This window comes from Phocoena sinus, chromosome 1 (genome assembly GCF_008692025.1).
Source record: "Phocoena sinus isolate mPhoSin1 chromosome 1, mPhoSin1.pri, whole genome shotgun sequence".
Taxonomy (NCBI): Eukaryota; Metazoa; Chordata; class Mammalia; order Artiodactyla; family Phocoenidae; genus Phocoena; species Phocoena sinus.
Window position 1 is genome coordinate 118,015,479 of NC_045763.1, and position 129,171 is coordinate 118,144,649.

Here is a 129,171-nt window from a genome sequence, read left to right on the forward strand (position 1 = left end):
GATTGTGTTGTTTGTTTTTTTGACATTGAGCTGCACGAGCTGCTTGTAAATTTTGGAGATTAATCCTTTGTCTGTTGCTTCATTTGCAAACATTTTCTCCCATTCTGAGGGTTGTCTTTTTGTCTTGTTTATGGTTTCCTTTGCCGTGCAAAAGCTTTTAAGTTTCATTAGGTCCCATTTGTTTATTTTTGTTTTTATTTCCATTTCTCTAGGAGGTGGGTCAAAAAGGATCTTGCTCAGCCATTATTTCTTTAAGTAAGCTTTCTGCTCCTTTTTCCTCCTCTTCTCCTTCTGGGTCTCCAAACATGTGTAGATTGTTTATTTTAATGTTAGCCCATAATTCATATAGGCTTTCTTTGCTCTTTTTCATTGTTTTTTCTTCTCTAAGAGAATGATTCAAAGGACCTGTCTTCTAGTTCACTAATTCTTCTGTTTGGTTGAGTCTATTTTTAAAGCTTTCTATGGACTCTTTCAGTTTAGTTACTGTATTCTGCAACATAGGATTTCTGTTCTGGGTTTTTCTGTGTTTTTTTTTTTAATGGTTTCTATTTCTTTTTTGAACTTTTCATTTTGTTCATGCCCTGCTTTCCTAATTTTATTTAGTTGTCTCTCTATGTTTTCTTAGAGTTCACTGAATTTAAGAAGATTATTCTGAATTCTTTGTCAAACACTTTGTAAATCTCCATTTCTTTAGCATCAGCCTTTGGAGCTTTATTAGTTTCCTTTGATGGTGTCACATTTCCTTGATTATTCATGATCCTTGTGGCCTTGAATTGGTGTCTGCACATTTGAGGAAGTAGGCACCTCTTCCAGTCTTTAAAGACTAGCTTCAGCAGGCAAAGCCCTTTACCAGTCAGCCCATCAGAGATCCAGAGATCCTGAGTGGGCTTACTTCTTGAGTCCTTGTACTGGCAAGTATGGTGCCTGGGTCAGCAGACTGGCAGGCCTGGTGCTTGGGTTCATTTGTGCCTGGGTCCATGGGTTGGGCCCAGGGCCTGTGTTCACTTGGGTGGGTCTGATGCATAAGTCTGTGGTGGGGAGCCTGGGATCTGTGTCCAAATGGGAAGACCTGTCTTCTAGGACCACAGGGGTCAACCAAGGCTACCAAGGCTACTCAACCAAGGCTGGTCTCATAATTTGCCTGCAGATTCCTTTGGATTTTCTACATCAGCAGTAATGTGATCTAAACCAAGGCTACCAAGGTACCAGTGAGATGAACCTGACATCTAGGTCTAAAGGGACCAGTCAGGTGCTGGAATGGGCCAGGAACCTGGTTTTGTGGGAGCCAGCCTGGAGGCTGTGGACATGGGGATTGGCCTGGACCTAGGGTGATCCTGGAGCCTGAGGCCACAGCTGCTGGTCTGAAGGTTGGGTCTGAGGGAAGTCATCTGGCACTACTAGTAGGGCAGACTAGGAGCCTGGGTCTGTAAGAGATTATTTAAAATCTAGGTCTGCAGGGGCCAGCCTGACACTGGGGCAGGCTGGCAGCTTGGGGTGTGGTAGCATGGGCCCAGCTGGAGTCTGGGTTCATAGAAGCGTAGATTCATGGGAGCTGGTTGGGAGCTGGGGACACAATAGTCATGATCTAAGGGAGCTGGCTTGCTCTGGGGTGGTCCAGGAGGCTTGGTTCACTGGAGTCCACCAGGAGCCTATTGTCACAGAAGCTGCCTGGAGCCACTAGAGTTGTTCAAATTGATGTTTCTAAGAGGGGACAGGCACTAAAAAATCCTACACCACCATCTTGCTCATTTTACTCCTGTCTCTTCTAAGACTGAATTTTTTTACACACTTGCTAATCACAATATCTGTGTGTTCTTTCTGTGAGTTTTTACTAACTGTAACTGCATTCATTTGCCCAATTTAGCTGTGGAGTCAATACTGACTACTTACATGAGATCAGAGCTGGCCACAGCTTGTCAGGGGCACATGGTAGCAAGTTCTTCCAGTGTGCTTTCTAGTCTTAGTATCAATTTGATGTGATTTTCATCTTAATGTGCTAACACAGTCTACCTTCTTTACATCAAAATATAGTATTTTATATAAAAATCACCCTTAATTTCCACAAAATGGCTCCCAGAGTGATTTTTAAATCTGTTTATACTAATTTGCACAGCTGCTAAGTAACTGAAATATGTTGAGATTCTGCCAATTCCCCCCCCCTTCTTTTTTTGAAAAATATTTACATTACAGTCAGCCTTCCATATCCATGTTTCTAGAACCCACAGATACAGAGGGTGATTGTAAAGGACTTGAGCATCCAGGGTATCTTGGTGTGGAGTGAGCAGTCCTAGACTCAATCTCCCATGGATACCAAGGGACTACTGTATATGATTATAATGTCAGGACTTACAATTGGTGTCATGAGCTCTGTGAAAACAGAGACTAGGTGTAACAGACATCTCCATGTTTGTCAACTTACACACACCCTCCATCTCCCACCTACCTCCCCCATCCCTCTTACCTAAGCCTGGCACATGGCACACATATCTGTGCCAGCAGATAACAGCAAAGAGTCAGGGAATCAGAGATGAGGTATCAGTTAGGAGTGCTGTAACCTACCTGAATGAGTCAGGTGGCTTTTCTGCAGTGGGGAGGGAGCTGGAACATCAACGCAGAGGACAGAGGGCAAGTGCAGATGCACAGCAGGCATATGGCTCACCAGCATTCCTCACATAAAAACTGGGACTAGGGGACTTGCCTGATGGTCCAGCAGTTAAGACTTTGCCTTCCAATGCAGGGGGTGCAGGTTTGATCCCTGGTCAGGGAGCTAAGATTCCATATGCCTCCCGGCCAAAAAACAGAAGCAATATTGTAACAAATTCAATAAAGACTTTAAAAAAAAAGACTGGGACTTCATCTGTTTATGCGTACAGCCCAAGGTCTGGCTCTTTATAACTGATTAGAAGCTATTTTAAATGAATTATAATTAAAGTAATAGCTAATATTTACTGAGGACTTACTAGGAGGTAATCTTGAACTATGTCAAGATTAGTAAACAAGTGTTAACCTGTGAACCAAGTTAGAAAAATATCTTGTATACAATATGGTTGTTTGCTGGTGTCCTGTTCACTCCTTTATTAGCTCTCATAATTTGCCTCCAGATTCCTTTGGATATTCTACATCAGCAGTAATGTGATCTAAAAATATGATAATTTGTGTCTCCTTTTCTAATCCACATACATTTTTATTTTTCTTGTCTCATTGCTTTGGCCAAGACACCAGTTAATTAATAGATAGTAACAGTAACTGGAGAAATTCTTACCTTATTTCTGACTTTGATAGTATTGCTTCTAAAGTCTCACTACCTAAATATGATGTTTGCTGTAGTTTTCTACAAATTTTTGCAATTATGAGTGAGTACTGAATTTTACCAGGTTTTTATTAAATCTTCTGAGATTTTACCAATTAACAAGAAGTCATTTTTAAAGATTCCACCATTATTTCCATGAGAGAAAGATAGATAGATAGATTAGAAAGGCTATAAAAACACATGATCAGACTACTCATTCCAGAGAAGATGAAGTGGGCACATTTTTCTCTACTTTTCCAAGAATCCTGGACATTATATATAAAACACAAACACAAGAAGATTCTAAAAGGTGGAGAGAAGAAGTACTGGATAGGGACCTCAAGATCCAAGGAATGACATAGTGGTTAGTTCCCTGGGTTTCCTTTTTGTCGTGTATATACCTTGGGCTGTGTGTTAAACAAGTCTGTAACCCAGAAATGCCAATCCCAAGAGAACTCTTCTCTCTCTTGGCAAAGGATGAGAAAAGAGATGGCCTAGCAAGATAGAAGCCTTTAGGCAATAATCACCTTATTCTGGCCAAATGCCATTGGAAAAATGTGGGACCCCACACCATCAGCAAAGCCAAGAGGAAGGCCTAGACCTCCATCTCTCTTGGCAGTAAGGAGGAATCCCTCCTCTTCCCAACTGAGGTGACATCAGAAGAGGCTGAGTGGGAAGACTGAACTTCCACTCCCACCCTGAAGTAATGAGGCACTACTTCCCTCTCTTGCTTGGGGTGTTATTGAGCAAGGACAAGGGAAAATTTGGATTTTCACAACCACCCAGTGGTAATAACATCACCTACCCCACCACCACAGTGTCAAAAATCACTCATCATAACAAAAACCAGGAAAATATCAACTTGAATGAAGAAAAGGCAATCAATAGGCACCAAAACCAAGATGACAGATGTTGGAATTATCTGACAAGGATTTTAAAGCAGCCATCATAAAAATGCTTCAACAAGTAACTATAAAACCCTGGAAATGAAAAAAAAGACAAAACCACTAGAAAGTCTCAGCAAAAGAACAGAATATATGAAGAAGAAACAAAGGGAAGTTTTAGAAGTGAATAATGCAGTAAATGAAATTTAAAGGTCACTGATGGGCTTAATAGCAAAACGGAGATTATAAAGGAAAGAATCAGTGTACTTGAAGATAGAAAATGCCCAACCTGAACAACAGAAAGAAAATAGACTGAAAAAAATTAACAGAGACTCAGAGCTCTATGGGGGCAATAATAGAAGATCTAACATTCTTGTTATCAAAGTCTGAGAATGAGAGGAGAAAAAATAAGAATGCTGGGCTAAAAAAAGAAAAAGTATTCAAAAAGTATTGAAATTTCTCCAAACTTGGCAAAAAGCACAAATCTACAGATTCAAGAAACTGAATGAACCCCAAAGAAACTCAAAGAAATACATACCAAGACACATAGTCAACCAGCTGAAAACTAACAAAAAAGAAAAAAAAATCTTCATAACAGAGAGAAACAACACATTAACTACAGGGGAAAACAATTTAAATGACTGCTGATTTCTCATCAGAAACCAATGCGGGCAAGAAGAGTAGCATAACATTTTTCAAGTGCTGAAAGAGAAGAACTGTCAATCTAGAATTCTATACCCAGAGTCGGCAAGATCAAGTGCCTTACAAAAGGTGGTAAAAAGGGAGCCAAGAAGAAAGTGGTTGACCCATTTTCTAAGAAAGATTGGTATGATGTGAAAGCACCAGCTATGTTCAATGTAAGAAATATTGGGAAAACACTAGTCACGAGAACTCAAGGAACCAAAATCTCATCTGATGGCCTCAAGGGTCATATTTTTGAAGTGAGCCTTGCTGATCTGCAGAATGGTGAATTTGCATTTAGAAAATACATGTTAATTACTGAGGATGTTCAGGGCAAAAACTGCCTGACTAATTTCCATGGCATGGATCTTACCCATGATAAAATGTGCTCCATGGTCAAAAAATGTCAGACTATGATTGAAGCTCACACTGATGTCAAGACTACCTATGGTTATCTGCTTTGTGTATTCTGTACGGGTTTTACTAAAAAACGCAACAATCAGATTCGGAAGACCTCTTATGCCCGACACCAGCAGGTCCTCCAGATCCGCAAGAAGATGATGAAAATCATGACCCAAGAGGTGTAGACAAATGACTTGAAACAGGGTAAATAAATTCATTCCAGGCAGCATTGGGAAAGACAGAAAAGGTCTTCCAATCTATTTATCCACTCCATGATGCCTTTGTTAGAAAAGTAAAAATGCTGAAGAAGCCCAAGTTTGAATTGGGAAAACTCATGGAGCTACATAGTGAAGGTAGTAGTTCTGGAAAAGCTACTGGGGATGCAGCAGGTGCTAAAGTTGAATGAACTGATGGATATGAGCCACCAGTCCAATCTGTTTAAAAATCAGACTTCTAATGGTGACAGATAAAAGATCTTATTTGTGAAAAAAATAGAATTCTATGCCCAGGAAATGAAGGTGAAATCAAGACATCCTCACTGTGAAGGAAAACTAAAAGTATTTGTCAGCATCAGACCTACCCTAAACGAATGGCTAAAAGAATATCTTGAAACAGAAAGAAAAAAGAAGGAAACTTGGAACATCAGGAATAAAGAAAGAGCAATGGAAAGAGTAAAAATATGGGTTAAATATCATGGACTATCCTTCTCCTCATTTCTTTCTTTTTATTGGCTGCACCAGGTGGCTTGCAGGATTTTAGTTCCCCCACCAGGGATTTAACCCAGGCCCTGGAAGTGAAAGTACTGAGTCCTAATCACTGGACTGCCAGGGAATTCCCTATCTTTCTCCTCTTGAGTTTTCTAAATTATATTTGACAATTGAAGCAAAAATTATAACATTACCTGATATGGTTCTCAATATGTGGAGAAGATATAGTTAAGATAAGTTATTAAGGAGCGATGGTAAAGGAATCTTGTAAGGGTAATGTTTCTACATGCTAGTTGAACTGGTAAAAAGCCAACATCAGTAAACCATAAGTTACGTATGTTTAATGTAATGCCTTGAGCAGCCATTTAAAAATCTATTCAGGGCTTCCCTGGTGGCGCAGTGGTTGAGGGTCTGCCTGCCGATGCAGGGGACGCGGGTTCGTGCCCCGGTCCGGGGGGATCCCGCATGCCGCGGAGCGGCTGGGCCCGTGAGCCATGGCCGCTGAGCCTGCGCGTCTGGAGCCTGTGCTCCGCGGCGGGAGAGGCCACGGCAGTGAGAGGCCCGCGTACTGCAAAAAAAAAAAAAAAAAAAAAAAAAAAAATCTATTCAAAGAGATATACTCAAGATATACTATAGTAAATCAAAATGGAATTATTAAAAAAATATTCAAATAACCTACAGAATGGCCAGGAAAGTAAAACAGAGAATAAAAAACAGAAGAAACAAGAAGAAAATAAACAATAAAATGGCAGACTTAAGTCATAATATATCAATAATTACATTATATAAATCAATGGAACAGAATAGGTAGCCCAGAATATACCCACACAAGTATAATCAACTGCTTTTTTTTTTTTTTTTTTTTTTTTTTTTGGCAGTGTTGGGTCATCGTTTCTGTGCGAGGGCTTTCTCTAGTTGCGGCGAGCGGGGTCCACTCTTCATCGCAGTGCGCGGTGCGCGGGCCTTTCACTGTCTCGGCCTCTCTTGTTGCGGAGCGCAGGCTCAGTAGTTGTGGCTCACGGGCCCAGTTGCTCCGCGGCATGTGGGATCTTCCCAGACCAGGGCTCGAACCCGTGTTCCCTGCATTGGCGGGCAGGTTCTCAACCACGAGCGCCACCAGGGAAGCCCTAATCAACTGCTTTTTGACAGAGGTATAAAAGCAATTCAAAATAGACAACTAGTGAAAACATACTGTATAGCACAGGGAATTTTACTTAATGTACTGTGGTAACCTAAATGGGAAGGAAATCCAAAAAAGAGGGAATATATGTATATGTATAGCTAATTCATTTTGCTGTACAGTAGGAACTAACACAACATTGTAAAGCAACTATACTCCAATAAAAATTAATTTTAAAATAAAAAACAATTCAATATAGAAAGGACAGTCTTTTCAACAAACGGTGCTGGAACAATTGGACAACCATATATTATGGATATAAGCCTCTTGTGGAATAAATGTATTACAAATATGTTCTCCCACTACGTGGCTTGCCTTTTTACTATTATAATGGTTACTTTTGATTAAAAGAACTTCTTAATTTTGCTGTACTATACTCTAAGCCTTCATTTTCTCATCTGTAAACTAGGCATTATGGTAGTATTTCACTCACAGGGTTGTTATGAGGAATAAATAAAAGAATGCAGGTACTCCTGGTACTTAGCAAAGCTCAAAAGATATTATTATTATCCCCAGTGCCACCCTTTTTTCTCTGTATAACCTTTTATTTCCTTCCAGGTTCTCTATTATGAATCTCTGAAAGGTAACATGTGTAACAGAAAATGCTGGCCATATGGAGAAAATTGAGATGACTCATTCTCAATCTCATGACCCCACCTACTTAAAATCCCAGCAGGGGAAAAGATATAAGAGGGTGACTACAAAAGGGAAGTGGGTTCATTTTAGTGACTGACATCCAAAGAGCAATATGCTTTCTTCCACGGCATGCTTCACCTTCATCTTTCTCCTCTGCCAGCTCACAGGTGAGTCCAGCAAGATCTTCCTGTTTTCTGGACTGCCTACCCCATCCTGCTTGTAGCTCCAGGCTTCTGGCTCCACTCTGGGCCTCTGGCTCAACTTAGGAGGCTCTGCTCCCTCATCTAATATTGCTTTTTAAAAAAAAAAAAAAAATCTTTATTCGAGTATAATTGCTTTACAATGGTATGTTAGTTTCTACTTTATTAACAAAGTGAATCAGTTATACATATACATATGTTCCCATATCTCTTCCCTCTTGCGTCTCCCTCCCTCCCACCCTCCATATCCCACCCCTCTAGGTTGTCACAAAGCACTGAGATGATCTCCCTGTGCTATGCGGCTGCTTCCCTCTAGCTATCTATTTTACGTTTGGTAGTGTATATATGTCCATGCCACTCTCTCACTTTGTCACAGCTTACCCTTCCCCCTCCCCATATCCTCAAGTCCATTCTCTAGTAGGTCTGTGTCTTTATTCCCATCTTACCTATAGGTTCTTCATGACCTTTTTTTTCCTTCTTAGATTCCATATATATGTGTTAGCATATGGTATTTGTTTCTCTCTTTCTGACTTACTTCACTCTGTATGACAGACTCTAGGTCCATCCACCTCACTACAAATAACTATTTTGTTTCTTTTTATGGCTGAGTAATATTCCATTGTATATATGTACCACATCTTCTTTATCCAGTCATCTGATGATGGACACTTAGGTTGCTTCCATCTCCTGGCTATTGTAAATAGAGCTGCAATGAACATTTTGGTACATGACTCTTTTTTTTTTTTTTTTTTTTTTGCGGTACGCGGGCCTCTCACTGCCGTGGCCTCTCCCGCCGCGGAGCACAGGCTCCAGACGCGCAGGCTCAGCGGCCATGGCTCACGGGCCCAGCCGCTCCGCGGCATGCGGGATCCCCCCGGACCGGGGCACGAACCCGCGTCCCCTGCATCGGCAGGCAGACCCTCAACCACTGCGCCACCAGGGAAGCCCTGAATAGATTTTTAAATGGCTGCTCAAGGCATTACATTAAACATACGTAACTTATGGTTTTTTTTTTTTTTTTGCGGTACGCGGGCCTCTCACTGCCGTGGCCTCTCCCGCTTGCGGAGCACAGGCTCCGGACGCGCAGGCTCAGCGGCCATGGCTCACGGGCCCAGCCGCTCCGCGGCACGTGGGATCCTCCCAGACCGGGGCACAAACCCGAGTCCCCTGCATCGGCAGGCGGACTCTCAACCACTGCGCCACCAGGGAAGCCTGACTCTTTTTGAATTATGGTTTTCTCAGGGTATATGCCCAGTAGTGGGATTGCTGGGTCATATGGTAGTTCTATTTGTAGCTTTTTAAGGAACCTCCATACTGTTCTCCATAGTGGCTGTACCAATTCACATTCCCACCAGCAGTGCAAGAGTGTTCCCTTTTCTCCACACCCTCTCCAGCATTTATTGTTTCTAGAGTTTTTGATGATGGCCATTCTGACTGGTGTGAGATGATATCTCATAGTAGTTTTGATTTGCATTTCTCTAATGATTAATGATGTTGAGGATTCTTTCATGTGTTTGTTGGCAATCTGTATATCTGCTTTGGAGAAATATCTATTTAGGTCTTCTGCCCATTTTTGGATTGAGTTGTTTGTTTTTTTGTTATTGAGCTGCATGAACTGCTTGTAAATTTTGGAGATTAATCCTTTGTCAGTTGCTTCATTTGCAAATATTTTCTCCCATTCTGAGGGTTGTATTTTGATCTTGTTTATGGTTTCCTTTGCTGTGCAAAAGCTTTTTTTTTTTTTTTTTTTTTTTTTTTTTTGCGGTACGCGGGCCTCTCACTGTTGTGGCCTCTCCCGTTGCGGAGAACAGGCCCCGGACGCCAGGCTCAGCGGCCATGGCTCACGGGCCCAGCCGCTTCGCAGCATGTGGGATCCCCCCGGACCGGGGCACGAACCCGTGTCCCCCGCATCGGCAGGCGGACCCTCAACCACTGCGCCACCAGGGAAGCCCTGTGCAAAAGCTTTTACATCCTGTGGTCTCTGACTCACAGAGGGTAGGAAGAGACTGGAGGGAGAGGAGAAGGAATGACTTTGGGCGTTGACTGCCCTTCTGACTGTCCCAGGGAACAAAGGGCTGAAAGAAGTGGTGTTGGGTATCAGAAAAACCTGTGTCCTTATCTGGATTCTGCCATGAAATAGATGAAGAATGTCATCTTCCTCGGACCTCAGCCTTCCTTCATTTTGAGGGTAATTTTAAGAACAAAATGAGATGGTACAGGTGTATATTTATTTACTTAGAAATATATATTTTAAATATTTTAATTCAAATATATTTATAACATTTATACATATACTTCTATGTTTTATATTTATGTAAATATAAATATGTATTATTTAGAAAAATATTTTAAATTATTATGCATTTAACAATCATACTGATGGCAGAGAACATTTGAATTTTCTCTCTTAACCCAAGTAACCCAATCAGTCTCTACTTAGAAAACCAACTCATAGGTAGGCATTTTATATTTAATGCCATGAAGGACTGAGGACTTTTCTATGCCTGTCACAGGTATTCTAGATTTTCAAGATGTTACTATCTTCAGGGCTCTCAGGAAGGACCAGGAACCCCATAAGTTAGGAATATCTCTCTGGTCATCAAACTCATGGAGAACCACCATGAGGTCTCCCTCTGAGGATTTAGTGTGGCTGGTTCATTTATGTGTGCCCCAGGCCTGCCAGAAGAGAACTGCCCAAGCCCATGTAGTAAGTCAGGCCTCACTATCCTCTCCTCCCCGCCACCTGGTGTCTTGAACTGTTCAGCATCAACAGACTCTCACCCTCTGTGAGTTCGTTAAAAGTTTGCATTTTTAGGAAGCACCTGGTCCTGGAACTGACCCTTACTTTAAAAATCACTCCTTGAACGGAAATGGTGATCAGAAGGGGAACTTGGGGATGGTGAAATGGGGGAGGACATGGCTGGACTTTTCAAAACCCAGGTGCCCACCTGAAACATGACCTGGGGCAGCAGGGTGCAAGTTGCAAGTGTGCGCCCTGCTCCAGGAGGCTGTGGCAGCCTGCGTGCTATACCTTCCGTGATTCAAAGAATAATCTGAGATTGTCATAGAGCCTCCAGTGGGCAGGACTGTGAAAGCAGTGCTGGCCCTGGAGAAGAACTCCTGGGCTTGACTTAGTAGCTATATTATTGTGGATAAGTTTCTTAGCCTCTGAACCTCGGTCTTTACAAGTATGTAAGAGAAAATGAAACTTAACTTGCAAATTATTGTCATGTTTTAAATAAGATATCAAATGCAAAACAATACAATAATAATCACCATTTATTAAGCTCCTATTACATCCAAGGCATTTTTCATACAATCTCCTCACAAATCTACAAGATAGATATTATTATCCCCAAAACTTAGGCTCTGAGAGGTCAAGTGTCTTAGGCAAGATTACACAGCTATTAGGAGGTAGAACAGAAACTGAGTTTCCAAACCTAGTGCTCATTTCATCACACCAAACTAATGGCCTAATATTGTACCCTCAGAAATAGTGCTCAATGAATGTGTATTTGAGATGAATCTGCCCCAGAGATTCCTTCCCTCTCCAGGTACATGAGGCCAAGGTAGGCAGTGGAAATGCCCAAGAAGAGTAGGGAACTCCATTTCCAGGATGTGAATGCACCAAACAAAAGTCACCCTGGCCAAATTCAGAGGGACCAAGGAACAACTCTTGCAGCCTCAGTATTCTCATCTGGAAAATGGGCACAATTTTATGATGATTATAGGATACAGTAGGGTTGAGGAGACAGTTTATAAAAGGAAATCAGAAAAAGTGGGTGAGGAGGTATTGGGGAGGTGTTGAAAAAGACCAGAAGAGACAAACAAGAGGAACGTTTCGGAGATGAGTGAGGGGCAGAACAGTAGGGAACTTGAATATGAATGTTGCAGGTTAGAACTGGAGTGTTGGCAAAGGTGGCTGGTGAATTGGGAGGCTTGTCAGCCTCTGTTCCATGTACATCTTACATGGTACTGATTGTAAATGCCCTTTCCAAGTACATTAATTAAGGGGAAGTTGGGTAAAGAACAGTAGTTTCCAAAGTCGTTTTTTTCTTTTTTAAGCAGTGGTTTCCTTTTATAAAAAGAAAACTTACACAGAAACTCTGATGCATAGAATTGAAGCCTCCCTGATGGCGGGGGGTAGTTCCATAGCCTCCACCCCATCCCCTACCCCCTTGACCTCCATCTAAGCTCCCAAGAAATACACTGAGGCACTGCCACAGACCTCAAAGGTAGCGGGGGCACAGCTTGGGAAACCCTGCCTTAGGAGTCCTTGTTACTAATCCTGGCCTTCCACTCACTTGGCACACATCACTATAACCTTCAGAGCACCAGACTCTTCATCTATAAAATGGGATTGGACTAAGTAGTCCCTAAAATTCCTCCTAGCTTTGAGATGCTTTGATCCTTGGTTTCCATGGTGAGGGTGGCATGACACGGTGGTGCATTCTGATAGAGGTACCCAGTACTGGAAGAGGTGCTCGGGGACCGGGCTGGCAAGCAGGAGGTGGGCTTTACACACTCCGCTATGCCGAGGTCTTCCTCCTAGGTCACCATTCCTTGATTCTGGCTGTACTGATGGTGCCCCTTCCTCCTAATTTGGCTCCTTCCCTCCACTCAACACATGAGCCTTGGGGGAACAGGTTAAGGGGAGGAGGTGACAGCCAAAAGGAAAGGCAGGTGGCAAAAGGGAGGAGCTGTTGTCCGTTCTTGTTATGAAAAGCATCTTAGGGCTGAATCTTCTGGTGCCAAAAATACCTGAGACTTGGCCAGGGCAGAAAGCAGAGGGTTTCCTGCCCCAGCTTCCTCAACCTCCAAAAGTAGGTTGGTGGGGATGCTTGCTGTAGGAATTATCTCCCTGCGTGGTGATTGGACTTACTCTTTTGCTGTGAATTAGCCAGTGACTGATGTATAGGCGTTAGTGTCCAGACCACCTTCTAAGAAGCTTACCTTACTGAGAAGCCATCCAAAGAAGTTTTGGGAAATCTCACTTTTAGCCTTTCTTGCAGAAATGAGACCAAAAAGTGGGAAGCTTTCTCAAAGCCTGTCCCATAACACTACTGCCTGTCGTTTCCTCTTGCCTCCCACCATGTCTCAGACTGCTCTGTACTTCTCAAAGTGTTTTCACATCTGTATTCACCCTTCATCCTTCCCTAAATCTTGGTGAATAAAGATTATTCTTTTCCTCCTATGAGAGATAAGAACACTGAAATTCAAATTTACGTTTAGGATGTAAACTGGGGATAAGCTGAAATTCAAAGTGGTAGTGGGAGGTAGCAGTGGAAAGAATGCAGGCCTCTAGAGGAGATGGGGAAACGAACTAGCTTCTCATGTCACTTCTGCCACTTTCCAGTTTGGGGCCTTGGGAAAGTCACTCAGCATCTTGGACCCCCAATGTCTTCATCTATAAAGTGCAGCTTAACCTTTATCACGTAGAGTTGACTTGAGGATCAAGAACGGGAATACCCATTAAACCAAGTATTCATTGCTGGAGTTATTATTACGGTGGAACCAGAATGGAACCCAGGTCTCCTGACCCCCATTTAGGCCAGACCTCTAACTTTTTTACACTGCTGCATGTTGCCTGTGAGAAGAGACCATCTCCACATGTCCCTGGATGAGACTCCAGACCCCATCACCAGGTGATCTGGAACCTAATGCCTGTAGATCAGTGATCCGCTAACTCACAGCAAAATGGTATGTCCAGCCACCACCCATGGGAATAGCTCCTCATGGGGAATTTCAAGTAGAAAATGAAGTGACATTCATGGTGGAATTTCAGGGGGTAGGTGTGAGAAAGTGTTGAAGACTTCCTCAGGGAAGGGCTTTGAACTAGGATTTACGGGTCTTAAATAAGACTTAGATGGACAGAGAAAAGGATAAAGCACCAATAAAAGCGTGAGTTAGGACGTAAACTGGGGATAAGCTGAGGAAGGAGCCCTGGCTGCTTGTCTGGTGGTAGTAAGTGGGTGGCAGTCCAAGGCTTCATATCTTCCCACAGCATCAACTATTGCTGGCCTAGGAACAAAAGCCCTGTTACAATCTCAGATTGTATCTCAGATACAATCAGATACAATCAACCTGGGACATGTGATACCCCTGAACTAATTACTATGCAGAGGAAGGCTACCACTTGAGTTGAGTTACCCAAACCATATGGCTGCTACAAAATGAGGAAGGACTGAAATGAATGCAGAGGAGGCAAGTTACAACATTCACCACGTTGATCCAGGTGGGAGGGTAGATGAGTCTCATGGGGCCCAATCCTCCCTGGCATTGTAGATAGGTGTTAGTAGCTACTCATTCTCTAGGGCCTTCTGATCACACAGGTCATGTTACATCCCCCACCCCCATCGTGTGTTCCCTAAGTACTGTCATTTCCCCTTTCACAGCACATGTTGTTACTCATTTAATGACTCTCTCCCAATTCCATGAGTGCAAGGATCATGACTATCTTGCTCCCCAGTTATACCCTCAGCTCCTAAACAGTGCCAACAAATTTTAGTTAAAGGAAGGAATGACTGAATGAGCAGAGCATGACTTACCTAGACATGGTAAAACCCTATAGGGTCACACATCACAGGTGGAGAAGCCATCAGAGAAAGGGGAGCTTCAGTTCAGTCTTAGAAGCTGAGAAGAGAAGTGTCTTGTTTCTGGACCCCCTTTCACAGTCAACTGGGAAGAGGAAACAAAACTGGTTAGGACTTAACCAACCCAGGCCCCTAACGTCTGAGCTCACATTTAGGGAAAGGCATGGAACTACTTTCTTCTTTTACGACTCTTCTCCTCACCCTGAAGATACAATAAAGATAGACCAATATCTTCCACCTAGGTTCATGTTGGCAATTTGCACTGTATTGTCCTCCAATTTCATTCTAACAAGGAACAATGAATTTGGAGATATTTTCTTATATCTCCACACAATTAACATTTCTTAAAATGTACCCTAGGAAGATAGCACCATGTATATAAAGATGTAAAAAGAACAATTAATTATTCATGGCTTAAGTGCATGCACACATGCTAAAACACTAAAACCACATCCTTTCAATTTTGTCACCTCCTTGACATATACATGTCCCCCAAACCTCACATGAAAATTAAAATACTCAAAGGTGCCCTCATCCAAGAATTGAACCTACTTGGGTGCAAGTGATATCCAATCTTTATTTGACTGCAAAATATTCACCCCTTACATCTCATGGTTGAAGTAAGAGAATGAATACATTAATTGATAAATCAAAATTTCAAATAAAACTGATTTTGTCTATAACATTTACTGGAAATATTTTGACACCCCATGAGATGATCAAAGAGAGAGTAATGAAAAACCATCCTCCCTTAGTATTAGAGTAGCAGGGAGGGTAGTTTTTTGGAAAATCAGCTTACTTAACAGGATGATTTGATAAAGGCTTGAGTGATCCAAAGTATATATGCATATATATAAATTATAGGGGAAAACTGTTTGAAAACAGGAATCAGCTCCTAAAAGACATTTACTCAGGAAGAGAAACAAGTACTTGTAGAGATAAATTTAGCAAAAAATTTGGTCAAGGTCCAAGACCTGTTATCAAGGGGCTAGGTCAACATTTGGTAGCACCAGATTCCCTTACTCTGGGGGCACTGGTAGAGCAGCTTGTACTTGAAGGAAGGTCACCAAAGGACTTGAATGGTAAATCGGGCTTCCATGAGACCCCAGGGCTTCAGAGTTGACACCTGAGTCCTTGAGGGAACTGAAGAAGGGGACTAATGGAAAGGGCTGGAGCTGGTACAAATGCCAAGGGATCTTCAAACTGAGCCATAGTGGAAAGAGTCCAGACTCCAGGGCTGGAGTGACATTGGGTTAAATCCTCAAATTATCACCTGCTAGCTTTGTGCCCTTGGAAAAGTTACTTACTTTTTTTGAATCTCAGGTTTGTTTTTGTTTTTTTAATCAAATTCAGTTAACAAACTTTTGCTGTAAAGGGCCAAATAGTAAAATTTTAAGCTTTGCAGACAGTATGATCTCTGTCACAACTATCCAACTCAGGCTTTGTAGTGGAAAAGCAACCATAGACAATGTGCAAAGGAAAGAACATGGCTGTGTTCCAATAAAACTTTATTTTCAAAAACAGGGGGCAGGCCAGGTTTGGCCCATGGGCTATTTATTAGGTTGCTGCTCAGCTGACCACTTCTGGAAGCTTTTTCAGCAGCCATTCTTAACTGTTTTTCACCTGGAGCCACAAAATCAGTGATGGTTGTTTGCAAGTCATACTTTCTGAGGTGAATTAAGATTGCACTGAAACAGAAATTTGGGAGGCAGGGAGCAGTAAATCCCTACTACAATTCCTGATAGTTCAGGTTAAACATCACAAGGTAGCCTGGGCATATTCCAGAGCTCCCAGTCACTCACCCTTTTCCTTTCCACTCAAGGAAGGATATTGGAATTCAAGTGGATGAGAACCTCATTTGGGGATGAGCTTGAATTCACTCCCATCCACCATAAAATAGAAAGATAAATCATCCTCAAACTTCTAAGCTATCACTATCTTTAAAGACTTACAGCTTGCCTCCCAGTGCCCTGGTTTGTGCTTAAGAACCTCTGTCCCAGGTCAGATAGACTGTTACCTTCCTCATCTGCAACAAAATCAGCTCTCCCAGGAGCAATCTGGGAGTCCTAAATGGAGCTTGGACAGTAACCTCCCCACTTATCACCCCACAGGAACTTGTCAAGGATGCAGCCGACCTCATGGTCTACCTCAGAGCTTGGTCTTTTCAGCCAGAGATCTCTGGGAATGGGGTGGGTTTGCCTGTAGTCACCCCTTTCAGGCAGAGAGTTCTGGCCTCAGTGCCTTTGTGTGATTGAGGTTCCAAAGGGTTTACCAGGACTGGTTGGGTTAGACTGAGAGGGTTTCTTGGGACCTTTCCAGGACCCAAAGGGAGTGAGTAATTGGTGGCAAGGTCAGGAACTCAGGTTTATTTTATGGTTCTCTGTTTCTGCAGGGCCAGCAGCCTCTGCAGTACTGAAGAAGCTAGTTGGTGCCCTTGGTGGGTCTGTGAATTTCCCACTGAATCTCTCAGTAGATCCAATTGACAGCATTATCTGGGTCTTCAACACAACCACTCTCGTCACCATACAGCCAAAGTTGGCAGACAAAAAAGCCCTTATCATAGTGACCCGACATCGTAACAAGGAAAGGGTGAATTTCCCACATGAAGGCTACTCCCTGAAGCTCAGCAAACTGAAGAAGAATGACTCAGGTGTCTACCGTGTGGAGATACACAGCTCAAGCCTCCAGGATCCCCTAACCCAGGAGTATGAGCTGCGTGTCTATGGTGAGCAGAACCAGTTCCAAAGGTGGATGACTGCCTTCTTAAAATGGTGAACTCCCTGATATTGGAGCTGTTCAGACAACGACTGGATAAACCCTTGGCAGTAAAGTGGAAGAGGGAACTCATGCATGGATGAAGTAGATATAGCCAACCCTTGAAGTCCCCTCTTAGATATTCAGTAAGAAAGATTGTGGCGCAGCAGATAGGCTTTATGAGAAGTGATAATCACGCAGGTCAAACGTTGGCTTCTCTACTTACTAGTTACATGGCCTTAGACAAGTTACTTGATCTCTTTGAAACTTAGTTTCCATATCTGTAATGGGGAGTAAAGTGCTACCTATCTTAGAAAGATTATCAGGTATAACTATCGTCACACCTCTTCCCGTGAAGATTCTAACCAAATGAGAAATAGACACAAGAATCAGAAAGGAAGATAAAAATATCAGCTGTATTTTTTCTGGTAAAGCTGGATAATAAAAATACTTTCCCCCAAGTCTAGACTTTGGTGCCTATTCAGGGAAAATGAACTTATGAAACAATTACTCAACCAGCTAAAAGAATAGCTGCCTTTCTCACTGAGCTGCAATATCAGGGACACCAGGAGATGGGCCTGCAGGTTTGCATGTAGGAGGTAGACCATGCACCTTGATCCAGGTGTGTCCTCCATATAGATATAGTTGAAAAGAATGGAAGACATGCATTCTGCAGGCAAACTAGCAGGGGTGGGGGGAGGCGGGAGGGCAAACCACATTTAAACAGCAATCATAACAGCCCAAACATGTAAATAGAGAAATGTAGATGAGGGATGTCAGACTCACCATCTCAGCAACGAAACAATTGCTCATCCTCTGAAAGAGTGAGCACAAGGTAGAGAGGGGAACCAGAAGTGTTGCTCCAATACCTTTGTTCTCTCCTAGAGAGTAAAGTGAGTCTCTTCAAGGAAGCCTGAGGACAGGGGAATAGGGAGCCTCCAAAAAAGATAAAACTAATGAACATCTAAAATGCTTTGAACGCAGTGCCTACCATATGCTTACCATAGTGCTTACCACAATGCTTACCATAAATGGCAGCTCATTCTTGTTGCATTGTAATTATTTCTATTACTACTGTTGTTGTTTTATGGCTGTGGGCAATCTGACCTAGATAGTTCTCTTCCCCAGATAAGAATGAGAATTCTGCTCTGAATTGCTACTTCCTCTCCACTCTGTAGCACACCAGGGAGATTCAGGTCCAAGGTTTACAAGAATAATGCAGAAAAAATGAGGGCTATGGGCATAGTTTCCACACTTGGTTGTCTATTTCTCTTTTACAGAGCACCTGTCAAAGCCCAAAGTCATCATAGGTCTGCAGAACAATAAGAATGGCACATGTGTAACCAATCTGACATGTTCCATGGAACAGGGAGGAGAGGATGTAACTTACAGCTGGAAGTCCCTGGGACAGGCAACCAATGAGTCCCATAGTGGCTCCACCCTCCCCATATCCTGGAGGCAGGAGAAAAGGGATATGACCTTCATTTGCATGGCCAGAAACCCCATCAGCAGCAACTCCTCAAACCCCATCTTTGCCTGGAAGCTCTGTGAAGGTGACTGTCTCTCCTCTTTCTCTAGGAGCCCCTGGTCTTAGGACCTATATCTTCTTCAGCTCCTGGTCCCCCATGGGAACAAGCCCTTTGTGAAAACTGGAAGCCCTGGGGAAGTCATCAGACTGGGAGGAAGGTTGCAATTGCTCCAAAAGTTGGGTCATTTTCCCTAGCTGACTCTTCTCCCTGCCCTGTGCCTCCACCCATTCTCTCTTTAAAGGTGCTGCTGGTGGCCTGGCTACCACTGTGATCCTCAAACTCCTGTTGTCACTCACCCTGCTCTGTTTCATTGCACTGGTGCTAATTATTTTGATCATACGAAGAGAAAGAAGAAAAGGTAGAGCATGAACTATTTTTGTCTTCACCCTCAATCATGCATTTTCTCCTTCACTCATTCAACAGTATGTTGGACTGTGTGCCAAGCTTGGTGTTAGGCACTAAGGATGCAGAAATGAAGAAGCCATCATCTCTGTCCTAAAGGACAGCACCAGCCATCTGTACTCCTTAATTCTGGAGTGGAGAGAATACCTGAGCCCTTAACTTCTCTCCTAAGACAAAGGTTCTCCTAGTTCCTTCTCCAGTGCCTGCCCTTCTCCTTCCCCTCAGAGGGACTTACTAGTGTATCCCTCCTGCTGACACAGGTCACACACTGTTGACTCTGCTCCCCTGACTGGGAGGCCATGGCCTTCAACTCTGAGGTCCACAAACCAGCACCGTCCGTTCAGCCCATCCCTGTCAGAGCCCCCAATCCATCCCAGTTCTCTCCATTGGATCAACTCCAGAGACTTCTCTCTACTCCCCACCTCAGTCTAGATACATTACTCCTGGAGAAGCCTTTCTCTGTCTTTCTCCAGGCTGTACCCCATGCTCTGTGTCCCTAAACCCTGCTGATTTGTCTTCTCGGGTTCCCACTGATACTGTCCACTCAGGGTATTGGGGAGGGACCTAAGCATTGGTTGGGTATGAACTGCAAACTTTGAGATATTCTCTCCCTCCTGTAAACACTGTAAAAGCATTTCTGATCTCCTCTGCTTCCTCTTTTGGCTGGCTTTGTCCAGAAATTGGGAAGTGAAGTGACGAGGGTGACCAGTTCATCTTGGGGTTCCTGGGTTTAGCACTGAAAGTCTCATGTCCTGGAAAACCCTTCAGTTACAGGGAAATCAGGATGGTTGGTCACCCTAAGTGGGTCATCCAGATGGTGGGCCAATGGGGGTGGCCAGGGGAAGGAGGAGCCAGCTCTGATTCTCTCCCAACTTGGTTTCAGAGTCCATTGAAGAGAAGAAGGGACTGAACCTTCATCCAGAAACTCTTAACTACTCCCCCACTTTTGGAGAGACCTCGGAGTATGACACAATCTCTTACTTAAATGTGAGTTCTTTCCCGTCTTTCCTGGGGCCTGATTCTCCTCTCTGAGGCCCTCCTTGTTTTACTTGAGATTTTTCCATGGATTTGGGCAACATGGGAAATGAAAATGTATAACCCTTTAAACCCAATGTACCTGTGTCTCCCCCAAGTCTTCATGGATTCTCTCTTGTGCAGGAACTGGTGGCCCCTGGGGCATCTGGCTCTGACCTAGCCAGTAACGCTCACACTGTGATCTACGGAATCACTCCTTCCCCTCCACTGTTCAAAATGGCCACTCAACAGACCCAATTCCTTTTGCATAGGATGGCGGGTACAGAAATGTGACTTTGATATGATGTTTGAGTTATGGTATCAGAAAACTGGCTTTAGAGATGCCATTTCCTCTGAGGCAACTCAAGGAAGCATCAGGAGGGGGCTCAGAGGGTCCATGGTGGCTCTGGGCCCTCACTCAAGGCTTCCCAAGTGCAGGTCGCCAAGCTGCAGTGAACAAACACAAGGTTAATTCAAAGAAAACTCTTTGAAAAGAAAATCCCAAGACTGAGGTTTAAAGAAATGCAAATAACAAGAGACAATTTGTAGACAAGAACTAGGTAGACAGCTTCAAAAGGTCCACTGGCAAAAATCATTGCAGCCGAGGCTAGGCTTGCTCCTTAGGGTTCATAGTGCCCTTTCCACATTGGCCCACTTAATGAAGAAATAAAAGCACTTTGGAGCTTCAAAAATCTTAGTTTTACTCCAGCCTTCAGTGTCTCCTGATCAGGATGCATCTTCTTACACTTATCCACAACTTTTCCAAGAGGAGATATTATGTTTCCTCTTCGAAGTTGTTGGTGTCCTGAGAGCTCCTTCCTTCCTCACAGGGGTGACCTCTTTGTGCTTCACTCAGCCCGGCTTCTGTCAAACTCGATCACTTTGTCACCATCCTCCCTCTTCCCCTGCTCAAGACACATTCCCTGGAGACCACAAGACTGTCCTAGATGTTCAGGAATAAACTTCACTGACCCAGGATATTTTTCTCCAGCCTGGAAGGAGCTTTTGTTATTGCTGTCATTGTTTTGTTTTGTTTTGTCCCTTTAGTCATCGTTTCTGATTTGCCCCATAAGCTCTTTTGACTGATGGAAAAGTTTATTTCCAACATTGACAATATGATTTCAAATTATCCTTTAATCACCTTAGGAGGCTCATAGCTCATGGGACTTATATATCTTATATATTTATTAAGTAATTTTTTATTAAGTAATTTAAACGAGATACAGTTTAAACAAGATACAGTTTTAAAATAATGCAATTTCTTCTTTTTTTAATTTTATTTATTTTTGGCTGCATTGGGTCCTTGTTGCTGTGCACGAGCTTTCTCTAGTTGTGGTGAGCAGGGGCTACTCTTCGTTGCGGTTCACAGTCTTCTCGTTGCAGTGGCGTCACTTGTTGTGGAGCACGGGTTCTAGGCACATGGGCTTCAGTAGTTGCAGCTTGCGGGATCCAGAGCACAGGCTCAGTAGTTGTGGTGCATGGGCTTAGTTGCTCCGTGGCATGTGGGATCTTCCCAGACCAGGGCTCGAACCCACGTCCCCTGCATTGGCAGATAGATTCTTAACCACTGTGCTACAAGGGAAGCCTGCAATTGCTTCTTGAAAAAAGTCATTAATAATTACAATAGCAGTCACTGACAAGAGCACTTCCCACTCCCCCATTCAGGCTCTAGAACCCTCTCTTCTCTCTCACCATCTCCTCCCACCTCTGTTTTCCCTTCTCTGGATTCTGGATGTCTCTTTGGCCTTGTCTATGTGACCCAGGGGGTTGGCGATGATTTCTTTTGTTTGTTTTTTGTTTTTTAACAGAGCACTGTACCAGAGGAAAATGCAGTGAATACACTTTATTCCACTGTGCAAATACCCCCAAAGGTAAGAAGCTTTAGAGCTGAGTTTTATCTTAGCTGTCCCATCCTTCTTCCTGTTTCAAGTTTAGCTAGAATTTCTTGGGCCCCAGAGATCTCATTTTCCCTGGTACTAAAAGGTGCACCAGGATACACATTCCCTTTGCTTAAGGTTACACAAGTATGTGGGGAATAGAAGAGAATTGTGTTTTAGGAGTGAAAATGGGGGTAATGTGGAACAAATAGAGTAGGAGAGAGGTTCCAGGCGGGATCAATAGGGAAAATCAGCAGGATCCTGACTGAGCGCCTGGGAAAAGTTCCATGGCTTAGGCTGTGCCTGGGAGAAAGGGATGGCTGGGGAGACAACTTCGGCCTGTTTCTGAGCCACTAGTAAACTGGAGGCAGGAGAGTGTTCCTCTTCTTTTCCATGGTCTAGCTATGTTACATGTGATTTGCAACTTCTCCCCAGTCAAGCTACTAACGTAGTAAGCTTTTAAAGCTTATTCCTTCACAGATCACACTTGGCAGAAGCCAGGAATGCCTTCCTGTCTCCTCTCCCAACCACATCAGAAAAATGAAGATGGGTAATGCACTTTGCCTAGTAATAGGAAAGGTTGGTTTGGATAGATCATTAGAAGAAAAGTTGAGTTCATTAAGCATTCAACAAGATAAATGTGGGTTAGGCTTGAGGAGTAGTTTTTCTAAGGTCAAAATGATTAAACAGTGGGAGAAAGCATAACAAGAGGTTTAGGTTGGGTACCCTTGGCAATGAAGAGTGTCTGGGATGGTGGGGTCTCCTGGGGGGATCCATAGTTCTGCTCCTCTTCAGTGTTCTGCATCTTTATGTCTGCCCAGCAGGTAGAGAAATCCCACTCACTGTCCACGTTGCCAGACACACCAAGGAAATTTACCCATGAGAATGTCAACTAAGCAGCCATGTGCTCCAAAGAAAATGGTCAAAAGAATCCACTGACTTAATCAAAAACATCAAGGAAGAATGAAGGACACTGACTTCCTTCCAGAATAAAGTATCCCTTAGGTTCCTACAGACTTAAGAGTTCCTAATCTGGGAATTTCCTGGTGGTCCAGTGGTTAGGACTCTGTGCTTTCACTGCTGAGGTCCGGGGTTCAATCCCTGGTTGGGGAACTAAAATCCCACAAGCAGTGTGGTGAGGCCAAAAAAAAAAAAAAAGAGAGAGAGAGAGTTCTTAATCCTACCCACTGCTGAGAAATCTCTTCAAATCCAGAATCCCTCCTGGAAATGTGATTGTGAATTTATCAGCTGACTCAAAGCAAGGGCTTAGAAGCATCTCTGTTGAAATGTAAATGCGGTTTCACACATTTGAATGACAGCTCCCATTCCAGCGTTTGGAGATGAGGAATATACCAAGGGTTTGGTTGCCAAGAGGGCAAGAACTTCGGAGCAGCCAGCTGATGTTCCCCGCAGAAGCAGAAGACAGCAGTCAGAAATGGATTTATTTACTGACTCATCAACGACGTGCCTGGCACTGTGCTTACTGTGATTTTCGTCAGATGTGCTCTCTGTTCTCCTGAAACTGACCCTTCATGAATTATTTCCGTGGGCAGTGACATCAGGCCTGACCACTGATTCCCAACACCCAGGGGGTCAGGTGTGGATTCACAGGACTTGGGAGTCAAAGAACACAAGGACAGAGAAGCCAGGTAGAAGACTCAGTTTGGCTGAGTGAAAACTCAGAAGTGTGATTGACCACTGCCCCAGCTTCATTTACACTTTTGTGCTGCAAGGGAGAAACCCAGGCCTTAGGCCTATGCAGGAGCCCATCTCAGTGGTGAGCTAGGGAAAGCTGAGTTAGAGGATTGTGATTAGTGGATGTTAGGTTCCTGGACAGGTGTTTCCCATAAGTGCAGGCTGACTTAGGCTTAGATTCGTGATGTGGGCTGGACCACTGGGGCAGCTACCATTTTGTGGGTCCAAATATATGAATTATTAGAAATGAAGTGAAGAAATGTGTGTTAAAGTTTGTGAAAGGAGAAAATATCTGCTCTGTGCGGAAAGGCCCACATGGGAGAAGAGCAAGTCCACTGGCTGACAGCCAAGCTGAGCTTCCAGCCGACAGCCTGCACCAGCTGCCAGCCACGAGAGTGAAGCCATTCTGGATATTCCATCATTCTTGACACCTCAGCCAATACCACGTGAAGCAGAAGAACCAGCTAGGCAATCCAGAGAATAGTAAGAAATTTAAAAATTGTTGTTTTAAACCATGAGAGAGAGAAAGAGAGAGGAAATATCTAGAAAAAAAAAACTTCCGATAGGGCTTCCCTGGTGGCGCAGTGGTAGAGAGTCCGCCTGCCGATGCAGGGGACGGGGGTTCGTGCCCCGGTCCGGGAAGATCCCACATGCCGCGGAGCGGCTGGGCCCGTGAGCCATGGCCCCTGAGCCTGCGCGTCCGGAGCCTGTGCTCCGCAACGGGAGAGGCCACAACAGTGAGAGGCCCGCGTACCGCAAAAAAAACAAAAAAAGACTTTCAGATATAAAATGGCCAATGTAAGAGCTAATAAGCTGTCAAGAAAAAAACTAAAAGGGAGGGGACCAACAGAACAGTCTGAGGCTGATTTGAGGCGAAACAAAGGTTGTGAGTAGGAGGCAGTCCCCCAGCTGGAAGAACCTGGAGGAGGGCCCAGCTGGCCTCCACGTGGAGCCGTGCAGATGTAGATGAGAAAAAATAATTTTCCTCTGCCCTTCTGGGTTCTTGGCTGGGACCCCACAATAAAAAGATTAACAGAAGAAAAACAAACACGTTTAATAACAAGTATTCCTCCTATATACATGTGAGATACCCAGGAAAACTGAATAAACCTCCCTGAAATGGCCTCTTCCATCACCATCTCCAGACAAAAGAAGACGGAGGTGGGGGCAGTTATGGGAGGTTATCAGGCAAAGCACAGTACCACGTGATTGTTATGCAGTTTTAAATCACTGCCCTCTCCGTTGATGAGTTTTTAGAGATTTAGTCACCCCCCACCTCCTGGTACAGAGGAGACACCCTTGCAAATGGAGATTTCTCTTGTAAACGTAAATGTCTCTTACAAAAGGGTAACTTCTACTCATTTTCAGAGCTCTTCCTATGTCTGTTGTTTCTTAAAAGTAATCAGCATAAAATAATCCTTATGCCAAAGAGACATATTTTTGAGGTGACAAATTCTGCTCCCCTTCACAGATGTGTCCTTTCTGAGACACCACATCAAATAGAGTGTGATTCACATATAAATATTGTAAATGTCTGTATTTATTACTACAATTACCTTTTTAATAAAATAAACATGTCTTGAGGAAGATTTTTTTTTTCTAATTCTCACAAAGATTGGTGTGGGGTGGAATGGGGTGGAGTGTAGCTATAGCAGCACTTGGAGGGGAGGGTGATCTACATTGGAGCCAGAAGGGGAAGCTACCAACTGAGTATATGTGTGACCGGCACTGATGCCACCTCAGCTGTGACACTGTACCACATCTTCATGGCCTAGGGTGAAGCCAGTGTGGCATTCATCATGACACAAAATTTAAGGGAGCACCAAAACACTCAGCCATCAAGGTAAATAATATTTCTGTGCAATATTTAGAAAAATCAAAATTAATGCGAAAAATCCATTACAGGTGAAGGAGTGTTTCCCTTCTTTCCCCTCTTAGTTCTTTTGGCTAGCAATTAAAATGACATAAGGCAGATTAACAGGAGAAAATCAAATTTATTACCTGCACGGTAGGAATCCATATAAGTATGAAGAATTTCAAAGACAGCAAGACAAGGTGCGATGTGTATGTATTCTGGGCTAAGGAGAAGGAGGTAGGAGTCTGAAGTTTCAATGGGAAGTAAGGTAACTCACAGGAAGATAAAAAGAGTTAATGTTTGGTAAACAAATGTTTACTGGGCCATCAAAAGATCATGGGACACAGGACTTTGACCAAACGGGCTTTGCTAGGTTCTACCACTGTCTGCCACTCCTAATACTTTATATAGTTTTCTATGGTGAGAGCATCTTCCTGGACAGGCCTCCCATCTTAAAGTCTTTTAGTCAGTAAGGGGTAAGTTCAAGGTTCTTCCTGAGACACCAAGCTCTGCAGCAGAGAAAAGATTTATTCTTGAGGCAGCCAAGTGGAGAGACAGGAGAACAAATCTCAAATCCACCTCCTCAAAGGTGAGGAGCTCAGGTTATTTATGGGGTAAGAAAGCAGGGTGGTCTGAAGCATGGGGAATGTGGGAAAAGGTGAATGGAAATAAGAAAAAAAAGGTGAGATAATCATCATTCTGCACACTGCAACTAAACTACAGGCTTCTTCGTAGGATGCATATTCAGAAAACGGCTGCATGCATGTCCCCAGGGTGGAGTTTTAGACCCTCTGATGTTAAAAGGTCACCGAAAGGATACTCATGCATGCCCAGTTGGAGGGCCAGAGGTCTTAACTGGCTCAAGCTCCAACTGAACATAGCTAACTCCAAATTCCTGAAAAACAGTTAAGGCAAACATCTTATCATTTAGGCTACATGACTCTTGGAGAACATGAAAGTTTTTGTAAAAACTACTAAAGCAAGCTTGATCAGTGAAGGCAGGTTACAAGTTTAATGGATCTAAGTGATGACTAACCTTGGTAATTTTCAACTCAAAATAATCTGCATGCCAGAGTGGCACAGCTTGGGGTGGTCTGCTCTCTGCCCCATCACTGTGATGGACAAAATATCAAAATTTTAAATAAAGAAGTGCCATGCCAAGTCAGTTGGAGACTGAAGGAAAAGGAAAAATTAGTAATACTGATTCTGTCTTTAGTCAAAATTTTGATACTTTGTTCTCTGAGCTGCGTTGTTCTCTCTCCTTCAGCCCAAAGCCAGGTGGGTCTTTAGGCAAGAGTGTGAGTCCCCCATTATTCTAAGTGGAAAAAAATACTAATTTACAGTATTCCCTAAACTGAGATGACAACATCTCTGGGTGTTTGCCTGACTCCACTGGAGAAAATGTGTCATTGAGATTCCACTAGCATTTTGCACCCGCCTAAACCTCCCAACAACAAGTGAGTCTTCTAAGACTCCCCTCTCTCCCCACACATCCCCAGCCTACAATCCCTTGCTAGGGACCAGTTACTTTTGTGTAAATTTTATCCCATGGGTCCTCATATGACTCCTGTGGGACCAGCTTGTCTGGGGTATGTATGTCCAGTTTACAGATGTTGAAACTGAAACCAAGACAAACTAGGAAACTTGCCTGAAGTTTCACACTTCAGTATACAACCAAAGCTAGAACAAAAGCAGTGTCCTCTCCACCAGCCATTGTCTACTGCAGAGGAAGATGGGGCTCAAAGCTTGAGAGGGGTGGTCCCCCCCTTCCCAACTGTAGGTGGAGGAAAAGACATAGCTTTTGAGACCGTCAGGACTGGGGTTGAGAGCCCTTACTAGCAGAGTAACCCTCACCAAAACTTGGGTTTCATGAGCTTCTAGTTTCTTATCTCTAAAACCCTTATAAGGCTTGCAATGTGAGGGTATGAAACAAGTGCTTGGCCTGTAGTTGGAGATTCACATATGGTACATGATGCTTAGGGAAGAAGACAGTACATAAAAAATGGTTAACTTCCCAAAAGTCAACTCAGAATAAGGTAACAGAAGCATTAAAGTGGAGACTCAGCCCTTAAAAGAGAAGTATCTATTGTAGGGGAGAAAAAATTTCCCTTTTTTACCATCTAGGTTCGTTGGCTGGTATAATAATTAGATTGATGGAAGACAGAGTAACAGGAGAAAAACAAATTCAATTTTATACGTACAAGGCACCCATAAGAATATGAGACTCAAAGGCAGTCAGACAACTGAAACCTATATACCATCCTGAGCTAATGAAAGAAATGGGGGTCTGGGACTTCAGAGGGGTAGAAGACAACTCACAGGAAGATGAGCAGAGCAAATGTTTGGTTAACAGATGTTTGCCCTGCCATGCAGATAAGTGACTCATGAAAAAGTTGTCTTTGGTAGTAGCTCTCTTTCTGGCACAGACCCCATTTCTAAATTCTTTTAGTCAGTTTAAGGGATGGTAAAAAGCTTTTTCTGAGTTGGTTCCGTCTTGATTGCCTTCAGCTCAAAATAATCCACCTGCCAAAGTGGCACATTTTGGGGTGGAATATTCTCTTGTTAATCTTTGATTAAGGAGAAGGTCTCAGTCATAGAACCTAGAAAGGTAGAGGGCGGAAGATTGTTTTTCCTCCCCTACAACATCACAAGTGAAAAAAGTAGAATGTAAATTTTAATATGCTGTATAATTAAAACTGCTTTTTAAAAACGCCTATGCAAAAAATTGTCGTGAAAAAATTAATCAATAGTTGATCTAAGGAAGAAATGGAAAATTTTCTCTGAGCCAACCTGAGGATTATTACCTGGGAGACAGTCTTTCAGAAAGTTCTGAGGACTGTTCAGCCCCTTAGAGGCCAAAGCACAGTTATATATGGTTTTCAGACAAACGGGCTATAGTCAAATGATGGATTATTGACAGTTTACACAATCCAGCTCTATGCGTACAAAGCAAGTAGTGAGTCATGGGTCACGACCCCTTACAAGATTAAGAAGGAAGGTTATCTCCTAAGGAGTTATGACCCTTTATGAGATTAAAAAGGAATGTTACCTCCTAAGGAGGTCTGGTTATTGTAGATGCACAGTACACAGTAACGGGGAGGAAGGAGGCCAAAATGGCAAAGAAAAATTTTATGTTTAAATTTTTCTTCTGTCTTGCCATAAAATATGAATTTATTTCATCAGAAGAGAAAAACATCAAAGTATTAACACTGGTTTTTTGGGGGGTGGGTGATAGGTGGCATGGTTTTCTTCTACTTGTCTTCATTTGTCAAATGTTCTTTAATGAGAAAGCACATATTACATAATGGAGTGGAAGAATTTTGTTTCATTTATTTATTTTTGGCCGTGTTGGGTCTTTGTTGCTGCACAAGGGTTTTCTCTAGTTGCGGCGAGCCGGTGCTACTCGTCATTGCGGTGTGCGGGCTTCTCTTTGCGGGGGCTTCTCTTGTTGCGGAGCACAGGCTCTAGGGTGTACGGGCTTCAGTAGTTGTGGCACACGGGCTCAGTAGTTGTGACTCGCGGGCTCTAGAGAGCAGGCTCAATAGTTGTGGCGCACAGGCTCAGTTGTTCCACGGCTTGTGGAATCTTCCAGGACCAGGGCTCGGACCTGTGTCCCCTGCATTGGCAGGCAGATTCTTAACAACTGCACCACCAGGAAAGCCCAAGAGTGGAAGAAATTTTTTAAAACATTCCATGAAGAAAGACAAAGGTGTTGCCCACTATGAGGGGCAAGGGAAAGTCTGAGACCCACATGCTGGGGGTGAGGTGGAGGACGATGGAAAGTGCCTCCTCTGACTGAGGATGGGTGGGGAGAGGTGCGGAAGCCCCTCCACGATGATCAGAGGAAAATGTTACAGAGAGGCCGGCTTGAGGTTGGAGGAGCTTCAAAAGGGGTGAAGATTAAGAGGGGGAGAATTGTAACTGCCAGCTTTCAAATGCATCCGTTCCCCCACCCCCTTTCTCCTCTGAGCCAGTTTAGATGGTAAAACAGTTAGAATTACTCTCCCCCTTCCTCTTTTTTTTTCCCACCAGTGATGAAGTTGGGCCCAGGGATACGAATAGATCTGGAGTCTGGACGCTCAAGATCTTTCCCAAGGCCAGATGCAGAAGGAGACCTCACCTCAGTAGCTCACCCAGCAGGCAAAGGAAACCACCAGCTGGTTAGGTGAGAAGTCACACTTCACGTCAAGGTCCAACACTTGCAGCCCCCAGTGCTGTGTGGTTTGGGGCCTGTGAGCTGTAAATACCGGGTTCTCAAATACAGAAATACAGAAAAGCAGTCTACCATTTTAGACAGGTATTCATTTGTTCATGCATGCCTTCATTATTTACTCATCCAGCAGGGCTTAATGAGCACCACTCAGTGCCAGGCACTGTGCTGAACACAGAATACAGCAGTGAGCCCAAAACAAAGTTCTCTGCCATCATGGTACTTAACATTCTAATGAAAGAGGCTGTGATATTGTGATATAATAAAAAATATATGTTGGTCTTATACTTTCTTTGCACACAGTGCCAAAAACCCTTGAAATCTTCAAAGCGAAGCGATTTTTTGTGTAATGAGATGACTGATGGCAAGAGGTTCCTGAATAGCCTCAGGCTGTTGGCTGGTTGCCAGGGAAACGAAGCATGTGATTAGAGGGTTGGAATTTCAGCCCCATCTTCCCCGGACTCCTCTACTCGCCCACCTCCAATCTCCAGGGATGGGAGAGGGGCTGGAGATAGAGTTCTGTCACCAGTGTTCAATGATTTAATCAATCATGCCTACATAATGAAGCCTCCAAAAAAAATCCCCAGCCAAGGGGATAGAGAGCTTCCAGGTTGATGAACACGTGGAGGTTCTGGGAGAGTGGTGAGCCTGGAAAGGACATGGAAGCTTCACACTCCTTCCCACATAACTTTGCTCTGTTCATCTCTTCAATTACTTTGTTCCCGAAATGTATCTTTTATAATAAACCAGTGATGAAATAAAAATTCACATTTTAAGGCAAGACAAGAAAAAATTAAACATGAAACTTTTTCTCTGCCCTTTGGCCTCCTCCCACCCCCACCCCTAGTGTGTATTGTGCAGCGGCATTATGTGTTATATGTTAACCGGACCTCACCAATGGCAGAAATATCTACTCAACCATAAATATCAATTTTTGTCCTTCTGGCACCAGCCATGTCACTCCTTAGAAGATAACATTATCTGGCCCCTACCCTAAAATACCTTCAGAGTCAACCATAATTTTCACCAGGCAACTTTTAAGAACCTTGTGGCTTTTTGTCTTTATAAGTCCCTGACTCTTTCTCTTCCCTGGAACACTCTTACACTCTCTTGGGGTTAACCAAATCTATGTCTCCTGAACAGCAATTCTTAAGACCCTAAATAAACTCTTTTTTTTTTTCTTTTCTTTTTTTGGCTGTGCTGCGTGACATGCCCCGCGGTGGAAATGTAGTCTTAACGACTGGACCACCAGGGAAGTCCCTTAAACTCTTTTCTTATTTGCAGGCTCCTGCATTATTTTTTGGTTGATACTAGGCAGAACAAAAACCAAGGGGTAAACTGGCTTAGAGCACCAGGGAACAAAAATAAAGGATTCTTAATTAAAAAATGAGAAAGGAAAGGAAAAGTCCATGTTCCCAAAGGTGGTTAATCACTAATCTGAATTACTTTTGCCACCCTGAAAACTGCGATGAGAGAAAGAGAGAGAGAGAACAGCTCTGAGTATTATATATCTCCTCTTGATCCTATAACCACGAGCAAGGAGCTTAGCTTCTCTGAATCTCAGTTTCCTTATCTAGAAAATATAGATAATAGTTTCTACCTCATAGGTGTGTAGTGAGATTAAAGGTTAAAGGTAATCATACATGAAAATGGTTTAGCAGAGCATTTATTACACAATAATCATTCAACAAAAGTTACCTAGTATTAAGTAGGTCACTGCCTGATCATGCACATTCCATTTGGAACTGAACCTCTACCTTTAAGTATAAAGAATAATTGAAGACCTGGGAATAGCTGTTAATCAAATAATTAAAATATTGAAGCATGTCATAAGAGGTGGCAGACCAGTGTTCACAGAACAAGTGATGTACCTAACACTCTCCAGCAAACCCCTTGCTGTTTTCTGCATTACTTGTTTTCTGGTCAAGTGCCTACTGGTCAAGCAGTGTTTTGAGGTCCTGTTCATCCCACACCCTCCATTCCTCACACCTTCCATATCACTGTGGCAGCCACAGGGCCCTGGAAGTCCCCACCAGAACCTCAGCTTCATAAGGGTGCGTTATTCTTGTCTGAAGACTTCTCTGTTCTGTCCCCAGAGCCTAGATCAAAGCCAAACTTCCTCTATTTAAACCTTACACACAGAATTATGGAGCTGAAAGAGACTCTAAGGATCACTCAGTGCAAACTCTTCATTTCACAGATGACAAACAAAAACAGAGAGAAAACGAGGAACCCTGGTCTGAAGTTCTGGGTGCAAGACCTCTGCATGCAGCACCCTCTGAGCACGTGAAACTAGACTAAGCACAAAGGAAAAGAAAAAAGCTGTTCTTCAAGTGACAATTCCACTTATCAAAGTAGAACTCAGTGTGGGTGAATCTAAATTTTTCACACATACAGCAATTGGTGAACCTGAGAGTACAGATTCGTATAATTCCTCAAGGAGAGAAGATAATTTCAACACAGACGGTAGTGGTGCAGAAGGAAGGTATTAGGTCATCATTAGCCATCTACATTGCAAATATAGAAGATGCACAGATATATCTTGTCGAGCAACAGATACCAAAGGACAGATACAGGAAGCTACTGTTGTTTTGGAAATTTACCAAAAACTCACTTTTAGAGAGGTGGTATGTCCTCAAAAGTTCAAACAGAAGAGAATGCCAAAGTGGTGTGCCAAGTTAGCAGTTCACATGCACCTGTTGTCAGCTGGTTGTATCATTACAAAGAAGTCACTGCTACTCCCAACATATCCCAGGATGAAATGATGTGAAACTGGAATTCCATCATGGTACTCTTTTCCTTGGTCCTGAAGCTTTGAACAACTTTTCTAACTGCTCTGTGCCTAATTCAGATTCTTCATCTGTAAACAATAAGTTACTATATGCATTAAAAAAAAAAAAGGACATTGGTTCAAGATGGCAGAGTAGAAGGACGTGCACTCACTTCCTCTTGTGAGAGCACTGTAATCACAACTAACTGCTGAACAATCATCAACAAGAAGACACTGGCACTCACCAAAAAAGATACCCCACATCCAAAGACAAATGAGAAACCACAGTGAGGTGGTAGGAGGGGCACAATCACAATAAAATCAAATCCCATAATGGCTGGGTGGGTGACTCACAAACCAGAGATCACTTATACCACAGAATTCCACCCACTGGAGTGAAGGTTCTGAGCCCCACATCAGGCTTCCCCTGGGGGTCTGGAAACGGGAGGAAGAATTCCTAGAGAATCAGACTTTAAAAGATAGCGGGACATGATTGCAGGACTTTGACAGGACAGGAGGAAACAGAGACTCCACTGTTGGAGGGCACACACAAAGTAGTGTCTGCATCGGGACTCAGGGAGAGGAGCAGTGACCCCATAGGAGACTGAACCAGACCTACCTGCTAGTGTTGGAGGGTGTCTTGCTGAGGTTGGGGGTGGCTGTGGCTCACCGTGGGGACAAGGACACTGGCCACAGAACTTCTGGGAAGTACTCCTTGGCATGAGACCTCCCAGAGTCCGCCATTAGCCCCACCAAAGAGCCAAGGTAGGCTCCATTGTTGGGTCACCTCAGGCCAAACAACCAACAGGGAGGTAACCTAGCCCCACCCATCAGCACAAAAGTGGATTAAAGTTTCACTGAGCTCTGCCCACCAGAGCAACAGCCAGCTCTACCCACCACCAGTCCCTCCCATCAGGAAGCTTTCTCAAACCTCTTAGATAGCCTCATTGACCAGAGGACAGACAGCAGAATCAAGAAGAACTACAATTCTGCAGCCTGTGGAAGGAAAACCACATTCACAGAAAGACAGACAAAATGAAAAGGCAGAGGACTTTGTACCAGATGAAGGAACAAGATAAAACCCCAGAAAAACAACTAAACGAAGTGGAGATAGGCAAACTTCCAGAAAAAGAATTCAGAATAATGATAGTGAAGATGATCCAGGACATTGGAAAAAGACTGGAGGCAAAGATCAAAAAGATGCAAGAAATGTTTAACAAACACCTAGAAGAATTAAAGAACAAACAGCTAGAAGAATTAAAGAACAAACAAATGGGGCTTCCCTGGTGGTGCAGTGGTTGAGAGTCTGCCTGCCAATGCAGGGGACAGAGGTTCGTGCCCCCATCCAGGAAGATCTCACATGCCACGGAGCAGCTGGGCCCATGAGCCATGGCCACTGAGCCTGCATGTCCGGAGCCTGTGCTCCGCAACAGGAGAGGCCACAGCAGTGAGAGGCCCATGTACCGCAAAAAAAAAAAGGAACAAACAAACAGAGATGAACAATACAATAACTGAAATGAAAAATACACTAGAAAGAATCAATAGCAAAATAACTGAGGCAGAAGAACAGATAAGTGACCTGGAAGACAGAAAGGTAGAATTCACTGCCATGGAAAAGAATAAAGAAAAAAGAGTGAAAAGAAATGAAGACAGCCTAAGAGACCTCTGGGACAACATTAAACACAAAAACATTCACATTATAGGGGTCCCAGAAGGAGAAGAGAGAGAGAAAGGACGCAAGAAAATATTTGAAGAGATTATAGTCGAAAACTTCCCTAACATGGGAAAGGAAATAGCCACCCAAGACCAGGAAGCACAGAGAGTCTCAGGCAGGAAAAACCCATGGAGAAACACCCCTAGACACATAGTAATCAAATTGACAAAAATTAAAGACAAAGAAAAATTATTGAAAGCAACAAGGGAAAAATGACAAATAACATACAAGGGAACTCCCATAAGGTTAACAGCTGATTTCTCAGCAGAAATTCTGCAAGCCAGAAGGGAGTGGCACAATATATTAAAAGTGATGAAAGGGAAGAACCTACAACCAAGATTACTCTACCCAGCAAGGATCTCATTCAGATTCAATGGAGAAATCAAAAGCTTTACAGACAAGCAACAGCTAAGAGAATTCAGCACCACCAAACCAGCTCTACAACAAATGCTAAAGGAACTTCTCTAAGTGGGAAACACAAGAGAAGAAAAGGACCTAAACAAGAAACCCATAACAATTAAGAAAATGGTAATACATACATATCGATAGTTACCTTAAACGTAAATGGATTAAATGCTCCAAACAAAAGATACAGGCTGGCTGAATGGATACAGAAACAAGACCCATATATACACTGTCTACAAGAGACCCAATTCAGACCTAGGGACACAAACAGACTGAAAGTGAGGGGATGGAAAAAGATATTCCATGAAAATGGATATCAAAAGAAAGCTGGAGTAGCAGTACTAATATCAGATAAAATAGACTTTAAAATAAAGAATGTTACAAGAGACAAGGAAGGACACTACATAATGATCAAGGGATCAATCCAAGAAGAAGCTATAACATTATAAATATATATGCACCCAACATAGGAGCACCTCAATACATAAGGCAACTGCTAACAGCTATAAAAAAGGAAATTGACAGTAACACAGTAATAGTGGTGGACTTCAACACCCCAATTACACCAATGGACAGATCATCCAGACAGAAAATTAATAAGGAAATACAAGCTTTAAATGACACAATAGACCAGATAGATTTAATTGATATTTATAGGACAGTCCATACAAAAGCATCAGATTACACTTTCTTCTCAAGTGCACACAGAACATTCTCCAGGATAGATCACATCTTGGGTCACAAATCAAGCCTCAGTACATTTAAGAAAATTGAAATTATGTCAAGCATCTTTTCTGACCACAAGGTTATGAGATTAGAAATCAATTACAGGGAAAAAACCTGTGAAAAACACAAAACACATGAAGGCTAAACAATGCATTACCAAATAACCAAGAGATTATTGAAGAAATCAAAGAGGAAATCAAAAAATACCTGGAGACAAATGACAATGAAAACAGGACAATCCAAAACCTATGGGATACAGCAAAAGCAGTTCTAAGAGGGAAGTTTATAGCAATATAAGCCTACCTCAAGAAACAAGAAAAATCTCAAATAAACAATCTAACTTTACACCTAAAGGAAGGAGAGAAAGAAGAACAAACAAAACACAAAGTTAGTAGAAGGAGAGAAATCATAAAGATCAAAACAGAAATAAATGAAATAGAAACAAAGAAAACAATAGCAAAGATTTGTAAAACTAAAAGATGGTTCTTTGAGAAGATAAAGAAAATTGATAAACCTTTAGTCATACTCATCAGAAAAAGAGGGAGAGGACTCAAATCAATAAATTTAGAAATGAAAAAGGAGAAGTTACAACGGACACCACAGAAATACAAAGCATCATAAGAGACTACTACAAGCAGCTCTATGCCAATAAAATGGAAACCTGGAAGAAATGGACAAATTCTTGGAAAGGTATAACCTCCCAAGACTGAACCAGGAAGAAATAGAAAATATGAACAGACCAATCATGAGTAATGAAATTGAAACTGTGACTAAAAACCTTCCAACAAATAAAAGTCCAGGACCAGAAGGCTTCACAGGTGAATTCTATCAAACATTTAGAGAAGAGCTAACACCCATCCTTCTCAAACTCTTACAAAAAAATGCAGAGGAAGGAACACTCCCAAACTCCTTCTATGAGGCCACCACCACCCTGATACCAAAACCAGACAAAGACTATAAAAAAAGAAAATTACAGACCATTATCACTGATGAATATAGACGCAAAAATCCTCAACAAAATACTAGCAAACAGAATCCAACAACACATTAAAAGGGTCATACACCATGATCAAGTGGGATTTATCCCAGAGATGCAAGGATGCTTCAATATATGCAAATCAATCAATGTGATACACCATATTAACAAACAAGAATGAAAACCATATGATCATCTCAATAGATGCAGAAAAACTTCTGACAAAATTCAACACCAATTTATGTTAAAAACTCTCCAGGGGCTTCCCAGGTGGCACAGTGGTTGAAAGTCCGCCTGCCGATGCAGGGGACCCGGGTTCATGCCCCGGTCCGGGAAGATCCCACATGCCATGGAGCGGCTGAGCCCGTGAGCCATGGCCGCTGAGCCTGTGCTTCCGGAGCCTGTGCTCTGCAATGGGAGAGGCCACAACAGTGAGAGGCCCGCGTACCGCAAAAAAAAAAAAAAAACTCTCCAGAAAGTGGGCATAGAGGGAACCTATCTCAACTTAATAAAGGCCATATATGACAAACTCACAGCAAACATCATTCTCAATGTGAAAAACTGAAAGTGTTTCATCTAAGATTAGGGACAAGACAAGGATGTCCACTCTCACTACTATTATTCAACATAGTTTTGGAAGTCCTAGCCATGGCAATGAGAGAAGAAAAAGAAATAAAAGGAATACAAATTGGAAAAGAAGAAGTAAAACTATCACTGTTTGCAGATGACATGATACTATACATAGAGAACCCTTAAGATGCCACCAGAAAATTACTAGAGATAATCAATGAATTTGGTAAAGTAGCAGGATACAAAACTAATGAACAGAAATCTCTTGCATTCCTATACACTAACAATGAAAGATCAGAAAGAGAAATTAAGGAAACAATCCCATTCACCGTTGCAACAAAAACAGTAAAATACCTAGGAATAAACCTACCTAAGGAGGTAAAAGACCTGTATTCAGAAAACTATAAGATACTGATGAAAGAAATCAGATGACACAAACAGATGCAGAGATATACTATGTTCTTGGATTGGAAGAATCAATATTGTGAAAATGACTATACTACCCAAAGCAATCTACAGATTCAATGCAATCCTTATCAAATTACCAATGGCATTTTTCACAGAATTAGAACAAAAAAATCTTTAAATTTTTATGGAAACACAAAAGAACCTGAATCGGCAAAACAATCTTGAGAAAGTAAAATGGAGCTGGAGGAATCAGGCTCCTTGACTTGAGACTGTACTACAAAGCTACAGTAATCAAGATAGTATGGTACTGGCACAAAAACAGAAATATAGATCAATGGAACAGGATAGAAATCCCAGAGATAAACGCATGTACCTATGGTCAACTAATCTATGACAAAGGATGCAAGGATATACAATGGAGAAAAGACAGTCTCTTCAATAAATGGTGCTGGGAAAACTGGACAGCTACATGTAAAAGAATGAAAGTAGAGCACTCCCAGACACCATAAACAAAAATGAACTCAATATGGATTAAAGACCTAAATGTAAGACTGGACACTCTAAAACTCTTAGAGGAAAACATAGGAAGAACTCTTTGACATAAATCACAGCAAGATCTTTTTTGATACACCTTCTAAAGTAATGGAAATAAAAACTAAAATAAACAAACGGGATCTAATGAAACAAGAGCTTTCGCAAAGCAAAGGAAACTACAAACAAGACGTAAAGGCAGCCCACAGAAGGGGAGAAAATATTTGCAAATGAATCAATGGACAAAGGATTAATCTCTAAAATATATAAACAGCTCATGCAGCTCAATATTAAAAAACCCAATCCAAAATTGGGCACAAGACCTAAATAGACATTTCTCCAAAGAAGATATACAGATGGCCAAGAAGCACATGAAAAGTTGCTCAACATCACTAATCATTAGAGAAATGCAAATCAAAACTACAATGAGGTATCACCTCACACCGGTTAGAATGGGTATCATTAGAAAATCTACAAACAATAAATCTACAAACAATAAATTCTTTGCCCAACACTCCTATAAAAACTCTCCGTTTTGTACAGCTCCTCAGAGCACCCTTCTATTTACTAGATGGTATGCCGATCTATTCATGAATCATTGAATAAAGACAATTAGATCTTCAAATTTACTCATTTGGATTTTGGTTTTTTTAACACAATTGAAAAACATATGTTCTTTAGCTCTAAAGGGAAAAAATTGTATTATTTCTTTCTTAAATTTCTTCTCTCTGTTTTCTTGACTCTCTCTTTCTGGAACTTGAATTATTCAGATGTTGCGGTTGCTGGGCTGATTCTTTAACTTATCTTTTCTTGTCTTATCTTTTCTCTTTTATTTTTATCTCTTTGCCTTTTGCTCTGCTTTCTGAGTTCCTCAACTTAATTTTCCAAAAATTCCATTTTTTTAATTTATTTCTGTTATCATATATTTTTTTTTTTGCTAGAGCGTTTCCTTATTTTCTGATTTTTTCAGTTTTTCTTATTTGGCATTCTATTCCTTTTTTTTTTTAGGTTTTATTTTATTTTTTTCTTCCAGTTTTGAGATACAATTGACATAAGCACTGTATAAGTTTAAGGTATACACCATAATGATTTGACTTACACACATCATGAGATGATTACCACAATAAGTTTAGGGAACATCCATCATCTCATATAGATATAAAATTCTATTTTATAGAATTTTGTTTTATAGAAAAATATAAAATTTTCTATTTCTAAAGAGCTAGAAAATTTTTTCTAATTTGTAAAGAATTAGAAAAAAACTTTTTTCCTAGGGATGAAAACTCTTAGGATTTACTGTCTTAACAACTTTTACATACAACATACAGCAGTGTTAATTATATTTATCATGCTATATATTACATCCCTAGTACTTATTTATCTTATAACAGGAAGTTTGTACTTTTTGACCACCAATTCATCCAATTCTCCCTCCCCCCACCTCACTGTCTCGGGTAACCACAAATCTGCTCTCTTTTTCTATAAGTTTGTTTGTTTGTTTTTGAGGTATAATTGACCTACAACACTATGTTAGTTCCTATTACACAGCATAGTGATTCGGTATTTCTTTACATTTCAAAATAATCACCAGGATAGGTCTAGTTACAATATGTCACCATTCAAAGATACATAGTTACTAACTATATTCTCCACACTGTACATAACTATTTATCTATCTGTGATTGTTTTAAGTTGTTGATCTCTTAAGTTCAAATACATTTTAACAACCCTGAATTTTTATCCCCTCCTCATGTTTACTGTTTTTGACATCATATTTTACATCTTTTTGTTTTGTGTATCCCTTAACTATTTATTGCAGATAGAGATGATTCTACTACTTTTGTCTTTTACCTTTCCTACTCACTTTATACATGGCTGATCTGCTACCTTTACTGTATATTTGCCTTTACCAATGAGATTTATCCTTTCATAAGTTTCATGTTTCTAGTTGTGGGCTTTCTTTTTCACTTAGTGAAGTCCCTTTAACATTTCTTATAAAGCTGGTGTGGTGTGAACTCTTTTAGCTTTTGCTTGTCTGTAACACTTTTGATTTCTCCATTAAAACTGATTGAAAGGGGCTTCCCCGGTGGCGCTGTGGTTGAGAGTCCGCCTGCCAATGCAGGGGACACGGGTTCGTGCCCCGGTCTGGGAGGATCCCACATGCCGCCGAGCGGCTGGGCCCGTGCGCCATGGCCGCTGGGCCTGTGCGTCCGGAGCCTGTGCTCCGCAGCGGGAGAGGCCACAATACTGAGAGGCCCATGTACGGCAAAAAAAACTGATTGAAAGCCTTGCTGGGTAGAGTATTCTTGGTTGTAGGTTTTTCCCTTTCATCACTTTAAATATATTGGGCCACTCCCTTTTGGCCTACAGTGTTTCTGTTGAAAAATCAGGTGATATATGGGAGTTTCCATGAATGTAATTGTTGCTTTTCCTTGCTGCTTTTTTTTTTTTTTACATCTTTATTGGCGTATAACTGCCCTACAATGGTGTGCTAGTTTCTGCTTTATAACAAAGTGAATCAGCTATACATATACATATGTTCCCATATCTCTTCCCTCTTGCATCTCCCTCCCTCCCACCCTCCCTATCCCACCTCTCCAGGTGGTCACAAAGCACCGAGCCCATCTCCCTGCACTATGCAGCGGCTTCCCACTAGCCACTCACTTCACATTTGGCAGTGTGTATATGTCCATGTCACTCTCTCGCTTTGTCACAGCTTACCCTTCCCCCTCCCCATATCCTCAAGTCTATTCTCTAGTAGGTCTCTGTCTTTATTCCTGTCTTACCCCTAGGTTCTTCATGACATTTTTTTCCCCTTAAATTCCATATATATGTGTTAGCATAGGGTATTTGTCTTTCTCTTTCTGACTTACTTCACTCTGTATGACAGACTCTAGGCCCATCCACCTCATTACAAATAGCTCAATTTCGGGGCTTCCCTGGTGGCGCAGTGGTTGAGAGTCCGCCTGCTGATGCAGGGGACGCGGGTTCGTGCCCTGGTCCGGGAGGATCCCACATGCCGCGGAGCAGCTGGGCCTGTGAGTCATGGCCGCTGAGCCTGCACATCCGGAGCCTGTGCTCCGCAACGGGAGGCCGCAACAGTGAGAGGCCCATGTACCGCAAAAAGACAAAAACAAACAAATAGCTCAATTTCCTTTCTTTTTATGGCTGAGTAATATTCCGTTGTATATATGTGCCACATCTTCTTTATCCATTCATCCGATGATGGGCGCTTAGGTTGTTTCCATCTCCGGGCTATTGTAAATAGAGCTGCAATGAACATTTTGGTACAAGACTCTTTTTGAATTATGGTTTTCTCAGGGTATATGTCCAGTAGTGGGATTGCTGGGTCATATGGTAGTTCTATTTTTAGTTTTTTAAGGAACCTCCATACTGTTCTCCATAGTGGCTGTACCAATTCACATTCCCACCAGCAGTGCAAGAGTGTTCCCTTTTCTCCACACCCTCTCCAGCATTTATTGTTTCTAGAGTTTTTGATGATGGCCATTCTGACTGGTGTGAGATGATATCTCATTGTAGTTTTGATTTGCATTTCTCTAATGATTAATGATGTTGAGCATTCTTTCATGTGTTTGTTGGCAGTCTGTATATCTTCTTTGGAGAAATGTCTATTTAGGTCTTCTGCCCATTTTTGGATTGCGTTGTTAGTTTTTTTGTTATTGAGCTGCATGTGCTGCTTGTAAATTTTGGAGATTAATCCTTTGTCAGTTGCTTAATTTGCAAATATTTTCTCCCATTCTGAGGGTTGTATTTTGGTCTTGTTTATGGTTTCCTTTGCTGTGCAAAAGATGCTACAAGTAGATGGAGTGATATACTATGTTCTCAGATTGGAAGAATCAACATTGTGAAAATGACTCTGCTACCGAAAGCAATCTACAGATTCAATACAATCCCTATCAAACTACCACATTTTTCACAGAACTAGAACAAAAAATTTCACAATTTATATGGAAACACAAAAGACCACGAATAGCAAAAGCAATCTTGAGAACAAAAAACAGAGCTGGAGGAATCAGGCTCCCTGACTTCAGACTATACTACAAAGCTACAGTAATCAAGACAGTATGGTACTGGCACAAAAACAGAAAGATAGATCAATGGAACAGGATAGAAAACCCAGAGATAAACCCACGCACATATGGTCACCTTATCTTTGATAATGGTGGCAGGAATGTACAGTGGAGAAAGGACAGCCTCTTCAATAAGTGGTGCTGGGAAAACTGGACAGGTACATGTAAAAGTATGAGATTGGATCACTCCCTAACACCATACACAAAAATAAGCTCAAAATGGATTAAAGACCTAAATGTAAGGCCAGAAACTATCAAACTCTTAGAGGAAAACGTAGGCAGAACACTCTATGACATAAATCACAGCAAGATCCTTTTTGACCCACCTCCCAGAGAAATGGAAATAAAAATAAACAAATGGGACCTTGCTGCTTTTAATATTCTCTCTTTATCTTTAATTTTTGACATTTTCATTACAGTGCATCTTGGTGTATTCCTCTTTGGGTTGATTCTGTTTGGGACTTCCTGGACCTGTGTGTCTGTTTCCTTTCTCATGTTAGGGAGGTTTTCAGCTATTATGACTTCAAAAATGTTCTCTGCCCCTTGCTTTCTCGCTTCTCCTTCTGAGACCCCTATAATGTGAATGTTAGTATGCTTGATATTGTCCCAGAGATCTCTTAAACTGCCCTCATTTCTTTTTATTCTTTATTCTTTTTTTTCTGTTCCTCTATACTGATTTCCCTTACTCTGTCTTCCAGATCTCTGATCTGTACCTCTGTATCATCTAACCTATTGTTGATTCCATCTAGTGTACTTTTCATTTCAGTTATTGTATTCTTCATCTCTGTTTGGTTCTTCTTCATATTTTCTAACTCTTTGTTAAAACTTCTAACTGCTCACTCTGTTTATCTATTCTTCTCCTGAGTTCTATGATGATATTTCTTTTTTTTTTTTTAATGTTTATTTGGCTGCATCGGGTCTTAGTTGTGGTACATGGGATCTTAGTTGTGGCACATGGGATCTTTCACTGTGGTGCATCAGCTCTCCATTGCAACATGGAGGCTCCTCTCTAGTTGCGGTGCACAGGCTCCAGAGCACACGAGCTCAGTAGTTGCAGTGTGTGGACCCTCTAGTTGTGGTGCGTGGGCTCCAGAGAGTGCAGACTCAGTAGTTGTGGTGCACAGGCTTAGTTGCCCTGTAGCCTGTGGGAACTTAGTTCCCCAACCAGGAATAGAACTCATGTCCCCTGCATTGGGAGGTGGATTCTTAACCACTGCACCACCAGGGAAGTCCCTATGATAATATTTCTGATCATTACCTTGAACTCTTTATTGGGTAGATTGCCTATCTCCACTTCACTTAGTTTTTCTGGGTTTTTATCTTGTTCCTTCATTTTGAACACATTTCTCTGTCCCCTCATTTTGCCTAATTTGTTGTTTTTATTTCTATGTATCCAATAGATTGGCTATATTTCTTGACCTTGGAGAATTGACCTTCTGTAGGAGACATCATATGTGTCCCAGCAATACACTCCCTTCTGATCACTGGAGCTATATTCTTTAGGGATGTTCCCTATCTGGGGTGTGTGGGTCCTTCTATTGCTGTGGGCTGACTACGGTGGACGATCTGGTAGGCGTGACTGGCCCCCAGTTGATTGCCAGGTCCTGTCTTATGCAGAGGCTGCCAGCCACTGGTGGGCAGGTTTTATCATGAGGCTGCTCACTGCAGGACCCCAGGAGGCCCAGGGGCTAGTCTTGGCCCACTTAGGTAGAACTGGGTTCTGGAGTGTGTAGTTACAGAACCAGGGGTCCAAGATCTGATGTTGGCCTGCTGGTGAGTGGAGCTGGATCCTGGGGCAGCTGGTTAAGTGGTCCAAGGTCTCTTGGAGCTGGTATCAGCCTACTGGTGGGTGAAACCCGGTCCTGGGCCTAGTGCAGGCTCACTGTGGGCAGAGCTGGGTCCCAGGTCTCTGCCAGCAGGGCCCTAGGGATTCCCAGAGTTGGTGTTTCAGGCCACTGGTGGGCAGGGCTGGGGTCCAAGGGGTCCTAGAGCTGATGCCTGCCCACTGGTGGGTGAGGCTGGTCCCAGGAAGAGTGCCAGCCCACTGGTGTGAGGGGCTGGCTGGGTCTTAGGCCCTCTGGTGGAAGTGGCTATGGGCTCAGGGGGTCTTTAGGACCAGGCCTGCTGGTAGGTGGGGCTGTGTCCCTGCCCAGCTAGCTTCTTGACCTGGGGCATCCCAGTACTGTTGCCAACAGGCTGGTGGGCTGGGCCAGGTCCCTGCACTAATAAGCTAGAGGGAGGATTCCAAAATGGCACTTGCCAGCACCAGTGCCCAGGTAGTAGAACAAGTTCCCCAAAATGGCTGCCACCTATGTCTATGTCCCCAGGGTGAGTTCCAGTGGCCTCCTGCTTCTCTGGAGGCTCTCCAAGGTCAGCAGGTAGGTCTGATCCACCCTGGGTCCCAGAGTATGTAAGATCCTGTGTGTCCACTTTAAGAGTGGAGTCTAAAAGGAACCCTCCTACACCATTGGTGGGAATGTAAATTGGTGCAGCCACTATGGAAAACAATATGGAAGTTCCTCAAAACACTAAAATTAGAGTTGCCATATGTTCCAGTAATCCCACTCCTGGGCATATATCCAGAAAAGATAAAATTCTAATTTGAAAAGATACATGCACCCCAATGTTCATAGCAGCACTATTTACAGTAGCCAAGACATGGAAACAACCTCATCAATAGTCTCTCTGTAAACAGTTATAATTTTGCTGTGCCTGTGGGAGGAGATGAGCTCAGGGTCTTCCTACTCCTCCATTTTCCATTCTATTCCTTTTATGTGTGGGGTGCTATAGTTGTTTTACAATGTTGTGTTAGTTTCTGCTGTACAGCAAGGTGAATCAGCTATATGTATACATATATCACCTTTTTTTGGATTTTCTTCCCATTTAGATCACCACAGAGCACTGAGTAGAGATCCCTGTGCCATACAGCAGGTTCTCATTAGTTATCTATTTTATACATAGTAGTGTAAATATGTCAGTCCCAATCTCCCAATTCATCCCAACCCCCTTTCCCCCCTTGGTGTCCATATGTTTGTTCTCAACATCTGTGTCTCTATTTCTGTCTTGCAAGCAAGTTCATCTGTATGATTTTTCTAGAATCCATATATATGCGTTAATATACGAAATTTGTTTTTCGCTTTCTGACTTATTTTGCTCTGTATGACAGTCTCTAGGTCCATCCACGTCCCTACAAATGACCCAGTTTTGTTCCTTTTTATGGCTGAGTAATATTCCATTGCATATATATACCATATCTTCTTTATCCATTAGTCAGTTGATGAGCATTTAGGTTGCTTCCATGACCTGGCTATTGTAAATAATGCTTCAGTGAACATTGGGGTTCATGTGTCTTTTTGAATTATGGTTTTCTCAGGATATATGCCCAGTACTGGGATTGCTGAGTCATATGGTAATTCTATTTTTAGTTTATTAAGGAACCTCCATACTGTTCTCCATAGTGGCTGTATGAATTTACATTCCTACCAACAGTGCAAGAGGGTACCCTTTTCTCCACACCCTCTCCAGCATTTGTTGTTTGTAGATTTTTTGATGATAGCCATTCTGACTGGTATGAGGTGATGATACCTCATTGTAGTTTTGATTTGCATTTCTCTAAAAATTAGTGATCTTTTCCAGTGCCTGTGGCCAACTGTATGTTTTCTTTGGAGAAATGTCCTTTTAGGTCTTCAGCCCATTTCTTGATTGGGTTGTTTGTTTTTTTTGGTATTGAGCTGTATGAGCTGTTTGTATAGTTTGGAGATTAATCCCTTGTCAGTTGATTTGTTTCCAGATATTTTCTCCCATTCTGAGGGTTGTCTTTTCTTCTTGTTTATAGTTTCCTTTGCTGTGCAAAAGCTTTTAAGTTTAATTAAGTTCCATTTATTTATTTTTGTTTTTATTCTCATTATTCTAGGAGGTGGGTCAAAAAAGGTCTTGCTGTGATTTATGTCAAAGTGTGTTCTGCCTATGTTTTCCTCCAAGAGTTTGATAGTGTCCAGTTTTACATTTAGGTATTTAATACATTTTGAGTTATTTTTGTGTATGGGTTTAGGGATTGTTCTAATTTCATTCTTTTACCTGTAGCTGTCCAGTTTTCCCAGCACCACTTATTGAAGAGACTGTCTTTTCTCCATTGTATGTTATTGCCTCCTTTGTCATAGATTAGTTGACCATAGGTGTGTGGGTTTACTTCTGGGCTTTCTATCCTGTTCCATTGATCTATATTTCTGTTTTTGTGCCAGTGCCATACTGTCTTGGTTACTGTAGCTTTGTAGTACAGTCTCAAGTCAAGGAGCCTGATTCCTCCAGCTCCATTTTTCTTTCTGAAGATTGTTTTTCCTATTCGGGTTCTTTTGTGTTTCCATAAAAAATTTAAGATTTTTTTGTTCTAGTTCTGTGAAAAATACCATTGGTAATTTGATAGGGATTGCATTGAATCTGTAGATTGCTTTGGGTAGTATAGTCATTTTCACAATATTGATTCTTCCAATCCAAGAACATGGTATATCTCTGCATCTGTTTGTGTCTTCTGATTTCTTTCATCAGTATCTTATAGTTTTCTGAGTACAGGTCTTTTACCTCCTTAGGTAAGTTTATTTCTAGGTATTTTGCTGTTTTTGTTGCAATGGTGAATGGGATTGTTTCCTTAATTTCTCTTTCTGATCTTTCATTGTTAGTGTATAGGAATGCAAGAGATTTCTGTTCATAAATTTTGTATCCTGCAACTTTATCAAATTCATTGATTAGTAATTTTCTGGTGGCGTCTTTAGGATATTCTATGTATAGTATCATGTCATCTGCAAAGTGTGACAGTTTTACTTCTTTTCCAATTTTGATTCATTTTCTGATTGCTGTGGCTAGGACTGCCAAAACTATGTTGAATACTAGTGGCCAGAGTGGACATCCTTGTCTTGTTCCTGATCTTAGAAGAAATGCTTTCAGTTTTTCACCATTGAGAATGATGTTTGCTGTGGGTTTGTCATATATGGCCTATATTATTATTTATTATGTTGAGATAGGTTCCCTCTATGCCCAGTTTCTGGAGGGGTTTTATCATAAATTGTTGCTGAATTTTGTCGAAAGGTTTTTCTGCATCTATTGAGATGGTCATATGGTTTTTATTGTTCAATTTGTTTTTTTTTTTTTTTTTTTTTGCGGTACACGGGCCTCTCACTGTTGTGGCCTCCCCCGTTGCGGAGCACCGGCTCCGGACGCGCAGGCTCAGCGGCCATGGCTCACGGGCCCAGCCGCTCCGCGGCATGTGGGATCCTCCCAGACCGGGGCACGAACCCGCGTCCCCCGCATCGGCAGGCGGACTCTCAACCACTGCGCCACCAGGGAAGCCCTGTTCAATTTGTTAATATGGTGTATCACATTGATTGATTTGCGTATACTGAAGAATCCTTGCACTCCTGGAATAAATCCCACTTGATGATTGTGTGTGATCCTTTTAATGTGTTGTTGGATTCAGAGGCTAGTATTTTGTTGAGGATATTTGCATCTATGTTCATCAGTGATATTGGCCTGTAATTTTCTTTTTTTGTGACACCTTTGTCTGGTTTTGGTATCAGGGTGATGATGGACTCGTAGAATGAGTTTGGGAGTGCTCCCCTCTCTGCAAATTTTTGGAAGAGTTTGAGAAGAAAGGGTGTTATCTCTTCTCTAAATGTTTGATAGAATTCACCTGTGAAGCCATCTTGTCCTGGACTTTTATTTGTTGGAAGATTTTTAATCACAGTTTCAGTTTCATTACTCATGATTGGTCTGTTCATATTTTCTATTTCCTCCTGGTTCAGTCTTGGAAGGTTGTACCTTTCTAAGAATTTGTCCATTTCTTCCAGGTTGTCCATTTTATTGACATATAACTATATGTAGTAGTCTCTTATGATTCTTTGTATTTCTGCACTGTCAGTGGTAACTTCTCCTTTTTCATTTCTAATTTTATTGATTTGAGTCCTCTCCCTTTTTTTCTTGATGAATCTGGCTAAAAGTTTATCAATTTTGTTTATCTTCTCAAAGAACCAGCTTTTAGTTTTACTATCTTTGCTAGCATTTCCTTCATTTCTTTTTCATTTATTTCTGCTCTGATCTTTATGATTTATTTCATTCTGCTAACTTTGGGGTTTGTTTGCTCTTCTTTCTCTAATTGCTTGAGGTGTAAGGTTAGGTTGTTTATTTGAGATTTTTCTTGTTTCTTGAGGTAGGATTGTATTGCTATAAACTTCCCTCTTAGAACTGATTTTGCTGCATCTCATACGTTTTGGGTCGTTGTGTTTTCATTGTCATTTGTTTCTAGGTATTTTTTGATTTCCTCTGATTTCTTCCATGATCTCTTGGTTATTTAGTAGCATATTGTTTAGCCTCCATGTGTTTGAATTTTTCACATTTTTTCCAGTAATTGATATCTAGTCTCACACTGTTTCAGTCAGAAAAGATACTTGATACAATTTCAATTTTCATAAATTAACCAAGGCTTGATTTATGACCCAAGATATGATCTATCCTGGAGAATGTTTCATGAGCACTTGAGAAGAAAATGTATTCTGTTGCTTTTGGATGGAATATCCTCTAAATATCAATTAAATCTATCTGGTCTATTGTGTCAATTAAAGTTTGTGTTTCCTTATTTATTTTCTGTCTGGATGATCTGTCCATTGGTGTAAGTGGGGGCATTAAAGTCCCCCACTATTATTGTGTTACTGTTGATTTCCCCTTTTATGGGTGTTAGCATTTGCCTTATGTTTTGAGGTGCTCCTATGTTGGGTGCATCTATATTTATAACTGTTTTATCTTCTTCTTGGATTGATCCCTTGATCATTATGTAGTGTCCTTCCTTGTCTCTTATAACAGTCTTTATTTTAAAGTCTATTTTGTCTGATATAAGTATTGCTTCTTCAGCTTTTTTTTTTTTTGCATGGAATATCATTTTCCATCCCCTCACAGTCAGTCTGTATGTGTCCCTAGGTCTGAAGTGGACCTCTTGTAGACAGCATATATATGGGTCTTGTTTTTTTGTCCATTCAGCCAGTCTGTGTCTTTTGGTTGGAGCATTTAATCCATTTATATTTAAGGTAATTATCAATATGTATGTTCCTATTACCATTTTCTAAATTGTTTTGGGTTTGTTTTTGTATGTCTTTTTCTTCTCTTTTGTTTCCAACTTAGGGAAGTTCCTTTAGCATTTGTTGTAGAGCTGGTTTTGTGGTGCTGAATTCTCTTAGTTTTTGCTTGTCTGTAAAGCTTTTGTTTTCTCTGTCAAATCTGAATGAGAGCCTTGCTGGGTAGAGTAATCTTGGTTGTAGGTTTTTCCCTTTCATCAATTTAAATATATCCTGCCACTCCCCGCTGGCCTGCAGAGTTTCTGCTGAAAAATCTGCTGATGACTTTATGGGGATTCCCTTGTATGTTATTTGTTGCTGTTTTAATATTTTTTCTTTTTATTTAATTTTTGTTAGTGTGATTAATATGTGTCTCAGCCTATTTCTCCTTGAGTTTATCCTGTATGTGACTCTCTGCGCTTCCTGGACTTGATTATTTCCTTTTCATGCTAGGAAAGTTTTCAACTATAATCTCCTCAAATATTTTCTCAGACCCTCTCTCTCTCTCTTCTTCTTCTGGGACCCCTATAATTCGAATATCGGTGCGTTTAATGCTGTCCCAGAGGTCTCTGAGACTGTCCCCAATTCTTTTCATTCTTTTATCTTTACTCTGCTCCATGGCAATTATTTCTACCATTCTATCTTCCAGCTCATTTATCCATTCTTCTGCCTCAGTTATTCTGCTATTGATTCCTTCTAGAGTATTTTTTTTCTAGAGTATTTTTAATTTCAGTTATTGTGTTGTTCATCACTGTTTGTTTGTTCTTTAGTTCTTCTAGGTCCTTGTTAAACATTTTTTGTATTTTCTCCATTCTATTTCCAATATTTTGGATCATCTTTACTACCATTACTCTGAATACTTTTTCAGGTAGATTATCTATTTGCTCTTCATTTATTTGATCTTGTGGGGTTTTACCATGTTCCTTTGTCTGCAACATATTTCTCTGTCTTCTCATTTTGTTTAACTTGTTGTGTTTTGGGTTTCCTTTCTGCAGGCTGCTGGGTCGTAGTTCCTCTTTCTTCTGGTGTCTGCCTCCAGTGGGTGAGGCTGGTCCGGTGGCTTGTGTAGGCTTCCTGGTGGGAGGACTGGTGTCTCTGTTCTGGTGGGTGGAACTGGATCTTGTCCCTCTGATGGACAGGGCCACATCAGGTTGTGTGTTTTGGGGTGTCTGTGAGCTTAGTATGGCTTTCGGCATCCTGACTTCTAATGGGTGGGATTGTGTTCCTGTCTTGCTAGTTGTTTGGTGTGGGGCATCCAGCACTGGAGCTTGCTGCCCCTTGGGTGGAGCCGGGTTTTAGTGTTGAGATGGAGACCTCTGGGAGAGCTCTCACTAATTAATATTCCCTGGGACCAGGGGTTCTCTAGTGGTCCAGCGTCCTGGACTTAGCTCTCCTACCTCAGAGGTTCAGGCTCAAAGCCAGGCCAGAGAACTAAGATCCCACAAGCCACGTGGCTTGGAAGGAAAAAAAGGAAGAAAGAAAGAAAACGAACAGACAAACAAAACCCCAAGTCAAATGGTAAAAACAAACAGACAAAAACACACAAAGAGACACACAGACACACAAAAACAGAAAATAAAGGGAAAGAGAGATAACTGAAAAGCAGAGAGCAACCAAACAGTAAATGAACCTGAAAACGAAAACAAACAATAAAAATGAAACTAACAAAGACAAAAAACAAATCAAAAGCAGAAAGTAAAGTAAAAAAAAGGCAAAAAAGCATAAAACAGACACACAAAATGATCAAAAAAATAAAAACAAAATAAAAGAAATAAGAAAATAAAAGGAAAAAACACAAAAGTAAAGTAAAAATAGAAAATATAGTTTAAAAAAGATAAAATCAAAGCCAAACAAAGAAAAAAACAAGGAAAAAACACAATATAACAAAAAAGTAAAGTAAAAATAGAAAAAAAAATAGAATATATTAAAAATAAAAGCATAAAAAATAAAAGAATAAGAAAAAGGACAATGACAGAAAAAACCCAACAACAACAACAAAAATAATTGTAAAAATGATAACATTTTCCTGAGGCTTCAGCTGTCAGTGTCCTTGCCCCCTCAGTGAGCCACAGTGAATCCCTGCCTCTACCTGAAGTCCTCCAAAATCTCTAGGTAGTTCTCTGGACCAGCTGTAGGCACTTTGGGGCCAGCTCAGACTCTGAACTGTCCCAACTCCTGTGTGTCCTTGCCTCCAAAGTCCACAGTTACCTACAAAGTCCACAGCCTTAATTGTGGGAACACTTGTCTATTCAGATATTCTATAGATGCAAGGTTTACCAAGCAGATTGCAGGGATTTAATCGGCTGCCCCTGAGGCTGCACAGAGAGATTTCCCTTCCTCTTTGGTTGCACTGCCCCTGGGGCTTAGCTTTGGTTTTGGCGCCACCTCTGCTTGTGGGCCACCCTCAGGCATCTGTTCCCCGCCCAGGCAAGAAGGGTCGAAAGCAGCTGCTGATTAGGGCTCACTTGCTCACTCAGGCCAGGGAGAGGGAGGGATACGGCAGTCACAACTGGGATGTGTGAGGACTGCCTGTGGCGGCAGAGACCAGCAGGAAGTTGCAACAGCCTGAGGCGTGCTGTGAGCTCTCCTGGGGAATTTGGCCCCAGATTGCAGGGCCCTCGGCAGTGGTGGGCTGCACAGGCTCCTGGAAAGGTGTGGGCAGTGACCTGCTCTTGCTCACAGGACGTTTGGTGGTAGAGGCAGCAGCAGACCTGCCTCTGGGGTCCAAGATAGCAGCCGCAGCTCACTCCTGCCTCTGGAGCTTGTGTAGGTTGTGCCCTGCCACCTGTGAGTGCACAGAGATAGAAGCTCCTGTGGCAGGCCTGCTCCTCTCCTTGCGCACCCCCCAACAGTGGTCTCTTGCCTCTCTGGCAGGCCCAGGTTTCTTCCCAGACTCCCTCAGCTGTGGTGCATTAAGCACCCTCAGGCTGTCTTCACACAGCCAACCTCAGACCTCCGAAGCCCGAGCCTCAGCATTCAGCCACCACCCACCCCAGCGGACGAGCAGACAAGTGTCTCAGGCTGGGGAGTGCTGGTCAGCACTGACCCTCTGTGCAGGAGTCTCTCTGCTTTGCCCTCCACATACCTGTTGCTGTGCTCTCTTCTGAGGCTCTGAAGCTCCCCACCAATCCCCGCCAGTGAGGGCACTTCCTAGTGAGTGGAGACTTTTCCTCCTTCACAGCTCCCTCCCAAAGGTGCAGGTCATATCCCGATTCCTTTGTCTCTTTCTCTTTTTTCTTTTTTCCTTTGCCCTACCAGGTTACATGGAGATTTTCTTGCCTTTTTGAAAGTCTGAGGCCTTCTGCCAGCTTTCAATGGAGGTTCTGTGGGAGTCGTTCCACATATAGATGTATTTTTGATATATCTGTGGGGAGAAGGTGATCGCCACATCTTACTCCTTTGCCATCTTGAGAAGCTCCCCACTCCTTTTTAAAAATGTAATGTTTTCTCATGTGTTTCTAAGAATATTAAATACAGGTTTAGGGGCTTTTATTTCATTTTCTCTTGTTCCCTGCATTATCTCTCTTCCAGGTTCCTTTTTTGTTTTGTTTTTTTTAATTGATTCTGTTTGTTTGGAGGCTGTCTTTCTCAACTGAGGTTTTCCTCAAATATCTTGTGATTCCAGCACCCCATTTACATTTCAGAATAAATCACTAACTACTTGGCTAGAAGATTTGTGTGTAATGGGTGGAGTTTGTCAGTCCTCATTGTAAGTGAAATAGGAACCAAGGTAATCATCTGAGAGTGAAAAAAGAGAAGGAGATGTTCAAGTTCTCTCTCACACCTAAATTATGATTTTGGCTCCATTGTTTATATATGGTTCAAACTCTAGATCAACCTATTTAGCACTTTAGAGCAACTTCCTGTCAGAACCTCGTAGAAGAGACTTTCTTCTTATTTTAATTTCTTTCTTTTGCTAGCTGTTGAGGACTCAAGGAAATTTTAAGCTAAAGATCCCATTTTCTTCTTCCTTTATCGAAAACAGAAAGAAAAACACACACACACAATGGTATAGGTCCCAGATTTTTATGAAACTTCCTGATAGTCTTCAAATCTTAAAAAGAATGTTCTCAACTCTAATCCAACTAGTTATTCATGCATTAAAAAAATATTGAAATATCTACCACAAGCCAAGAACTCTATTACCCTTTGGGTTTACAGTTATAAACAAAATAGATACAGTTCTTGTCCTCATGGGCTGAATGTCTTGTGGGGGAGAGAGACAATAAACAAGTAAACTAATGTGGTGCTCCAAGGACAATGATGCTTCAAGGATAAAGGATGACATTGCCTGAAAAAGTGTCAGCGTTACACCCCCTACTGGACTCTTAATTGCCCTCCCCACCATGTTGTAATGTTTACAAAATTCCTGAGCCCACCTGGGCAATGCTCACCTGGGAAACAGGACCTGTCCCAACTAAGGAAAGGCATATGTCCTGTCCCACTCCCACTCTATAGAAGGAAGGTATATGTGCCTTGACCAATCAGTAAACGAAATTTTCACCTTGGACCATTCCTTTGTTTTCTGGCCATAAAAACTGAGCAATAGCACATGTTCGGGCTTGAGTGTCCCAGACTACTAGGAAGTCAACACGCTGTTCTGGCAGCGACCCTGCCCTCCAATAAATTCTATCTTCTTTACATTCTGCCTTGTGTCTAGAAATTATTTTCCAACCCTCATTCAGACCACGATAACTAACAAATAAATATACATTTACAAATTGTGATAATTTGACAAAACTGAACTGGGTACAATGACTGTGAATAAGTAAGACCCGCTTCAATAAGGTGGTCAAAGGCTGCTCCAAGGAGATGAAATTTAAGTTGAATCTGGGTCCTCTGAGACCATTTACTTAATTTTTAACAAAAAATAATATATATGCACAAAATTTAATAGTTTTGTTAATTACGTATTATCATTATATATTAACTATGCTTCAAACCATTCAATTTTTCTTATGTGAATAAGCCCTCTTTTTTTTTTTTTTTTTTTTTTTTTTTTTGCCGTACGCGGGCCTCTCACTGTTGTGGCCTCTCCCGCCGCAGGGCACAGGCTCCGGACGTGCAGGCTCAGCGGCCATGGCCCACGGGCCCAGCCGCTCCGCGGCATGTGGGATCTTCCCAGACTGGGGCACGAACCCGTGTCCCCTGCGTCGGCAAGCGGACTCTCAACCACTGCGCCACCAGGGAAGCCCAAGCCCTCTTTTCTTTCTGAACACTTTAAAACAGTTAAGACATAAACAGATTATTTTAAACTGAAGATATGCAGCAGTTTCTTGCTTGTTTTGAACTCAGTTTGCAAAAGAAATCAGTTTTCCACTTAATCAGAATCGATGTCTCTCTCTCACTCACACCAGGAGATGCTGGTATCAGGTCACACTCCTCTCTCTCTGTGTAGACTTCCTTATCTCTGTGTCTCACAGGGTGACCCTCTTCTCACATTCTTCCTCTTGGCTTCTCCACATGTCAAGGTGAAATCTATTTAATCTGCAAAGCTCCCAGGATCAAAAAGAGAAGAAACTCTTTCCTCAAGGAGCAGAGTAGGAAGGAACCTGAATAAACAATGATCACAGGTTAGGAATTGGGTAAAAGGAAGAGAAGAAAAGAATTGGGAAGACAGGGAAACAGGGGAAGGAGTATTCCAGGAAGAAAAGTCAGAGGTGTGAGTGGGCTGGAGACCCCTTGAGGAAGCTGGATCTGGGGATGGAGCTGAAATGTTCTCCAGGCCCCATAGAGAAGGAGGGAGAATGTTAATGTCTGAAGCCAATTATCCTGTTTCCTTGTGTCCCATTACACCCAGCCTAGGCTGCCCCTTAAAATCTTGTCAGATTCACACTTCAGACACCTATTATTACATGCTGTGTATTGGAGATGCAGAGAAGGGTAAGCATGGGCTTTGTCATGGTTCAGTGGAGAAGACAGACACATGCACAAAGGCCATTATACAGCACGCTCAGTGCTCTCCTAAAGTCATTTACTAGGGTTAGCCGCAGATCGTGATGATTGTAACCGTGAGTTCCCCAAGGGGTGGGAATATATCCAGACCTCTTCTTCACTGTATCTTCAATGACTAGAACAACACAGGGTGCCTTAAAAATGCTCTGTAAATGCATGTTGCTTAATGAAGAAAGAGGTGCAATAATATTTATACCTTAGATAGTGGGCAGACATCATAGGGTTTTTTTTTTGTTTTTTTTTTTTTTGTTTTTTTTTTTTGCGGTACGCGGGCCTCTCACTGTTGTGGTCTCTCCCGTTGCGGAGCACAGGCTCGGCGGTCATGGCTCACGGGCCCAGCCGCTCCGCGGCATGTGGGATCTTCCCAGACCGGGGCACGAACCCGTGTCCCCTGCATCGGCAGGCGGATTCTCAACCCCTGCGCCACCAGGGAAGCCCCATCATAGGGTTTTAAGCGAAAAGAAACACAAGCATGGCTTTCATTTAGAATTAATCCCCTAGCAGCACAGTCAGGAGGACGATTGGGAGGGGAGGGGAGTTAGGAGACCAGGTGAGGAATACGTGAAGTGAGGATGGTGTGAGCAAGGGCTGGTAGCGTGAGGAAGACGAGGGCTCCTAATAACCAGCTTTCTGCCTTTGGCAACAGGAAGAAAACAAGGGGCATGGGGAGAGGCATGGGCATGGGGCAACATCAGTCCTGGGAAGGACTGTGACCCGAGAGAAGAGGTCCAGGAGAGAAAAGCCCACATGGCTGAGGAGAGCAGGTCGAGGGTAACAAAATTGAGGAGTAGCCCCTGAGATTACCTATCAGGATGCTACAAGGGCAAACCACCACAAGGGGTTGAGGAGTGAATAGCTGGTGAGGAACCAGAGACAGGGAGCAGAGACAACTGTTTCAGAAGTCAGTGGAGAAGAGGAGAGGAACAGGTGTGTTTGGACCGAGGCAGTTTCCTGTCATGGCCTGTGGAACCCAGGAGAGGCCACCCTTGCCCACCAGAGGAGCACAGCCCTGTTACCCTCTCGGAGCAGCTCTAGGCAGGAGTAGGGGCTGAGGCTTCTCTGAGGACACAGGCAAGGAGGTCTGGGACCCCTCCTCAGTGGGCTCTGCAGGACTGAGTGGGGATGGGGGAAGCACCTTCCCTCAGGGAGTGCCGGGAATGAGCCAATACCCAGCTGAGTCTGCTGCAAGTCCAGGCATGGGGGTCTGGGGCCGACAGAAGGTGGGCAGAGTGGGATGGTAGTGCCAGAACCCTCATCTCCTGCCACCCCAGAGATGCTCCCTCCTGCAAACTAATCCTGCCCTATTTTTCTTTAACCACTCCTAGAACCCTGAGGAAGGCAGGCAGGGATGCTGTGAATCTGGACCGAGTCTGCAGTGAAACGTTCTCAGAAGGAAGCAGTTACCTGAGCAGAGGGGCCTGACAGGGATGGAGTGGAGCTCTGGCTGATGGGGTTCTTGGCAGTACAGCGATACCTGTCACTGACCCCAGATCTCCAGTACACGCTGAGAGTGGTCCCCCCGTGAGACACAACTGCCCCCTGGCCTTGGGGGTCCCAGCTATACTTAACATCCTCTCCAGCCTTGTCCATCCAGCAAGCCAGGGTGATGAAGCAAGTCCCATCCTTCATGATCTGAGAGCTGGCCGTGATATTGGGCTCTTGCAGACTCTCTGTTCCAAGAAGGGATAGTTCAAGCTATGAGAAGGCTCTGGCTTGGCCAAGCAGAGGAGAAGAAAGGTCAGAGTTCAAACGTAGGCCCTCTACCCCCCACCCCCACCATAGCCGCGCAGGGTGAAATCCTTGGTGTTGTTGATCGGGGGACTCTGCAGAGTTATCCAGGCTTTACAGGAGCCAGAGTCCTGCAGCCTCAGGGAGCTGATCTGAAGAGAGTAGTCGTGGCGGAGGACACTCACTCTCTGGGTTCTTGACCACACAGGTAAAGTTCAGAGCACTGTTCCCAGGTCTCAGGGAGACACTGAGGACAGACCCTCCGTGGGACACAACAGTCCGGGGCCCCAGGGGTATCCAGCTGTAGGTCACAGTGCCTCCTCTGCTTTCTGCCATGCATGTTAGGATGACGAGGCAGTGTCCATTCCCACTCATCCTAGAGCTCACTGTGACACGGGGCCGGGCCAGCTGCCCTTTGTGTGCAACAAAGAACGAACGGAAGACTGGAAAACTGCTCTGGACCTTCCCTTCACAGGGCAGAAGCAGGAGGCGTGGCTGCCAAGACCCTGCACCACCCTGAATATACATAAGGAACAACAGAGGCAGAAGCTGGCCACGTCTATTCTCAAGCTTTGGGCTTTATAAGGCATGTCACTTAATATCTCCTCAGATTCCCAGAACAATCTTATGAAGTAGGTAGGGAAGGTGTTATATCTACTCTATTAAGTTACTTGCCCAGAGTCTCATCGATCCTAAATCCAATGGATCTGACCTCAAACTGAATTCCCACCCTGCACTGAGTAGATGAAGGCTGTCTGTGCGGGCAAACAAGGAACCGTGTTGTAATTACATCTTCCTCCAGTAGGGGGCTCTGCAGTATACACTGAGCTTCCAGATGCTGAACCAGGCTCCCAGAGGAGGTGGCCCTATGCCTTTGAGGTTTCTCCTACGTCCTTGCATTCCCTTCCACCTCCACTCCATCCCTTCTCACCCCAGGACCAGGCACCCAGATGCTCTCCTTAATGTATCCAGAGTCTCGTTATTTGCCCACCAGCCTCCCCAGGCCAGAATCAGGACGGTTTGAGGGCAGCAGCAAGAACAGTTGCAGACAACAGACAATCAGGACAGGCAACAAAGCCACAAGGCTTGGGAGAAGACTGCTCTGCCATTGGGCCTCTGCCCTGGGGTCCACCTGACAGTAGCCCCAGGGGCAACTCAACTGTGCAAAATAGGACAACACAGCCCGGAATGTCCCCCAGGAGAAGGCAAGCTGGACATGTCCGCTGCTGGGTAACTTCCTGCTGCCTCACTCCAGTGTGTCTTCCATAGACCAGGCCCTGGGATCCAAACCCTTCCCCTGCGACCCCTCCTGCAGGCCCTTGTCTCCTCAGTGTCCTCTCAAGCTCAGGAAGATAAATACAGGGACATATGAGAAATCCAGGGTGTGGCATTGGGGTACCTGAGTTCTATTCCCAGCTCTCTGCATCTTTCTAGCCCTCTGTCACGGATATGTCATTTTTTTCTCTCTGAGACTCAGTCTCCTTAGCCTATAAATCAAAACCCCTTTCCTGCCTGTCAGCAAGGCTGTCACGAACCGCCACTGACTTGGGAAATACCCTGTGAAGGACGAAAGCCTGGCGCCTTATCATCACTCTTGCCCCAGGAGCCCTCTCTGGAAGACCCCACCTCTGATTGGTTAGCACAGCTTTATATCCTGCCCAGAACGCGCACTGAGCTCGTCTTCCCAGAATGACCATCAGCATAGTGAGAGGGCCCTCCCACCACCCCTGGGGTGGACAGTCCTACCCCAGGTCCCAGCAGCCCCTCACCCAGTGTTCCCTCGCCCTGTCTGAGGAACAGGCCACAGCCATTCCAGGCCAATTTATGGCAGAAATGCTTTCTCCCCAACCATGTGAACCTGACCTTGGCAATTCCATCATCCCCGACTTAAAAAAAAGAAAAAAATGCCTTCACCTAATAGGAATATTTCCTGTCACATAACCCAGGAAGATGTCTGAGAAGGATATCCACTTTCTCTCCATCACTTAGCTTCCCATGTTCATCCTCATTCCTCATTGGTACCTTTCCTGCTACCCACTGTAGAGGAACAGCTCTGCCATGGCATCATGGTGACCTTGCCTGGTGAACTTGCCATCCATGGCCTCCTTGCTCCTCAAGCAAAGACTAGAATCACGGCTAATCCGAGTCTTGCAAAAGGCCTTGTGATCCTCCCAGAACACGACAGGAGGGTGGCCTGTGAGGAATTACCTTGAAGCCATCTCCCACAGGCCTCCCACTGGTCCCTCCTGGGAGGCTGTCATGAGCAGTTTGTCATGGGGTTCAGGGCTTCCTGCTCCACCCTCGCAGAACAGAGCTGCTGACTACAAAACCTCTTCTCTGAAGTCTAGAATTTATTTCGCAGCAACGTCTGTTATGCTCATCCGGTTCCTTTGTTCTCAGTGTCATCATTTCTGGGGTGTGGGATGAGGACCTTTGGCCCCTCTCCCTCTCACTACCTATATAAGTAATAAGCTGTTTGAATCTAAAAGTACCTGACTGTGTCTTCACTGGCCGATCTTGCTGCTGCATATGCCTGACACGCCACCCCACCCCCACCCCCACCCCCCGACTCCTTGTCCCCTTTGTAGTTTCCCCTGCCAAAACAATCGTTTAAATTTCCTTAAATGAATATGGTAATAGTGTTCTCGTACATCTGTACAGAGCTTTACAAAGTTCTTTCCCATGAATTTCATTCTCACAGAAGGTAGTGTTCCTATTGTAGCAAGGAGGGAGCTCAAGGCCACACAAGTAGGTTGTGGCAGAAGCCAGTTCTCAGGGCCTGAAATACCATTCTCTGCCCAGACCCAGCGGTTCTGCTGCAACTGGTCTGGGACACGTCCTGGGCCCCGAGATTTTTCAGGATATTCTCCCAGGTAACTCTATTTTCCATGTTTTTCCTCAGTGAGCACGTGTTAGCCTTTTAATTAGAAAATGATAAATGTAACCAAAGTGGGAAAGGCTATAAAAATGACTGAAAGACAGTCACCACACACACACACCTGTTGTCGTTCCCCAGACACTCACCATAGACGTGCAGGCTGTACCCCCAGGCGTGGGTGATGCGGGAACTCCACAGATTAACGTGGGCTCGGTAAGACCCTGCACCCTCCCAGCTCAGGTGGCTGATCTGCAGGGAGCAGCCTGGGCCCACCACACTCAAACGACCCCAGTACTGCGTTTCTGCCTGGTAAAAGGTGTCTGGCCCTCCAGCTTCTACCAAGGTTACCGTGGCTATTACCCCGGGGACCAAACGACACATCCAGTAGATGCTCTCCACCTGCTGTCTATCCTGCAGCTGCAGGGACAAAATGACAGAACCCCCCTAGGGTCCCAGTTACCACCATGGGGGCTGAGTCCTCTCTGGAAGCCCCTGGTCCTGCAAACACAGAACAGAGGCTTCAGAGGCAGCCTATTACATTGGAGGCCACAACAGGCCTGAGAGGGAGAGTCAGGGCCATGATTATTATTCCTATTTTATAGGTGAGAAAACAGAGACCCACAGAATTTAGGTGCCTTGCTCAAGACTACATAGCTAGTTAGGGATAGAACTAGAACACAACTTGGTCACTCCTCCACACCAAAGTGGTCTCCTTCAGCATTTACATTAATTAACATATAAGGAAATAATCAATGAAGGCTGTCCTAAGGGTTGCAGGTACTAAGTGTCATGGAGAGTAAGCAAAATTCTTGGGAGGGGCCTATGGGTTCGGTGATCCCTGCTGTTTCTGTGAGGCACTCTCTTGCCCATTCAGGGACTAGGACCAGAACTCACTTAGCCCAGCTCCATCCACAGCAGGAACTGCTTTCCAGCATCCCCCATAATTGCTTATTTGGCCACTTCTGAAACAAAAGCCAGCTCCTCTGAGGCCCAGCTAGGAATCTGGGAACATATCTTTCCAGAGCAGGAGGGATGGTGCTGTGCTAGCCAAGCCAGGTTAAGCGTGGTCCGTGGGACAGTCATTTGGATACCAGCCTATACTGCCCTTGAGAGAAGAGTGTAACACCAGGGCACTAGTCAGACTGCCCAAGTTCAAGCCATTGCTCTACCAGGTGCTAGCTGTGTGATCTTTGGCAGGTTACTTAACCTCTCTGAGTCCTGGTTTTCTCACCTGTGAAACAGGGAGTGCCATCTTCCAGGATTTTGTGAGTGTTAAATGAGATAATGCAAGTAAATGCCTCACTACGGTATTATTAAGATACTTAACGTCACTGAAATAAGTTGGTGACTGCATCTTGTTTGCATCCTTACCAAAACTAGTCAGTGCTCTTGCAGAGAAATGTAAGAAAAACCACTCCTAAGTAGTGCGACCCACCTCTATTTTTGCAACACCGACACAGTCCCAGGAGGCAGAAAGTCTGAAACTGACTCAGGTCTGCTGCATAGCTGTTCAAAGAGAAAAGGCTGCCTGGCCCAGGGAGGGATGCAGGTCCTGATTCAAACTGGAATCTAGAAGCACTGGCCGCACCACTGATTCCTAGGCCTGGTGGTGAGGTTTTTCTGCTGAAAGTTGAACTGAGAAGTCCTGTGATAGTAGTTGTGGAGACAAGGGGTAGGAGAGTGGTTGCTGTCTTGTGGGAGTGGGGATTCCACACTGTGGGGACGTACAACATCCTGTGTGCCCACCAGAGAATCCACTTGACGGCCTGGTGTTCATTTCTTCCATGGAGCTCTTCTGGCTCCACTTGGAGGACTGTGCAAATCGGCTGGAAGCATGCCAAGGCAGTGCTGGCACCAGATGGATCTTTCTCATCCCAAGTTGGCCCAGGACCTAAAGTCTGGCCTGGAGGAATGTCACCTTGACCAAGCAGCTATGGTCACCCTTGCACCCTTGAGTGCAGTAACTCGTTAAGCCTAGTTCAAGTGCTACTTCCTTTCTGGAGCCTTAGCTGAGCTCCGTATTTCCGGTCTGGCCATGCTTTCCTTCTAGTTTCCTTCAGCCTGTGCTTTTGTTGGCTTGTTTTCTTTAAAGCTTTTACTTCATTCTGCCTCATACAACTAGCTGGGTTCTTTGTGTTTCCCCATAGTTCATGAGCTCCCCAAGGACAGGAGAAGGTAGAAGGGAATTAGTAACTGAGCAATAAAGTAAAGTAAGGCTGATGGTTTAGCCACGTGGTTAGGTGCAGTGGGATGTGTGTAGAGCTTCCCTTTCTGAATCCTGTCTCTGGATTCGATGAGGGAAAGAGACACAAAGGGATCAGATCAGTACATGAAATGCCAGTGCCAGACACTGCTGAGGACGTTAAACACATTATTTTATTTAACTTTCCCAGCAAACTAGTAAGGTCCGTCTTTTTATTCCCACTTCACAGATGAAGACCATGAGACTCAAAGAGCTTAAGAAAATTACTTGCCCAGAGTCACCAGCTAGGAAGCAATAGAGGTCACATGAAACCCAAGTTCGCCTGACCCCGAAGCTTATGCTCTGTTGACTACACCGTGCTGTCATCAGCAGAACTGCACCACACCTAATTCCTCCCCGTGTGCCACTGACCCCTTTCCCCACCACACACACACAGCACAGGACCAGCACACAAGAGGCCTCAATAAATGTTTCTGGAATTGAACCGAAGAAATATGAACACTTTTTAAGGCAGGACCTGTCTCACCCATTCTTTTGCCACGTGCCCTAGGGATGTCCCTGTGAACAGTGACCTCCAAGGGCCTGGCCTGGATGCCACAGAGGAAGGGAAGCTCACAGATGTGCTTGTTGCTTCATGGAGGGATATGAAAGTGGAGGCAAGGGGAAGCTCCCAGGAATCCGGCATCTGAGTTTCAATTCTGTGACTTTGGTTGGGGACACTGTGGCTCTCTGAGTTTCCTTGCTGCTGCTGCATTCCCACAGCTGGGCCGTGCTGACTTCCATTCTCACAGATCACCAGCTGTGTGCCAGAAGATGTCACCTAATCTCTCAGTCCATCGTCTGTAAAATATGCTTAATACTACCCACCTTATCTATATCACAAGATTGTTGTGATATAGATCAGATCAGATAGGGATCAGATTATTTAATTTCTTTCTTTCTTTAATGAATTTGTTTATTTAATTTTTTATATTTGGCTGAGTTGGGTCTTCGTTGCTGCGCGTGGGCTTTCTCTAGTTGCGGTGAGCGGGGGCTGCTCTTCATTGCGGTGCGCGGGCTTCTCACTGTGGTGACTCCTTTTGTTGTGGAGCACGGGCTCTAGGTGCGTGGGCTTCAGTAGTCGTGGCACATGGGCCTAGTTGCTCCGTGGCATGTGGGATCTTCCTGGACCAGGGCTCAAACCTGTGTCCCCTGCATTGGCAGGTGGATTCTTAACCACTGCACCACCAGGGAAGCCGGGGATCAGATTATTTTAAATTTGAGTAAAAGTTCTTTATAAACTGCCAAGTTTTAAACACATTTAAAGGATTCTACAGCAGGCTTTAGGGGACACCCTAAAGGCTGGGGTGGTGGCCACCCTGAAAGCATGTGACCCTGATAACCAGTGCAAGCTGGTTTTCTCCTAAATGAGGATGAAAGCAAAAGACTGAAACCCTGGAAACTAAAAGCAGAACCTGGCCCCTCACCATGGGTTTCTTAAGAGCTCTGTTCCTCTGGCCTCCAGTTCTCAAGCCTGTTTCCTGCCACCACCCAGGTCCTTGGGACCATGGGAGTGAGCAGTAAGAACCCAGAGGGACAGGAACAGCCACAAGGTGCCAGGTTTGAGATCCCCTACTGGAGTCATTTATGCGACAGGAAAGCCCAATTCACAATAAAGGTAACTCTCAGAGGCTCGGGGGAGAGAGCATAAGAGGATCATGCTTGAAATGGCAAGATGCAGGTGAGGTCCTGAAACTGGCTGTGGCAGATCTCCTATCTCATGCCTCCACCATCGGTCTGTCTGGGGACTTCCAGGGTCCTTGTGACTCACCAGCAGAAGTGTGAAAGTGACAGGACACAATCTGGGTTTGCATGGTCTGAGATGACAGCACACACACCCCTCATACACGCACACACACACACACACACACACACACACACAGAGTCTGGCTCCCAGTGAGGCAGCATCTTCAGTGAAAATGACCCATTGCTGGAGAAACCCAACATGCAGGCAGATAGAGGTGCCTGGGAGGCAGTGGCAAGGACAGACTTACCAATGAAAAGACCTAGGAGGAGCGAGGACCACAGTAGAGAAAGGCCCATAATATGCAGCAGACTAGCCTGCCTCACGACAGCTGACAGACTGTGCGCATGGAAATATCAGCCCACAAACGTTTCCCATTTTTAGACTTCACTGCTTTAATCACATGTAGTTTTTGAGTCACATGCTATGAAAATAAGGGGATATGAAAGAAAGAAGTGTGAGAGGCAGCAGAGTGAGCTATTTAAAAGCCAAAGCTGACGACGTATAGTAAGGGCTTAGTTCCTACACGCTTGGTAAGTCCATGAGCAGACACGGAGTCAACAGGCAGAGAAGAACGAGCCCAGAATGGCCCAGAAACAAAAATGGGAAAGGCACAGGCTTGGCTGTAGCTTCTTAGGCACAGAAACAAGGCTGGAAGAATCCAGGGGACAAGACTTTTGGGACTGCCTCTACCTCCAACCACGAAGGACGACCAGATCATCATTTTACTCTCTTGCCCTGTTAGTGGTACGGTTGAGGGAGTTGTGTGAAAAGTCCTGGTGTTCCCCTCCACACCAAGGAGTCCTGATGGCTTTGCTAGGCTATGCAGGCTCCTCTGACAACTCCATGAGAATGTGATTGTGACTAGTGTCACCTGTCACTAGTCACAATCTAGTCAGAAGTAAGGCTCCCTTATTCCTTGGACTTTGATAAGTATCTCCCTGGCCTTCCGTGTGTGGCGGCTAGGTTCCCCGACAAGAGTTGAAGAGAATCTATGTTGCTTTTAAGAACATCACCAACGGTCTCCCATCCGTCACATCCTGTAGATCCTTTGGTCCTTATCTTATATGACCGCTTGGTGGAATTTGACATTGGCACACTCCTTACTTGAAACCCTCTCTTGAGGGTGCTGCGGGATGCTATTCTCACTGGGTTCTCCTCGCTCAATTATTCAACACACATATGATGAGCTCCTGCTGGGAGCTGCAAAGGGACCGTGTTGAGACTGGGGATTCAAAGATGAAAAGAAGTTTCTGCAGGCATGTTGCTCACAGGCCAGTGGGAAAGTCACATCAATGGAAAAATAAAGTTATGTGAATGACTTAGCCTCAGGAGGGATTGGGTGCAGTGGGGTGTGTGTGAAGCTTTTTGATCTGAATCCTGCCTCTGCTGCTTTCTAGCCCTGTGACCTTAGCAAACTACCTTCCAGTAAATAAGACTCCCCCACTATCATTTATTTCCCTGAAGCTGGTTTTAGTGCTTAAAAAAATCATTCATAGGTTATACTGCTTTTAAGAATTCATATTCAGGGACCTCCCTGGTGGTCCAGCGGTTAAGAGTTCGCTCTCCCAATGCAGGGGGCCTGGGTTCGATTCCTGATCAGGGAACTAGATCCCCCAGGCTGCAACTAAAGATTCCACACGTGGCAACGAAGATGCTGTGTGCCACAACTAAGACCTGGCCCAGTCAAATAAACAAATACTTTAAAAAAAAAAAAAAGAATTCATATTCAATTTACTAAAAAAAAACCCAAACAGACAAACTAAAAACCTGTCAGCCTTAAGGCCAGTTCAGCTTACAAACTTATTGTTCCATTTACAAGTCAGGAAACTTTTAGTAACCCTTTTTAGTGGCTATTGATAATATTTGACTCATTTTACAAATGTATAGATTGATTCCCTTAAGGACTTCAAACCTCATTATTGGATGTCATATATTTAATTTCCTTCTAAAGTAGTTTAATCAACAAATAAGTCTCCCCAAATACTTAAAGAGAGCTTATAAATCTAATAATTAGAGTTTTAAATATGGTGATTCTTAAGTGGTTTTAAAATATTCAATACTTCATATATACTTAAGATTTCCAACTAAAATCAAAGTGTAAATCAATTACTCAATTAACACAGTTCAAATCAGAACCACAAAGTTAACTATAACTTTAATAAGCTGAATTTCTTAAACAACACATATGCTTAAACAAAACGTATTAACTGGGGCTTCCCTGGTGGCGCAGTGGTTGAGAATCTGCCTGCTGATGCAGGGGACACGGGTTCGAGCCCTGGTCTGGGAAGATCCCACATGCCGCGGAGCAACTAGGCCCGTGAGCCACAACTACTGAGCCTGCGCATCTGGAGCCTGTGCTCCTCAACAAGAGAGGCCGCGACAGTGAGAGGCCCGCGCACCGCGATGAAGAGTGGCCCCCACTCGCCGCAATTGGAGAAAGCCCTCGCACAGAAACGAAGACCCAACACAGCCAAAAATAAATAAATAAATTTATAAAAAAAAAAAAAAAAAAAAAAAACGTATTAACTGATATCTTGAACATGTCTATTCTGAATTCCTTATCTTTCCAGGATTGAAAGATTCATAGCTACAAAGGAAACAATCATCTCAATCCCAGCTATTCCCTGGGCCACTTTCTCAACCAAGGACAGTTGGTTAATGATCAGATATCACTGAGACTTTAGCTGATGGTCCCTTTATTTACTTTGTTGATGCCCTCTAAAAGGCTGGTCTCATGCCCTTGTCTCCTAGATTCAATTTGCACACTGTGATATTACCTAATTTTTCCCCTTCCTGCAGCTACAGAACTTGATTTTTCCTTTGCATTTCTTTTTGCTCTTAAGATATTTAACTCTCTTTCCATTTAGGTGTAAAGAGCTTTGAACTTGCCAAAATTCTATACTCTTTTCATATTAGAACCCCACATAACATTAAAAGTAAAGTCAAAAAAATGCAGTTATGTAACATGCAGGTTCATCTTAATTGCAAAGTTATTGAAGGGCTGGTTTGGGGCTCATGGTGAATCTATGCATCTAAATTTGGGACTATGGCTACAGGATCCAAATTGCAGCCCAGGCTGGAGTTTGATACTACCTGAAGGCAATGCCCATTAAATAGGAGCCTATGACTGACTGGATTTCCAGGACAGTAGCAGGGGTTCCAGACTTTCCAGTCATTTGCACCCTTTGTTGGCCTGGTACAAGGACACTGAGAAACTGGAGATGCTGGGACCAACCTGCCTCCACTCTGCTTCCCAACGCTAGGTGCCTTTGCATCCATGGCCCAATGAGAATATTAGCCCTCACTGTGTGAAGACAGGGGCTGGGGTGAGTGCAAGACCCCATTTGCCAACTGCATTATATCAAAACTCGCATCATTTTAGATTTTTATTGTACTTAATTACTATACTTAAATGATACTTCATTTGGATTCTATCACAAGATTGCGCCTACCTATGTTCACAACTTCAAAGATGGTCCTTCCAATGACATTTCCCTCACTAAGCCTCAGTTTCCTCATCTCTAAGATGGGGATAATAGGAGTACCAACCAAATAGGGTTGATTTGAGGATTAAAAGAGAAAACGTATGTAAAACTCCAAGCACAAAGCCTTACCCACAGCAATTACTCAACAGATGTTAGTGATCATTTTTATTATTAACAATATCTTTGAACCCTCTCCCACCTTTGTTCTCTCTTCCCATCCAGGCTGTCCCTGCTCTCATGCTCTTACCTGGGCTCCCTAGTGACCTGTCTTCTCACATCTCAGTCTCATTCCTTCCATCCACCTTCCACTCTGCTGCTGGAGTAATCTTTCTTCGAGTCCTTGAGTCAGGCCATGCCTCTGCTTAAAAACACTTGCTGGACCGTCACTGCCTGTAGTCTTATGTCTTAGTCCATTTGGGCCACTATAACAAAAATACCATAGGCTGTGTGCCTTATAAACAAGAAATTCAGTTCTGGAGGCTGGGAAGTCGAGGATCAAGGCACCAGCAGGTTTGGCGTCTGCTGAGAGCCTGCTTCCTGGTTCACAGACAGCCATCTTCTCAAGGTGTCTTCACATGGCACAAGGGGTGAGGGAGCTCTCTGGGGTCTCTTGTATAAGGACACTAATCCCATTCTTGAGGGCTCCACCCTCAAGACCTCATCATCTCCCAAATGTTCCACTTCCTAAAACCATTGCATTTGGGATCAGACCTCAACATGTGAATGTTGGGGAGACACAAAACATTTAGTCCGTAGCTCCTAGGTTGTAAGACCCTCTATCTGAGCTGCGGCAACCGTTCCTGGCCCCATGTCCTGCAGTCCTCTCTAGGCAACCATATTCTAACCACAGGACCAGTACTAGAGTGAGGTGAGAGAGGTGTCTAAAGCACAAATTTAAGGAGGCCTTCCCTCTCAGGATTGTACAGCACCAGCTCATGACCAGCCTCTGAAGAAGCTCTCCATGGGCAGAGGCCTGTTATCTTCATTGTCCCCCTCTCTCCCTCCTTCCTCCCAGACTTCTTGGGTTCAAATTCTCAGTAACTACAAAACTCAGAACAAGCTACTTACTCTCCTTATACCTCAGTTTTCTCATCTATAGAGTGGGGATGATAAAAAAAAAATACCTATCTCATAAAGCTGTTGTGAGGACTAATGCTGTAATTTGTGTCAAGTTTTAGAAGAGGGCCTAGCACCCGAGAAGCACTCACTGAATGTTAGCTCGAACCACACACTCCACCATCCTGAAGTTTTCTAAGTCCTCTAATGTTATAGCCTAAGTAAACATATAAATCTCAAGATACAACAAGCTACAGCTTAACCAGCTATCAATTAAAAGAAGTCAGCTTCCCAAGGCAAATAAAGGGAATTATGCTACCACCCCCCACCCCCGCCGCAACTTAATTCTCAACTCAGCCAGTTCTAAAACTGTTACCTGCAACATCCATCCTCAGCACAGTTTCCCTGGTGTTTTCTCAGGATTAATTCAAAGTCTTTCAGTTGCATTGACAGGAAGCCAACACAAACTGGCTTAAGCAAAATAGGGAATTTATTAGACCATTGTATTAGTTATCCATTGCTGTGTAACAAACTGCAAAACTTAGCAGCTTAAAACAATAAACATTTATTATCTCACAGCTTCTGTGGATCAAGAATCCAGGCACAGCTTAGCTGGGTGCCTCTGGCTCAGGGTCCCTCACTAAGCTACAGTCAAGGTGTCAGCCAGGGCTGCAGTCATCTCAAGGCCCTCCTAGGGGAGGATCCACTTCCAGTTTCATTCCTGTGGCTCTTGGCAGGCCTCAGGTTCTCATCAACCATTGGCCAGAGACGATAGTTCCATGCTGGACGCTGGCTGGAGGCCTTCCTTATCTTGGGGCCCTGCAGTTCACAGCATAATACCTGGCTCCTCGCATGAGCTCAAGGAGGGATGGGGGTGGAGAAAGAGAGCCCAAGATGGAAGCCACATCCCATCCCTTCTGCTACATTCTGCTCACTAGAAGCAAGTCACAAAATCTATCCCACACTCAAGAAGAGGTGATTACACTAGGGCATGAATACCAGGAGGTAGAGATCTTTAAGCGGCATCTTCAGAGCCAAGTTTAGAACCTAAGTATCCTGAGGCTGAAGCGAGTGATACCCACTATTGGTTTGCAAATCCCATGAAGGTTATTAATAGACTTGAGACCTCTACCCCAGCCTGAGCATGTGGGAGGAGTCCGTGGTGCTGGGTATAAACAACCCTCCCTGGGACACACACACACACACACACACACACACACACACACACACTCACATGCAATTGCGGAAGCTGTGGTAAGTGTTTCCTCCTTCAGCATGTTATCTGAAAACAGATCATGATGGCGAGCCCAGGGAGACAAACAGATGGCTGGGCTCTACAAACTTTCTCCAATAAGCCACCAAAGAGTCAGCCACACATATTCTCTCCCTGTCTATGGATCCCTCTCCTCTTCCTGCTCATGGGTAAGTCCACACCGTGGCCACCGCCGCTTGCTACTGGTGTTCCTCTGAGGCTGGTCACATTTCTGCTGGGGATTCTAATTGATAAAAGCAGGAAACTCTTCTCCTTTTGGTAATTATTCTGCAAGTTCCAGCTTACTCTGAGCTCTGTATGTGTGTGTGTGAGTATGCATAGTTACACACCATGAATAGGTGACATTCTAGCCCCGGTCACAAATAACTCTGGGCTCAGACTCTATTCCTCTCACCCTCACATTTTCCTGCTAAGAAATACTGGGTGATGAGTTTGTTCCCTATACACTGTGGGTAAAACACACAGAGAGATACAAGGAACTTGTCCTGAGGGTAAGCCACCTGTCAATTTCCTAGGGAGGGATAGAACCGCTGGAGCTTCTTTCTACATCCTGCCTTGTTTATCACATGTATGGAGGCTTCATTAGGGATCTGGAGATGGTCTGGTTGCCCTCGGCTAGGTGGCTTCTATGTGAATATCCTTTCTGCCCACCATCCTACCACCCCCTCAAGGCCCAAGTCCTGCTAGTTTCTGAGAAACATTTCTCAAGAGCACTTTCTATTTCATCTTTGCTCACCCCTCTCCAGTGGGCAGAGCTAACCCAGTACCTCAGGGAGTATCTCAACCACCTGGGACTGTGGCAGTTACTATCCGTCTGGAATCCTTCTTCCTCACCAGGGATTCAGGGAGGATAATGCAGGTAGCACTAAGGACCTGACAGCAGTGAGGATGGAGGTGGGGATGGGCAGTGAGGAAAACTCTAGAAAACTCTTAGATGCATGTATGGGGGTAGAGGGAGCCTAGACCTCAAGGCTGAATTTTAGTTTGACCTCCCTTCACTTTTTTTGGCCGTGTTGGGTCTTCGTTGCTGTGTGCGGGCTTCTCATTGCTGTTGCTTCTCTTGCTGCAGAGCATGGGCTCTAGGGCGCATGGGTTTCAGTAGTTGTGGCGCAAGGGCTTAGTGGCTGTGTGGCATGTGGGATCTTCCCAGACCAGGGATCGAACCCGTGCCCCCTGCATTGGCGGGTGGATTCTTAACCACTGCACCACCAGGGAAGCCCCGTCTCTTCACTTTCTATTTCATCTTTGCTCACCATAAAAACACAGGTGGCAGCAGGGCTGTTTATATCCACACCCAGCTCTTGAGGTGCTTCTTGGTTATGTTGGATAAACCTGGAATTAGCCACATCCAACGACCTCCAAGCCTCAGGTGGTCAATGCAGGGAATTTCAAACAGTTCAGGGCAAAGAGACATCTCCCTCTGTCTGGTTCCACCAATTAGGGTTACCTCAAACCTCACTGTTTGGGTCTAGAAGGGAGTTTCCTTGAGGCTTTTGTGTTTCCAAGGAGTTGTTTCAGGAACATAGGAGTCAGTAGGGTGAAAAGTTTTGACCCCTCGCCCCCAGCTTTAGTACCAGGAATATTTGAAATTAAGTCCTTGCTCCATCATTTCTTAGGTGTGTGAGCCTCTATTTCTTCAGTGTATAATACAAATAATATGTGTTATGCAAGACTGTTTTATCGATAGAGATGGTATGTGTACACTGCTTGGCACGTAGTTGGGGGAAGCTATGTTTGTTATTATGATAATCACTGTTAAGTACATTATTCTCAGACACTATTCAAGGATGGGCAAGTCAAATTCAGTTATCACAATCTTTGAACCCCCCCTTTAATTATTTGTCAAATGATGTAGTTAAAAAATAAGATGGCTGGGCTTCCCTGGTGGCGCAGTGGTTGAGAGTCCGCCTGCCGATGCAGGGGACACGGGTTCGAGCCCCGGTCCGGGAGGACCCCACGTGCGGTGGAGCGGCTGGGCCCGTGAGCCATGGCCGCTGAGCCTGCGCATCTGGAGCCTGTGCTCCGCAACGGGAGAGGCCACAACAGTGAGAGGCCCGCGTACCGCAAAAATAAAAAATAAAGAAAATAAGATGGCTGATACCTGGGGCTCCTGTCACTCTGCAGGGAGCTGTGTAGCACTCTGCTACAATATGATCAGGACCACATCCTGCTCCTCCCACTGACAGTATGAGAGGCTTTGTTTATCGTTGATGTGAGGAGCGATGATGTCAAAACATGTCCATATGAGCCCAGCCAAGACCCAGCACCTCTGGGCTTCCAAGATGGGGTGGTCAGTGCTCTTGGCCTCTATACTCTGGGGCATCACGTACATAGAATCTGGGCTCTGCAACTGACCAAACCCCTGATCTCAGGCAAGTGGCTTAAACTCTCTAAATTTCAGTTCCTTATCAGAAAAACAAGGCTACTTATCAGATAATTTTGAGGATTAAGTGAAGTGATTTCTACAAAGTGCCTAATACACACATAGCAATCATAAGCAGTGTCTTCTGGATGAGAAGAGCTCTCTTTTAGGCAACCTCAAACCAACATCACTTCAGCTAAGCTTCTGTCTTCTGAATCTGCCCCCAGAGTCTACCTGAACTGACCCTTTCTTGTCCAGGGTTCCTAGTCCTGTGTCCTCTAGCTACCACGCCACAAGGTCCAAGTGCTCTGCTGATGGGGGTCTGGGCAGAGACCCCCTTGGCCTGCACCAATCTCTTCTCTGTGTCTACGGAACCTGTAACCTTTAGGCTTTCAGAACACACTTCAACCTTTTCCCATCCGTCCAGGCTGTACTTTGGACACTCCTCTCTCTCTAACATTTTCTACATATTTTTCCACCCAGAATTCCTGGTGGAGTCTGGGTCCTGAACCCATCTGAGTTGGTCTAGGGTTTACAGAGCACTCTCTAGAGCCTCAGAAGCCCTGGAATCTGGGAATCCAGGTTGGGGTCACCCAGAGGATACTCACAGGACCTCTACAAGGAAATAAGCTGCCGCGGCCAAATGTCAGGCCTCTGGAGCCCTTAGTAACAATGGTTATCAGAGATCCGGGTCTTTCCTGAGATGAGGAAATCAGGTGTTGAATCAATGCTACCTACCTATTCCCAACCCCAAACCTTGTTCCCAAGCACAGACCAGATTTCCCTGGCCAAGCCAAAGTCAGGCTGAGATCCGTGGGCAAAGAGGGAAAGGTAAGGTGATAATAGAGACGAGAGATGCTCCTTTCACTCCCAATAGTTTATTATGAAAATTCTCAAACGTACAGAAAACTTGAAAGAATTTTGCAGTGAACACTCAGATACCTCCCAGCTCAGTTCTATCACTGGTGTTTTACTTTACTTCCTGTATCACACACCTATTCATCTATCCACCCTTTTAGCCATCCATCAATCCATCTTGTTTTTTTAAAGATGCTCCATATTTTACTTCATTAGTTCTTCATGATTTACAGCAACCTGATTTTATTTCATCTCTACCACTTTCCTGCAGGAAGATGGTACAGGTGTGAACATTTCTGTCTCACAGATGAGTACACTGATTCTCAGAGAAATTCAGAAATTCGTCGAAAGCCACAATGCTAATTTCCCTGTAGGAATAGAAACCTATAAAGTCTGTTTTACTGATTATTGTAGCTACATTCCTGGGAGAGAATGTTTGGGAAGTGAATGAATGGATGAATGAGGTCCATTTGCTAAGCAATGGACCTAGAGGGAGGACAGCCAAAATATCATTTCATTTCTCAACATCTGGCATTTATTACCAATATGTGTTTATTGAATGAATGAATGTACACATGCACGAATAAACGAACAAACAAATGAACGCTGGCTTGAGGACTCCAGCTCCTCCACCAAGTCCCTCTTTTGTCTCTGCAGGGCTAGGAGCCTCTGAAAAGGACTCAACCCCACCAGTGGTGAAAGGGATTCTAGGGGGTTCAGTGATTCTGTCCCTGAACATTTCAGTAGACACGGAAATTGAGCACATCACCTGGAGTGGTCCCCAAGAAGCTTTGGCTTTAGCAGATGCAAAAGGAAAGATTATCTTAATAGACAAAAGCTACCAGGGGCGAATAAACGTCACCCAGAACAACTCCTTGTCTATCAACAAGCTGACTCTGAAAGATGCAGGATCCTACAAAGCCCAGATAAACCAAAAGAATTCTGAAGTCACCACAAGTGAGAAATTCACCCTGTCTATCTATGGTGAGTTCCAGAGAGCATCTGTGGGTTTTGACCTTTTATTTTTAAAAGCAGGGTTTTACCCTCTCCAGGAATTAATCTCTCTAGGACAAAGAGAACTATCACATTGGTCCTTTTCCCCCAATTTCCCCCTTTTCCCCCAATTCCATAAATACAGATGTCAAGAGCGAAGAACAGCCAAAATGTGTTTAAGAGCTATTTGGATTCTGTTTTCTGCCATGTGGATTCTCTCTCTGTGTTAATATCCTTTATCCATCCATCTGTATTAGCTTGCTAGAGCTGCCATAACAAAATATCAGATTGGGTGGTTTAAACAACAAAAATTTATTTTCTCACAATTCTAAAGGGTAGAAGTCCAAGGTCAGGGTGCCAGCAAGTTTGATTTCTTCTGAGACTCATGCCTTGGCTTGCAGATGGCCACCTTCTTGATGTGTCCTCACGTGGTCGTCCCTCTATCTGTGTTGTCTGTGTCTTAGTCTCCTCTTTTTACAAGGACACCAGTCATACTGGATTAAGGCCCACATTATAACCCCATTTTAACTTAATTATCTCTTTAAAATCTCTATCTCCAGATACAGTCACATTCTGAGGTAATAGGGATTATGAATTCAACGTATGAATTTTGATTCAGCCCATAACACTCTGCCCTCTGGTCCCCCAGAACTCATGTCTTTCTCACAAAATACATTCACCCCGTCTCGACAGCTCCCAAAGTCTTAACCCATTCCAACATCAAGTCCAAAATCTTATCTAGATATCATCTAAATCATGTATAAGTGAGACTTGAGGTATAAGTCATCCTAGGCAAAATTCCTCTCCAGTTGTGAACCTTTGAAACCAGACAAGTTACCTGCTTTCATGATGGGACAGGCACAACATAGACATTTGCATTCCAAAAGGGAGAAATCTGAAAGAAGAAAAATGGGTCACAGGTCCCAAACAAGTCTAAAACCTATTAGGGCAAATTCTATTAGATTTTTAAAAAATTTTTATTGGGGTAGTTATCTATTTTATATATAGTAGTGTGTATATGTCAATCCAATTTATCTCCCCTTACCACCTGTTAACCATAAGTTTATTTTCTACATCTGTGACTCTATTTCTATTTTGTAGATAAGTTCATTTGTACCCATTTTTTAGATTCCACATATGAGTGATGTCATATGATATTTGTCTTTCTCTGTCTGACTTACTTCACTCAGTATGACAATCTCTAGGTCCATCCATGTTGCTGTAAATGGCATTATTTCATTCTTTTTTATGACTGAGTAATATTCCATTGTATATATATGTACCACATCTTTTTTTTTTTTGATGATGTATTTTCTTTTTTTTTTTTAATAAATTTTATTTATTTATATATTTATCTTTGGCTGCATTGGGTTTTTTGTTGCTGCATGTCAGCTTTCTCTAGTTGCAGCGAGCAGGGGCCACTCTTCATTGCGGTGCGCGGGCTTCTCATTGCGGTGACTTCTCTTGTTGCGGAGCACGGGCTCTAGGCGCGCGGGCTGAGTAGTTGTGGCTCATGGGCTTAGTTGCTCCACAGCATGTGGGATCTTCCCGGACCAGGGCTCAAACCCGTATCCCCTGCATTGGCAGGCGGATTCTTAACAATTGCGCCACTAGGGAAGTCTCCACATCTTCTTAGATCTGAGAATAATCCCCTTTGGCTCTATGATTTATCCTCCTGGTCCACTGGGGTGGCAACCACACCTCCTTGGCCCTGGGCCCTGGCCAGCAGCCCTGCCCCCTGGAACCAAGGAGGAAACCACACCACCAACGGCCCCTGGGCCTATGACCTTTAGGCCTGTGGTGCCAGTGGCAGACCTGTCGACCTCTGAACTGCCCTTGGGGTCATTCTTCCCTTTTCTTGAAAGATAAAGCATGGTCTCAGCTGGACATCTCTATTGGCTTATCCTGTAAAATCCTCCAAATCTGAGAGCCTTCCTTCATTTTGTCCCATCTGTGTCCCTTCAGTCCAAGGTGGCAGAATTTCTACTGAAATGGTTGACTGGATCCTTGAATTACAGCATTGTCTATCCATACTCTCAGTGTTTTCCCCAGACACAAATTCTCATTTTTTGCTCTATAGATAGGCTGAGAATTTTCCAAATCTTTAAATTCTGGTTTCTTCTTGCTTAACAATTCCTTCCTCAATTTATCTTTCTTCTCTCACATTTTACTACAAGCAAAAGAAGAAAACAGGCAGTGCCCTCAATGCTTTGCCTGGAGATCTCCTTAACTAAATACCCAGTTCATCACTTAAATGTTCTGCTTTCTACAATACACTAGAACATAATTTGTCTAAGTTCTTTGTCACTTTATAAGTATCACCTTTCCTCCAATAACAGGCTCTTCATTTTCAACTATTACCTTACCAGCCACACGTTTAATGTTTATATTTCTATCAATGTTATATTGACAATAATACGTCTATCTCTGAGATAATAGAAATTTTCTTTACAGATCTCTTCTTTTCTTTCTGAGCTCTTACCAGAATCACATTTAACATCCATATTTCTATGAACTGTCTCTTGAAGACAATCTAGGCTTTTTCTAACAGGCACCTTAAAACTCTTCCAGCCTCTATCAGTTAACCAGTTCCAAAGCCACTTCAATATTTTTGGGTATTCATTATAGCAGCACCCCAGTTCTGGTGCCAAAATCTGTGTTGGTTTGCTAGGGTTGTGATAACAAAGTAGCACAGACTGAGTAACTTAAACCACAGAGATTTATTTTCTCACACATCTGGGGCTGGTCATGAGGCCTTCTTCTGAGGCCTCTTTCCCTGGCTTACATACGGCCACCTTCTTTCCCTATGTCCTCATATGGTTGTCTCTCTGTCTGTGTTGTCTCTGTCCTAATCTCCTCATCTTATAAGGACACCAGACATGTTGGATTAGGGACCATCCTAATGACCCTATTTTAAAATAATTACCTCCATTTCCAAATACAGTCTTATATCCAAATACAATCACACTCTGAGGTACTTGGGGTTAGAATTTCAACATACGAACTTTGTGGGGACAGAATTTAGCCTATAACACCGTGTTTCTATTGGATTGTTTGACCTTTCTGATTGATTTTTTAGGGTGCTCTGGATATATTAAAGAAATGGAATTCTATGCAGTTAACAGAAATAGAATGAATCAACTTAATATGTACTAACATACAACAATTTCCCAGATATATCATTAAAATTCTTAAAAGCTTAAGGACAATATGTACAGCATGCTATTATATATATGTGTCTACAACTAGAATACCTCTGGAAAGATCGACAAGAATCTCATAACAGTAATTGCCTCCAAGAACAATAATTCCTGGAGAGAGGAACTAGGTGGCTGGGGCAAGAAAGCTTGTTTCTTTGTGTGTGCATATGTACCTTTTTGTATCTTTACAATTTCAATTTTATGTATGTATTGCCTATTCAAAAAAGAAAATGAACTTACACACGCACACACACACACACATGCACACACACAGGCTGTGAACAGAGGAGATGGAACAAAAGGAAAGGAGAGGACCAGGAAGAAAGTCTGGAAGCACAGTGGGTCCCAAATCTAGACCAAAAGACAAGGGCAACTCAAATTATAGAGGCAGAGCTTCCAAATCCCCCGTGTTTGAGGCTGGCTCATTCATCCATTTATTTACCAAACATTCATGAGTGTTTTTCATGGACCAGGCAGCTGTTAGATGTTCAGACACAGACACTGGCTCTGTCCTCAAGGAATTCACTAACTGGTGGGGGAGAGAGAGAATAATCAGACTATTGTCATGTTGAGTCTTGGTGATAACAGCTGTAGAGGATACTAGGGAAACACTGAGGAAAGGCAATCAACCTAGCTTGCATGAGATACAAAGAGGAAAAAAAAAGACTTCCCACTGGAACAGATAATGCTGGCCTCTTCCTTTGGCCCCCAGCTCTTCTACCAACACCATATTTTTCACTTAGCCCTTTCCTGCTGGGGAAGCAGTCTGAATAGTCTTCCTATTGCCCTTGTTCCTGCAGAACAGCTGCAGGAGCCCCAAGTCACCATGAAGTCTGTGAACATGTCTGAGAACGCCTCCTGTAACATCACCCTTGTATGCTCCGTGAAGGGGTCAGGGGAAGATGTTCAGTACTACTGGACTTCGAGGGATCCCCATGCTTCTGAATCCTGGGGGGGGCCTAGTCTCACCATCTCTTGGTTGCCCTGTGACCCAAACCTGCCATACATCTGCAGAGCCAAGAACCCCGTCAGCCAGAGCAGCTCCCGCCCTGTCCATGCCTGGCAGTTCTGTACAGGTAACTGGCTCCACTGAGGCCCTCCAGGGGATTCCAGAAACAGTCTAAGCAGCTACAGAGTCTAAACCCCAGGATTCTGGCAAGACACAGATGAGGTAGGGAGGTAAGAGAACAGGCCCGAAAATCCCTTTTTCTCTACCCTCAGGAGCCTGAGAGAGACTGGTAGGGGACTTGGGAACTCCCAGGGCACTCTGAAACTCCAAGAGTCTATAACACAAGAGAGGGAAAGAGAGTATGGATGCAGAAATCCAGATTGCTCTTTGCTTGAGTAGGGGTGTTTCCTATGGTGTCCTTAGAAGGGCAGAGAGGGCAGGAGAGGACTGGGTATGCAATAGGCAGAGCCAGGTGCATACCTGTGCATGACAAGTGGTCATGGGAAAGCAGCAGGCATGCCTCATCAGAGAAAGGGGGAAGGAGGCCTGGGCAGGAGGGTGTATCAGGCTATGGTCCCCTTCAGACAGGCTCAGGGTCAAGGGTTCGAGACCAGTGGCTGAAACTGCAATGTCTCACCTCTGGCTACAGATCTAGGAGCTTCCAGAGGAAGACCAATGGGGGAGACAGTGGCGGGGATCCTGGGGGAGTCCATCACCCTGTCCCTGGCGCTCCCGGACAGTCAGCACATAGACAACGTTGTCTGGATGTTTAACACCTCTATTATCAGCAAAGAGCGGGGAGAAGAAGCAACAGCCAATCAACTCATTAAGTTCAAGGACCCAAATCAGAGCACGGTGTGGGTCTCCAGCCAGGACTACTCCCTAAAGATTGGCCAGTTGAAGATGGAGGACGCCGGCCCCTACCACGCCTATGTGTGCTCAAACGCCAGAGTTGCCAGCACAAAACATATCAACCTGAGCGTCTACCGTGAGTTTCTGAGTAGAACGTCCATCATTCGATTCATGCCCTGAAAGCTTTCTCCTCTTTGCTGCCTAGCCCACCTCCCTCCTCCTACAAAATGCCTCAGACCCACAGGACAGCTACTCAGTTCACACCAGTACGTTCACGGGAGGACAATACAATCAGCAGCTGAGCAAATTCCCCTAGCCCAGGCCCCCTTCTTCTAGGCTTCCAGTTAAGCCTCAATCAACCAACTTCTGGTACTTGCCCTGTCCTCCTACATTGATTACTGGGTGGGACAAGGAACTCTCCAACCTGTATTTTTATAGGACATTATCATTTTGCATAAAGGCAGAGCTGGCTGGGTAAAATCATAGAAGACTGAGGAGAAAGCCTTTATTGTCCTGTGACCTCCAAGAGCTTGGAAGGCTACTTGGCTTCCTTGAGTGTGAGGGAAAGAACTCAGTCTTCCTCCTCAGCCCCGTGCTTCACAGGAGCTTAGCTGGACGGTTTGTATAATTTAAATTTGCCAGCTCCTTCACCTCTACCATTCAGACATGGTCAACCTATCCCCTGCCTGGGCATGTTGGTGTCTCAGTACATGAGAAAAGAGTCACTGTCCATGGTCCTGTGAAAATATGCAAGTCAGCTAGTTCACTTCTATTGCCTACTGTGACTCAGATATCAAAGAACCAGGAAGGTGATCAAGCAAAAAGAATAAGAAATTGGGAACAAAGAGTGCCAGTCTTACGCTGCTCTTAAAATTTTTAACATTTATTAAGTGCTTACTCTGTGACGGTGCTGTGCTCACCTCTCCACACTCCTTATCCCATGTAAGGAAACAAATTAGATGATGGGACCCCAAAATGTAAGCCTTGAAGGGCCTCAGGGCACTTGGAAGTCTTGTGCTTATTTGTGTTGATTGGTTTGCTTGTTCTTCACAGTATACTGTATAGAATGATGGGGTATCTTTTTCACTTTTCATTAACCCCTCTATTTCCAAGGACCAAAGATGAGTGAAGTGATGAGTCTGAGATTTTAGATCTATCAAAGAAAAGTCCAGGTGCACTCCTGAAGGCACCTTCCCAGCCCTAAGGCTGTGTCAACCCACAACTTCATGAATATATTTTGAATGGTAACTGCCCAGGGTGCAGGCCTGACTCCACATCTGGTCTGCCTTTCTCCTCACATAGGGAGGCTGAAGAAGCCAAAAGTCACCAGGAGCCTCGGGCTCACAGAGGACGGCGTCTGCAGGATCAGCCTGACATGCTCAGTGGAGGACAGTGGACACAATGTGACGTACAGATGGAGCCCCCTACAGAAAGGAGCTGTTGTGTCCCAAGGGGGAGCTCACCTCAGTGTCTCCTGGAGAAGTGGAGAAAAACACCCCAGCTTCACATGCAGAGCCAGCAATCCTGTCAGCAACAGCTCCCAGCAGTTTCTTTCTAGGGACCTCTGTCCAGGTTGCTCTCCTGTTCAGCCAGACCTCAGAGCCTTAAGTTCGTGGACCCAAGAGTTTTCATTCTGAGTGGTTCTTTATGAAGTGCAGTTAGGGAGTGTGAGTGACAGTCTTTAGAGCAGCACATTCCAATAGAAATATAATGAAATTATAATAGGCAATTTAAATTTTTAATAGTCATATTAGAAGAAGCAAAAAGAAACAGGTAAAATTAATTTTAATCGTATATTTTATTTAACTCAATATATCCAAACTATCATCAATTCAACATGTAGTCAATACAAAGAATTATTCACGACATAATTTGCATTTCAGTTTGTACTAAGTCATTGAAATCCAGTATGTACTTTACACTTACAGCACATCTTAATTCAGATGCTAAATTCTCATGGGCAGTAGTTGATCTGTATTCAGACTTCATAAAATTTGCAGTTGAAAAAATATATTTATATCTGAGTTGTTCCAAATATACTTATCTGTTTTTCAATAAGGAATAGAGTAGCTGATTTTTAATTTAAATTTTAATTAATTAAAATTAAATAGACAATTTAATTCCTCAGTCATACTAACCAAGGTCACCCAGCAGAAGCAGGATTGAGGCTCTGAGTTCTGTGCTCTGCTCTTCCCTAGAGAGAAGTAGAAAAAAAGGAAGGTCTACCCAGGATGTGAAAATGCTGGGTCAGGCTGTGTCTGGCAAGTGGTTTTAGAGCCCCGATCAATAGTAATCTGGATTCACTTTCTAGAACTGTCCTTATGCCATTTATAGGGAGGGGCAGTGTAGTGTGATGGATAAGGATGTTTTAGGATCTGACAGCCTGCATTCAAATCCCAGCTCAGGTACTTAAAACTCTGTGACACTGGGCAAGCAATAAACCTCTCTACCCAGGGACAGTGTCTGCCTTACTGCTATAATTTCTTGCCTGGAATATGACTGCCCAATAAATAGCTGTAGAATGGATGAAAAGGAATATTTCCTGCAATAGTATGGGATTTTAAGAGGCAGGTAGGATGGCCTTTATGTTTTGTCCTTTGCTTGCCCCAACTCCCTTGTTGTTATTTATATTGATATCACTCAGTTCCTCTTCACAGGACCTGAGAGAAGGACAGCACTTTGGTCTGGCTCTCCCTGATGGTTCCTTTCACCCTTCTGTGCTTTGGGATCTCTGGCTGGTGCTTTTGGAAGAAAAAAGGACGATGTGAGTTCTGAGATCAATGATATCTGCCAGTACGAGGCCATTTCCCTAGGACCTCTGGAGACTTCTTTGTCCTCTCATAATTCCCTCCTACCCCTTCTCTCCAAGACCTCATTTCCTCTCAGAATGATAGGGGAGGAGTGTCAGCTGGGACTCTTTAGTTGCAAATAATTGAAACCCAACTCAAACTAGCTTAGACAAGAAAGGGTGGGGAGAGGTGCAAGGGGACTGGTTTATTATTTGGAGACTCACATAATCAGTCTATGGGCAAGGAAGAGAAGAGCTGGCCTAGAGACAAATGTCACCAGAGACTCAAAAGCCACCAGAGCTCTCCATCTCTCATCCTTATTTTTCCCTATAAGCCAGCTTAACTCTCTTAATACAGCCAGCTGAAGGGAAAGGGTGGGGGTGGAATGTACCAAAACACAGCAACTGGTAGCTCCAGATTCACACATACTAGTAGTTCTGACACCAGGAAGGGGAAAAAGATGTTTCCCCTCCAACTCCAATTTGAAGAACCTCAGAAATCTCTCTCATTGGCTCAGCTTTAGGTCATGTGACTATTGCTTAGACTAATCACTGTGGGCAATGGAATGAGTGTTTGTGATTGGTAGCTCCTTCTAGAATGTCAGTATTGAAGTGGGAATGGAGTAGTTCCCAGAAAGAACAGATTGGTTAGAATATATAGGGTCCCTGGAGAATTACTGTGAGCCAGCAAACCAACCTGATGAGTGGCTACCACAGAGGGGTTAGAGCGCTCCCTTCCAGAGAGATGGCAGGAAACTCCAGAGAATTCTCCTCAGCTGAAGATGACCTAGACTCTGGCCAACATTTCCCATGGGCTTGTGCTCACATCAGGGTTCACTCTCCTCCCTAAAGCCTTTTCCCTATGTCCTCAGAAATCTCTCTCTCTCTCCTTTGACTCTCACAGAATCAGACTCTCTCCCCTCACAGCCCTAATGATAATCCTTCTCTAACTTGATTTCTCAGGTTCAGCCCCAGCCTTCAGTTCCAGTCAAGTTGAGGCTCCAGCTGACACACCAGGTAATATATCACCAGTGACACAGGCTACGGGGTTCCCAGGCCAGATGGAAGCTCCAGAGTGTGGCAACTCAGTGTGTGACCAGCAACGTGGGTACACCCAAGGGCTTGTAAGAAACGCAACTCTTGGGCACCACCCCAGAATACTGAACACAAATCTGCATTTTAACAAGATCTGTAGGTGAATCGTATGCCTGTTAAAGTCTGAGAAACAACATGCTAAAGGAAGGTGGTTTGGAGAACAAAAGCCACCACCAGACTGAACTCCTGAAAGATGGTAACCAGAGCTAGGAGAACTAGTCCTTCCTCCGGGGTCTTTAGGCTTCCTCAGGTATTGACTGCCATCACTGGAATGTGCCCCATGAGGAGGAGGAATTTACTGTCTCCACTCCAAGAATGGAGAAACAAAGACCAGATGAAACAGTAAATCTGTGACTGAAGCAAAATTAAAAGTTAGTTGAAATGAAAACTCATAAGACTGTTTAGATACCTATTACCCATAAGTATTACTGAGGCAGTGGTTTTCCAATTTTCGAAAAAGCTAAGGAATGCTTTCTTCAAACAAAATATTATGCAACACCCCCAAATCACAATGCACGTAAAAGTGGAGCTGTTCTGATGAGTGTTGGGGTGAGAGCTGAGATGCTGTTCCTTATTCTCCCAGTCCCAAATCTCAGTGTCCTAAATTACCACCTTGAACTCTGAAGCTCTGGAGTTCTAAGGAATCCCCAAACTCTGGCCACTCAGTCAAACCCTGCTTTAAAAAACCCTACGTCACCTCTCATGGAGGGGATGCCCCAAGGAGATGGAATAGGAGGAGGGAATGTGTGGGGGAGCCACGGGCTCAGAAATCCAACATTGCAGCCTTTTCTGATGGGAAAGTGTAACCAAGAAAAAGGGGGCATGAAATGGAAATGAGGTTAGACTTTGGAGATTCCCACCAGCTTCCTCCTTAGAGCTGGCAGAACAGACCCTGGTCTCCCCTAGCCTGAACCCTCCTTCCTTGGCACCCTGGGCACAGGAGGAGGAATAAAAATGTTTTGGGGATTACCACTGTCATCCCTGTCCCTCCTCCCTCCCCCAGCACCTCTCCTCAGTGCCCAAGGTCTGCTTCTTTTATTTCTCCACTATCTCTCCAGAGTTTCCTCTTTGGAGACTCTGCCACTGCCTGAGTTCATGCTGTCATCAATTTTTTGTTTTATTAAACAGGTTGTTTTTTTAATTGAAAAGTCACATATTCACATGGTATAAATTAAGAATAATCTCCTTCTAAATCCCAATCTCCAGCTCTCCCTGAAGAGACCTCCATTGTTAAGATATATGTATGTCTAAATCCTTTCAGAGCATTTTAACGCATTTACAAGCCATATATTCTTTCTTTGATTACACATATGGGAGCCATCTATAACATTTTTCTGAACCTGCTTTTTTAACTTAACAGTAGATCCTAGCAATATTAGCATACGTAGATTAAGACTGACTCCCATTTATTCCATTCTACAGACGTACCTTAGTTTATTTAACAAGTCCTTATTAACAGACATTCCCATTCCTTGTAACTTCTTCCCTGAAATATTGTGAATAGTTTCCTAACTGGTCATTCCCGCTCCAGAACTTTTCCTTTCTATCCCTTCTGCTCCCCCTTTGAAAAGCTTAATTCTGACTGCTCTAAAACCATCAATGGCTCCTCATGGCTTTGTCTGTTACTCAAAAGGCAAGATAATCTAGTGGTCATGTGTATGAGTCCTGAGGTCAGATAATCCTGTGCTTCTATCCTAGCTCTCCTCCTTTTTAGTGATCTTGGGCAATTCAATCTCTAAGCCTTAGTTTCCTTACTTTGCAAAATGAAGGCACCAACCTCTCAGTTGCTGTGAGGACTGCGTGGGGCAGCACCCACAGTATGCACCCAATAGGTGATGACTATGATTATTGCTCAGTATTGGGCCAGGCCACATTTTGTCTACTTTTTTCCTACACAAAGTGCATAGGGGGCAGTATTGAGTAGCAGTTAAGAACACCAGGGACCAGATTACCTGCATTCAGATCCTGGCCCTCCCACTTACTTGAGCAAATATTCAACATTTATGTGCTCCAGTTTCCTCATCTGTGAAACATAAATAAGAATAGTTATTGTCTAGGCTTCATGGGGTTTTATGCAGGTTAAATGAATTTATTCATGAAAAACATTTAGAACAGTGACTGACACATAGTAGACACTTAATAAATGTGAGCCATTATTATTCAACACTTAGATCAAATGGGTTGCTTGATATGTCCCAAAGGCAGTAGACATCCACCCAGGTGTTCATAGCAGGCACCCATTCTGATTGTCCTAGGCCCAAACCATTGTGGTTGTTAAATATTTTAAGTACCATCCTTTCCCAAAAGAGAGGGTGCCTCAGTTTTCATGCCTGCCTTTAATCACGCTGTTCTTTCCACCAAGAATACACTGTCATTCAACAAAGTCCTGTCCCAATGTCAAGGCCTACCTTAATTCTGTCACTTCACAAGTTCTTCTCTGCTTCCTAACCAGAGACCATCTCCTCTCACTTCTGCACTTTCCTCCTACTTTTCCTATGACACAGTTGGCCTTACATTAGTTGATTTATGTATAGATCTGACCCCCAGGTAGACAGTGTACTCCTTCAAGACCAGGTCTAACTCACCTTTGTGTTTCCCCAGAGTACCTGTCATGGCAGTTAGGATGGTTTATTCAGCGGGGCCAGTCCTGCTCACTGAGAGCTCCTAAGTCCATCACACATCACACTCGATGAATGCTTATCAAATGAATGAATAAGTGGATGCTTGAAAGGAAGAAGGAAGGGGGTAATGGAATGGAGTCCTGTGAGGGAAGACAGGAAAACCACCTTCTCCTCCAGTTCTCTAGGCCTCGTCTGGGGTAGGAGTCAGAGCAGCTTGGATCCTTGCACAAAGCAAAGAGAGAAGGGGGCTGGCACATACTTTACCAACCCTGCACAATGTGTTCCAGAGCCCGCTGCTGACCACACAGTATGCTCCATGCTCTCCCAAGGGTATGAGAAGGTGGACACTTTCCCTAAGACCGCCAGGCACGTCTCCGACAGCAGCTCTGACAGCAATGGGACAACTGAGGAGGATGAGGAGAGGACAGAGATGCACCAGCCCGCCAATGGAAGAGACCAGGTGTGTGATTGGTCACTCAGGAGGACGCTGGACATGACTCGGACTCTGAGGGGCAAGCAGAGTATTATCTCGTCACTCCAGATGACACGACACCGGCGCTTGCGATTGAAGGGGAAACTGTGTATACACAGGTGTTCCTTGACTTTCAGGTGAGCTCTTTTGATCAGTACACCTTCCCTCCCCCTCCCCATTCTAGGACCATCCAGTAACCTGAAAGACTAATCTCTCCAAACTGGGGGACAGGACCAGCGGTGCAAGGACGGAGAATTGTGATTCTATCCATGTTTACCAACCTTGGGGTCCCTTGATATAAAGGAACTTCGCTCCCATTCTTGGGCCGTAAATAAGGGAGGTGTTGGGAAACCAGAGGCGCTGTTTCCACTGCACTAAGGCAGTTCCCACCCTCTATGTGTAATCAGAACCTGGTGGGGTGCCCCTTTTCCTCAAGGGTTGAGGGCGAATCTCTGGAAAGCTCTCTCTCGTCTGGTGATTATGGATATCCTGGTGCTGGTCTGTTACAGGGACAGACCCCAGTTCCTCAGAAGAAAGAGAGGTCAGCCACAATCTACTGCTCTATACAGAAACCTCAGAAGGTGAGAACAATTTTCTCTGCGTCCTAAGGCCCATAAAGTGAGGAAATATTGCCCAGACCATTTTAACTGAAAGCAGAGGAGCTCAAGTTCCACTCACTGTGTGCCCCCCTGACACACTCCATGGTGCATAGAGATACTGAAACAAATATTCCTGATTTACATCTGTGTGGCCAAAAGCTGAACATTTCTAATTAATTTAATGATATCTTATATTGATTAATCTTAACACTACCAGAATAACAGTCTGTAAACCCAAACACCGCATGGTCCATGTATGTTTCTAAATCTATCTCTAATCCATCAAAATGACAACTTCCCAAAACAATTGGAAATTAGCCAACAGTCTAATGCCAAGATTTTTTGGAATATGTGCTATTAACTACAGCACATTGGTTTCATTAGAGTGTTAAAACATCCCTTAAGCATAGAATTTCCCATTAATAATAAGCTTATATAAAGTTTTACAGTTTACAAAACATTAGCAAACATATTCTCATCTGATCCTTAAAACAACTCTACAAGTGTGCTGTCATCCAAACTTTATAGCCAGAGAAGCTGAGATTCAGGAAATTAAATTTGCCTAAGTTCACACAGATAGTGGTTGGAATTTCAATATTAAAAACCACAAGGAGTTTTTAAATAACCCTGAAAAGTCTTAAACAATTAACCTTGATCTGAATCTGGCTGTCCACTCCACTTTCACTTTCCTGGAATATTGGGTCCATTCATACTTTTGCTTTCAAGTCTCCCCAGAATTTCCTCCCTGCAATATGTTCGAACAAGATTTTTTTTTTAACTCTCAAAGTTTTTCAATTATGCTACTTCTCTGTGATTGATGAATCAATCAGTAGATATGTATTGAATACCTTTTGCTTGCCCAGAACTGGGCTGAGTGCTATGGGGATTCAAATATGTTTAAGGCACCACTTTTGACTTTGAAGACTTGTTATCTATCTTTGATGTAGGAGAGTTGGATTGATTTAGTCACCTGAAAGATGGGAGAAAATACTCTCCATGACTATTTATTATGTGTGCAGTTCCCAAGGGTTTTTCGGACATTGGAAATGGTAGACAGCACTGCATGGAGGTAGCCAGGAAAGGCTTCATGAAAAAAATAATTTGGATGAGGTCTTAAAAGATGGATAGAATTTGCTCAGTAAATACTTGTGCAAATACACAGTTTGGTTCAACCATCTCTGCCTCATGTCCTGATTTCTAGAGCATGGCCTAATGCCTAGCCAGCAAGGAACTTTATCTTTGGCCTCAAGGCCAAATCTGTACTGTTCACTACGTTCACTAAAACTGCTTGGGCCTGGCCCTTTGCGTTTGGGTCAATACTGGTCAATCTTAAAGTCATGGACAGCAGTCCCTGCTCTGAGTTTCAGAATGGTCATGTGACCCACACACACACACCTTGTCTGGTCAGTCCTGCATGACTCCCACGCCACTCCAGGAACTCAAGACCCCTAAAACCACCTTCACCCACAATATAAGTGGAAATCAGTGCATTTCCTCAGCCAAACTCTAGAAAGAATTTATTCCTTGCCCTCAGAATTTTCAGGACCAGGAATTCTGGTTCTGGGTCTCCTAAGGTCATTATTTCCCACTTGATCAGGAAATTCTCAAACCTACTTTAGTTATTTTCTGACACTTGTCTCTGCATGATATCTCAAAGAAGGTTTGTGCTATTTCCAAGCTATTGATGATACTTAACCTCCTTTCTGCATCAGCTCAAGTCTCATCTTCTCTTTAGAGCTTTTCCTGAACACTGTCAGACAAGGGATCCTCAGAACCCTTGGAATATGAAGGTCTAATGGTTTGGACTATTACTTTGGAACTTAGCTTCTATCACCTGAATTATCTTTATATAATGTCTGCATTGTTTCTCTCGCTAGGTAGACTGGGATCATTAGACTGTAGCTTCATGATGAGCGAGGTCTTTTATTGTCATTTTTGAACACCCTCAATTTGCTGCACTAAACTGTCTTATATCTCCCTTCCAAAGAGCCTAGCGCATGGCCTTCGCCATTAGGAGTTTCTCCATAAATGCTTGCCATCAGCTTGGATAATTGCTTTATTAACCATATTATTGTGTGTCTTTTGGCTCACAGGTGGTGCCAGCACCGCAACAGAATGATCTTGAGTCTCCTGAAATATCTACCTATGAAAATGTCCCCTGAAAAGCAGCTGCCTCCCTCCATGAGGTTGGAGTGCTGGACCTAATAGGACCTGGGGCTCCCGCAGGCAGAAGCACTTCAGAATTTCCTTCAGTGTCCCAGCGATACCTGGATTTGTGGCTCCCCCTTCCTCTCACACCCACGACTTCCCAAACCCATTAACAGATAGACAACTTCTGGGCTCCATTTGTCTCCTTGCATGCTCATAGTGTTTCTGCCTCTCAGCTCAGATGCACACCTCAGAACTCTGCCAAGGCTTGTCATGTTGTTGAAGGGGACCTGGACCTTCACGTGTTCCTCTAAAGAGCTGCTAAGATAAAACCAACAGATATTCTCACTTACAGACACAAAGATCTAGGTGAAATCATGACCACAGTAGTATTTTTTTTAAATAAAAAGCTACAAATAACCTAGTGTCCATTTAGTAGGAATCTGGTAAGCACATGAAAGTATACCCATGCAATGGCAAAACCTGCCACTTCTGTAAAGAAAGGAAAGTAAGACTAATATGTGCTAATATAGAATGAGCTCTAAGATACATTGTTAATGGAAAGAACAAAGTCTTGGACAGTGTGTATCATATGCTACCAGTTGGATAAAAAAATAACTATGTTTATATAGGTAAAGAAAAGTTCTGAAAGGAAATACAAAAATCTTATCAGTGGCTGCCTCTGTGGAGGGGCTTGGGGATTTTTTTTTTTTTTTTTTTTTGGCAGTACGCGGGCCTCTCACCGCTGTGGTCTCTCCCGTTGCCGAGCACAGGCTCCGGAAGCGCAGGCTCAGCGGCCATGGCTCACGGGCTCAGCCGCTCTGCGGCATGTGAGATCCTCCCAGACCGGGGCACGAACCCGCGTCTCCTGCATCGGCAGGCGGACTCCCAACCACTGCGCCACTAGGGAAGCCCGGAGATTTTTTTAAGGCATACTTTTTGTACTGCCAGATATTTTTTAAACCATTCGTGTGTACTACTCATTTGATATATTTTTTAAGTGCTTAAAATGCCTCTTCTGAATAAGCCTCCTGTATTTACCCAAAAGAATTTCCCTCCTTATTGTCAGGCCTAGATGCATAACAGCCATAATATCTCTCTTCTCCCCCAAACTGTGGCCTCAGCCCTGTCCCCCTGCCTGTAAGTTACACTGCCCCTGACTTACATTCATGATACTCTCGTGTCCACGCGTTACATGTGCTTTGCAGCCCGTTTATGTTTCTGAATACTGTGTTTCTGCTGTCATGCGCCCCTGCACATGGTCCATGGGGTCAGTATGACTTCTGTGGCCTGAAGTGAGTACTCCCAGGGAGCCAGGCAGTGCTTCCTACACAGCAGGAGCTTAATTACTGCTTTGCTCATTGGCTGGTCATTGCATGGATAATCATCTTTGTAAGGCTTTATCACAGAAGCTCAACAAAGACATGTAAGATGATAATGATTACACTCCAGAATAGAGCATCCCAAAAGGTCTTGGGCCCATAGGATCTCTTCTGCTCCTTAAACAAATCTGGCCAGTTCAAGAGCTATGCAACTCAGGACATGTGAAAGGCCAGCAGCAGGCAACGGTCCACATCTCTGGTATTCATCGGACCTGCTGTGACCCCTATCATTTCCCACTCCCTCTTCTCACCAAACTCCTTGACTGAGCAGCTCAGCTCCTAATAGGTGCCTCGGCTCCTCCCCCCGCCCTTCCTTTTGCATATATTTTCCAAGTTTTACCCTTGACACTTTCTCTAGGATGTGGTCTGTCCACACTTGCCTCCAGGAAGAAGCTAGCCTGGCCAACCACACACCTGCAGGGGAGAGGGATCAAGTGGGGCATGAACAAGTGGCTTATCCCCCAAGACTAAGTGGTCCTGGGATCTGGGGACCCTAGAATCTGTGATTCCAGTGTGAACACAGGCGGGGAGACACTGACAGCTTACCAGGAGGCCTGACTCCTCTCCAGCAGGAGTTGAACAGACGTGTTTATTGATGGCCCACGTGTGCCCTTTGGCTGCGATAGAGAAGAAAAGTACAGAATAGGGAGGAGACCCAGACATTTAATTCAGGAAAGAAATTTAGACTGCCTCTAAGTAACAACACAGTTCTATATTAAATTCATACCTTATATACAGAGTGGGGCAATTGAAGAACAGGCTCCATGCAATGTCACCTGTTGGGGGTCCCTGAGTAGGCCCTCTTCCAGTTTACTCTTTCCTGGGCTCGGCCAGAGTCTCAGCCTGCTCTCCACAGCCTTGTGGAAGGGTCTGGCCTGAAGACTCAGGGGGGCCCAGCAAGGTGTCTGGTTCCCGATTGCTCAGCTGTCTGAGCCCTCCCTCCAGCATGTGCCATGGGAAACATCAGGACTCAGAACTTAAATACAATATTGCTTGTAACTGTGAAGAGACCAGAATAGATGTCTAATAATGTGTTTTTGTAAGTCAAATCTCGTTCTGTAGACAAAGCTGGTCCCACTGCCAGGTTATCAGGATGGCATGGGCTCTGGGTGACTTTTCCACTCAGAGATGGGCTTGCTTTGCACCATCTACCCTCGCGCCTGCCTACACCCTTTTGTGACCAAAGCCCAGGCATGGCCCCCTTGGAGAACCTACCAGCTGGCTTACAGCTAGTTATTCCACCCTCACAGAGGGGGCTGTTTCTTTTCCTCTGTATCCCCATTATCTTTCCTTCCTCTTTGGAAGATGGACCTGGGCAAGGGAAGGGTCTAAAAACGTGGTCATCCCTGACTAGGGAGGAAGGAAGACAAGTCATAGATTAGAAAACCAGAGGAAAGGAATCTTAATGCTAATAATAACACCACCGTACATTTACATCGCACTTGAAAGATTACCAGTACTTGGATTGCTGAGTCCGTTTTTGGAAACTACCCAATATCTCTACTCATTCTTGTCCGGTCTGTGAGTTGAGCCTTGCTCCTATAATGGCTGTTAGCAATCATTTTTTCAAAAGAAAATATAGACCATGCACAAACTCTCATATCCTCTCCAGACTAGGAACTGCTCTGCAGAGAGTCATGTGGTGTCATCCATTGTAACAGAAGCTGGACTGTAAGGAAGGTGAGAACAGCTGCGGCAACTAGGAATATACACAGAAGTTCTCCAGCTCCCTGCGGCTCAGTCGAGCCGGGTTCTCAGCTTTGGATGCTTTCTTTCCCACCTGCAGAAGAAAAGGAGAACTTCAGACCCTCCCACTAAGAGATCCTTATAACAACCCTATGGGCTATGAATTATTATCCTGATTCATAATTCGTAAGAAAAGGAAGCTCAGGTGGGTAAGGCAAATAATTCAGGGTCAACTACTAGTAAGAAGTAAAGGAGGGCTTGAATCCAGTTCTTCTGGCTCCATTTCTAGTGCTCTTTAACCACACCACCCCTCTTCGTGACCCACCTAGAATGCTTTGGCCCACATGGTGTCCTTTACAACCCTGGCCTGTCCAGCTGGCTTTACTGTAGGGCCGCAGCTCAAGTGCCAGAAATTCCAGCAGGCACCCATCTACCCTCTCCCTTGTGACCAGGGGTAACATCTTTATCAGGCCACAGGTGGAAGCTCAGGTGTTAAATGAGGCTGATGGGTGGGGTGCTCTCCATGCTTTAAATTCTCTGGGTGTAAATGGGAAGTATAATTATGCTATCTCATAGTATTCTGTGAGGATTAAATTAGATAGTTCACATGAAGACACTGGCAGGCATATATATATATGCAATAAACCTCCAATAAACATTGAGCCCCTACTTTCCATTCCCTAAATGGCCTGATGGGAATCATTTCGGCCACCGGGCTCGTTGGTCTCTTTCGTGCAGTGTCCATCCCAGCAGCAGCTGAAGATCACCTATATCCTGGAACGATTCTCAATTACTTACTAATGGGAAAATCATTTAAATTCATTTATCCTCCCTTCTCGGCTCCCCGTTCCCCAACACACACATACCCGTAGAAAGGAGAGATGTCCAGTGTGTGGCACACAGCTGGGAAACTAGCCTGGGGTTAGCCCTAATTTAAAACTCTATCTCCCCAACAGGGGTCAAACTCCAAAATATGATATGATCTTGGGTTAGACCATCACTCTCCTTGAGCCTCAGTTTCTTCATCTCTAAAATGAAGATTTGGATTAGAAGATCCCTAAAATCCCTACAACCCTGAGACTCTATGTATGACTTTTCACACGTGTATGAGTTCAGGGCTATGCTATGAGCACTAAACCCATTCAGAGGAGCTCCTTACCTCTTCAGAGATAGTTTTATTGAAGGAAGTGTTGCGGTTCGTCTTCTTGGATCCAGACTGGAAATTCAGAGGGTAAAGAGTGCTTAATTTCAAGTTAAGAAATGTTCCACTCCTAACTGATGTGAGAGTCTCCCAAAGGAGACTCAGGGCCCAGAAAGTCCCTAAAGTGTCCCCAGCCAGAAGTGAGTAGAATTTCCTACCCCGGGAGTAAACAATGGTGTTTACGGTTTCCAAAGAAGGCACAGTACATACTTGCCTATGATATGACATTTCTGAACCAAAAGAGTTTAGTATTCCACACCCACAGACCCCTAAAATCCACACATACACACATTCCCAGCACACACACACACCCCCTTCAGACAAACCTATTACAAATACTGCCTCAAACCGTGTATCTTTTCAACACATAGCATACATACACACCTTAGTGTAAACAATTCTGGCACATACATAAGTACCAATCCTAGCACATACCCTGAACATGGTGAAACACTGGAGACAGTGTAGGAACTCTTCAGTAGTCTACAGAGCCTTCACAACCTAATACAAAAGCATGTGATCATGGTGCCCGTGACCATCTATACGTCCATAAACTCTAGTGTATACTTTAAATATAAATACCTCTCATGGTAGAATCCAAGTTGATTTGATGACTTATTAGAAGGAAGGTGAGTGAAAAGTCTAAAAATCTTCCCAAACCTCTCCCCCATTTGACACAAACACAGGATCCTGACACACATGAACTCAACACTTCCACAGTTCGGCAGATTCCAAACTTCCCATACTACCGTGGTAAGGTTTTGGCTTCATACTGTGACTCCAGCCTTGGAATTAACATTCTTCCCACCCCCCCACCCCCCAAGGTGGAAATATGACCATGGGCACTAGGATGTCCCACTTTGTGGTCCCAGGCACATGTAACAGCTGTGAGCTCAGCTTGGAGAAGGATTCAAGGAGACCGTGATGGGTTGCCTCGTTCTGGAGACCACCACCAGCAGGTGACTGGCCAGGACCTTTGTCTGATTCTCTGAAAGTCAACACTGTTTCTCTCTACGTCCAGTCTACTCCTCCAGTTCCAGGTTATATGCCCCTGCCTTGGAAATGACTCCATTATCTCCCACCATAGCCTCAGTTGGTCTAATGAGGACTCTGTGGTCCTTCTGCACAAAGCACCTCCTTTCTGTCTTTGACGGTCCTCCGCCTCCCACAGAAACTCCTATAGAATCCACTCTTCTCCTAATCTCAGAGCTGTTCTTTTTCTCCAGACAGAACCAGAAAGGCATTTCTAGTTGACCCATTAACATTTAAACACAGTCATTTAACACAAGCTACTCAGATACACACAGTGGAAGACAACTCACTCAGAAGTACACACACACACACCCTCTGCAAACACATGCCTGCATATGCACAGGCAAAATACGTATCTGCATAAAGAGCACCTGCGGAGGAGACTTACCTTCCAGGAAGACTGTACTAATGAATACAATGTATTTGCGTTATCTTGTGATGTGGAAGCAGAAGACTACAGAAAAGAGAAATAAAACCATTTCAGAAGCAGAGATCCAACACAGCCCTGGGGAGGCAGGCATCTATCTCTTCCATTCCTCCCCTTCAACCTTGCCCAGACAGCAGGTTTAAGTGTTAGTGAAAAGAATCCTGGACTAGTTGGGAGGTCAGACAACCTGAAAGGTAGTCCTGCTCTGTTATTAAAGATAGCTGTGGGCTTCCCTGGTGGCGCAGTGGTTGAGAGTCTACCTGTCAATGCAGGGGACACGGGTTCGTGCCCCGGTCCGGAAAGATTCCACGTGCCGCGGAGTGGCTGGGCCCGTGAGCCATGGCCGCTGAGCCTGCGCGTCCGGAGCCTGTGCTCCGCAATAGGACAGGCCACAAGTGTGAGAGCACCGCGTACCGCAAAAAAAAACAAAAACAAAACAAAAAAAGTAGCAGCTGTTTTTTGGGTTTTTTTTTTTTTTTTTGCAGTACGCGGGCCTCTCACTGTTGTGGCCTCTCCTGTTGTGGAGCACAGCCTCCGGACGCTCAGGCTCAGCGGCCATGACTCACAGGCCCAGCCGCTCCGTGGCATGTGGGATCTTCCCGGACCGGGGCACGAACCCGTGTCCCCTGCATCGGCAGGCGGACTCTCAACCACTGCGCCACCAGGGAAGCCCTAGCTGCTACTTTTTGAGTGCTTATTCTGTATATGCATTCTCCCTTAACCCTTATAACACTCCTACAAAATAGGAATAATCATAATTTGCCCCATTCTACAGATGAGACTCCAAAAGGGTAAATAGCCCAAGTCAGAGAGTATGCTCACAGTAGAAGCAGGATCTAAACCTCAGACTCTCCAAGGTTCTTTCCTCAACACCTCAGTGCCTCCCTTTGACATCATGCCTTCCCTCTCTGGACCTGAGCCAGGTGTCCTCAAAGGCAGGTAAGCATCCTCTTTTTAAGATGCTCCAGAGGAGAAATCTCATTCTCACCATCATCTCAGTCTAAGAGGATTTCTTCCTTGCATTTATTTAAATTCCTCTTGTTGGAATTCAATGTGACTAAAGCCAGAAAACTGCCAGATATCAATGGTCCTTACATCTCTCTTTGACTTTGACCCATTATCAGTGAATCACGTTATCTTAAGGGGAGTAGAAGTAGGCAACACCCAGCTTGGGAATTCCAGAGTGCCTCTGAGGGGTCGGGTACCTTCCTTCTTCCTTTCCTCCCTCTTTTCCATTTCTCTCCTCTCTTCCTCTCCCCTCCATTGCCTTCCCGTCACCTCTTCCCTCTTTTCTTGATCTCCCTCTGAAGCTTATCACCATTCCCCAAGAGTTTTCTTTGCCCTGCAGCCTAGCCACCAAGCTGAAGAGGTTGCTGCTTCAAGTCTTAATTCTTTAAAAAATAAATAGGTAAAATAATGTCATTTGTATCAGAAATTATCATTACTGGCCACCAGGGGGCAGTGTTTCCTTTGCGAGAGATGCCTCAGCAGTCTGGATTATCAATACAGTCATTTTAGCAGTCAATATTACAGTACAGGCTCCTTCTCCAGTTTACGGGTGAATTTCCACAATCCCAGAATATTAGAGATGAACTAGGTAGAGGTGGAGTGAAGACTCGGAAACAATTTGGCTCAACTTTGCCGCAACACAGCTATGTGGCCTTGAGCACGTTAGTTAACCTCTGAGTTTGTTTCCTCATCCACGAAATGGGTTTTTTTTTTAATTTATTTATTTTTGGCTTTGTTGGGTCTTCGTTGCTGCGCACGGCCTTTCTCTGGCTGTGGAGAGCGGGAGCTACTCTTCGTTGTGGTGCACGGACTTCTCATTGCAGTGGCTTCTCTTGTTGTGGAGCATGGGTTCTAGGCACACTGGCTTCAGTAGTTGTGGCATGCAGGCTCAGTAGTTGTGGCTCATGGGCCATAGAGCGCAGGCTCAGTATTTGTGGCGCACGGGCTTAGTTGCTCCGCGGCATGTGGGATCTTCCTGGACCAGGGTTCGAATCCGTGTCCCCTGCATTGGCAGGCGGACTCGTAACCACTACGGCACCAGGGAAGTCCCCGAAATGGGGTTTTTTTTATTAGACCTACTTCATGAGGTTGTTTTGTGACATTCAATAAGAAAATAGACATGTTAAGTGCTTAATAAATGCTATTGTTAAGTCATAATTAGATAAAAGAGAACAACACAGATGCATTCTCTCCTGAAAACAGGTATAATCAAGGGCAGGAATAAAAAGTGCAAGGCCCCCAAGTATTGGAAGCAACAGGGAGGGAAAACAGAAGTTGAGTCCCCTGACAAGTTTCCTCCTCCCACTGACTTTATCTGGACCACGCTTGCTACCAGGCATGGAAGAGAAAAGAATGTCTGCATCAGACTTTCCAGCTCTATTCAGCTGTCAAGACATTCCAGAATCACACTCATCTTTACAAACAACTTAATGCAGCTGAGGCCAAGCTGTCTCCGGGACTCCAGGAGCACCAAGGTCTTACTCTGCCATTCAAGGGTGTGAGTGTCTAGGAGGCATTAGGAAACCCCATGGACAGGTACAGAATGGATTCGAGAAACCGGAGTGTTACCTGGGACTGGATCATGGAGTAGATGCTTCTCCCTTCTCCAGGGGAATTCTGCTCCTGCACAAGAGATAGTAAAAGGACATATGGTAACGTGAGCAGACAGCTGTGTCTGTCTGAATTTGGATGGAGTGGGGGAGAAACAGCGTAAGAAGAGGCGCTCCCAGGAACCTGGGAGGGAGGTGTCCTTTGAGCATCTCAGGGTAGGGAGAGACAGTAGGAGCGACTCACCGTGCAGCAGTTAGTGTCAGAAGTGAGGAACGCCCCAAAGGGTCTCCTGTCACTTGCTTTACTTGAGTAACTTAGAAACTTGCCTTTGCTGACTTTCTGACTAAATTTGCCACATAACTACTGATAATGGGCAGAGCTTTGGGTGGGGCTCTAATCTGAGTCGTACCTATAAGGACACAAATTCAGGCACTCTAAATGTTCTAAAGCCCCCTCTCTAGATCCAGCTTTGGTGGCCAGCTTGCCTTTGGCCTCAAGCCAGCCTCTGAGCCGTGCTGGTGGTGCTGGGTGGAGCCCTGGAGCGAGGCCAAAGGCAGGGAGCACATGCCCTTCCTGCTTCCCTCTTCAGTCCTGTCCCACGGGAGACTGGGGCTGGAGGCATTTCATGCTGCTCGACCCGAACACAGACTGCCAGGCGGGGCTCTGGGGGAGAGCCCATGGAGACCATTAGAGTCCATTAGACAAGGAAGAAGCTGAACTCCCCAGAAGCAGGAAGACGCTAAGAGGAGCAGAGAAACATGAGCCGTCCGTGGAGGCTGGAGTCACTGGCATCTGGCAAGAAACAGGAGTTTGTGCTTTTCTCTTCTGCCCAGACCTGAGTGAAGTGTCTCCAGAAAGGTCAGAGCTGGGGCCCAAAGTGAGAGCACGTGAAGCTTGAGATTTAGGCCTTCAAGCAGAACCTTGGGGACAGTAGGGACAGGCCATAGAGAGATGTGGCCACGGAGGGAGGAAGCCCTGAATCAGATGCTGAGTAACAGACCTGAATCCCCAAGAGGTCTCTCTTACTCTGAGTAGTTATTTTCCTTTGTCTTCTCCTCCGTTTTACTTAATCTGAAGTCACCTTCATTTTGTTGGGGAAGCAAGGTTATTTTTACTGAGCATTTGGGCATCTGTGGCTGTAGGAAGATGCACTTGCTCTCAGGAATTTGTACCAGCATCCAGTAATGATGGGAGAAACAAAGTCTCCTTTTGTTTTTCATGCCCCAAAATATTCCATGGGTGTGGCAAGGAAACAGGCCAGGGGAGCCACACTGATTCCTAATTCCCACTGAGCCCAGACCTTTGGGAAGCTGCTTCTCTGTTCTATGAGGTCTCACAGGGCCTCACACCTGTGACAAGCAAGAGTCCCACTGCTGTGACTTCCTGCCTCGCCCCCGCAGGTGACGCACCAGGAATAGGGGTGGGAAGAGGGCCCTTCCTCCCCACGCCCATCACCCTTCCCACCTGGCTTCTCAGCTGGGCACTGCCTTTCCCCGAGGCCTGTCACACATCCTGCCCTGCTCAGGGGCAGAACAACATGAGGGCCCCTGCAGCCCCCTGCAGTTTCCTCCTCTTCGACACCCCTGGATGACAGGCAGAGTTGGCCACTACCTGCAGAGACTGACTGGCCAGAGAGGTTCGCAGAGGAACTAACCTTTGTGCTAACCTGGTTACTCTCTCTAGCACCTCAGCCAGACTCGGGCCTCTTCCTCCCAAAGCATTGTGAGCACAGACCACTGAGGCATCTGTGAAACTGCTGTGCTTTGGCTGCTCAGGCTGGCCTCCTTCTCGGCCTGGGCAACGATCAAGGGACCCGCAAAAGTAAACTCGGACTTGCAGGGACACGGGAATTTGTGGTCAGACACAAAATACAAGAAGGTTGGACTCTTCATGGGGCTGAGCCTGGCTGGTAAGACAGGACAGAAATGAGGACACCAGGGGGCCATCCCTCCCCAACAGGTGCGATGCTGCACCAAGATGCCCCTTCTGCCTCCTTCATTTTTTCTGCACCCAGGCCCCCTTGATTTCCTCTTTTCCTCCACGGCCAGAGCTAGGAGGCTGTCAGAGAAAAGACAGATGGGGAGGACTGAGGACAATTGTCTGGTCCTCTTTGACCCCCTGCTCTGGATGGTCATTCTCCCAAGAGCATCTCCCAGACTAGTTGAGAGAAACCGCAGCCCCTAGGGTGCCATACTTGATTTCTCCTGGTTTGCACGTTGTTGACATCTTCATAGATCGTCAGAAATTCCTCTGGTCTGGTCTCTGTGAGAGGAAAGCAAAGAAGCAAAGAAAAGAGCTGCAGAGACCTCCAGAGGGCGTCCTGTCCAGGCTTCTGCTTCTGGAAATCCTCCCTCCATCCCAGATGACCAAGACCTTGAGAAAAGTTCTAGAAAGGAGGCAGATCAGTGCTCTTCCTAGGATACCCGAAAGGCACAGTGGCAGCAACCTGCCCCGACATACCTATTCCGTCAGGCCAGGCAGAGTGCAGGTAAAGCTGCACATTGGGGATCAGACGGTAAACATCCAGCAGCCACCCCAGAAGGCGTGACCTGGGAGAGAGGGCCCAGCAGCCACTGCTTCCCCTCCCCCAAGCACACACACACATACCTCAATGCCCCCAAGAAAAAGCAGGTACTGTGCTCCCAGGTACATGCCACTGGGGATGACAAATCAGGCAACACGCCTCCTAGGAACCCCCCACTTACGTGACTGCTTCCTCTTCCACCTCCGCACATAGAAGCAGGTGAAGGCGCCCAGGAACAATGCCGTTAGGAGAACCATGGTGCTCACCAAAGTGGACAGAAAGATGAAATCTGAGGGATATGGAAGGCACCAGGCCTGAGTGCTAAGCCCTCTCTGTTCTCCCTTCCCACCTGTCTGCTGCAGGGACTGTCTCAAAACCCACACTCCTCTCTCAAATGGCTGGTCTCCTCGCACCCTGTGAATTCACCATCAAAGTCATCTCTCTTCTCAATTGGGTGACCTCCCCTGAGTGATGCTAAGAGTCTGGGTATTAGTGTCTCAGAGGCCAGGCTCGATTCTAATTCTATAACCTCTGTGCCCTTGGGCAACTTCCTTAATTAAACTCTCTGAGCCTCTGTTTTGTCACTTACAGAAAGGAGATAATGTTTTCTACACATGGGGGTTAATTACGCAGTCTAATATATGTAAAACATCTGGCACAGCAAATGTTAATCCATTCACTCTTTTGTTTTTAACTCAACAGACATTTGTTGCACACCTACTATGTGCCAGGCAAGTCTTCCATTTCACCTTCTGCTATTCTTGCTTTCACTGCTCTTCATTCAAACTTTAACATTTGAGTCACACGTGTAGCCTCTTATATAACCCAGCCAACATGAGGAGAAGGGAAATGAATTAAAGTTCCAGATGCCAGCTGGCTAGGCTCTTGACAAACACTATCTCATTTAACCTTAACAACAATCCTGTGAGGTACTTATTATTATCATCCCCAATTTTACCCAAAAGAAAAATTGAGTCTCAGAGAAGTAATGCATCAGCCTCAGTTCCCAGAGCTAGTGAATGATGGAGCCATGGCTGGCATGAACCAAACTCCAGTGTCCTTGTCACTCCACATTACTTCAGCTTGCTTGTTTCTTTTTTGCCCATGAATGCTTCGTGTGTTGCCCCATTTGATTATAAGTTCCTTAAGTATGGGAACTGGGGGTTGTTTTTTCCCCGTCATGCCCACGCTGATGGCACAGTAATTCTTTGTTTACCTAATCAATAGTGGTGTAAACTTAACTCGGGGTAACTTCAGGATGTGCATAAGCAAAAAAGACACAAGAACTCTTCTAGTTACCCCCAAGATCATCCTGATGGCCCTATGACTCAGAGTACTGTGTACAGCATAGTTACCTCTTGGGGAGCTCTATGGTTTGGGGGAGTTATCACTCAGGAGGAGAAAGTAGATCTCCATCAGTCTCTCAGAGAAAGGAAGTGATGATCAGAATCATGGCAGGGCTGCGACTCACCAAACAAGTAAGCATTCCCTACATGAAGGAGAAATGCACATCTCCCAGAAGGAGATTCTTTATTGGGATAAAATTCTTCCCAGACAAAGACAGCCCTGGCTTTATGGAAACTGTGTGCCGAGAGGCCAGGACCTCCCTGGGGAAGGACTGCAAAGCCCTGGGGGAGGCAGCCAAGGGATCTCAGAGCCAAGCCTCCTTTGCACATGAGCCTGGCTGTGGGGTCCCACACCTTCAGCCCCTGTTACAGCGCAAAGAGCTCCACTTACTCGAGTGGGCATTCAGACAGCCCTGTGTGAGTTGGAGGGTGTGGTTCGCCCAGCTGACAGGGTTGCTGACGTTGCAGGTATATGTGTGCAAACCACCGACATCAATCTGCTCCTCCAGTTTGGTGAGGTTCCTGGGTGTCTGAATCAGCTCAGTCCCTTTATACCAAGCATAGCTCACATCACCACCTCTGGAGACTGAGCAGGACAGAGTCACTTGGCACATCCCCCTGTCCAGGACCTTCCACCTCTCCACCAGCTGGGGCTTCTCAACACGATCTGGAAGCAGAGATGTTGATCAGAAAGGTGCTGGAAATACAAGCCCTGCAGGAGTCAGAGGTGCAGTATGAGCTGTCCCGAGGACTCACCAAATACAGAAACCTGGAACTTATGTCTCCAAACCTTCCCAGTGTCTTCAGTGACCTCCAGGAGGTAGAGGCCACTGTCCTGCTGCTGAACTGCGGTGATGAGAAGAGTTAAGTTTTCTCTTATAAAGCTCAGTCTATTGTTGAAATGATTTGAAGTCCAATTCAAACTCTTCCCTACATCGCTCTGGCTGGAAACATTCTTCCAAGAGTGTATGAGATAGCAGCTTGAATTTGAGTATGGCTTCATCTTCCATATAACAGAGTATGTCCTTATCTGTATGCTGTGGGGCCGTAACCAGACAGACTCTCCCGAGATTCCAACCACATGATCAGCAGAACCTAGGGATTATAGGAAAGAGAACCCAGGCTGGAGGTGGAAAGAAAAGTTTCAAGCCTGAGCATTGTGGGTTGTTGGATGTGACCTCCCTTAAACCAAGAGGATGGAAATGCCTATGAGGAGCCCAAAGTCTAAGAGAACCTGAAAGTGTATCTCCCTTATCTGCCTCCCCTCCCTCCACGCTCTGTGCCTGAAGGGCCCACAAGCCAGTAATACTAGCTAAAATCTCCTGAGTTCTTATTATGGGACAGATAGATTTTAAACACTTTACATATTTTTACTATTTCACTTTACAATGACCCTAAAAGAGTCTTATCCCCATTTTACAGGTTAGGAAACTGAGTTAGAAAGAACTTAAAAGTAATTGGCCCAAGTTACACAGTGAGAAAGATGAGCTTAAAATCCAGTCAACTTGGCTTTAGAGGACGAATTCTTAACCACAATGTTATAAATATCATATATGATGTCACTCCTTCCCTGCAGTGCTGAGGCAACCAACAGTGGCCATCAGTGACTGCTGGAAATTCTTAATGGCCAGACCTAATAAGACTAACCCTCCAAGTTGAACTAATGGCTCCCTCCTCCATCCTCCGTCCTTATAGAACTAGATTCATAATCCTTTCTTGTAGCACTTTGCACATAAGATTGTGGTCTTTATTCATTAGTGTTTGCCAATTTTTTAGTTACTAGAAAGTATCCACAGGATTGCTCCGTAGAAAACAAATAGAGAAAAATAAAACTACATTACCAAGGCATATCCTAGCACATCCCTCTCTAAGGACCATTATGGGGGCTAATGACCGTGAGAATGTGACGTAGAGCTGCTTGTCATTGCCTACCCTAGAGTACTCCAGTGCAATCAGTGAAAACAAGTAGAAATCCTTGTAGCCATTTTTGGCAAGGAAGGTATGCGGCATGGCCCAGTGGATGCTGGAAATAAAAAGGTCTGTCTGGGCAGGTTGAAAAGGGTCAGGGAGAATTTGGAGGAGAGAATAGAAGAAGGAGATAGTTATACAAACAGATCTGTTAAAATGGAGGACATTGAGAAGAGAGCGATGGAGAGAGATCTTTAGATGTCCACGTGCATTATAAATGCACTCACTCCTAACCATACCTTCAGGTCAGCATTTTCTCAAGAGACTAAGTAAATAATTAAAGGACTCGTAATTACAATCTGGTTAATATAATATGTTCCTCTGATTTGACACTCCTAAGAGTAAAACACATGAGGTTCCTACTCATAGTCCCATGATTTGGACTGGCTCTGCTTATTACCAAGCCAAAAGCAGAGACTGTGATATACATCTCTGTGACTTCGTCTCTTGAGGTCCTAGCACTGCCTAAAGATGTTGAGAACAAAGGTGAACAGAAAAATAATTACTAAACCTACAAAAAGGACATGAACTGTCATCACCAATTATGCAGTCTTTACTGAGTCCCCACTGTAATGAGGGCCCTGAAAAGGCAGGGCCTCTTCATGTGTAAGATATGGTTCCTGACTCCAGAGAATTTGTGATCTGGAAATAGAACATGCTTTCATGCCACAGCATACATTTAAGGTTGAGATACATAATCATCTAAAGAATTCTAATTCGGATTATGGAAGACCAGATTAAGACATGCTAACCAATGCTCCCACTGAGAATAACTAGAAAAAATGGGCAAAGTAAAAAAGTATGTTGTTAATGGCATCAGAGAGCTAATAAAGCAGTATAAAGTTATAGGGCCAAGATCTGGAAGAAGGAAACTCAGAGAGGTGAAACCAGAATTTTTGACTGCTGCCCCTTGGAGGCATCTTCTGAGTCCATAAAAAGCATCTGAAATGCTGAGAAGCTAAGCAGAGCTTACAATAAGCTCAAGGAACTAAGAGAACATGGAGTTCAGGAACCTCTTGAGAGGAAGTGGGTATACCTAAAATCCAGCAGATTTGGGGTTTGTACCATAAAGGTCTACACACTAAGAGTAAGGGTGAAGAAGAAATAGGCCAAGGACTTCCCTGGTGGCACAGTGATTAAGAATCTGCCTGCCAATGCAGGGGACACAGGTTCAAGCCCTCGTCCTGGAAGATCCCACATGCTGCAGAGCAACTAAGCCTGTGCACCACAACTACTGAGCCTGCGCTCTAGAGCCCACGTACCACAACTACTGAGTCTGTGTGCCACAACTACTAAAGCCTGCTCACCCTAGAGTCCATGCTCCACAACAAGAGAAGCCATCGCAATGAGAAGCCCGCACACCGCAACGAAGAGTAGCCCCCGCTCACCGCAACTAGAGAAAGCCCACGCACAGCAACAAAGACCCAACACAGCCAAAAATTAATGAATTAATTAATTTAAAAATAAAAAAAGAATCTGCCTGCCAATGCAGGGGACACCGGTTCGATCCCTGGTCCATGAAGATCCCACATGTCATGGAGCAACTAAGCCTATGTGCCATAACTACTGAGCCTGCACTCTAGAGCCCGCAGGCCACAACTAGTGAGCCTGTGTGCCACAACTACTGAAGCCTGCACACCTAGAGCCCATGCTCTACAATGAGAGCAGCCACCGCAATGAGAAGCCTATGCACCCCAATGAAGTGTAGCCCCCAGCTCTCCTTAATTAGAGGAAGCCCATGTACTACAACAAAGACCCAACGCAGCCAAAAAGTTAATAAAAAAGAAAAGAAAAGAAATAGGCCAGCTCTCACAGAGATTGAAGCCCAGTTTTGAAATAATTTCAACCCTGAATTGGATTAACATTATCTAATATCTCTAGTATTTCTAATCTGACTAGAGGCAAATATAAATTATTTCTGGAGGAAAATAACAAAAACCAGCACATTAAACTATTTCTAAAATTTTTCATACAACAGTGTCCAAAATGAAATAAAAAAATAAACAGGCATAAGAAGAGGAAACATGTCCAAAAACCAAAAGAAAAAATAGAAATAAATCCAAGGGACATCTAGATAATAGTGTTATCAGCCATAAACTTTAAAGTAATTTTGTTTAACATGTTCAAGGAAATAAAATATGTTTGAGAATTACAGCAGAGAACTAGTGTGATAGAAAGCAAAATGGCTATGCTCCCTGAAATGTGACTTTGCAGCTCCTTCCATCATCAAGAGATAGAGTTCACTTTCCCATCTCTTGTAACTGGGCTGGCTTTCTGAACAGAATGCAGTAAAAATGATGTTGTGCCAGTTCTAAGCCTAGATCTGAAGAGGCCTTGCACATGCCTCTTGGAATGTGCCTCTACATGTTCTCTTGGCATGTTGTCTAGCTGACATATAAACAAGACTCAGATAGCCTCCTGGAGGATGAGAAATCACATGCAGCAAGCTGAGGCCTTCTTAGATCAGCCGTCCCCAGTCAATCTGGCAGCTGACCCTATATGCAAAAATGGTGCAAGCTGAAATGAAAATAATGACCCAGCTAAGCCCCGCCCAAATTGCCAACTAGCAGAATCATTGACTAAATAAGTGGTTGTTGTTTTAAACTACTAAGTTTGGAGGTGCTTCATTATGCAGCAATAGTTACCTGAAAAAATGAATTTTTTGGGAACCAAATGAAAATTGTAGGAATAAAATATAAAATAACTGAAAAATAAACTCAACTGAGACCTTTTCTGACCACAACAATATGAAACTAGAAATCAACCACAGAAAGAAAAACGGGAAAAGAACAAACATATGAAGACTAAACAACATGCTCTTAAAAAACCACTGGATCGGGCTTCCCTGGTGGTGCAGTGGTTGAGAGTCCGCCTGCCGATGCAGGGAACATGGGTTCGTGCCCCGGTCCGGGAAGATCCCACATGCCGCAGAGCGGCTAGGCCCGTGAGCCATGGCTGCTGAGCCTGCGCGTCCGGAGCCTATGCTCCGCAACGGGAGAGGCCACAACAGTGAGAGGCCCGCGTATCGGGAAAAAAAAAAAAAAAAAACCACTGGATCAAAAGCGAAATCAAAGAAGAAATCAGAAAATACCTGTAGACAAACAAAAATGAAAGCACAACCTTACAAAATCTATGAGATGCAACAGAAGCAGTTCTAAGAGAGAAGTTCATAGCAATACAGGCCTGCATCAAAAAACAAGAAAAATCTTAAACAAACAACCTAAACTACCACCTAAAAGAATTATAGAAGAACAAACAAAACCCAAAGTCAATATAAGGAAGAAAATAATGAAAATCAGAGAGGAAATAAATAAAATAGAGATCAAAAAAAAACAATAGAAAAGATCAATAAGTCCAAGAGCTAATTTTTTGGAAAGGTAAACAAAATCAACAAACCTCTAGCCAAGGTCACCAAGAAGAAAAGAGAGAGGACCCAAATAAACAAAATAAGAAAAGAAAGAGGGAAATTTTAACCACAGATACCACAAAAATACAAAAAGATTATGAGAATACTAATAGTTATATGCAAACAAACTGGACAACCTGGAAGAAATGAACAAGTTTGTAGAAACATACAGCCTGCCAAAACTGAGTCAAGAAGAAACAGATCATTTAAATAGACTGATCACTAGAAGTGAAATAGAATCTGTAATTTAAAAATGAAACAAAACAAAACTCTCTGCAAACAAAAATCCAGTAGTGAACAGCTTCACTGAGGAATTCTACCAAATATACCAAGAAGAACTTATACCTATCCTTCTCAAACTATTCAAAAAAAATTTAAGAGGAGGGAATACTCCCAAATTCATGGCTTCTATGAAGCCATCATCATCCTGACACTGAAATCAGACAAAGACACCACAAAAAAAGAAAATTACAGGTGAATATCTTTAATGAACATAGATGCAAAAATCCTTAACAAAATATTGACAAACTGAGTCCAACATTACATAAAAGGGATCATACCCCATGGTCAAGCTGATTTCATTCCAGGGTCACAAGGATGGTTCAACATACATAAATCAATCAATGTGATACACCACATTCATAAAAGAAAGACAAACCACATGATTATCTCAACAGACACAGGAAAAGCATTTGACAAAATTCAGCATCCATTCATGATTTTTAAAAAAGCTCTTACGAAAGTGGGTATAGAGGGAACATATCTCAACATAATTAAAGCCATTTATGACAAAACCACAACCAATATAATACTCAATGGTGGAAAGCTAAAATCCTTCCTGTTAAAATCTGGAACAGGGCAAGGATGCCCACTCTCACCACTTCTATTCAACATAGCATTGGAAATCCTAGACACAGCAATCAGGCAAGAAAAAGAAATAAAAGTTATCCAAATTGGAAGGGACAAGGTAAAATTGTCATTATATGCAGATGACATAATACTATATAGAGAAAGCCCTAAAGACTCCATACAAAAACAACTAGAACTGATAGATGAATTCAGCAAGGTAGCAGGATACAGGATTAATATACAGAAATCAGTTACATTTCTTTACATTAATAATGAAATATCAAAAAAGGAATGTAACAAAACCATACCTTTTAAAATCACACCAAAAGAAAAATAAAATACTTAGGATTAAACCTGACCAAGGAGGTGAAAGACTTATATGCTGAGAACTATAATACATTAATAAAGGAAATTAAAGATGATTCAAAGAAATAGAAAGATACCCCATACTCTTGGATTGGAGGAATTAATATTGTTAAAATGGCAATACTACTCAAAACAACCTACAGATTTAATGCAATCTGTATCAAAATACCTATGATATTTTTCACAGGACTAGAACAAATAATCCTAAATTTTGTATGGAATCATAAAAGACCCAGAATTGCCAAAGCAATACAAAGGAAAAAGAACAAAGCAGGAAGCATAACCCTCCCACACTTCAGATAATACTACAAAGCTACAATAGTCAAAATAGTGTGATATTGGCACAAAAACAGACATACGGATCAATTGAACAGAATAGAGAGCCGAGAAATAAACCCACACACCTACAGTCAATCATCAACAAAGGAAGCAAGAATATAAAATGGGAAAAAGACAGTCTCTTCAGCAAGTGGTGCTGGGAAAGTTGGACAACTACATGTAAATCAATGAAGTTAGAGCACACCCTCACACCATGCACATTGAAGTAGTCTCTGCCCAGATGGTGAGTAGTGGGTTGGAGAAGGAAAGTCAGGCTCCGCCCTTTACTTGAGCCTCCTCTGCCACATGGATTGACTCTTCCTTTAACAAATGATTTCTCTGTAACAGGCAATGATGTTTGACAGCATTTTGACCACAGTAGAACTTCTTTCAAAATTGGAGTCAATCCTTTCAAGCCCTGCTGCTGCTTCATCAACTAAGTTTATGTAATATTCTGAATCCTTTGTTGTCATCTTAACAATTGATTAAATTCACCATCTTATATGGGTGCAGTTTGTGGCACCCCAAAACAATTGCAATAGTGACATCAAAGATCACTGATCACAGATCATCATAACAAATATAATAATAATGAAAAAGTTTGAAATATTGAGAGAATTACCAAAATGTGACAAAGAGACACAAAGTGAGCAAATGCTGTTGGAAAAGTGGAGCTAATAGACTTGTGTGACACAGGGTTGCCACAAACCTTCAATGTGTAAAAAACTCAGTATCTGCAAAGTGCAATAAAGTGAGGCTCAATAAAACGAGGTATACCTGTCTATAAAGAATTCCTAAAAATCAGTAAGAAATAAACTGACAACCCCCAAAAAAAAAAAAAAAAAAAAGGCAGAAGACTAGGACAGGCACTTGGCAAATAAATGATACCCAGTTAACCAACAAGCAGCAAAAAGGTTCCCAACATTGTTGGATATCAGAAAACAATGAGACCCTACTATATCCCCACCAAAATGGCTAACATTTAAAAGACTGAAAATTCCAAGTGTTGACAGGGATGAGGCACAACTGAGACTCTGATTCATTGCTAATGGGAGTGTAAATTGGTACAGCCACTTTGGAAAACTGACAATATCTTTTAAAACTAAAGTTACATATGCCCTATAACCCAGGAGAATTTGTACATACTCAAGAAAGTTACATATGACCTATAACCCAGGAGAATTTGTACATATTCAAGAAAATATATACAAGAACGTTCATATTGGCTTTATTCATAATAATTCAAAATGGGAAACAACCCAAATATCAGTCATCATTAGATGAATAAATAAATCATGTTAGATTCATATAATGGACTGTTATAATAGCAATGAAAAAGAATAAACTGGGACTTCCCTGATGGCGCAGTGGTTAAGAATCCGCCTGCCAATGCAGGGGACATGGGTTTGATCCGTGGTCTGGGAAGATCCCACATGCCGCAGAGTAACTAAGCCCCTGTGCCACAACTATGGAGTCTGCGCTCTAGAGCCCACATGCCACAACTACTGAAGCCCGCGCTCCTAGAGTCGGTGCTCCGCAACAAGAGAAGCCACCACAATGAGAAGCCCATGCACCGCAATGAAGAGCAGCCCCCGCTCACCCAACTAGAGAAAGCCTGCACGCAACAATGAAGATCCAATGCAGCCAAAAATAAATTAATTAATTTTTTTAAAAAAAAGAATAGACTACTTCTACAAGCAAAAATGTGGATGGATCTTTTTGACTTGGTTATTAATAAAGGAGCCAGACACCAAAAAGTATATAGTGAATGATTCTACTTATACGAAATTCAAAATTAAAAAAAAACAAATCCATGGTAAGAGGTTAGAATATTGGTTGACTCTGAAGAGATTATCAAGTAGGAGGGGACACAAAGAAGACTATTGGAGTGCTAGAAATGTTTTACATCTTGAGATGGGTGGTGGTTACATGTACATACATATGTAAAAGTTCATCAAGCTATTCACTTAAACTTTTTGTACATTACTGTAAGTTATATCTTGATAAAAATACAAAATGTAAAAAAGGAGTAATTACTACCTCTCAGAGAGCTGTTCTGATCATTAAACTTAGTAAAATGTACTTTGATAAGAGCAAAGTAAGATGTTGCCACTGTGGAAACATTACCACAGCAAGAGTGGAAAAACAGGAGATTTCTGCACTACCTTTTGGTGAAATATTAGAAAATTCTTCCTGATACTTACTCAAATGACAACCAGAAATCAGTGTATCAGAAATTCTCACAGGTAAAATAGACTAGAGAATAGGTTGGGCAAATTTACAGATTAACAAAGATGTTCTAAACCTAGGTTCCAGGTACATCTATAAGAATCAGTGAGCCCCTTTGAGGCAATGAGAAGACTATTCACTCCTATATTCAACAATTATTTATTGAATACTCTCTGTGTGTCAGGTATTGCTCTAGGGAGGATATCTTAAACTCAACACTTGACATTTGGAGCCTGTTAATTCCCTGTTGCAGAGGAAGCGGGAGCCGTCCTGTGCATTGTAAAGATGTGTAACATCATCCCTGGTCTCTACCCGCTAGATGCCAGCACCCCTGCCCCATTCATGACAAACAAAAAAGTTTTTAGACATTTCCAAATGTCCCCTGGGGGGCAAAATTGTCCCCAAATGAGAACCACTGCTCAAGGGCATTGGACTAGAGGGGTGAGCAAGAGATACAAGGTCCCTGCTCCCATGAAGCTTAGACTCCAGTTGGGGTACGCACCATAAATAAGTGAAAAATGAGACAAGATCCTTTCAGAGAAGCATAAGTGCCATGAAGGTAGTTTTAAAAGGTGATATAACAGAGTGACTGGTAGATTCATGGCCAGAGAAGACCTCTCTGAGGAGGTGACATCTGAGCTAAGAAATGGTAGAAATGAAGGATCCAGCCAAGCGAAGAGCTACAGAAAAAAACATTCTGCGTAGGGGGAACTGCAACTTCACAGCTCCTCTGGGGACAGGGAATCAAGCAGAAGGTGCAGCCCTTAGGCAGAATATTAGAGATAGAAGAACTAAGCAAGATGGTCTTAGTGGTTGGCAGCATTTGCAAAGAAATACATACATATGATAAGTCTTAATTTCCTAGAAACAGGACATCACCTTCACAGACTATAGAAATGGGAGATGATAAAACAACCAAATTACATTCAAGAGATTAACCTAGGCAAGTAGAGTTGGGGACAGTTGCAAATAGAATGGTACACAGAAATATAGAAATGCCCCCCATACATAACAAGCAAGTGCTAAAGGAAGATATGGAACTCCCAAGACTGGTTAACTGGCAATAGCAGTGTCAGTCATATGAAGGGTCAAGGGTAAGGCTCAGTAGAGAGGGAGCCACACCAATGGATACATATTTCATTGGCCAGGCACTGGGCTAAGTAATGGGTATCTAAAACTCCACCCCATCTAAGGCAGAAAAAGGGCCGAGACTACAGATGGATCTTGAGTATCCCAGAGGAGCCAACTCCAAGACCAACATGAAATGCCAAGTTTAAGGGCTCCAGGTTGGGTGCCAGAAATGCTTGCCACAAAACCAAAATCTATAGTGCTGGGCAGGATTTTAAATAAGAAATGAAAGCCAAATCATAAGAAGAGAACAGGACCAAAACAGAAGCATATAAGTGTAATATGGGAGCAGTGAACAGCGAAGGTTACTGGTGCATGAACGAGTGCATCTTGCCCAAAGGCAGGGAAGAAGTTCAGCCAATACACCAAATAAAGCTTTCCAGGTTGCTCAGAGTTGGCATCTCTCATGATTGCTGTTGCCCATATCATATCTGTAAGTAGATATTTGTAATATCACTCCTATTTTGGAGAAGGGGACAATTAAGGGCACTGGGCAAAGACGTAAAGGAAAAGTTACAATCTCTGTTTTACTGTGCTTACAGTCTAGAGGAAGATAAACCTAAAACAGCCAACTAAGACTTGATGTGAAATGTGCTATGGGGGTATGCCCAAGGTGTGACACAAGCATAAGGAAAGCATGCTCTACTCTTCCCTGGGGCATTAGGAGTGACTTCCCAGAGGAGGTGAGCTAGGCGCTGCCTGAGGCACCCAGGCCTACCAGGCGGACTGAGAAAGGAGTATGGAAGAGGGCATCACAGACAGAACAGCAGCATTGTTACAGACACCCATACTTCTGGCTTATGGGTCTGCTAAGGATGGTAATAAAGCTCTCTCCAGCAGGTCTGGAGAGTGGGGTGATAGAACATGAGTTTAGTTTTTAGGGGCTTGTGATGGTTTTATTTTATTTTTACCTTTTGTAAAATTGAGAGGTAGCACAAATATTAAAGGGTGCCTAAAATATAAATGCATAGTATAATGAATAATTATAAAGTAAACTCCTGAATAACCACTATCAGATCAAAACATAGAGCCTTCATTCTGGTTCTCCTTCATTGTGACAAAACTGAATATAGGACTTCCCTGGTGGCACAGTGGTTAAGAATCCGCCTGCCAATGCAGGGGACACGGATTCGAGCCCTGGCCCGGAAGATCCCACATGCCATGGAGCAACTAAGTCCGTGCGCCACAACTACTGAGCCTGCGCTCTAGAGCCTGCGCACCACAACTACTGAGCCTGCGTGCCGCAACTACTGAAGCCCACGCACTAGAGCCCATGCTCGCAACAAGAGAAGCCACCGCAATGAGAAGCCCACGCACCGCAATGAAGAGTAGCCACCACTCACCGCAACTAGAGAAAGCCCGCGAGCAGCAATGAAGACCCAACACATGCCATTAATTAATTAATTAATTAATTAATTAATTTTTAAAAACTGAATATAGAGTGTACAGGGAATGATTAAGTTATGAACTAAAACTATTAAATTATTAAGGAATCAAATATGTGATCTACACTCCTGATGCTATACTGCCATTGTCGTCATTTTTTAATGATACTATTCTATTATATTTTCACATAAACTGTATTAGTTTATACGCTTAAGAAGGGTTTGTCTCCAACTAAAAAGGATCTAGGAAAGAAGCTACCGCAGGAAGAACACCAGCTGTTATTTTGGTTTGCTGGTTTGGTTTTGTGAGATAATGGAAATATATACGTTATTCTCTCCCCCCAGTTCCTGGCACAGAGTTCCTGAAATCCTTATAATTTCTCAGTGATAAAAGCATCTCTTGCTTTAGTATTTAGTCTTTGACCCCATCCCTGACATGGGGCTCCTAAAACCTTTGTAAATTCCTAAGTAATGAGAGCACCAGGAGCATCTTTTATTCTATTAAGATGACTCTGGATGAACTCCTGGGTGGGAGGGGCTGATCACAAAAAAGGCCAAGCCATGATTAAAAGCTTGGAATTTTCAACCCCATTCCCCACCCTTCGGAGGAGGGATAGAGGCTGGAAATGGAGTTAATAGTTAATAACTGATCACCTCTACATGAGGAAGCCCCTATAAAATCCCAATAGCACGAGTTTAGGGAAGCTACCAGTTTGATGAACCCCAACTCCAAGGGAACAGAAGCTCTCTTTCAGACCTTGCCCTATTTATCTCTTCATCTGGCTGTTCATCTGTATCCCTTATCATATCCTTTAATAAACTGGTAAATGTAAGTAAGTGTTTCCCACTGTTCTGTGAGCCACTCCAACAAATTAATTGTATCAGAAGAGGGGATCACTGGAACCTCTGATCTACAACCTGGGCTTGAGACTGGTGTCTGAAATGGCAGAGGGAGGTAATCTTGTGGGAACGAGCCCTTAACCTGTGAAATCTAACAGTCTCCGGGCAGATGGTGTCAGAATTGAGTCAAATTGTAAGACACCCAGGTGGGGCCACAGAGAGTTGCTTGGTGTGGGGAAAGAACCACACACACATTTGGAGACCAGAGGTATCAGAAGCGAAGTGTTCTGTATGAGTAGTAAAAGAGACACATGGGAAAGAAAGACACAGTAGGGAAAAACTGGATGGTATTCCAACATAGATTTTTAAATGGGAGGATAATGAACTAAGAGTGGAAAGCCAACAGAAAAGGAGCAGTTGAAGAAAGAACAGAGATATCGTGAACTGGGCAGGTCCTGGATGACCTACCAGATGAAGCCGTGATGTCCAGAGCACACGGGGAAGGACAGACCAAGGAAAGGAGGAGAGCTCCCTAACGCAGAGCAGAGGTGAATGTGGTCATTTATGGGCACAGATGAGGTCAGTTGATGTTGAGGGATTGTTGGTGAGGTTGGCAGAATCCCTAACTGGGGCCTCCATTTACTTGGAGAAGGAGAGTGTAGGCTGATAAAAGCTATGATGATGGAACAGGATCCTGAAGATATGATGAAGGTTTGGAATCACCCCTTTGGAGAAAGGGGAAAGCGTGGATCAGAAACAAGGATTCCCAGGACAGTGAAGGTTGGAGTGGGAGGATACAGCAGAAAGATGAGTGGGCAAGGTACTGTGTACTGGGTATTGTGACTGAGGCAGAAAGACCTCTGTCCCTGTCCCAGAGGGGCACATATGCCAAATGGAGAGACAAGAAATGGCAGTATGAAAAGATAACTTCGGGCTTCCCTGGTGGCACAGTGGTTGAGAGTCCGCCTGCTGATGCAGGGGACACGGGTTCGTGCCCCAGTCCGGGAAGATCCCACATGCCGCAGAGTGGCTGGACCCGTGAGCCATGGCCGCTGAGCCTGCACGTCCGGAGCCTGTGCTCCGCAACGGGAGAGGCCACAACAGTGAGAGGCCCGCGTACCAAAAAAAAAAAAAAAAAAAAAAAAAAAAGATAACTTCAACACAAATTCTCACATGCTTAGTGAGAGGTGGAGGAGGCCCCAACAAGTGGTGGATTGTTCAGAGCAGAGAGGCCACAGCAGATTCCGGTGGTCAGAGCAGGCCCCAGGGCTGCTGCTACCTCTGTTGTTACCACTCAGCAGCTTTGGGGCCTCTCTTCCGGTGGTTAGGAAAGAATGGGGTGAAACAACTCTGCAGAGGGAGGGCAGAGGTCAAGTGATTAACTCCACCACCTCCTCAGGAAGAAGAGGGAAGCCAGCACAGAGGACGGTCAAGCAGACGATCTGACCCAGCAGTGAGTCCCGCTCAGCCCCAGAGCTGGGTGCAGGAGCTGCAGCCTCCAAAGTCTCACGGTGTCCACCGTCAGCTCGGCTTCCTCTGACCTTGACCTACTGGTCGGAGGAAGGGTGAGATGGGAAGAAGGTTGAGGCCTGAGAGCCTGGGAGAGGGGACAGGGGAGAGAAAAGAAAACTTTCAGAAAAGTATAACTTCCCCTAGCCAACAAAGGATGTTGAGGTTTTCTCAGCTCGGGGTTATGTCACCAGGCTTGGAGTGAAGGCAACAGAAGGGGTTCCTGATGGGGTCTGGGTGGATAAAGCTCAGTGAGATCCCAGAAGTGCTGGGGCAGGGCCGGCCCTAGTCAAGGCAAAATTATAAAGTAGATAAAATCCCCTCCAGGTCCACAACCCAATTCATCACCTCTCTTCTTCTTCACCTAGCCCCACCCTGGGGGGCTTCTTCCTGACTATACTGACTCCATCTCTCAGACGATGCAACCCCTTACCTCTGTCAACTTACCTAGGCTATGTCCGACTCTTTGTATCAGTTAACTGAATCATCCCATTTGTAATACTGTCTTTCTCCAAGATGACAAGACCATCTGCTTCTCACGTCTCCTCGTTCAAACCTGTTTTCCCTACTTCTGTTTAGGCTGTTCCCTCTGCTTAGCTTGTCCTTCTATCTTACCCCTATCTCCTGAACTCTTATTTATCCTTCAAGGCCACTTCCCCAGTGTCCCTACCTAGAAGGACTCTCCATCTTCTTTGCACCCTTTGTGCTCTAAATGTATCTTGCCTGTCGGAGACACTTAGCTTTAGCATTTGCTGTCTTCCCTTAGAGTGCATATTGTAACAGGTCTGTTTTCCTCTAACTATCTGAAAGATTCTTAAGGATGGAACCAATGTGTGTTTCATCTTTGTTTCCTCCACAAAATCTTGCATGGTTCTTGGAACATAGTAAGGGTTTAATGAAGTGTTCAGTTGATTAATTAATTAAATTCAGCTCCCAGAAATGACTCTCATGTAGGAATTTCGTGCAGTATACCAGGGAAGCCAGAACAGACATGGTTCTCTTGGCTTTGACTTTCACCTTTCAGGCTCCACACCCCTGCACTTTCATTTCCCATTTGCACGTCCTCAGAACACAAAGCTGATGGCCCTGAAACTTGGAACTCTCACGCACTGCTTGCTTCAACCACTTTGGAAAACAGTTTGGCAGCAACGACTAGAGGTATATCTACATACCCAGTGATTCTACCCCCAGAGATACACCCAACAGACATGCATGCACTAAAAGGCTCAGAGAGGACTCCCCTGGTGGTCCAGTGGTTTAAATTCTGAGCTTCCACTGCAGGGGGCGCGAGCTCCATCCCTGGTCAGGGAACCAAGATCCCGCATGTTGAGCAGCTCGGCCTGAAGGCTCTTAGCAGCGTGATTATAATAGGGAAAAAAACCTTGAAACAACCCAAAGGTTCATCAATGGTAGAATAGATTAATAAACCATTATATAATCATACAATGAAATACAGCCATGAAAACGACCAGCTGCAAGTGATAGCAGAGATAAATCTCATCAGATGTTGAGCAAAAGAAGCCAAATACAAGAGTATATACTTTATGATTCCATTTATATACAGGCAAAACTAACCAATGATGTTAGAAGTCAGAAGAGTGGTTGTATTTGTGGAAGAGGGTGGAGGTAAGGAAAGGAGGGAACATGTGGTAAACACACAGGTGTTTTCACTTAACAACTCATTGAGATGTACGTTTATAATTTTGCATGCTTTTCTGCACACATATCATGAAGACAATGGCCCAGATATCTCTGGAGGGATTTCTATAGAACTGGTTCCCTCCAGTGGTGCTGCAGCCCTGAGTTCTCTGAGTCCTGATCTCTCTCCTGTGGACAGATACTTCACTATTCACACTTTGTCTGAGGGGGAGTACAATAAGGAAAAGATGGACAAAAATAAATCCAGCCTTTTTAGAACGTGTCTGGATCCCAGCCAGAGCAGTTGCGATCAGTGACTCCTTCCTGAGAAGTGAAAGTTTCAACACAACCTATGGGAACAGCCTGCAGCCTTCAGAGCTAATCTGTGAGATGCTGCCCCTGCCCCTTTTTTTTTTGTCCAGCACATCTCACCCCAGACCTTGTGGTCCCTGGGCATTTATAGCCTCTGGTGTGTCCTTTGTAGTTTCTTCAGAATGCATAGCCAAAATCTGAATTTAGTGTCCAAAATGAACTTTAGGACCCAAGTCCACTCTTATGGGCAGTGATTTGAAGCTCCCCGGTCCCCAAACCATCTGACCCCAAAATTATCCCAATCTTCCTCTAAGATGCCTGAAAACAATTCATTTATTCACTCATCTAACATGTTTTGAGCACTTACTGTGTTGGGCACTTCGTTGGGCACTAATCACAGCTGTAATTATGTACTGATGGATAAAAATGGTGTAGGCTCCATAAACAAAGGGGCCGTGTACTTAATCACTACTGAATCCTGCATATCTTGTCCAGCACCTGGTGCAGAGCTACTCAAAACATATCCAGGGAAGGAATGGGAATAGAGAGGGAGATGCTATTGTGAAAACAGACTACTTTACATTACGATGTAATCATGTGATTCACTGCCTTGAATACATGTTTCTTTAAGTTAAAAATGTTGAAGTCTCCCTAAGATCCTGGTTATGATGAGAAACCCTCAGAAAAGGGTCACACATTAAAACTTTATCATCTTATCTGAAGATTCTCTAACTCACTTTCTATTCAATTAATTAAAGTCAACACAAGATTACTGAATAGTCTCTCCTCTTTACTCTGACTACAAAACTAAGTGAAATATATACCCTGCCTCCAAAGAGTTGACTAGCATGAGCATTCATTTGGGAGGACTTGTTATAACTCAGCATTGCTCTAAACACTTTATACACTATATCTCACCTAGTCCTCACACATCCCCCAGGAAGCAGGCACCGCTGTTAACTTCATATTATGAATGAAAAATTGAGAAACAAGAAGTGAGTTAACTTCCTCAAGGCCACAGAGGTAGTTAGTATTTACATGCTTTAAAATCTAAAACAAAAAAAAAAAAAAAATCTAAAACAGTTTTCCCAACGAAACTTTCTGGTAGGCAGATAAACTCACTTTATTCCATGGATTATTTAAAGTACTCATTTATTCAATAAATACATAGTGAGGGTCTACTTGTGCCAGATACTGTTCTAGATGCCGAAGATACAGCAGTGAACAAAACAAACAAAAGCCCTGGCCTCAAGGATCTTACATTCTAATGAGGTAAAGAAGAGCCTAGGAGATAGAAAATAAGACAAATAAGTAAACATATAGTATGTAAAGTGGAGACGAGCATTACAGAGAAAAATAAACGAAGAGGGAGATAAGAAGTTACAGGATGAAGGGGTTGACCTTTTTAGTGGGAAAGATATCACTGCAGAAGTGGTATTTGAGCAGAATGGGGAAGCAAACCTCATGGCAAATGAGGGGAACGCAGCATTCTAAGTGGAGGAAACAGTGCAGAGCCCCCAAGTGGAACGTGCGTGAGGACCAGCAGGCCAGCGTGGCTGAAATGCAGTGAGAAGACCAGAGAGGAAGGGGCAGTGGTCAGGGAGGCCAGATCACGTGGGCCATTGTAAAATGTATGGCTTTTACTCTACGTGAAGTGAGAAGCCTTTGGAAGACTTTTGCAATGCTCAAGAGTGCTATGAGCCTCTTACACATATGTGATGCATATTACATTCTTCAGTAAACCAAGTCTTAGAAAAAATGTTCCACTGTCATTATACCACCTGATGGGATGCACTGAAAAAGACATGCCATCACTTTCGTGGTATTCCTGCCAAAAGTGCGTGACCTAAGTCTTATGACAAAGCATTAGACAAACTCAGATTGTGGAACCCTCTAGAAAACAGCTGACTTGTATTCCACAAATGTCAAATTCATAAAAGACAAAGAAAGGAATTATTGTAGATTGAAGATGACGAAAAAGATATAACAACTGAATGCAATACATGATCCTGATTGGATTCTGGTTGGGGAAAAAAGATGTCGTATAGCACATTTGGGGGACAGTTGGTAATATTTAAATATGGACTGTATGTTTGATTGTATCTATGTCAAATTTACTAAATTTGATCACTGTGCTGATATATGATATGATATGGGAACATCCTTGTCCTTAGAAGATGTGTGCTAAAATAGTTAAGAGTAAAGGGGCATGATGTCTGCAACTTACTCTTGAATATTCCACAAAAGTAATTATTATTATACAGCTATACACACATACCTATATTTGGAGAGAAAGAGAAATAAGGCAAATGTGATAAAATGTTGACAACTGGTGAATCTAGGTGAAGGAAATACAAAAATTCTTTGGGCTATTCTTGCAAATTCCCTGAAACTTAAAAATCATTTTCAATTAAGAAGTTTACAAATTGAACTAAATAAACAGAGCAGTTTCAGGCCGGACCCACAGACACAGGGCATAGAAAGAAGAGAGAGAAGTTCCCTAAGACCAAAGTCCATCCCTCCCTGTGCTCAAAGAATCACTCGCCAGGTTCCCCCATACCTCCCACCAATGGGTCTTGTTATAGCCAAACCCAAAGAGAGCACCACAGCCCTGGGAATGGGGATGGAGGGAGCATCGTCCTCCTGCCACTTGGGCTCAGGATCTGAGTCAGCCTCAACCTTCTGTCCCTCCCACCCCCAAAGCCAGGCATCAAAGCATGGGGGTCCTACCTCAGCTTTCAAGGCTACTTAGCCCAGGTTCCAACCTAGCTCTCTTACCTAGGATCCTGTGTCTTTGGGTCCCCCCAGCCCACACGCATGAGCCCCAGTCTCCAGACTTCTCTCTCTGCTCCCTGTTCCTTATTACACCCTGCCCTACTCCGCCTGTACTCGTTACAAAAGCCGGAGCCTGGAATGTGTCTTCTTGAAGGATACCAGAGTGCTCAGGGGCTCCGTGATTGAACTGAGTACCCAGGGATGGCTTCTAACAGGCCCTGCACAAATACTTCCTTGTGCCTGTTTCTTCCCTTTGCACAAAAGTGTGCCCTCCTCTCACTGCACCCCCCACTCATGATGTCCCTCAAAGAGTCACTGATCTAAAATGCAGGCTCCAAGTCTCAGAGCATCCTAGACTTAGGGTTGGAAAAAGAGGGGGAGCCTGCTTCCCGCACACACAAACATTGGTTGGCTCAGGGCCCAGCTGACAGTTATCAGTTTGCTATGGAGCTTCCTTATACTGTCTCCTTCTCTTCCCTTCCCCTCACCCTGCCCCCAGACAACATTTTCCCTAATAATCCTCAGGCTCCCATGGCTTCTGGGCTGCTGGGAGAGCTGAGGGATGAGGGACCAGGCCATGCTGGTAAAGCCTCTGTTCTGGCCTTGGCCTCACCCTTCCCCTCTCCCCTCTCCCTTGCCAGGGCTCAGCTCTCCTGCCTCAGAGAATAATCTGTCAGTCTCTGAGCTCCAGTACCCCTACTTGCTTGGAGAAACCCAAGCTCATGGCCACTTCTCCTCTCTGCTGGTAATCGCACCAAATTAGAGGATATTTCCTTTGTCCTTCTTACAGCCAGCAGGGAGGATACTTTCTCCCCACTAGACAGAAAGGAAAACTGAAGCCAGTGGAAAAGACTTACCTTGCCTGAGGTGGCCTGGATTGCTTGGCCAGAGGCGCTTCTCAAGGACCTCCCAACCCACTGCCAGCCTTTGCTCTCTGACCCAGCCTGTCCAGAGCTGTGCGGAACTGTTCAGAGTCACAGTTCCAGGTCACCAATGTAAGCAGCACAACCCAGAGGCTCTAGATGCTGATCTCCCTGAAGGCCACGGCCCCTAGTCCATGCCAGCCCCACCCCTGCCAGGCTGAGCCTCCTTACCTTGGCCCTGACGTCCCTTGATGAGCAGAAAGAGTGTGAGGGTAAGCACTTGCCCCAACATCCCCACAAGACAGAGGGGTCAGGCCGGGCCCTCTCCCACCAGATGCTCTGCCCTGCACAGGCTCAGCAGCCACCCATCAGCAGGAGGCTGACGGAGAGCAGAACGGCCTCGCTCCAGCCACAGTTTCCTCAACTTGAGGCTGTTCTCATTAGCTGAACACTAACAAGGCCGTTGAGGAAGCCCCAGTCCCTGGACCTGGTCTGATAGTTCCCGCAAGCTAAACTTGCAAAGTCTGCCTCAAGTGGGCGGGTGTTCAGAGTTCACAGTGACTCACAAAACCAGCTTCAATATCTTGTCCCAAGCTCTGCCCCAGCCCAGCTGCTTTGTTTAAAGGACAGATGCCCAAGGAATCTTCCAATTCTCTGCATCCTACTGGCAATATGGAGAAACCTACATGGGGGCCAAACAGCCATCATCAGAGCCTGTCCCATCCCAACAGACATTGTGAAGGTGGAGGGGAGAGGGTTTGGGAAGGATGTGGACTGAGGAGTGGAACCCTAGATAAGTGGGTGAAATGTTGAAGAAGACAAGTAAGGGGCACTAGAAAAATCTAACAGGCCCGGGGAATCTCTGCAAGTTGATACCAAAGTTTAAGCATATGCAAATTAAATTTTTTTCTTAAGAATGTGCTTTTGCCCTAGTTTCCTATCTGTACTTCTAAATTCCCTCCCTTCTTCTTTTTCTACTTTCCCATAATAGTCCTTTATTCCTTCTCTCAGCTGCTCTCACCCAGACAGGATGTAGACCCATGTTTGCTTCCCTCCAGCACGCACTTTTATTCCACCCTCCAGAAAGGCCAGGTAGCATCTGATCCTCTTCACCCCACCAGGGAGAAGTGGAGGCATCCCACCTTCCTCAGAATGCAATTGCTTTGAGACCACACCCCAGAGTTCTATGCCTTTCTCTTTCTTCTGCTTTCCCCTTAGCAGAAAATACTTTCAGTTCACTTCAGGTCAGTCTTTCTTCTCCTTTTCAATCTTTTGATCCATTTCCAGTCACCCTGTCTGAAGCTGGGCTGAGGGGAGGCAGACTGAAAGCCTTGCCTGCCAAAAAAGGCAACAGTGATATTCCGGATGGAGCACTGGATTTGGAGTCAAAGATGTAGACTTGAGTTCCATTTCAGCAACACACAACCTGTGTGATCCTGACCAAATTATTTTCTGAGCCTGTGGGCTCAACAATACTTGGCTCCCATCCCTTACAAGGTAGTTTCAGAATCAAATTAAAAACTGTACCTGAGAGGATGCGTGTAAAACACTCTGGACAACGGTAAGGTTTTGTTTGTCTTCTTAAACGGAGACCGACACAGATTTTTCCAGCTAATCTAATGGTTATCAGCTCTTCTCTCATTTTTCTCCTCCCAAGGGGCAGTCCTCAGTCCTGGGAAATTTCCTCAGAGTTGATCTGGCCATGCCCTTGACCTTAAGAACTGGTGCTCAAGGCATGATAAAATAAGGAAGAGTAAATTTCCTCTCATTAAAGATGGAGGACAAGGTCCATCTGTTCAAAGCAACTAATGGACAACATTAATTAGGAATCTGGTTCACCACTCCTGACCCCAACACCAACTCCATCCTCTTCCCACCAGTCACATGGATGACCTACCATCCCGTGGAAACTGAACTGGAAGCAGATGTACCACTTTGTGTCTTGTGGCCCTTACCATACTCTACCCCATGATAACTGCTACTTGTTCTACACACTGCCCTGCCTGACCTTGAGCTCTTCTACATGAAGTCTTTTCTCTCCTTAGTTTAGTGTTTCCAGAGCCTGGCCCAGTGCCTGGCTCTTAATGGTTGGTTATAGATTGTTGAGTGCTGAAGGAATGAATGAGTTCCCTAGAGAAAGCATTTCCCTTCCCTCTGAGATACACTGGTAAACTAAGTCACCATGGTCCCTGCCTTCATGGAGTTTATACCTTGCCCTGCAGGATCCTCGTACAAAGAGCCATTCTGTGTAATCCAGCCACTTTAGTATGAAGACCCAAGATGCTACAAAGTCCACATAAACTCAGAAACTCCTGTATTCCCATTTCCCATGCATATTCCCCAGGTCTTTGTAAGTCTTGGACATTTAACAGTCTGTGACCATCCAAGAATGAATGTTTCATCAACCCCCACCCACTCATCCTTCTTTTTCTCAAATCACACTTTCACCATATTTCAAGGAGTCAAGTTCATTTTAGTATATCCCAGCTACAATAGTGATGAGTCCCCAAATCCACTCACTTCTTTTTTTCTTTTTTTGGATGACCACAACAAAAGCAACAATGATGGCAATTACCAAACACGAAACACACTCATACTATGTCATAATATTGACATTCAGTCCAGGAATCCTCCACTGTAACAGCTCCTTTACTTTGCAGTGAAAATTGATTTGTATATTTTTTGCCTCTGAGTCCTTGTGGGATTTTCTTTTTTTATTCAAACAGAAAGTCACAAAAATTATAATCATCCTCATCAGTTCACTCAGTCCCATGTAATTAATTTTTTTTATCTTGATGTTTTGTTAGCACTTTTATGAATTCATCAGTTTTCCATTAGAGTTCTGAAAATGCTTATTCATTCAGTTCAGGAGTGTCGTCAGTTACCAGAAACCTGTACTTGTCAGTCTTTTCCATGGATTCCGTGAAGATGAAACCCTTTTATAGGAACATTTTTGCAAAAGCCTCAGAGTACACCCAGAACTGTCTGTAAATGACAAAAGACTTAAAAATGACCATGGTTAAGGATTTGATGAAAGTTCATAATAATGCAATTGACAAGGAAATTTAGTTATTTCTGAGATATACATTTTAAAGTAATAACTAGAATTATGACTTATAACATTATACCAGAACACATATTATTTTTAGAAATTTCATGTAATGTCTGAAACAATCCACCCACTTCTGAGACTAATTTTAAATTTGGGGTCCCTAAGACCACCTTCAATTTTGATAATTTACTAGAAGGCAATTTGATAGTAATCATTAACATGTTAAATACATATGCCCTTTCACCTAGCAATACCCCTCTTTGAATTTACCCACAGAAATACTCTCACTAATACTTTCACAAATGCCCAAAGATAAGCAAGATTCTTCCTTATAGCATTGTTAAGTAAAAAAATCGGAAATAACCTAAAGTTAATCAGTGGGGAACAGTTTAAAAAATATGGTGTATTCATTCTATACTACAGTATATTAAGAAGACTTTTAAAAAGTAAAATAAATGTCTACATACTCACATGAAAAGAAGCTTAAGACATTCACAAAACCATCTGCATAATATAGTTCTGTTTAGGTGGACAAACTAATGTGTGTGTATTTATGTTCTCTGAATGGTTGTAAATGCAAAGAAACATGCCTGGGGAAAAATATTCAAGATGGGGACTTCCCTGGTGGCACAGTGGTTGGGAATCCGCCTGCCAATGCAGGGGACACAGGTTCGAGCCCTGGTCCGGGAAGATCCCACATGCCGCAGAGCAACTAAGCCCATGAGCCACAACTACTGAGCCCGGGTGCCACAACTACTGAAGCCCACGCACCTAGAGAGCCCGTGCTCCACAACAAGAGAAGGCACCGCAATGAGAAGCCCGCACACAGCAACGAAGAGTAAACCCTGCTCACTACAACTAAAGAAAGCCCGCACACAGCAACAAAGACCTAGCACAGTCAAAAAATATATATATATGTATATATATATATATTCATGATGGCAACATTTAGATTAAGAAATAGAATTTTGAGCAGAGGTGAGTGAGTGACTTTTACTTTTTATTCCACATATACCTCCTGTCCAGAACTTTTTACAATAACTATATTGCATGTGCGGTGATTTAAAATACCAGTTCTCCAAGTTCCCAGGTTTTCAACTACATAACATAAGATCAATGTATTAGTGAGGCTTTCCAGAGAAACAGAACCAATAGGAGATATATAGACATAGATAGAGAGATAGAGATGGAAATGGAGATGGAGATAAAGAGATTTGTTATAGAGAACTGGCTCATGAAATTATGGAGGCTGGCAAATCCAAAATCTGCAGAGCCAATGTCTCAGTTTGAAGGTCATCAGGCGGGAGAATTTTCTCTTACTTGAGGGAGAGTAAACCTTTTTTTTTTTTGGTCACTCAATAGGTTCTGCAATACTACACGACCTGTGGCTGGTTGAATCCACGGATGCAGAACCGCCTGTATGGAGAGCCCACTATAAAGCTATACTCAAATTTTAGACTTTGGTAGGGGCGGGATCAGCACCCCTAACCTCCACATTGTTCATTTTTCAAGGGTCAACTTGTATAGTATAAATCAGAATCTGATTTAGCATCAAATTTTATACTTAAATTGTTACATTTGACATATTAATATATCAGAGTGTTTTGCAAAAATGGAAAAGAAAACAAAATGACTCTAGGTGCCCTGCCACCTAGTTTGTGAATTGCACCTACTTCGTGAATTATAAATTTAGAAGATCAGGTCTCCCCTGGTGGCGCAGTGGTTGAGAGTCCGCCTGCCGATGCAGGGGACACGGGTTCGTGCCCCGGTCCGGGAAGATCCCACATGCCGCGGAGTGGCTGGGCCCGTGAGCCATGGCCACTGAGCCTGCGCATCGGATCCTGTGCTCCGCAACGGGAGAGGCCGCAACAGTGAGAGGCCTGCGTACCGCAAAAAAAAAAAATTTAGAAGATCAAAATTGAGGTGTGAATGATAATTTGTGCAAGCCAATGTTCCCTTTAATTTTTTAAGTTGTGGTACACTGGTACCTCTGAAAACAAGCGCATGTGATCAAAGTTTCATACTGCAGTTAGGAACTTAAAACCAAATTATCTTGTTTTTTTTAATGATATGAACATTCGCAATAAACCATAAATGAAATTTTCTTGACATGGCAAACTCTATTCTGGAGGATTTTCTTTTCTCCACATTGTTGTTTGTCTGTCATGTATAATCCATATCAGTGCTGACAGGTTTTTGATTCCATGTGCGGTTACATCTACTACACAGGTTACACATGTCCACATACCCACATATTAGACCACAAAAAATGAAGAGCCTAGATCGGACTTCCCATCCCCCAAGAGTTCCCCTTTTTCTCCCTCCATCCAACTTCCCTATATAACTTTCATGTGAAGTTCTCTCAGTCTTTCTGGAAGACTCTGTTCTAACTGCCTCTGCTGGTGGTCCTTAGCACACCTGTGTGCTTTCTTCTTGTGAGGAAAGAGACTTGGGGATCACATGCCTTGACCTCCCCTTGCTCCACTCTCTTATCTAATACTGCTTTTCTGTCCTCTATCCCAGCCAGGGCAATCCAGCACAAGCACAAGTGTTAGACACACCATTAAATGTCAAAAAGTACATCAGCCTCATTCCAACAGAGGTTTTTAAAGCATCATTTCAGGTTTATAAGTCCTTGGCAGAGACTTTTGTTGCCTTGTGTTTTAATTCTAGTAATTCTTCCCAGCCTATAACAAAGGATAACTTTTGGGTCTTGGACCCCAGAAATTTTATTCCTGTTCACTTCCTCAAGTCTGAAAAATAACATTTTATCTTTCACAACCAGCCCCTTTATCTTTTCTAAATGCATTGGTTCCTCCTGCCCTGTTCTTTTTGTTCTTTTGTTTTGTTTAAAAAAAAAATACCATCCCAGCTTTATTGAGGTATAATTTATATTCCCCCATTTTATGTGCACAATTTAATGACTTTTAGTAAATTTATGGAATTTTGCGGTTTCATTACCACAAACTGGTTTTAGAATGTTTTCATCACCCCCAAAAGATTTCTCAGGCACGTTTGCAGCCCATTGGCTATTCCTTTTAATTCTTTTTTCTAGGCTCTTTGCTACTTTTGTTGTTGTTGTTGTTGTTTTTTAACATCTTTATTGGAGTATAATTGCTTTACAATGTTGTGTTAGCTTCTGCTGTACAACAAAGTGATCAGCTATATGTATATATATATCCCCATATGCCCTCCCTCTTGAGCCTTCCTCCCACCCTCCCTATCCCACCCCTCTAGGTCGTCACAAAGCGTCGAGTTGATCTCCTTGTGCTATGCAGAATCTTTCCACTAGCCATCCATTTTATATTTGGTAGTGTATATATGTCAGTGCTACTCTCTCACTTCATCCCAATCACCCCTTCCCCCTCTGTGCCCTCAAATCCGTTCTCTACGTCTGCGTCTTTATTCCTGCCCTGCCACTAGGTTCATCAATACCACTTTTTAAATTCCACTTATATGCATTAGCATATGCTATTTGTTTTTCTCTTTCTGACTTACTTCACTCTGTATGACAGATTCTAGGTCCATCCACCTCACTACAAATAACTCAATTTCATTTCTTTCTATGGCTGAGTAATATTCCATTGTATATATGTACCACATCTTCTTTATCCATTCATCTGTTGATGGACATTTAGGTTGCTTCCATGTCCTGGCTATTGTAAATAGTGCTGCAATTAACCTTATGGTACGTGTATCTTTTTGAATTATGGTTTTCTCAGGGTATATACCCAGGAGCGGGATTGCTGGGTCATATGGTAGTTCTATTTTTAGTTTTTTAAAGGAACCTCCATACTGTTCTCCATAGTGGCTGTATCAATTTACATTCCCACCAACAGTGCAGGAGGGTTCCCTCTTCTCCACACCCTCTCCAGCATTTCTTGTTTGTACACTTTTTAATGATGGCCATTCTGACTGGTGTGAGGTGATACCTCATTGTGGTTTTGATTTGCATTTCTCTAATGATTAGTGATGTTGAGGATCTTTTCATGTATTTGTTGGTCATCCGTTTGTCTTCTTTGGAGAAATGTCTATTTAGGTCCTCTGCCCATTTTTGGATTGAGCTGGGTTTTTGTGTGTGTGTGTGTGTGATATCCAGCTGCATGAGCTGCTTGTATATTTTGGAGATTAATCCTTTGACAGTTGCTTCATTTGCAAATATTTTCTCCCATTCTGAGGGTTGCCTTTCCATCTTATGGTTTCCTTTGCTGTGCAAAAGCTTTTAAGTTTCATTAGGTCCCATTTGTTTATTTTGGGTTTTATTTCCATTACTCTAGGAGGCAGGTCAAAAAAGATCTTGCTGAGGGCTTCCCAGGTGACGCAGTGGTTGAGAATCTGCCTGCTAATGCAGGGGACGCGGGTTCGAGCTGCGGAGCAACTAGGCCCATGAGCTACAACTACTGAGCCTATGCATCTGGAGCCTGTGCTCTGCAACAGGAGAGGCCGTGATAGTGAGAGGCCCGCGCACCACAAAGAAGAGTGGCCCCCGCTTGCCACAGCTAGAGAAAGCCCTCGCACAGAAACGAAGACCAAACACAGCCAAAAAATTAAATAAATAAATAAAAGATCTTGCTGTGATTTATGTCATAGAGTGTTCTTCCTATGTTTTCCTCTAAGAGTTTTATAGTGTCCATTCTTACCTTTAGGTCTTTAATCCATTTTGAGTTTATTTTTGTGTATGGTGTTAGGGAGTGTTCTAATTTCATTCTTTTACATGTAGCTGTCCAGTTTTCCCAGCACCACTTATTGAAGACACTGTCTTTTCTCCATTGTATATCCTTGCCTCCTTTGTGATAGATTAGTTGACTATAAGTGCGTGGGTTTATCTCTGAGCTTTCTATCCTGTTCCATTGATCTATATTTCTGTTTTTGTGCTGGTACCATATTGTCTTGATTACTGTAGCTTTGTAGTATAGTCTGAAGTCAGGGAGCCTTATTCCTCTAACTCCATTTTTCTTTCTTAAGATTGCTTTGGCTATTCGGGGTCTTTTGTGTTTCCATACAAATTGTAAAATTTCTTGTTCTAGTTCTGTGAAAAATGCCATTGGTAATTTGATATGGAGTGAATTGAATCTGTAGATTGCTTTGGGTAGTATAGTCATTTTCACAATATTGATTCTTCCAATCCAGGAGCATGGTATATATCTCCATCTGTTTATGTTATCTTTGATTTCCTTCATCAGTGTTTTATAGTTTTCTGAGTACAGGGCTTTTGCCTCCTTAGGTAGGTTTATTCCTATTTTTTTGCCTGTTTGTGTGTTTGTTTAGTTTTTTTTGCGGTACTCGGGCCTCTCACTATTGTGGCCTCTCCCGTTGTGGAGCACAGGCTCCGGACGCGCAGGCTCAGCGACCATGGCTCATGGGTCCAGCCGCTCCGCGGCATGTGAGATCTTCCCGGACCGGGGCACAAACCCGTGTCCCGTGCATCAGCAGGCGGACTCTCAACCACTGTGCCACCAGGGAAGTCCTATTCCTAGATATTTTATTCCTTTTGTTGAGAATGGCAAATGGGATTGTTTCCTTAATTTCTCTTTCTGATCTTTCGTTGTTAGTGTATAGGAATGCAAGAGATTTCTGTGCATTAATTTTGTATCCTGCAACCTTACCAAATTCATTGACTAGTTCTAGTAGTTTTCTGGTTTCATTTGTTTCTAGAATCCTAGCATCTTTAGGATTTTCTATGTATAGTATTATGTCATCGGCAAACGGTGACAGTTTTACTTCTTTTCCAATTTGTATTCCTTTTTTTCTTTTTATTCTCTGATTGCCGTGGCTAGGACTTCCAATACTATGTTGAATAATAGTGATGAGAGTGGACATCCTTGTCTTGTTGTGATCTTAGAGGAAATGCTTTCAGTTTTTCACTATTGAGAATGATG

The 129,171-nt window shown here is 43.8% G+C and overlaps 3 protein-coding genes and 2 pseudogenes across 6 annotated transcripts; 3 read left to right on the forward strand and 2 right to left on the reverse strand.

The window, feature by feature from the left end:
• The first annotated feature begins 4,922 nt into the window (after positions 1-4,922).
• Positions 4,923-5,698, forward strand: LOC116741812 (annotated as a pseudogene).
• A 2,165-nt stretch (positions 5,699-7,863) lies between these two features.
• On the forward strand, positions 7,864-24,443 carry SLAMF7 (SLAM family member 7). Of its 4 annotated transcripts, none has more exons than XM_032608833.1 (7): positions 7,864-7,946; positions 16,965-17,297; positions 18,607-18,879; positions 19,097-19,213; positions 20,141-20,244; positions 22,080-22,142; positions 22,970-24,443. In XM_032608833.1, the coding sequence occupies exons 1-7, from the start codon at positions 7,892-7,894 to the stop codon at positions 23,042-23,044; spliced, it is 1,020 nt and encodes a 339-aa protein (XP_032464724.1). In that variant the 5' UTR covers positions 7,864-7,891; the 3' UTR covers positions 23,045-24,443. The 4 variants fall into 4 exon arrangements, with proteins under 4 accessions (XP_032464724.1, XP_032464734.1, XP_032464742.1 ...); XM_032608843.1 differs by having other exon boundaries at positions 22,973-24,443; XM_032608851.1 differs by lacking the exon at positions 19,097-19,213.
• A 29,959-nt stretch (positions 24,444-54,402) lies between these two features.
• Positions 54,403-64,093, reverse strand: LOC116764358 (annotated as a pseudogene).
• Positions 64,094-69,553: 5,460 nt separating this feature from the next.
• Positions 69,554-88,692, forward strand: LY9 (lymphocyte antigen 9). Its single transcript, XM_032633900.1, is given in 11 exon segments — positions 69,554-69,709; positions 73,438-73,764; positions 77,774-78,049; positions 78,572-78,910; positions 80,077-80,357; positions 81,442-81,538; positions 82,526-82,579; positions 85,566-85,745; positions 85,748-85,887; positions 86,260-86,331; positions 88,443-88,692. Coding segments are annotated over 11 exon segments (1,962 nt in total). The 5' UTR covers positions 69,554-69,582; the 3' UTR covers positions 88,512-88,692.
• Positions 88,693-90,079: 1,387 nt separating this feature from the next.
• CD244 (CD244 molecule) lies at positions 90,080-120,731 on the reverse strand. Its single transcript, XM_032633893.1, has 9 exons — positions 120,472-120,731; positions 101,411-101,749; positions 101,046-101,321; positions 99,490-99,597; positions 98,979-99,046; positions 96,803-96,856; positions 94,187-94,252; positions 92,725-92,781; positions 90,080-91,659 (listed from the first exon to the last, which is right to left on the reverse strand). Exons 1-9 carry the CDS (start codon positions 120,530-120,532, stop codon positions 91,579-91,581), a joined length of 1,110 nt encoding a protein of 369 aa, XP_032489784.1. The 5' UTR covers positions 120,533-120,731; the 3' UTR covers positions 90,080-91,578.
• Positions 120,732-129,171: the final 8,440 nt, after the last annotated feature.

Excerpts from the sequence above, each read along its gene's own strand:
- SLAMF7 (XM_032608833.1), top strand. The coding sequence starts at position 7,892 with ATGCTTTCTTCCACGGCATGCTTCACCTTCATCTTTCTCCTCTGCCAG. Across the intron at positions 18,880-19,096 it reads TGCCTGGAAGCTCTGTGAAG|GTGCTGCTGGTGGCCTGGCT; the intron begins GTGACTGTCTCT and ends CTCTCTTTAAAG. Across the intron at positions 20,245-22,079 it reads ACACAATCTCTTACTTAAAT|AGCACTGTACCAGAGGAAAA; the intron begins GTGAGTTCTTTC and ends GTTTTTTAACAG.
- CD244 (XM_032633893.1), bottom strand. The coding sequence starts at position 120,532 with ATGTTGGGGCAAGTGCTTACCCTCACACTCTTTCTGCTCATCAAGGGA. Across the intron at positions 101,750-120,471 it reads CAAGGGACGTCAGGGCCAAG|GTTCTGCTGATCATGTGGTT; the intron begins GTAAGGAGGCTC and ends TATAATCCCTAG. Across the intron at positions 96,857-98,978 it reads TGCAAACCAGGAGAAATCAA|GAGCAGAATTCCCCTGGAGA; the intron begins GTATGGCACCCT and ends TCTCTTGTGCAG.